The following is a 102,288-nucleotide window of genomic DNA, read 5'->3' as shown; positions in this document are numbered from 1 at the left end:
TCCATGAAAGTTTCCAGTCAAGAATATTGGAGCAGGTTGCCATTTCCTACTCCAGGGGATCTTCTCGACCCAGAGACTGAAGAATCTCTTGCGTCTCCTGCAGTGGCAGGCAGATTCTTTACCACTAGCACCACCTGGGAAGCCCAATACCTGGCCTGGGCACAGCTGAACAGGGATAAATATGTGAAGTGCTTAGCATAGCACCTGGCGGATACTAAGTGTTCAGGATATATTAGCTAGCATTGTTCTCATTGGTGAGATTTCTCCCTAAGCAAGTCAGTGTTGGAAGAGCTGTTAAGGTAATCTAGCACCAAATGTACGACATATAAAATATTTTATTACAAAAAGCTCATTTTAGAAGGAACAGAACATCTCAGATGGCTTTCTTTTTTTTTTTTTTTTGCCAATACATAGGAGAGACTAGGAAAAGTCTACCAATGAGACTAGGATCTTATGCATCCTCAGGTCTTGAGGCCTCAAAACAACCGATGGCATCAGGGTTCTGAGAACCCCACCTGGGTCTCACCCCCATGTAATCATCCAGCCTCTTGTTCAGCTTAATTCATGATATGGGTGTGTCCTTTCTGTAGAGCCGGTCATCTTTCCTACCCACAGTGCAGGACTCCAGGGAGAAAGTGAAGACATAACTTATTTTCTTTGGGAAACAAAACAGTCCTAGTGGAAGCAAAACAAAGCCATGATCTAAGCCAGTTGCTACGTATCCTTTCCTAATCAGAAGGAGGAGTATTGTCCCCAGCAATTCAATGTCAAGGAAGGACAAAGGGGAAGATGCCGGCACTGCTTCCCTGGATGGGGTCACAGCTTCTCAAGATCCGGGGCAGCAGCTCTTTCCAATGTACCTGCGACCGGAGGTCCTGGGGACCCCAGAGTCACTCCCCAGTCCTAGAACGCCCTCAGCTCCTGGCCCCATCCAAATAGCTAAGTACACACCTGGCCCCTCCGCTTCTCAACTGTGGCTGAAGTGGCTTCATTCGGGGTCTGTTGGTGCAGAGGACGAGAAACAGGAGGGAATCCGCCCAGAAGGGGCCATCAGTCGGGGGGCCGGGCATCAGGGGCCTTCTCCTGGACCTCATCGTACTGTGGGGGGGGTGTCAAAGGCTCGATGGAGGGAGGAGGCACGTTTTTGTCTGGCAGGTTGATCCTAAAGTCTTTGAGGTGAAGCTTTTCGGATTTTATCCTTCTCACTTTCAGCGGCTTCAGGCGTTTGGACAACTTGGAGTTCTGCCTGTCGGGGGGGTTCCCTGGGCTGGTCTCCACGTCGGCCCTGGTTGTGGTGGGGCTTGTCTCATCCAGCCCCGTCAAGGACTCGTAGGAGGGGAGAGAGATGCTCATCCGGGGGTTCTGGTCCGCGTCCCTCCCTTCCGCGTAGTTTGTGTTCATCACTTCCTCGTAGCTGGGGACGTAGTACCGTGAGGAGGCCTCCTCCTCCTCCTCCTGGCTGCAAGATAGCAACACAGACATGGGATGGTTAGCATGTGCTCGAGTCACTTACGATCACAAAGAGACGGATCCCGGACCACATGTTGCCACTGGGACCCCGGATACCAGCCTTGTTAATAACAGGTGTATCCAAGGAGGAATAAGAGCTATCACTTCACCTATTGGCTACAAGCCAGACACTGTTCTAAGTACATATAAACTAATGTCATCTTCCTAAAGACACTATGAGTTAGGTTCTATTGGGTTGGCCAGAAAGTTTGTTTGGGCTTTTCCACTGGATAATATGGAAAACCCAAATGAACTTTTTGGCCAGCCCAATATTGGTATACCCATTTTATGGATGGGAAATTACAGAATAATTTGAGATACATGTAAATTTTATATTCCAGATATTCTTTCTCTACCCAGGAACAACCATTTTGCTTCAAATCGGCACCTGTTTCATGTATGTTTATGTTGTCTATGGTCAAAGGACGCCCATCTGGGCATCAGAATAGCCCACCTGGCATGCTGTTACATTTGGGCTAAAAAGCAGGGGAGGTTAACACTTTTCATTTTATGGATGGGAAAACAGATACATTGAGGTCAAGTGACTTGGTCATACCTTTAATGATGGGTGACTAGTTTTCCTTCTTTGCTCTTTTTTGTATTTCCCAAGTTTTCTAGAATATGCCTGATTATCTTTTACTTTCAGAAAATTTGTTTAATTTTTCCAAAATAAAAACATCTCCCATTCCACTAGAAAGATAAGACATTCTTACTGAAAATTCAAACACTACAGAAAAATTTAATAAAGAATATAAAAATACTTAGATTGCCAGGAGAAATATCAACAACCTCAGATATGCAGATGATACCTAAAGGCAGAAAGTGAAGAGGGACTAATGAGCCTCTTGATGAGAGTGAAAAAGGATAGTGAAAAAGCTGGCTTAAAACTCAACATTAAAAAAACTAAGATCATAGTATCTGGTCCTATCACTTCATGGCAAACAGATGGAGAAAAAGTGGAAACAGTGACAGGTTTTATTTTCTTGGACTCCAAAATCACTGTGGATGATGATTGCAGCCACAAAATTAAGATACTTGCTCCTTGAAAGAAAAGCTATGACAAACCTAGACAGCATATTAAGAAGCAGAGACATCACTTTGCCAACAAAGGTCCATATAGTCAAAGCTATGATCTTTCCATTAGTCATGTATGGATGTGAGAGTTGGACCATAAAGAAGGCTGAGCACTGAAGAATTGATGCTTCTGAGTTGTGGTATTGAAGAAGACTCTTGAGAATCCCTTGGACTGCAAAGAAATCAAACCAGTCAATCCTATAGGAAATCAGTCCTGAATATTCATTGGAAGGACTGATGTTGAAGCTGAAGCTTCAATACTTTGGCCACCTGATGGGAAGAGCCGACTCATTGGAAAAGACCCTGATGCTGGGAAAGAATGAAGGCAGGAGAAGGGGGTAACAGAAGACGAGATGGTTGGTGGCATCACTGACTCAATGGACTTGAGTTTAAGCAAGTTCTGGGAGATAGTGAAGGACAGGGAAGCCTGGTGTGCTTCAGTTCACGGGATCGCAAAGAGTTGGATACGATTTAGCGGCTGAACAATAACAACATTTTGCTATACACCTTTCCAGATCCTTCTCTAGTCCCATAGCCACAATGTCTGATGTGATGAAGACCTTAACAAGCTGTGTTATAAACCTCCTTTTCTCAGAGATACAGATTCACATTAACAAATATAGTTTGGCAGTGGCTGCAGAGAATTCTAGTGAATGGGCATGTTATAATTTAGCTCGACTGATGGATATTTAGTAGTCACATCTGTCTATGCTATTTTCAGCAATGCTCTGATAAATCTATGAGTACAGACCCCTTTGCACTTGTGTGACTGTGTCCCAAAGATAAGCTCTTAGGAAGGTAACTGATAGGCGCACACATCTTTAAAACGCCGGTTACAGTGAATTCCCCTTCAGTAAGGCTATGTCAACCAGCCCCTCATTAGCAACCCACTTCCTGACAAATCTTTAACCCGGAGTACAGTCTATGTTGGCCAGCAGATAGGCAAAGAATTACAATGCCTTTTGTTGGTTGTTTGTATTTCCTGACAAATGAGACTGAACAACTATCATTTGAATGTCTGTGAAATGCTTGTTCGTGTTCTTGGTCCATTTTCCAACCGTGTGTTCTTTAACATTCATTTGTAAGGCATCTTAAAAAAAAATTTTTTTATTGTGATAAAAGTCACATAATATAAAGCATACTATTTTAACCGTATTTTAACTGTGTATTTCAGTGGCACTAGTCCATTCACAGTGTTGTGCATGTCTCACCATCATCCATTTCCCAAATTTTTCACCTCTCTAAACTGAAACTCTCCCCATTAAACACTAAGTCTCCATTCCCCATCCCTACCCCTACCCGCTACCTCCCCAACCTCTGGGCCCTGGCATCTATCAATGTACTTTCTAACTCTATGAATGTGAGGTACTACTCTAGGTGCCTTGTATAAGTAGAATCAAACAGTATTTGCATCTGTTGTATATTGGAATGCATTTTTAAGGTTAACTTAATATCTGTCCTACAAACAGACTGTGCCTTCTTCCCCCCACCCCACCCCATGCTATACAGTAGGTTCTCATCAGTTATCTATTTTATACAAGTAGTGCTCTTTTTACACTTGGGGTATCAAATTTTATCTTATGCCCCCAATTTAGCACTTGCTTTTTAAATGTGTCTGTAGCATTTTTTTTTGTCAAATAGAACCTTGCTTCCCAACCTTTCAACTCAAAGCATAAACATCCAGGACACTGGGGGTAAATGGACTAGCTTCCAGGGGACAGGCTCTGGCCACCCCAGGTGCCATGCAGATCCCCTGGAGGGTGTGTCAGAATCTTGACACAACTGTAATCATTCATTCAAACCATATTATTTGGGAAACTCTGGGATCAAAAGATAAAGTCATTTGTAAAACGATAAACTATTTCACAGAAGCGGTCATGGGAGACAGCCCCTTAGATTAAAATGTTCTCACCATTGTTGAGTCCTGAGCCTGTGGGTATGCATGTGGGTGTGCGTGTCCATCCCCAGTCCGGGTCCGGTTGGCCATCCTCACCTGTCCTCCTCATGGGCGTGCGGTTCGACCCCTGGGTGCTGGATGTGTGCCAGCTCCTCGCCCTGCCGCTGCTTCCTCTTGTCCCGGATGCTCAGGCAGATTGAGAGCAGGAGCAGCATCACGCCGGCCCCAACCAGCACGTAGGCCACAGAGAAGGTCTTGCTCTTAAGGATGCCACTTCCTACCTCCGTCTTGTTCCCCTGAGCAGCCGGCTTTTCTGCGTTGCTGAACCCAGGGACCAGGTTCCACATGGCCATGATGATCCCAAGGACCAGCATCCCCAGGCCGATGGCAGTCAGTGCATAGTGCGAGCCGTTGGCTTTGGACTGGGCCATCATGCCAGCAGGAGCGGGGCAAGGTCCAGGTTCAAAGAGAGAAAATAAATAAATAAAAAGCAGCAGCTGCAACAAAACGTCCTGAACGAAAGCCCTAGGGCCACACTAAAAAAACGGCGGCTGGACTCTCGAGGGATGGTTGCAAGCCAACACAAGACATCCTGTGTAGACGGCTGCGTCCGGGAGGTCTGCGAGGAAAGCAGAGAGGAGAGAGCAAAGTCATTTCTGATTCAAGGCGCTCTGCTGAATGCGGTGGCTGTGCTCCTGACTAGGGACGGGGTCGGGGCGGGGTTGAGGGGTAGGGGGAGGCAGGACTGAGTCATGGCCAGGGCTGGGCTTGCCTCTGATGCATTCCAGACGTCTTACGTGCCCTGCTCCTTCTGTGATCTGCCTCCCCAACCTGAAAAGGAGAAGCCAGACCTTTCCCTGCGGGAAGCCAGAAAGGTCAGAGCTGCTGGTCATCCAGATATTTTGTGGGATTTAGTGAAGTGCAGTACAATCTCAGCCTCTCACCAGCTACGGCGAGAGTGAACCATGGCTTCCTGAGCCATGTCAATATTGCCTGGCTGACCGGCATCAGTCATGATGTGACCCAGTGGAAGTAGCTTCCCATTGTCTGCAGCACAAAATCCAGGCTCCTTGGAATCCTGCTCATGGCGGGCTCAACCTGACCCTGCCTCTCCCACTCATCTTGCACTTCACTCCCCCTCGCAAACTCCCTCCAGGGTTTCTGCCCTTCTTTGATCAGCCCTGCTCAGCTGCCCTTCTGTGTCTCCCACAAGCCCCCAGGATCTTCTGTGGCAAATCTCTTTCTGTGACCACTTCTTTTCCACTTTGCTCCTGGAACATAGCAGCACCCTCCCTCCCCCAATGCCTGCTGAATCAAATGAATGAAATAGCCAGATGAAGCTGTCCTGCAAGGCATGCTTCTTTTCAGCCACATGGAGTTTTACCTTTTTTTTTTCCTTCTCTCTTAAAGGGTGCTTTTCCGTTTATTTTTGGCTGGCACGGCATGTGTGGCATGCGGGATCTTAGTTCCCCAACCAAGGAATGGAATCTGTGCCCCCTGTATGCGGAGCAGGGAGTCTTAACCACTGCACTGCCAGGGAAGTTCTGAGTTTTGCTTTTCTTAAAGGGGCAGAAACCTGCACATCCATCATCTTAGCTGTTGTGCCCAGCTGGATGAAAAACCCTATCTTGTGAAGCAGCTCCGAGACCTTGTGCTCATGGGATCAATCAGCTGGGAGTCTGTAACAATTTGCTGGCAGGGAGAGGGAGCCTGATAAGCCAGTGACTTGAAGGTTTGAGATTGGAACACTTTCAGGGGGCTGGAGGACCAGCGAGTAAGGCTCCTGGCTAATTACTCCTCAATACATTATCCCTGCCACAGCAATCTTTGCAGAACAGTAAAACTTTACAGCTGTTTAGATGGGCAAGGCCCTATTTGCCATTCCACATTCTTTCCGCTCCTTGCAAAAAGATGGCTAACCAGGCCATGTGAAATCTGATGCTGCCGAGATATTTTCTCATCAAGCACTGGGCTCCGTCTGAAACTGGCCACTTTGTTCAAAAATACTCTAAAAATAATTGGGATAACATCTTCTACTGGCTTGAAGTCCATTCCTTCTTTTTTTTTCTCCCACTCAACAAATATTTCACATGTACCTGCTAAGCAGTGTTCAGTACTAGAGAAATACTGATGAACAAATTAAGGATTAGCGGGGAGGTTTCAGGCCAGCAGGAGAACAGTCCACAGGGAATAACAATAAAGCAGGGAGAGAGAGAGAGAAAAAATAAGGCATAATCTGTTTTTAGGACATATATTAAGTTAAATATAACTTAATGCCTTCTTAAGAAGGCATTCCAATTACATTGGGTGCTAAGTTGTTTCAGTCATGTCCGAGTCTTTGGGACCCCATGGACTATAGCCCACCAAGCTCCTCTGTCCATGGGATTCTCCAGGCAAGAATACTAGAGTGCGTTGCCATGCCCTCCTCCAGGGGATCAAACCCACATCTCTTACATCTCTGCATTGGCAGGCAGATTCTTTACCACTAGCGCCACCTGACTCCACTTATATAAGGTACCTACAATAGTCAAATTTATAGAGTCAGAAAGTACATTGGTAGATGCCAGGGGCCAAGGGGTGGAGGTGGAGAGGGGGAATGGGGACTTAAGTGTTTAATGGGGACAGGGTTTCAGTTTTGGAAGATGAAAAATTCGGGAGATGGATGATGGTGCTGATGGTGAGAGTTGCACAACAATGTGAATGTACTTAGTGCCACTGAACTGCATAGTTAAATATGGTTACAATAGTATGCGTTATGTGATTTTTATCACAATAAAAATATTAAAAAGGGCTTCCCTGGTGGCTCAGTGGTCAAGAATCCGCCTGCCAATGCCAGAGACCTTGGTTCAAGCCCTGATCCAGGAAGATCCCACATGTCATGGGGCAACTAAACCCGTGGGCCACAAGTCCTGAGCCTGTGCTCTAGAGCCCAGGAGCCACAACTACTGAGCCCATGTGCCCTACAGCCTGGCTCTGCAACAAGAGAAGCTACTGCAGTGAGAAGCCTGCCACATTAACTAGAGTAGCCCCCTCTCACTGCAACTGAAGTCCCCGCGGCAACGAAGACCCACAAAATAAAACCAATGAAGACCCACAGCCAAAAATAAAGTAATAAAATTTTTAAAAATTAAAAAAATAATGAGAAGAAAGTACAGGAACTGTGGCACTAGGCAGCCGGGGGTCCTAACTCAGGCTGGAGGGCATATGGAGAATCTTGTGAGAGAGAAGCCCCACTTCACATATGAGGGTCTGCCTCCTGAATGTGCTATACTATATGGGTGGGTACAAGTGTGTACATACATGCACACACATGCCCGTGTGCTGGTGTATGACCATGCTCGTGTGTGCATGCAGAACACTGAACAAGAATCCTGTCGGAGACACTTGCAGTGAGGCCAGCTGCTAATCGCCTACTGTATACACAAGGCGGTGTGCTTCTCACATCACTCATGGCCAGCGAAGGGAAGGATGAGGGGTTTCGCAGCCCTAGCAACGCCTCGGTTCTGCCAAATGGATTGGAGACAAAGGTCAGAACTAGGGGGCTCAGTGGTAGAGAGATGCAGCCTGAGCCTTGTGCTGGAAGCAGGAGAGAAGAAGAAACTATTCACTGAGCACCTGCTCAGGGCTGGACAGCCAGGCCTCTTACCGGGGAGGCTGACAACCTGTTTATTAACTCAGTGATGTGGCCACATTACCCTAACTGGCTCCTCGCTCTCATACATTCTCAATTCAAGTTTTGCTTTGTGCTGTCACATGAGTAAAACAGGCCCCTGATGAGGGACATGGGCAGAGATGAAAACATCAGAACGAACACATTCTTGGCCTGTTGTCAATGACTGAAAACCGGCAGTAATACTCAGTGTGGGTGAGGGTGTTGGGATGGGCGATTTCATACAGTTTTTCTGGGTGGCAAGTTTTGGCATTTAGGGATCAAAAGTTTCAAAAATGTTTATACCCTCAAGCTCTGTCATTCCAACTTCTAAGAATTATGTACAGGGCAAGGATATTCATCCTAACTTAGCAGTGGGAAACTAGAAACTACTTCAACAGCCACTAGTCTGGATCTGGTTAAATAAAATACGCACTTACTGAATTATGGTCTCAAAGCAGCTGATGATAGATTTTAAAATCAAATAAGAGTATGTTCAGTGTGATCCTAATTTTTATAAAGCTCTGTACATGGGCATGTATTATTCATATGAATATATAGGGGAAAAGGCTGAATGATTTTACTTATGTTAAAATAAAGAGGCAATATATTTCATATATGTAAACATATATGTAAAATCCCAGATGAGAGACACATTCCAAACTTGTGCCAAAGATTGTTTCTGGGAATGAAGGGGGCTTAGGAAGTGTAACTTTTACTCTATTTCTGTATTTTTTAGAGACAAAAGACCTACATACTCTATTTCTGTAGTCTGAATTTTTTACAGTTAGAATGTATTGTCTTAAGGCAACACAGCTTGGTGGTTAAGTGTGAGCTGTGGAACCAGGCTGCCTGGGCTGTCTGCACCTTCCCAGCTGAGTGACCTTGGACAAATGACTTAACCTCCCTGTGCCTCAGTTTCTACAACTGTTAAGATGCAGATAAAAGCTCTCTAGGACTCAACCTCATAGGAAAGTTATGATAAGTCAACAAGTAAATGTACATAAAGTACCCAGAACAGTATGTGACCAGCACACAGTGAGTTCCTACAGGAAGGTTTGTTATTTAATATTATTTAAAGACTGCATTCTCCATGGGGTGAGCTCACCCACAAGGGGGGAAACTTGGCTCTTGGGGATGGTGTAAAATAATCTTAATTGTTACAGAGTTTGTGGTCCTCCATGGTACATAGATACTCAGCCTATCTGGTATTAAAGTTTTATGGAGTGGCGGGGTGGGGGAGCACTACAAAAAGAACATCTAAAAAGAAAGAATGATAGTGGGGAATAAAAGCTTGGGAGAGACTCCACTGAATGTGTTACATTAAGTTTCAAAACACTCAAATGATACAAGCCACAATGTTTATAGTTATTTTCTCTGGGTGTTGGGATCAGAATGGTTTTTATTTTCGTTTTCTCCTTGGGAGGGTAATAACTAGAAAACACAGAAATGTGTTGTTTTTCAAATAAGAAAACAAAATGAAGGCATTTGTTTTTTGGGTTTGCGGCAGGGTTTTGTGTCCAACGGTAGCTTCAGATCCTTTGCTGGTTCCTCCCACCCTCTGGAAACCAAGACCTCGAAGGTTCACTGTGGGGCGTGGAGACCCAGCTCCCCAACGTGCAGCTGGTGGCTATTTATCTTGTTTCTGGCTTGTTGACCCACGTTATATTTAGCATGGTGTTCTTTCCCTTTCAAAAATAATGGAAAGAAGCTAATTTTGTGCTTAGAGGATTTGGGTCACATAGTTTCCAAGATGTCCTTAAAACAGAGCAGCCTTGGTGAGCAGCCTGAGGTCCCAGCTGGCCCAGACTCACCTTGGGACCCAGGAATTGGGTCCATCACAACTCAGGTTCGAGGCAGCCCTAAGAGATGAACGAATGATCCTGTATTTAGGTTTTCAAGAAAGCTGTGAACCAGTTAAGAGAGGCACCTACCTGTGGTTAGCTGGGGAGGCAGTTGACAACTCTTCATGCTAAAAATCTTGTGTTAAGGACCCACCTGTAAAAAACCAGAAAAGCAGCTTTCTAAGTATGCTGTGACCATGTCAAGTTGAGGTACTCATGCGGGAGGCATGTGTTTTCTTTGCTTTTGGGGGAGAAGGCACATGCAAGAAAAGTTATATCAAAAGAAGCCAAGACTCTAACAAGAGCAGGGCTGCAAAAGGATGATGACATGGCAGTCACACTGATGAAATCTTTCCATGGGTTTCTCCAACCTATACAAGTGCTCTGGAGAGTACAAGGAGAAACACTCCCCAGGTCACTTTATAGGGAATGTGCAATCTTGACCCCAAAAGCAACAAGGCAGGAAAGGAAAATGACAGGTGAAGCTGATCTGCCAGTGCAGAAACAAAAATCCTAAACAAAATATCAGCAAATGGAATCCAACCACATTTTCCAAAAAGGTTTATCCCAATAATGCATAGTTGATTCAACATTAGAAAATCGAATAATGTCATGTCCCAGGAGAAAAGATAAACCCTGACAGTAGCTGACTATGCAGTTATGGTCCACTGGAGTACGATGCAGCAGAGAAAAGGAATAAACCGCAGCTCCATGCACCAGCACGGACCATTCTGACAACATGTGAGGCTGAACAGGAAAGCATATTGCAGAAGAACACAGGTAGCATGATTCTATTTATATGCAGTTCAAAACCAGGCAATGTATTGCTTTATCTCTGTAATTATTAGGAAGAAAGGCAAAATTATGAATTAAAATTGAGGACAACAGGTATCTCCCTGGAGGAGTGAGAAATGGTGTCGAGGAGGAATAGTGAAGGGTACCTGGGTGTTCATTAAATTATTCATTAAACATATATATATACACCTATATATACTCTTTTGATTGGCTGGAATATTTTACAGTAGGAGATTCTGAGAGTTGATACCTTTCCATTGTTCTTAGCATAAAATTCGAACTCCTTTGCTGTGGCCTTCAAATCCCACCAGATTGGACTGGGCTCTTGCCTCTTATCTCTCGACTCACCAACCCTCAGGGGGCTTCCTGTCTGTTTCTAGTCTCATTAAGCACATCCTGCTGCAGGGCCTTTGCACTTACTGTTCCCAATGCCTGAAACTCTTCTGTCTTTTTTTTTTCTGGATTTGAGCATGATGTATTTATTTTTCTAGTCTTCCTTTTATAAACTTCCTCCCCCACCCTTTTTTAAAATCTCTTAAAAAATTTTTTTTATTGCAAGATATTTGTTTTATAATATTGTGCTGCTTTCTGCCATACATCAACATGAATCAGCCACAGGTATACATATGTCTCCTCCCTCTTGAACCTCCCTCCCATCTACCTGTCTTTTTTGTTTATCCATTTCCTTACCGCTTCTGTCTTTTAGCTCAAATGCCACCTCCTCAGCGAGGATTTCTTTGATCACACTACACTATCCTCTCCCTTACCCAGCTACTCTCAAGCCCCATGCTTTGGTACTTATGACATTCCTTCCTATGGATGGATGATGTTACCTCAGTCTACAACAGCCTTGCTTTGCTTTCCTATTGTCTCCCCACTGGAGTGTAAACGCCTTGACAGAAAAGTCCCATTCGCCTTGTTCATTTCTGTATACCCAGCACTCAGCACCTTGTGTCAAGACTGTAGCACAGTCTTGTTATTAACAGACTTAGTTATTAACTCTTAGTTAACAGGTGCTTAATAACTATTGTAGAATGAATGAATGACTATCTAGCAAGTTAAAAAGTTTAACTGATATCCTGTATCCATTAGGGAAAATGCCTAGTCCAAGATTGGCATCGAGAGGGACAGGATTAGATAGAGCTAATTTTCAGGATATCCAAGTCTTATGTCCTTATGCAAATGATTTCCCAACAACATGGGAAAGTCACCCAGGCTAACTGCGACTTCCATTCTGACCCAAGACATTGACTCTGTCAGTATTTCCTGGTGGGGTTTGAGGTTTCACCTGGCCCCTGGTCTTCCTAGCAGGTAGGTGAGCACCCTGAGCTTTGCTCCTCCAACCTGGGCATCTGCTGTCTTTATTCCCACACACATCCTTGGCTAACCAGCTACAGCCAGGTCAAGGGATTTCCCTGGAGAGTTGAGGGGAAGAGAGGGCTGAGCCCCACCACGGCTCTAACATCTGAGTGCTCACCTGGCTGAGACCCAAGTTGTGGAGGGGGGTGGATACTTATCACCAGTCCACACTTAGGATCTCTTTCTATACAGACGCGGGCTTCCCTGGTGGCTCAGCTGGTAAAGAATCTGCCTGCAATGTGGGAGACCTGAGTTTGATCCCTGGTTTGGGAAGATCCCCTGGAGAAGGAAAATGCTACCCACTCCAGTATTCTGGCCTGGAGAATTCCATGGACTGTATAGTTCATGGGGTCGCAAAAAGCCGGACAGGACTGAGCGACTTTCACTTTCACTTTTCAGTATATAGACAGAGACTGTATGTGGTGGTGCTGTAGCTGCTAAGTCGTGTCTGACTCTTGTGAACCCGTGGACCTGCCAGACTCCTGCATCCATGGGATTTTCCCAGGCAAGAATACTGGAGTGGGTTGCCATTTTCCTTCTCCAGGGAATCTTCCTGACCTAGGGATTGAACCTGGGTCTCCTGATTGCAAGAGGTCTGCTGCATTCTTTACCAGCTGAGCCACCAGGGAAGCCCTAGAGACAGTATAGAGATAACAATTTAAATAAAATCGAACAACAGAGGACAGCACTGCTCTGGCTGAAACAGCACAGTGTCCCAAGTGTTGATGGGCAAGCCTTCCCTTGCCCCTCTCCCGCTGAATCCCAGCAATTCTCTGGAACACAGTTTAGAAACCTAGGCTGTGCTCTGGACCCTCATGTGGCCTCTGAGCTCTGTTCTCTGGCCCTGGAAGGCACAGTTCCAGAAGTGTCCAGCCCACCCGGGGGAGGAGATCTCAGCAGTCGGAGGTGTCTGGCAGCATAACCAGCCCCCATGACAAAGAGGCTCCTTGACCATTCTCCCTGCGCCCCAACCTCTCTCTGCCAAGCTGCATAATTGGGAAAGGGATCCCCGGCTCCATTCGCAGGGACCAGGCTGTGCTACATTTCCGTCACAAAGGAGGAATTCAGTGAGGCCCTTTCTGCCAAGTTTCAGCTCACAATCACTTTTGTCACCGAGCTCCAGTCCCCTGCCGTGGGGAGGGGGTGCGGGCTGGAAGAAAGGCTCTGAGCAACCTCTGCCGCAGCCCCGTCCCTCCTGGGAGTTTCAGGCCATCTCCCCTGAGGTCAGAGAGTGTCAGGTTCCTGTTCTTTTAGACTGTGCACTCGGGAAAAAATGAAGAGCACTGTGCAAATGAGTCATAAAGTCAGAGGAGCGGGGAGGGCTGCCTGAGCCAGAGAGCTGATAGGATAATGAAAAAGAAAGGGTACTGAGTGAATTGAGAGACAGAGTAAGGATAATAATAGGAACAGTTCAAGAAGGAGACAAGTACCCTTTCTAAAGGTATCCAAGCCTCAGAGGTGCCCTTCAAAGAGGATTAGCCCCAGGACCTCTGAGTCTCAGAGAGGTTAAGCATTTTGCCCTGAGCCACACAGCTGAAAGCTGCAGAGTCAAGATGCACAATCAAATCTGACTCTGAAGCCCACTTCTTTCCCCTTATATAACATCAGTTCCCACAAGGCCTAGTCCCTGTGGGCCACTCCCAGCGAGGGGGGAGGGGGCGCACATAGGCCGGAAATGGGCGATGTACGGATGACCGCTGGAGATGCTTCATCACCAAAGCATCAGGGGTAACAAGTGTGCATTTCTTTTAAACTGGCTTTTTAAAGAATCTAGCCCCAACAACTCATGGGTCCCTACTGTGCGCCTGGGGCTTTGGAGGATGCACAGATGGGTGAGACTACTTTCACAGTCCAGCAGAAAGACAGGTTACTCTTCTTCTTAGAAGGGAAGTCAGCACCAGGTGAGAGATGTTGAATGTCATGTGTTGAATGCCGACTCTGTGCTAGGCCCTCTGTTGAGATCTTTCCGTGCCCAATCATTTAATAGTTATTAGTTCCATTTACGGAGAAGGCAATGGCACCCCACTCCAGTACCCTTGCCTGGAAAATCCCATGGACGGAGGAGCCTGGAAGGCTGCAGTCCATGGGGTCGCTGAGGGTCAGACATGACTGAGCGACTTCACTTTCACTTTTCACTTTCATGCATTGGAGAAGGAAATGGCAACTCACTCCAGTGTTCTTGCCTGGAGAATCCCAGGGACGGGGCATCCTGGTGGGCTGCTATCTATGGGGTCGCACAGAGTCGGACACGACTGAAGTGACTCAGCAGCAGCAGCAGTTCCATTTAGGACAGTGAAGTTCAGAGAGGGAACATAACTGGTCAGACGCCACACAGCTAGTACAAGGCAGGAGTAGGTTATGTCTGATTCTAAAGCCCATGCTTTTCATCACTACCCAGCACTGCTAAAACAGGGCGTATCCAAAGAGCCTATAGAAAGAGCAACCAATTCACTTTGAAGGGGGCTGGAAGGAGGAGGATAAAGCAGCAGCTCTGCAGGGCCTGGAGGCATCTGTAAACTTCACTGGGGCAAAGTCTGGGGACAGGAGGAGATAAAGTGTCCTGTGGGAAGGGCTGAGTCTGGAAAACTGCACAGAGATGGGGGAGGAGATGGGCTTTCCTGGTGGCTCAGATGGTAAAGAATCCACCTGCAATGCAGGAGACCGGAGTTCAATCCCTGGGTCAGGAAGATCCCCTAGGGAAGAGAATGGCTACTCACTCCCATATTCTTGCCTGGAGAATCCCATGGAGGAGGAGCTTGGCAGGCTACAGTTCATGGGGTCACAAAGAGTTGGTCATGAATGAGCAACAAAGCATACATATATATGGGAGCAGATATATATAAAGGGGAGCAGACACCTCCCAGGATGCACCACTTCTTGAAGAGAAAAGAAGCAGCTTCCCGTCCCCCACATAAGACATCAGTAATTTTTATAAGGTCTGATGTCCTCAGTCTCGTTGCTAATCCACTAAGTGTTGCTGAAATTAAGGAAGGAAATTAAGGAAGACTAACTTACTCTGAAGACTCCGGGAGCCATAAACAGAAGGAGCAAGTTAACAAACCGGGTATCTTTTCTTCAGGACCTTGACTCAGTGTCAAGAAACTAAGTTTTTGTCTAAGTTTCTCAAGAAACTTAGAGAAACTAAGCAGGCAGCTGGAATGTGACCCTACTTACAGGGCTGGCACCAGGACCTGATATCCAGGGCTCCCGCCACACTCAATATTTCTCGGGAAATGTGACATCTCTGTGTGTTTCCCTGCCAGGATGGAGTCTGAGAGCTCGTCACCATCAAAGTGAGCCTGACTCTTTCTCCAGGCTCTGGGAATGCGCCAACAATGGCCTCCTGCTCTGGCAAGCAGGGCTGAACACAGGCACTGACCACCCTACCTGGCCTCCCCGACTTCAGCCCCAGCCCACCATCAGCAACTATGAAATATCTGCTGCTGCTTCCTGGACACTGACTGCATGCCAGGCTCACACTAAGCGTTCTGCACAAGTGAGCTCATTTATCCTGCCCCACGACTAGACAAGGTGGTCCCCACCTTTGTCCACATCATCACTGAATACACTGAGGCACAGAGAGGTTGAGGAACTTGTCCCAGGCCTCACAGCTTAGAGGTGGTGGCCCTGAGCCCAGCTGTTTGTTCAGGTCTTCCTCATCTGCGGGGTGAAGGAAAAGCAGCCTTTCAGCCAAGCCCGATGAGCTCCTCTCAAGGCAGGGCAGCAGCTATTATTAAGGGCTGGGTCTATGGTCCCACCACTGAGGCTATCCTCTGGGCACGAGGAGCAAGTGAAGTGAGACGTCACAGCCGACCTTCTGGGGACCAGAAGTGCAGGCATCCGACGTGCAGCTCTGAGTCTGGGAAGGCGGGAGGACTAGGGGGATAGACGAGAGCCTGGAGCACATCTCACCTCACTGCCCCCCACCCCCGGCTGCCAGACAGGCTCATGTGAACCTGGGCACAGTCTGGACACACTGTTTGTCCTTGAGTAGCAGGGTGTTTTGGACACCAGCTTGAATCCTTTGGTTCTTCCTTCTCAAGAGTCATTTTGCAGCACATAGTACAGGAGGGCAGAGGTGACGACTTCTAAAATCAGGGACTATGGACGGCGACTGCAAGGGTCAACTCCACCCTCCACATGGTGGGATTCCCAGAGTGGGCTCCGGGCCAAAGATGCATTTGCATCTCAGCTCTGCTACTGAATCATTACCTAGAAAGGTGAATTCTCACCCCTCTCCTCCTGTTGCCTCATCTGTAAGAGGGGACGGGTGGCTCAGAAGTAAGGAATCCCCTTGTAATGCAGGAACCTGCAATGCAGTATATGCAGTTTCGATCCCTGGGTCAGGAAGATCCCCTGAAGAAGGAATGGCAGCCCACTGCAGTATTCTTGCCTGGAAAATCCTATGGACAGAGGAGCCTGACGGGCCACAGTCCATGGAGTTGCAAGAGTCGGACACGACTTAGCGACCGAACTACCAACACCACCACCCCGCTGGGATCTACCTCCCTGGGCTGTTACAGTGGGAAAGACAAGGACTGGGATTCTCCCCCGAGCCTCCAGAAGCAACTAGCCCCTCTGACTTTAGCCCATGAACCTGACTGCAAGAGAATAAATCTGCGTTGTTTTCCATCCCCAAGTTTGGGGTGGTAGTTCCTTATAGCAGCCACAGGAAATGAATACAAGTAGCATTCGTGTTCTGTGGCACCTGCCAACACTCAGGCTGTTTACTTACCTAACAGTTGGTTTAATCAGGCACAGTTCCTTACTCTTGACCAAACCAATCACTTGGTGAATTTTGCACCCAGTCCTTGTGGGACTGGGCTGGAGGGAGGCTGGGCATCCTGGCACTCTTTGACCTGGTTTACAGGTTAACCCACGATTCTGCTCGTGAGCCAAGTCAGCACCTGTTCTAACTTTGCTTGGACAGAAAGTGTGATAAAAGGCAAACACTCTCAGGCTTGTATCAGCAGGCTCTCCTGGTGGCTCAAAGCTAAAGTTCCTAAACTGTGAGGCCAAAGCAAGGCAGATGTTTATTTTATGTAGTCTTTCTATGAGGGGGTTTTAATAACCAAACAGAGGTGTGTGGAGGAGACAGACCTCTGAGGGCCGATGAATCCTGTAGATCCAAACCCTCCCTGTTCCCAGGCCTTTATCAGACTGGCTCTGATTCTGGAGATTAGGACACAGTTTGAGAAAGTTTATCCTGCCCATATCTGGACATTTTCTTTTTTAGCTACAGCAATGTTGCCTCCATAGAAGTGGTTCCCAAACCTTCTGCCAAGAGCCCTTTGGGAACACAGTTGAGCCGCCCAACCCCCTCCCTACTCCCTCCTCTCCACTTTCCACCAGTGATTCCCACTGGAAGCATTTTAGCCAGAGCTGCCATCTCCAGCTCCCTGTCTCTACCTGCTTCTGATTTTTTAGGAAATCACCTGACATACTCAATTCTCTCTCCAGCAGTTACATTTTGGAATTGTAGCAACACCCTTAAATATTTCCTAAGCACTTACCAAGTGCCCGGTAGCTCAACTGGTAAGAATCTGCCTGCAATGAAGAAGACCCTGGTTTGATTCCTGGGTCGGGAAGATCCCCTGGAGAAGGGATAGGCTGCTGCTGCTGCTGCTAAGTCACTTCAGTCGTGTCCGACTCTGTGCGACCCCATAGACGGTAGCCCACCAGGCTCCCCCATCCCTGGGATTCTCCAGGCAAGAACACTGGAGTGGGTTGCCATTTCCTTCTCCAATGCATGAAAGTGAAAAGTGAAAGTGAAGTCGCTCAGTTGTGTCCGACTCTTTGCGACCCCACGGACTGCAGCCTATCAGGCTCCTCTGTCCATGGGATTTTCCAAGCAAGAGTACTGGAGTGGGCTACCACCCCACTATTCTTGGGCTTCCCTTGTGGCTCAGATAGTAAAGAATTCACTCGCAATGTGAGAGACCTGGGTTCAATCCCTGGGTTTGGAAGTTCCCCTGGAGGTGGGCATGGCAACCCAGTGCAGTACTGAAAGGTTGTTGCTGACCCAGGAAAAGATGCCGGGATTCTTGGCCTCCAGAAGAGAAGAATGTAATCCGGGGCCAGTGACGAGGCTTGATCGCTCAGAGGTTTTGTGCAATAAAGTTTTATTAAAATATAAAAGGGATAGAGAAAGCTTCTGACATAGACATCAGAAGGGGGCAGAAAGAGTACCCCCTTGCTAGTGTTAGCAATGGAGTTATATACCTTTTAATTAGTTATTACAATGAATCAAAAGAATGTCTCAAGTTTGTGAAAATTTTACCAGACCTACTCCAGCAATTTAAATTTTAGGATAACAAGATTAGAATTTAACAATAGAAAGATCCTCCAGACCCACTCCCGTAATATACATTCTAAGATATCAGAATTAGTCAGAAGGTTTTCAGGAAGGAGAAACTGTCCTCCAGCTAGATACATTGTTGTTGTATCATCCCTAGTACAGAGTTTAAACTGAGTTGTGTAATTGACTAAGACTAAGGAATGCAGCACTGACTCGATGGATGTGAGTCTCAGTGAACTCCGGGAGTTGGTAATGGACAGGGAGGCCTGGCATGCTTCGATTCATGGGGTCGCAAAGAGTCGGACACGACTGAGCGACTGATCTGATCTGAAGGAATGCAGAGGAAAAAAACGTTTGTCCTTTTCTCCTCCTTAAGAATTTCAGACCCCCAATCTCCATTTCGAGAGCCCCAGACCCCTTTCTCCTCCTTGGGGACCCTGAACTTCTTATCAATCTGCCTAGGAATCGACTCCTCAGTATTCTTGCCTGGAAAATCCCATGGACAGAGGAGCCTGGCAGGCTACAGTTCATGGGGTCGCAGAGTCAGATAGGACTGAGCGACCAGCATGCACACACACACCAAGTGCCAGGCACTGTGCCGGCTGCTCTCCGTGCATTTATTACTACTATGATTAATTCCATGTTGGGCTTCCCTGGTGGCTCAGTGGTAAAGAATCAACCTGCAATGCAGGAGACGCAGTTTCGATCCCTGGGTTGGGAAGATCCCCTGGAGAAGGAAGTGGCAACCCACTCCAGCCTTCTTGCCTGAGAAATCCCATGGACAGAGGAGCCTGGCAGGCTATAGTCCATGGAGTCGCAAAAGAGTCAGACATGTCTTAGTGACTCAACAGCAACAACAAATTAATTTCGTGTAATATTTTATTTATAAAATTTAGAATATTTTACATTAATATTGATAATTTATCATTGCTATTTAATATAACTACATTTTAATTTATTATTTACTATCTTGCTTTTTCCCCCCAAACTCTAATGAGAAAGTATCTAGAATAATCTCCATTTCACAGATGAAGAAACTGAAGTTCAGAGAAGTTAAGGTACCTACTCTAAGACACACAGTGAATGGCACAGTAATGATTCAGACTGGTTATGTCTGACTCCAGAGCTAGCATGCCCCACTACCCATCGTCTCTCAGTCCCCACACTCCAACAGAGAGCCCCGTCCCTATACCCCATCCACCGGAAGCCCTGCCTAGGCCGACCTCAGCCTCTGCGGTCAGGAAGTAGAATTTCTTGTTTTCCTTCCTCTCATTTCCCCTCCATAAGAACTAACTTCCCCCGTGTGAGTCACTCAGTCCCCTGGAACCCTGATACTCATCTGGACAGACTGTAAATAATTGACACCAATGTTTAATCATAAAACTGGAATAGAGGTTAAAGCAGGGCAGCCTGCAGGAGAGGGGAAGGACAAAAACAGCCTGGGGAAGGGGGCTTGCTTTGAGGGCCTTGACACCTCTTCCACGATGGGAGACAAAACAAGAACTACCCCTGGCCTAGAGCTTAGTACCTTCACGACATAGCTCATTCATGCTTTCCAATGTCTTCTCCCTGTGAGGGCTGGGCTGCTTCCCTGACTCTGCAGAGAGGTCAAGGCATAATCAGTGCAAGGGTCGGAGTGAGAGCCGTCTCTTTCTAGAGGTGATCAGAACAGACAGAATTAACCTCACGGGGTTGAGGAGTGACTGTCTCATTCATGTTAAGTGTACTATGCTGGGTACACAGTAAGTGTCAAGACATGGTGCAGAGAGGGAGGGATGACATTTGGATTTCCCCAGCCTGTTACTAGCCCACACTCACCGCCACCCACTCCCCCAGGCTTTTTATTTCTTTCTGGCTGTGCTGGGCCTTCATGGCTGAGCAGGCTTTCTCTAGTTGCTGTGAGCGGGGGCTACTCTTTGTTGCCGTGTGCAGGCTTCTCACTGGAGTGGCTTCTCTCATTGTGGAGCACGGGCTCTAGGGTACACGGGCTTCAGTAGGTGTGGCGCGTGCGCTCAGTAGTTGAGGCTTCAGGGCTCTAGAGCACAGGCTTCATAGTTGTGGCACACGGGCTTCGTTGCTTGGTGGCATGTGGGATCCTCCTGGATCAGGGATCGAACCTGTGTCTCCTGCATTTGGCAGGTGGATTCTTTACCACTGAGCCACCAGGAAACCCCTGCCCCGCCCCAGGTTTTAAAGTCTCCTAGGAACTGAAAAGATCATCCCAGGAACTGAAAAAGACTCATCTGCTTCTTCTGCAGTCAACAGGTGATCCTGCAGAGGCCCAGTCATCTACTGTAGAGGGTTCCTCATCTACAGGGAAGCCCCAGTGAAACTGCTGAGATGCAAAACGATTTCTTGGGGGCCTCAGAGTGTGCAGCTCAGCTGTCTTTCCTCTCTGCCCTCTGATCTGTAAGTGCCAATCAGGACCCAGCTCAGGGTGGGAAAAGGGGCCGGGCTTTTCAGGGATGCGCCAGACTCAGATGGCTGAGGTGAGATGTCACCCGTAGGGCATAGCTCACCTCTAAGCATAGGTCACCTCCTGAGAGCAGGTGACAACTCACCAGCCTGATACTCAGTAGGATGGTTTTGTTTTGCCTGCTCATGGCTCCCAATATCCACTCTTCCCTTCCTCCACTGTTAAGAAAACTCCCGATGGTCAGTTTCCCATGCTTTCCCAGAGTAAAGACAGCATTATCCGGCCTCTTGGCAGCTAGCTGTGCCATATGACCAAGGTCTGGCCAGTGGGTTATAACATCAGTGCCATGGCTCCTGCTGCTGGAATCGGAGCCCGTTTCTCTGTCCAGACAGGCAGCAGCATCTTGGAAATGAGGCCCCGAGCCAGTGTCAGCTGCTACTGAGGACCGGGGGAGGCATGCTCTGTGGGCACCTGTAATGGCTGTGACTGAGGAACCCCTGGGGCTTCCCCAGTGGCTCAGGTGGTAAAAGAATCTTTATGCAATGAGGCAGACCTGGGTTGGGAAGATTCCCCTGGAGAAGGGAATGGCTACCCACTCTAGTATCCTTGCCTAGAGAATTCTATGGGCAGGGGAACCTGGCGGGCTACAGACCATGGGGTCTCAAAGAGTTGGGCATGACTGAGGCACTAACACATTCTATGGGGCTTCTCAGAGGCCTTTCCAGAGATTAAATCAGTGATGAAAAATATACCTGCATTTCAGATATGCTCATGAGATCATGGACGCTCAAGGATGGGGTGAGGAGGCTGCAGTAACACCCAGCAGGGGGCTCCCAGAGCAAGGTGAGATGCTGGGGACCAGTGACTGTTCATCACCTGACTGTCAACATAGTCTGAAAAGCTGATAAACACCTATGTGCTAACCCACCACACCCCAACCCTGAGAAGGGCTATTCATCTCCTGTTGCTGCTATAATAAATTACCATAAATATAGTGGCTTAAAAGCAACACAAATTCATTCTCTTACAGTTCAGGAGGTCAGAAGTCTAAAATCAAGGTGTCAGCAGGGTTTTTATTGCTTCTGGAGGGTTCAGGAGAGAATCTGTCCCTTGCCTGCTCAGCTTCTAGAGGCCGCCAGCATTCCTTGGCTCCTGGTCCCTCCTCCCATCTTCCAACCGTTGTCACATCTCCTTCTCACTCTGGCCGTCCTGCTTCCCACTCACAAGGATTCTTGTGACTACATCATGACCATCTGGATAAGGTGAATACACAGAGGCCCTATAACCATATAAGGCAACACATTCACAGGCTCTGGAATTAGGAAGTGGACATCTTTAGGATCACTGTTCACTCATATTTTCATTATTCAGCATACCATAAGGGCACCTAGGCACTCTCCTATACAATTTCAGGGGTTCACTGGCCTTTCACCAATGCTCTGCCAGAAAAAGCATCCTCAGTCAGGTATCAGGAGCACCTGAATATAGACAAGGTGTGTCATTACAAATGGGGGGAGGTTTTACACGTTTTACAAGAAGGCCTTTTGATTCAGAAGCTTGCATCTTTCCATCATGATAAGAACAGCTAACATGCATTGAACGTTTACTCTGACCCTGGATTATCTCATTTAATCTTCCTAAACACGCTGCCATCATCCCTGCATTACAGATGCCCAGAGAGGTTACGTGATTTGCCCAAAGCCTCACGTTAATAAGTAGCAGAGCAAGGCTGTGAATCAGACAGTCTGAGTCCAGAGTCCCCCTAAAATCCTTCCTCTCACCTGCTCTCAAGCCATGCTCTAAAGAGTGAGTTTTTAAACGTCTACATGCTGCTTCCATGAATATAGCAGTCCTTTGTCCAACATCAGAATCAGAGATTTGCTGATGATGGACAGTTGGGACGGGCGTGTCCAGGACGACTCAGTGACAGACGCAAGTCAGTGTCTTAAGTAACCTGCCTAGAAGCTAAGGGTCCAGGCTGACTGCTGACCCTGCACCCCTCCCCACCTTGCTCAGCCCCTGGGACTCAGGGCTCATGGGCAGCTTGAAGCCATGTCTCACATGCAAGGATTCTGTCCCTCTCTGACCTGCCACAGCACCGTGTTAGGGGTTGTGACCCAACATCCACGCTCAGTCTCTTTCCTGGGTCCGGGGAACTGAACTGGACACTGTCACATATCATCTTTGTAACCCAAATCACCAGCATGCTCCATGGCTGCTCTCTCATTCCTCACTGTAAGAGGAGGGAAGAGGGCCGAGCGTGGTGACCAATCAGAGAGTCTGGCTCTGGGGTTTCAGGGATTGCCCTGGTGGTCCAGTGGTTAAGACTCTGAGTTCCCAATGCAGGGGGCCCAGGTTTGATCCCTGGTCAGGGAACTAGATCCCACATGCTGCAATTAAGACTGAAAATTAATCCCAGGTGCCTCAACTAAGAGGCACCAAATTAAAAACAAAACAAAACTGGGTTTCAGAGATTCTGGCTCTGACCAGATCCAAACCTGGATCATCCACCCAGCAGCCTCACAGTGGGTGTCACAGTCTCCAGCACATCTGTGGGTGTTCCAGTCATGTCCCCTTGCCCCTTAGGCCAGGGGCTATGACATGTTGTCTCTGCCTCACAAGGGGCCTGGACACCACAGGGGTTTATTAAGTATCTGCCAGGTCTAGCCCTTTGACCACCCTGTAGGGTGTTTAGATCTGAGGATCAGCTAAGGAATCGTGACGCTATGCATTCTGGCACAAAACGTTATCCCTGAAGTAAAGGTAGGCAGAGCAGGTGAGGGTGATCAAGACTGCTGTCTGAGATGCACGGGCACACACTGCTGTATTTAAAATGGATAACCGACAAGGACCTTCTTACAGCACAGGGAGCGCTGTTCAGTGTCATGTGGCAGCCTGGATGGGAGGGGAGTTTGGAGGAGAACAGATACACATAGATGTATGGCTGAGTCCCTTTGTTGTTCATCTGAAACTATCACAACATTGTTCATTGGCTACACCCCAATAGAAAATAAAGTGTTTTTTTTAAAACAAAACAAAATAAAAGATTGCTCCCCGAGTTGGGAGATACTTCTAGGCTGAACAAAAACAATGGCCATGCAGTCACAGAGACATTAATTTGCCGACAAAGGTCCGTCTAGTCAAAGTTAAGGTTTTTCCAGTAGTCATGCATGGATGTGAGAGTTGGACTATAAAGAAAGCTGAACACTGAAGAATTTATGCTTTTGAATTGTAGTGCCGGGGAAGACTCTTGAGAGTCCCTTGAACTGCAAGGAGATCAAACCAGTCGATCCTAAAGGAAATCAGTATTGAATGTTCATTGGAAGGACTGGTGCTGAAGCCAAAGCTCCAATACTTTGGCCACTAGATGTGAAGAACTGGCACATGGAAAAGACCCTGATGCTGGGAAAGACTGAAGGAAGGAGGAGAACAGGACGGCAGAGGATGAGATGGTTGGATGGTATTACTGACTTGATGGACATGAGTTTGAGCAACTTCCGGGAGCTGGTGATGGACAGGGAAGCCTGGTGTGCTGTAGTCCATGGGGTCGCAAAGAGTCGGATATGACTGAGTGACTGAACTGATGCAGTCACAAGAGTAACCACCACCACCAATAATTATAATGATGATAAAATAGCTGAGTGGCTCTGAAAGCTGGGCAGGGATGGAGGGATGGTGCTGCCCGGTGGGCCCTGAGGGGCAGGAGCAAGGCCTGTGGTCCCCCTCCAGCCACTGATTCTGCGAACACTAACTGCATACCCACAGCCCACCCAGCAGTAGTCCAGGTGCGTGGGGACACGGCAACAGGCATACCAGAGAAACCAGCCAGTGACAGGCATCACACAGGGATGCCCTGTCTTTATAAAACTCCAGTATCAATTAGGAAAATCCCAAACAGGTAACATAAGTGGTGCCTATTATTCCAGAAGTCTCTACAGGGACCCTTCGAATAGTGATCCAGAGCCTGTTGCATTGGTCACTCCCAAAGAGGGTCATTGGAGGTCCAGAGGAAGGACCACACTGGACTGGGGGAACCAGGCTGCCCAGTAACACCTGCTGCTGCTGCTGCTAAGTCACTTTAGTCGTATCCAACTCTGTGTGACCCCGTAGACAGCAGCCCACCAGGCTCCCCCATCCCTGGGATTCTCCAGGCAATAACACTGGAATGGGTTGCCATTTCCTAGAGGGGTGCACAATGCTGAGTGTCCAACCCCCTTCTCCTGGCTCTAAGAATAGGTGTGACCAGGTCTGGCCAATCAGATCTTCCTATTTGCCAATGGGTAGGGCCTCAACCCAGATAGAACCAATAAGACTCAGATCTCCGCTGTTCAGGAACTACTGGTTGGGGGAGTCCTGTCCTCTCCTGAGGGGCCCTCCCCTGTCGGGTATGCTGGAAGGACAAGGTGTAGCTTCCTTGTTGGTGGCCATCTGGTCCTCCTAGGGGAGAGGTTGCTCAAGGAGGGGCCCAGCATGGAGGAAAGGAGACCTGTGACGCAGAGTGAGCAAGACTTGAACCCATGAATCCCTTCCTTATCTAGGACCGAGTACCACCCACTCCTCTTCTTCCTCCTTTTCAGTTTCCACTGCCCTTCCAGGGTGAGCCCTTATACCTCCCTACCAATGTTTCTGCTACATGAACCAATGCATACCCTTTTCGCCTGATAAAAAAAATTTTTTTTAATAAATACTGACTAAAAAATAAAATTAGCCAGTGGCCCCCAACCTTTCCGTTTTCCCAGGCAAGCTGGTGCTGACAGAGCCACCCACCCCTTGGCATCCCCCACCCACGTCCCCCAGACAGCAGTGTCAGGCCACAAGTGCGAGTTCTGGAGCTTGCGGGGAGAGACAAGGCCTGATTCCAGGGTTACTGGGTCTGTTTCCTTGGCTGGAATGTTTTGATGATGCTTGTCAGAGTCAGTCTCTAAGAGAGGCCTGTGACTGTGGGTGTGACCAAGGAAGGACACCATCACAGGGGTGAAAAGTTGACAAATCTGTCCCTGGGACACAGCCGTAGAACATGCTACCGGGTAGATACTGTCATAAATCACTGGGCTGGGAATGCCTCTAGGTAGTCAGCAGGAAATAGAGGGCAGGAAAACCAAGCCTGCCTTGAAAATGTCACTGCCAAGGTTATAAGGTCCATCTTGCAAACAGATAAACACACGGGAGAAAAGGAAGGAGGAAGGGAATGCACTGCGAGGCCATGTGGGGACAGGGAACAGGCCGCCATGCCCGAGGGGACACCATTTGTGCCCTGTGTGCCAGGCACACAGCACTGTGCTGGGCACTGAGATAGCCATCAGCAGCAAGAGGAGGCAAAAGAGAAGAAAAACTAGGAGAGCTGACACCCTGGGGAGGGAGACAGGAAGGAACAAAGAGGCATTAATAATCCAAAGGGAGAGAAGTGAGCAAAAATGACTGTGCACACCGTGAAAGCACAGGAAGAGAGAGACGAGAGAGGAGAGGCAGCAGAAATGTAGATCGGGTCCCCAGTGAAACAAGTGGCGGGGAGACTGCTGGGGGCTGAGGCAGGATGGGGAGCTGGGAGGTGGGCCGGGGGGAAGTTCTTTGGAAGGAAAGTTAGATCTGGTGCTGGGCCCCATGTTCCCACGAGGCAGCTGCTGCCTCTCTGGTCAAACAGCCAGGCCTCTGCTGTCCTGGCAACTGTTGCAGGGGCCGGCCCAGGGCGTGGTTTGTGTGCACAGACACGGTGACTGAGAGCCCTAGAGCGGGGTCGCCGGGACCCATGCCTGCCACCCTCCATTCATCACGCTGGTTGCCTGTGCACAAAGGGGACAGAAAGCAAGCTGGGTCCTGGGGTGGGGGTGGCCATGTTCCAGGAGGGCCCATCACCTCCCGCTTGGCCCAGGCCGACCTCACACCTCACCTGACAACTGGCCACAGAGGCTTCCTGCACAGTCTCCCTGCCGCCCAGCCTGCCCTCTCTCCATTGCTCTCAGGGGCTGGTTCCCAAAGGCAAATATGATCATATCACTGGCTGTCAAGAGCCTTCCATGGACCCCCATGGCCCTGCTCACAGCTCCCTGGCACCTGTCTGCTGCTCCCCTGCGGCCTGGGTGGTTTCCAGGCACAGTTTCACTGCATACCCGTCTCCCCGCCCCCCGCCCGACTCCATGACCCGATCTCTGCAGATGATGTTACTGGGCTGGGAGAGGCTCTGTGACCTCTGCGGTCTCCCCCACTGGCAAACCCACCATCTTCCCCATCAGCGTTGGAAACCCTGTTCATCCAGGACTAGGGCTCTCCCTCATCCCGGCCTGAGTTCCACCCTCTCCTCTGCTTCCTCCTTTTCGGCTTCCACTGCTGCCACTCCAGAGGCAGCTCTCACACTGGCCTGTGCCCACCTGGCTTCCTGTCCCAGCCCCGCTTCCAATCAAATTCCTGGAATTGGCTGCTGCCATTTTGAGCTCCAGGAAACAGCCTTTTTTATTCTGTTTCTCGCCTGCTCAGAAGCTTCAGGGGCTCCCCAGTGCCAAAGAGTCTAAGCCAAACCCCTTAGCTTGGAGTTCAGGCTCCTCTCCACCTGAGGGATCTGGGAAAACAGGTATGGAGGATGCCCAGGGAGTCTTCTTAATGCGGCCCCTCCTCACTAAGGTTCCCATCTCTCTCACTAGCCAGTTGCTGTTCAGTTGCTCAGTCATGTCCAACTCTGTGACCCCATGGACCGCAGCACACCAGACGCCTCTGTCCTCTACTATCTCCCGGAGTTTACTCTAATTCATGCCCACTGAGTCGGTGATGCCATCCAACCATCTCATCCTCTGCTGCCCCTTCTCCTTTTGCCTTCCATCTTTCCCAGCATCAGTCTTTTCCAATGAGTCAGCTCTTCCCATCAGGTGGCCAAAGTACTGGAGCATCAGCTTCAGCAACAGTCCTTCCAATGAATACTCAGGTTAATTTCATTTAGGATTGACTGCTTTGACCTCCTTACTGTCCAAAAGACTCTCAAGAGTCTTCTCTAGCACCACACTTTGAAAGCATCAATTCTTCAGTGCTCAGCCTTCTTTATGGTTGAACTCTCACATCCAGGCTTTCCTCACAACTCAGTTGGTAAAGAATCTGCCTGCAATGCGGGAGATCTGGGTTCCATCCCTGGGTTGGGAAGATCCTCTGGAGAAGGGAAAGGCTACCCACTCCAGTATCCGGGCCTGGAGAATTTCATGGACTATATAGTTAATGGGGTTGCAAAGAGATGGACACGACTGAGCGACTTTGACTTCACTTCTCACAGCCACATATGACTACTGGAAAGACCGCAGCTTTGACTATATGGATCTGTGTCAGCAAAGTGATGTCTCTGCTTTTTAATACACTGTCTAGGCGTGTCATCACTTTTCTTGCAAGGAGTCAGCCAGGCAGGGGCTCACGTCCTTTGGGGAGGGGGGCGGGAGAGGGCCGGGTGATGGAGACCACAGTGGATTCCAGGCGCGGGTGCCCCCTCTGCTGCCAGAGCTGGCCTCCGAGGTCCTCGCTTGGAGCCCTGCATGGGCGGGGATCATGCTTTCCACTTAGGGGCTCCTTGCAGCCTCGTAAAGGACAGGAGCTTGGTTATGGGAGGATGACCCCTGGGGGGAACACGCCATACCTGAGACTGCATTAAAACCGACCTCCCCGAAGTTGTGAGGCTCCTCAGTGGGTGTTGGAAAATGACAGCAAGCCCTGCCCTCAATTCAGCCAGTAAAGGGATTAAACCAGTACTTCCTAGACCTTGGGAGTTCACAGACCAGTAAAATCCCTCCTGCTCTTTCAAGAAGACTGCCATTGGTTTGCAACCTTTCTTTTCCACCTTTTAAGGGCACCGAAACCAAACAAATCTGAACAGAAAAACTCCTCTCCTTTGCTATGGCCATCCTTTAAAAGCAGAGAGGGACTTTCCTGGTGATCCAGCAGTAAAGAATCCACGCTCCTGATACTGGAGGCATGGGTATGAACCCTGGCTGGGGAGCTAATACCTTGCATGCCACATGGCACAGTCAAAAAAAAAAAAAAAAAAAAAAAAAAGGTAGGAGATAATTTTGGAGTATAGGACACACTCAAAAATAAATCTGATTTCAGGGAAATTTAATACACTGTTGTTCAGTCACTAAGTTTGTGTCCAACTCTTTGTAACCCCATGGACTGTGGCATGCCAGGCTCCTCTAGCCTTCACTGTCTCCCAGAACTTGCTCAAATTCATGTCCATTGAGTTGGTGATGCCATCCAACCATTTCATCCCCTGCTGCCCCCTTCTCTTTTTGTCTTCAGTCTTTCCCAGCATTAGGGTCTTTTCCAACGAGTTGGCTCTTTGAATCAGGAGGCCAAAGCCATTGAAGCTTCAGCTTCAGCATCAGTTCTTCCAATAAATATTCAGGGTTGATTTCCTTTAGGACTGCCTAGTTCGATCTCTTTGTCAGAACTTCTCACTGTGGCCCATCCATCTTGGGTGGCCCTGCACCGCATGGCTCATAGCTTCACTGAGTTATGCAAGCCCCTTTGCCATGACAAGGCTGTGATCCATGAAGGGGACACTGTCCTTAGCTTTCCAAGTTTGCTAAACTACATCCCCTTTGTCAGCCACTGTAACCAACCTCACATACGGACATTTCCAAGAAAAAACATCAGGAACATAAGCTATCACTGTGCATTACAGTGGAAGCCTGAAATTAAAGTCCCAGTAAATGAAGCAGAGACTGATAAGAGGATTTTTCTATTTACAAAAAGTCCTGGGCCTCAGTTTTTCCCATCTGTGAAATAAGAAGTTGGGTGGGACTAGATTATTTCAGCGTGTCATTCTGTGCTGAAATCCTGGACTTTATGAGTTAGTCCCAGTTAGAGAGGTTGCCTGCATTACAACGTGCAGTTTTCAGAGTGCTCTTTGGAGAAAAGAAAGAGTATCACAATTTATAAAGGTATAGCCGCTAAGTCACTTCAGTCGTGTCCGACTCTGTGCGACCCCACAGACAGCAGCCCACCAGTCTCTGCTGTCCCTGGGATTCTCCAGGCAAGAACACTGGAGTGGGTTTCCATTTCCTTCTCCAATGCATGAAAGTGAAAAGTGAAAGTAAAGTTGCTCAGTCATGTCTGACTCTTAGCGACCCCATGGACTGAAGCCTACCAGGCTCCTCCTTCCATGGGATTTTCCAGGCAAGAGTACTGGAGTGGGGTGCCATTGCCTTCTCCTATAGAGGTATAAGGCTTTAGGAATTCCAGCTGAGCTATTTCAAATCCTAAAAGATGATTCTGTGAAAGTGCTGCACTCAATATGCCAGCAAATCTGGAAAACTCAGCAGTGGGCACAGGACTGGAAAAGGTCAGTTTTCATCCCAATCCCAAAGAAAGGCAATGCCAAAGAACGCTCAAACTACTGCACAATTGCACTCATCTCACACGCTAGCAAAGTAATGCTCAAAATTCTCCAAGCCAGGCTTCAACAATACGTGAACTGTGAACTTCCAGATGTCCAATCTGGTTTTAGAAAAGACAGAGGAACCAGAGATCAAATTGCCAACATCCGTTGGACCATAGAAAAGGCAAGAGAATTCCAGAAAAATATCTGTTTCTGCTTTATTGACTATGCCAAAGCCTTTGACTGTGTGGGTCACAACAAACTATGGAAAATTCTTCAAGAGATAGGAATCCCAGACCACATGACCTGCCTCCCGAGAAATCTGTATGGAGGTCAAGAAGCAACAGTTAGAATTGGACATGGGACAACAGACTGGTTCCAAATCAGGAAAGGAGTACATCAAGGCTGTATACTGTCACCCTGCTTATTTAACTTATATGCAGAGCACATCATGAGAAATGCTGGACTGGATGAAGCACAAGCTGGAATCAAGATTGCTGGGAGAAATATCAATAACCTCAGATATGCAAATGACACCACCCTTACGGCAGAAAGTGAAGAGGAACTAAAGAGCCTCTTGATGAAAGTGAAAGTGGAGAGTGAAAAAGTTGGCTTAAAACTCAACATTCAGAAAACTAAGATCATGGCATCTGGTCCCATCACTTCATGGCAAATAGATGGGGAAGCAGTGGAAACAGTGACAGACTTTATTTTGGAGGGCTCCAAAATCACTGCAGATGGTGACTGCAGCCATGAAATTAAAAGACGCTTGCTCCTTAGAGGAAAAGCCATGACCAACTTAGCAGATTAAAAAGCAGAGACATTACTTTGCCAACAAAGATCCGTGTAGTCAAAGCTATGGTTTTTCCAGTAGTCATGTATGGATGTGAGAGTTGGATTATAAAGAAAGCTGAGCACCAAAGAATTGATGCTTTTGAACTGTGGTGTTGGAGAAAACTGTTGAGAGTCCCTTGGGCAGCAAGGAGATCCAACCAGTCCATCCTAAAGGAAATCAGTCCTGAATATTCATTGGAAGGACTGATGCTGAAGCTGAAACTCCAATACTTTGGCCACCTGATTGAAGAACTGACTCACTGGAAAAAACCCTGATACTGGGAAAGATTGAAGGCAGGAGAAGGGAACGACAGAGGATGAGATGGTTGGATGGCATCACTGACTTAATGGACATGAGTTTGAGTAAACTGGGAGTTGGTGATGGACAGGGAGGCCTGGCGTGCTGCAGTCCACGGGGTCGCAGAGAGTTGGACATGATTGAGCGACTGAACTGACTGACTAAGGCTTTCGTTCACTTCCCCACCCCTCCCCTGGCTGGTGTGACCTTCGGTGTGTGAGAACAGAATAGATTTAGCAAAACAAACAGACACCGTCCTCCGTGCCCATCTCAGCGCCCTTGGGTTCTAAGCATTTCCCCAGCATCCCTTCTGGGGTGAGACCATTTACAGGAACTCTGTGTACTGTGTATGCACAGAATACTGCCTGGGCAGTTGTGCAGCAAACTGGTACCAGTGGTTCTCTTTGGGGTGCGGGGCTGGGGTGAGAGAAGGGGGCTGTGCACATCTGATTTTGTATGCCTCTACATTAGGGTTTCCCCCTCAGCACCATCGACATGTTGGATCCAATAATTCTTTGCCGGGGTGCTGTCCTGTGCATCGTAGGCTATTTAGCAGCATCTCTGGTCTCCACCCACTAGATAGCAGGAGCATCTTTTTAAAAAAATATTTATCTTTATTTATTTACTTGGCTGCACCAGGTCTTAGTTGTGGCACGAGGGATCTTTAGTTGCAGCGTGCAGGCTTTTAAGTTGCGGCACGTGGTACGGGATCTAGTTCCTTGACCATGGATCGAACCCGACCCCCTGCTTTGGGAGCCTTAACTGCTGGACTGCCAAGGAAGTCCTGCAAAAAGCACCTGATCCCAGCTGGGACATTGCCAAATGTTCCTTGATTAGGGGTGGAGGGAGGGTGGCAGAACACCCTTGGCTGAGAACCACTGCTCTAGACTACTGATGTAAAATATTTAAAAATGAAGCACAGATGAATAATATTTATTAAGATTATTAAGGAAAAAAAGATTATTAAGGATATCTATACTCAACACTGAATATAGAATGAATATCTGTATTCATTCAAGTGTTGTCAGTCTACTTGTCCAAAGTACTCAAATAAACCTACTTCCTGCCTCTTCTGATGCAGCCTGAGTGACTGTATCACCTCCTGCCGGGTCTCCCTGCCACCCTGACTGCAGCAAGTCTTCTCCACACAGCAGCCAAAATGAGCTTCTGGAAGTGTCCTTCAGCCATGTCACTCTCCTGCCCGCCTTCCTACTGTCTTCGGGAATGAAATCCAAGCTCCCCACTGGCCTTCCGGGTGCTCTGCCACCTGGACCCTGGCTCCCTCTGTCTTGCGGTCCTGGCCACAGTGTGGTCCATGGACCGGCAGTCTTGGAGGCCCTGGAGTTGGTTAGCGAAGCTGAACCTCAGGTCCATCTGGGCCCGCTGGAGCAGCACCTGCATGTCTACAGGTGGTGCAAGGTACATCTCAAGTCTGTGAAGAGCTGCTCCAGGCTGCCCCTCGCCCCCACCCCATGTTCCAACCACCCTGCCCCTCAACCCTGGCTCCTTCTCATCTGTCACTTAAACATCACTATCACCCCGAGGTGTTCAAAGTCGAATGTGTGCAAGTCGTCGCCCTACGTGATCCTGCATCTTAGCTTCCTGCTGGTGTGGGAAATAGCTATGATGGCAACCTGAATTCACCTTGTTTGTTTAGGTTATGTTTTGCCTGACTTTTCCCTCCACCTGAACCATATCCCACACCCTAGAATAAGCTCCACGAGGCCAGACACAGGGCAGAGAGCACCAGGCACATAGAAGATGCTCTGTAAATATTTTTGGAATTAGTAATAGCCACAAGTATTGTGCCCCTACTATGTGGCATTAACTTTTCTTCACATGGGTTATCTGGTTTATTTCTCCTGAAACTGATGAGGTGAAATAGGTATTATTTATGATAATCCCCATCTTGCAGATGAGGAAGCAGACGTACATGACACATGGTCTCATGGGTGGTAACAGGCAGCGTAGGGGTTCCACCTGGGGAATCTGACCCTGTGACTGTACCTGCTACCACTGTACAATCCTGCCCTCTTATTCATAAATCAAACCACATTTTACATGCACGAGAGGCGCATGACATGGAGAAGAGTTTCCTTGAGTGCTTCTATAGAGAATTCTGCTTTTGGGGAATCCTAATCCCTTCATGTGCTTTTTGGGTAAATGACATCTTTGTATTCAGAATCCATGTAAGCAAGTTCTGTCTATCCATATGTTCCCAAAGACTGCTGCTATAAAACATTTTACTTCCAGACATGAGTCCAGAAACAAGCCCAACACAGAAGACCCAGTGGCCACACAAGCTAAGGAGCGGTGGCTATTTCTGTGCCCGCTGTCGTCTGGCACTCCTTTGCCCCTCACCACCACCTGGTAAGTAACTGATGTTCATCCCTGGAGATTAGTGTTTTTCTCATGCCCTTTGCGGTGGCCTCTCCCTCACTCTAAGAAGCACCAACCAAGTTCCTTCTCACTTGGGGCTGGACCAGGCACCCCAGCATCACTGGGGGATGCTTATTTTGTTCGACCTCCCTGAAAGTCAAGGCCATGTACCCCCAGCTCGCATGGTAAGCACAATCACTTGAATATCCTAAGGACAGTGCCAGGCTGCCTCTAGGAGTTATCTTCCTTAATTTAGTCCTCAGGACAAGCTTTTACACAGGTATCATGGGGTCTCACTTTTGCTAAGAATCTGAAGTTCAGAGAGGTGAAGTAATTAGCCCAAGGTCACACAGCCAGTTGGTGAGATATCCAGAACTTGAACAGTTCAACCCAGAGTGGCGCTGGCAAATCGATAATCCCTTTGGCTCATGCTTGTTGAGTCTGTACGGTGTGCCAGGCACTGTGCTAAGACCTTGACAGCCTGATCTCACAGCAGCCCCAGGACGTGGGTGCCACAACTGTACCCATTTAATAGATGAGGAAACTGAGGCTCTGAGAGGCAGACTGGCTCCTCCTCAGGCCAGGAAGAGCACAGGGGTTAGAATTCAGAAGTGACACACCACGCTGTGTGGCCCCTCTGCTCTCAGCTTAGTGAGGTCACACATTTTTTAATATAAACCAGTCCTCTCGGAGTCTCGTGCAGGCATCAGGATGTTCCGGTTTGATGGTCTGCCTTTTATTTTGTTTTCAACCCAAAGGAAACAGAACAGCTTAAGAAACCCACACTGTGGTTCCCAGATGCAGGCAAAAAAAAAAAAAAAAATCCACAAAGTCAATGAACAAAAGGGTTGTCTGTTCACCTTGAGCTCAGTCCTGTCCAGCACCTGCTACCACCCAATCCCCCAATCTGAGAACCAGCGTCAGTGAGGCGAGAAGCCTGTCACCATCCATTTAGACGTGACGGTGACTGTCAGCCCTGAATCTCTTCCAGTGGAGTAAACATGATGGTTAGGACCCTGGGACAAGGCTGGGAACAAGGCTTTGAGTATTTAAAATGAGAGAATCCACAGGAGGGTTCAACCACAGAACCTCAGATTCCCTGCACGTGGCTCAAAAGGCTTTTGACTTCTCCTGTTGCCACAGGCCGCCCTGGAGAGATGTGCGTGCTCTCATAGGGGCGGTAAATAAAGCTGACAGGCTGACCATGTGCAGGGTGCCATTCTGGGTGACACACACAACTGACTCATTCCATCCTCACAGCAGCCTTTTAAGGCCAGGATTAGCACTCCCATTCTAGAGACGAGGAAACCGAGGCGGTTAAGCAGCCTGCCCAGCATTCCACAGCTGCTCGAGCCACGATGTGAACCCCCTTTCAGAACCAGTACACACAGCCTTCCTGAAGGAGGACACATCTCTTGTTTAACCAGTGATGGATTCTCATTCCAGGATGGGGGAGTGGGGATGCTTCTGCACTGATCCCCACAAGTCTGATGGCAGACTGACTTGAGCTCTCTAAGCCTCAGTTTTGGCTTTGTAAAATGGGCATACGAATAGCACCTATAACCACAGGTTATTATAAGCATTAAGTTAGGTAATAATAGTTGTAACAGTCAACATTTACTGTGCTGCCCTGCCCAAGGCACCATGAAGCACTGCCATCTTCTTCATTTCACAGATGAGGAGCATAGAAGAGTTAAGTCACTTGCACAAAGACATAGGTAACTGTGGAGATGTGGGACCTAAGCCCATATCTGAGCTGAGGCACCTAAGAAATATCCTAAGAGCATCCTCTTACAAAATTCAATGAGTACACGAACAGTATAACACAACTCCTCAACACACAGCCAAAGTCATGATTTTTCCCACAGGCAGGGAGACAGAACCCAGAGAGGGCCTGTCTAGTTCTGCCTGCTGTCCAGCACCAGGCAGACGTCCGCAGCCCTGTGCAGGAGTCCTGCCCTCTTGCCCCCACATGGCAGACCCTGTGATGCCTGGCACACAGCCAGGATCAGTCCGGCGACTGAGGGTGCTTTGTGCATGGCTTAGAGCCGGTCTTGCCAACTATCAGGAGTCTGTCCCAGGACCAGACTTTGACCCAAGTTAGGTTTATGCTTACAAACAGACCAACAGTAAAATGCTCAACATCTTCTAAGACTCAACTGTCCTGGCCGGAAGAGACTTCAGCAATGAGAGTCCAGGGTGCCCACCCAGGGCTGAGGCTGTCTGTGGCAGGCACCCCAGACCCCACCCAAGACTGCTGACTCTGAGTTGCCAGAGCTGGGGTGGAGGCATCTGCTCATTTACTTGATTACTTAAAGTGTAACTTGCATCTCGTAGATGGCATAGGTCTTAGTGTACAGTTTGATAAGTTTTAACAACATCTGTCCATGTAACTACCGCTGGGATCAAGACACAAGCCATTCCCAGAAAGTTCCCTGTGTGCGCTTTCCTCCAGTCAACCCCTGGCCCAGGTAATCACTGATTTGCATTCTGTCACTACAGGTTAGTTCTGCCTGCACGAGAAATGTACATAAATGAACCAAGAGAGTGTGTGCTCTGTCTGCTGCTTTTGTTCATCCACAGCGTTGTCCTTGTCTGTAGTTCATTTGGTTCCTTTCTTTGGCTCAGAAGTCCATCGTGCGGTTGCTGTTGTTTAGTTGCTAAGTCATGTCCAGCTTTTTTACAACCCCATGGACTGTAGCCGGCCAGCCTCCTCTGTCCATAGGATTTCCCAGGCAAGAGTACTGGCAAGGGTTGCCATTTCCTTCTCCAGGGGATCTTTCTGACCCAGGGATTGAACCCGGGGCTCCTGCATTGCAGGCAGATTCTTTACTGTCTGAGCCACCAGGGAAGCTCAAAGTCATAAAAGGGGAATAATGAAAAGTGTGTCTGTCTACTGGAGCTGCCAGAGGAAGTCATGAGCTCAAGTGTGTAGGGCTTTTACCACCATCAGTTGGTACTGATGCAGCACTAGGACTTCATCTTGCTTCTGTCTTAGGTTCAGGGATGCAGTGGGCGGCTGCTGACAGCTGAGAACTACTCCCCAGCGCACAGAACGTGGGCACAGAACACAAGGCTGTCTTGTGCACCTGGCTGTTCCTTCCAAGTATTTTCTCCCTCCACTGGATCTCAGCTTGAATCCACCTTGTCCACAATGCTCCTAATAATCCATGTGCTTAGCTCTCTAGAGCTAAACAGTGAGGTCTCCTGAGAGTCAGGGGTTCTGCAACCCAGGGAGGGAGGGGAGCAAGCTACTTAACTGAGTCTCAGTTTACTCATCTGTGAAGTGGGCATCATCATAGAACAAGCCTTAGTGTATTGTCGTGGGACTTAAGTATCCACTCAATTCAGTTCAGTTGCTCAGTCGTGTCCAATTCTTTGTGAACCCATGGACTGCAGCACACCAGGCTTCCCTGCCCACAACAGGAACAACTCCCAGAGCTTCCTCAAGCTCATGTCCATCAAGGGGGTGATGCCATCCAACCATCTCATCCTCTGTTGTCCCCTTCTCCTCCTGCCTTCAATCCTTCCCGGCATCAGGGTCTTTTCCAATGAGTCAGTTCCTCATATCTGGTGGCCAAAGTATCGGAGCCTCAGCTTCAGCATCAGTCCTTTCAATGAATATTCAGGACTGATTTCCTTTAGGACTGACTGGTTTGATCTCCTTTGAGAGTCTTCTCCAACAAAAGTTGGAGAAGTTCAAAAGTATCCACTACCTTCTGCCATTTTCCAGACAACTTCACAATTCCATCTTTCCAAAGCTTTCTTTTTGAACAAAGAACTGTTCCAGGTGCCTTTTACAGTCTTCCAAGGAATTAAAATTTTTTTCCAGTAAGAGAATTTTGTAAAGACCACAATAAATGGAAATCCGAAAGTGCAATGTCCGGTGAATTTCAGTGTGATGAATCAGAACTTCCCAGTCAAGCTGTAAGTGTTCGCCTGGTTATCAAAGAAACATGTGGTTTTGCGTTATCCTGGTGGAGGATTATATGTTTTCTGTTGACTAATTCCAGATGCTTTTCATTAAGTTCTGCTTTCAGTTGGTCTAATTGGAAGCAGTACTTGTTTGAATTAAACATTTGGTTTCCTGGAAGGAGCTCATAATAGAGGACTCCCAGTCCCACCTATATACAAGATCACCTCCTCTGGAAGAAGACCGACCTTTGGTGTGGATGGGGGTTCATATCACTTACCCCTCGATCTCTTCCTTTCCACATTATTGTACAGTATCCACTTTTCATTGCCTGTCAAAATTTGTCTGAAAATGGAACATCTTTGGTACATTATTAATAAGTAGAGAACTGCATGTGGAAATATGGTCAAAAAGGGTTTTTTCACTTAACTTACGTGGAACTCAAACATCAAATTGATTAATATAACTAAGCTTGGTGCAAATGATTTTCAAGGCTTGCTTTGGACATTTTGAGTATTTCGGCTATTTCCTATGTGGTGTAACATTGATTGTTCTCAGTTAATGTCTCAATTTGATTGCCATCAACTTCATCTGGTCTATCCAACCATGGAACATCATCTAGTGAGAAATCGCCAACATGAAACTTCACAAACCACTTTTGACGTGTTCAATCCGTCACAGCAACTTCTCCATACATTGCACAAAAACTTTCTTTGCTTTTCAGTTTTGTTTTGACCTTTTCTGAAATAATAAAGCAAAGTATGCCAAAAATGTTGCTACCCCTGCCCATTTTCAATATTAAAACAACTAAGCAAACAGTCACCAGTTTTGATAAGTTTTTTTTAATGCACGCTGACATGAAAGTGGTCACAATGCAATCTAACAATCGTTTCGAATGAAGTCAAAGACAACTAAACGCTGCTAGAGCCATGTTCCAGAAAAAAAGCAAATGAACCTTTTGGCCAACTCAGTAAGTACTCAATAAATGTTACCACAAACGCTGTCGTCTGGTGATAGTCCTCAGTAGCCTGTGGCACCTTCCATCCTGCCAGAGGCTAGAAGCTGCATGAAGACAGGGCCCTTGTCACACAAAACTACCCAGAATCGGTGTCCACAGCCTCAGGATGTTCTCCGGCTGCCCTGAACCAGGAGGAGGCCACTCACTGCTCCTCAGGACCCCTCCCGGGGGGCTGAGTCCCCAGCAGTGAAGGGAGTTTCTTCCGGATGTTGAGGGTGTGCCATGGCTCTAGGTGGCAGCCCCAGTGTGGGAGGAGGGAATTCATGAGGCCCAGACGGGATGAAGGGAACCAGGAAGGACCCTGTGTGCACCCCATACGAGCCCCTTATTCCAGGAGAGGATGCTGGGGTCCCGGGGAATGAGGGTTGCCAGAAAACAACTATTTTAGTACTCTATGTGGGACCTGGGGAGGGAGCTGGGGACACCTCCTCCCAACCCATCAAGGCCAGTACTATCATCCCCATGGGACGGAGATCCCCGAAAGGAGGGCCCCTGGAGAGACTCCACCCAAGGTACTGGACAGCCAGGGGCTGAGCCAGGATTTGAACCTGTGTCTCAAAGGCTGTAACACAGCAAGCATTCTTAGGTTTACCTCGTTGTTGTTTAGTCGCTAAGTCGTGTCCAACTCTTTTTGCAACCCCATGGACTGTAGCCCGCTAGGCTCCTCTGCCCGTGGGATTTCCCTGGCAAGAATACTGGATTGAGTTGCCATTTCCTTCTCCAGGGGATCTTCCCCACCCAGGGATCAAACTCACATTTTCTGTATTGGGAAGCGGATTCTTTACCACTGAGCCACCCAGGAAGCCTCCTTTGACTCCTGCTGCTGCTGCTAAGTCACTTCAGTCATGTCTGACTCTGTGCGACCCCATAGACGGCAGCCCACCAGGCTCCCCCGTCCCTGGGATTCTCCAGGCAAGAACGCTGGAGTGGGTTGCCATTTCCTTCTCCAATGCATGAAAATGAAAAGTGAAAGTGAAGTCGCTCAGTTGTGTCCGACCCTCAGTGACCCCATGGACTGCAGCCTTCCAGGCTCCTCAGTCCATGGGATTTTCCGGGCAAGAGTACTGAAGTGGGGTGCCATCGCCTTCTCCGCCTTTGACTCCTAACAGGGTGCAAATCATAAACAAACCTTCTTCCAAATCCAAAATAGAATGATCCCCTTATAGAAGGTCCCAGAGAGACCACTGTCATATCCATCACCAAATAACCACACTCACAGGCCCTCCCTCCAGTCTCTAACCAACAACCTGGGCAATCCAGCTATTTCCACAGAAAAACTCCTTTTGCCAACCTGAGTCCTCCTGTGTCATTTGACGTCCACAGCACTTCACCATCATCTTGAAAACGTTGGCCTCAGACTGGTATTTGAACCCATGTGGCCCGGACTTGAATCCAGCCAAAACCCATGATCTTTCAACTAAGATCACAGACCTGGTTTCAGGATCCAATGAAGCTCAATTCTTGATGTCTCCTTGCGGAAAGTATTCAGTGAGAGACAAAATGATAGACAAGAAGTGGATTTATTTGGAGAGAAACACACTTCACAGACAAGAGTGTAGGCCGTCCCAGAGAGTGAGTGCAGCCTTGAAATGTGGTGTGGTCAGCTTTTATGTGCTGGGTAATTTCACAGGCTAATGAGTGGAAGGATTATTCCAACTGTTTGGGGGAAGGAGTGAAGATTTCCAGGAATTGGGCTACCACCCACTTTTTGGTCTTTGATGGTCTTAGAACTGTAATGGTGCCTCTGGGTGTGTGATTTAGTTGCTGATGTGTTATTGTTGTTGTTCAGTCACTAAGTCGTGTTCCACTCTTGGTGACACCATGACTGTAACATGCCAGGATTCCCGGTCCTTCACCATCTCCTGGAGTTTGCTCAAACTCGTGTCTATTGAGTCTATGATGTCATCCAATCATCTCATCCTCTGTCATTCCCTTCACCTCCTGCCTTCAATCTTTTCCAGCATCAGGGTCTTTTCCAATAAGTTGGTCCTTTGCATTAGATAGCCAAAGTATTGGAGCTTCAGCATCAGTCCTTCCAATGAATATCTAGGGTTGATTTCTTTAGGATTGACCAATTTGATCTCCCTGCAGTACAAAGGACTCTCAAGAGTCTTCTCCAGCAGCACAGTTCCAAAGTATCAATTCTGAGGCACTCAGCCTTCTTTATGGTCCAAATTTCGTATCTATACATGACTACTGGAAAAAACCATAGCTTTGACTATACGGACCTTTGTAGGCAAAGTGATGTCTCTGCTTTTTAATATGCTGTCTAGATTTATCACAGCTTTTCTTCCAAGGAGCAAATGTCTTCTAATTTCATGGCAGCAGTCACCATCAGCAGTAATTTTGGAGCTCAAGAAAATAAAGTCTGTCATTGTTTCCATTGTTTTCCCATCTATTTGCCATGAAGTGATGGGACCAGATGCCATGATCTTAGCTTTCTGAATGTTGAGTTTTAAACCAGCTTTTTCACTCTCCTCTTTCACCTTCATCAACAGGCTCTTTAGTTCCTCTTCGCTTTCTGCCATTAGAGTGGTATCATCTGCATATCTGACATTATTGATATTTCTCCTGGCAATCTTGATTCCAGGTTGTGATTCACCCAGCATTTCTTATGATGTACTCTGCATATAAGTTAAATAAGCAGGGTGACAATACATAACCTTGACTTATTCCTTTCTCAGTTTTTGAACCAGTCCATTTTTCCATGTCCAGTTCTAACAGTTGCTTCTTGACCTGCATACAATTTCTCAGGAGGCAGGTCAGATGGTCCGTTATTCCCACCTCTTTAAGAATTTTCCACAGTTTGTTGTGACCCACACAAAGGCTTTAGCGTAGTCAAAGAAGCAGAAGTTTTTTCTGGAATTCTTTTGCTTTTCCTATGATCTAACAGATGTTGGCAGTTTGATCTCTGGTTCTTATGCCTTTTCTAAATCCAGCTTGAACATCTGGAAGTTCTTAATTCACATACTGTTGAAGCCTAGCTTGGAGGATTTTGAGCATTACTTTGCTAGCATGTGAAAAGAGTGCAATTGCACAGTAGTTTGAACATTCTTTGTTTGGGATTGGTATAAGACTGGCCTTTTCCAGTCCTTCAGCAGTGGCTACTGCTGAGTTTTCCAAATTTGCTGGCATGCTAAGTGCAGCACTTTAACAGCACCATCTCTAGGATTTGAAATAGCTCAGCTGAAAATTCCATCACCTCCACCAGCTTTGTTCACAGTAATGCGCCCTAAGGCCTACTTGACTTCACACTCCAGAATGTCTTAGTCTAGGTGAGTGACCACAATATCATGGTTATCTGGGTCATGAAGATTTTTTTGTACAGTTCTTCTGTGTATTCTTGCCACGTCTTCTTAATCTCTTCTGCTTCTGTGAGGTTCTTATTGTTTCTGCCCTTTATTGTGCCATCTTTGCATGAAATGTTCCCTCAGTATCTCTAATTTTCTTGAAGAGATGTCTAGTCTTTCCCATTCTGTTGTTTTCCTCGATTTCTCTGCATTGTTCACTTAAGAAGGCTTTCTTATTTCTCCCTGCTATTCTCTGGAACTCCGCATTTGGTTGGGTATAACCTTCCCTTTTTCCTTTGCTTTTCACTTCTCTTCTTTCTCAGCTATTTGTAAGGCCTCCTCAGACAGCAGTGTTGCCTTTTCGCATTTCTTTTTCTTGGGGATGGTTTTGGTCACCATCTCCTGTGTAATGTTATGAACCTCTCATAGTTCTTCAAGCACTCCATCAGATCTAATCCCTTGAATCTATCTGTTGCTTCGACTGTATAATCTTAAGAGATTTGATTTAGGTCATACCTGAACAGCCAAGTGGTTTTCCCTGGGCTGTGCTTAGTCACTCAGTCGTGTCCGACTCTTTGCGACCCCATGGACTATAGTCTGCCAGGCTCCTCTGTCTATGGGGATTCTCTAGGCAAGAATACTGGAGTGGGTTGCCATGCCCCCTTCCAGGGATCTTCCTGACCCCGGGACTGAACCCAGGTTTCCCACACTGCAGGTGAATTCTTTACCATCTGAGCCACCAGGGAAGCCCAAGAATACTGGAGTGGGTGGCCTATCCCTTCTCCAGGGGATCTTCCTGACCCAGGAACTGAACTAGGCCTGCACTGCACATGGATTCTTAACCAGCTGAGCTACCAGGGAAGCCCATTTTCTATACTTAAAGTCTGAATTTTGCAATAAGGTTTTCATGATCTGAGCCACAGTCAGCTCCTGGTCTTGCTTTTCCTGACTACATAGTGCTTCTCCATCTTTGGTTGCAGAGAATAGACTCAATCTGATTTTGATATTGACCATCTAGTGATGTCCACATGTAGACTTGTCTCTCGTGTTGTTGGAAGAGGGTGTTTGCTATGACCAGTGCATTCTTTGGCTGAACTCTTGTTAGCCTTCGCTTTGCTTCATTTTGGTCTCCAAGGTCAAATTTGCCTGTTACTCCAGGTATCTCTTGACTTCCTACTTTTGCATTCTAGTCCCCTGTGATGAAAAGGACATCTTTATTTGGTGTTAGTTCTAGAAGTCTTGTAGGTCTTCATGCTACTGCTAAGTCACTTCAGTCGTGTCCGACTCTGTGCGACCCCATAGATGGCAGTCCACTAGGCTCCTCTGTCCCTGGGATTCTCCAGGCAAGAATACTGGAGTGGGTTGCCATTTCCTTCTTCAGTGCATGAAAGTGAAAAGTGAACGTGAAGTTGCTCAGTCATGTCCAACTCTTAGCGACCCCATGGACTGCAGCCAACCAGACTCCTCCATCCATGGGATTTTCCAGGCGAGAGTACTGGAGTGGGGTGCCATTGCCTTCTCCGTGTAGGTCTTCATAGAACTGTTCAATTTCAGCTTCTTGTGGCACAGACTTGGATTACTATGATGTTGAATGGTTTGCCTTGGAAACAAATTGAGACTGCACCCAAGTATTGCATTTTTTACTCTTTTGTTGACTATGAAGTTTACTCCATTCCTTCTAAGAGATTCTTGCTCACAATAGTAGATATAATGGTCATCTGGATTACATTTGCCCATTCCTGTCCATTTCAGTTCACTGATTCTTAAAACGTCAATGTTCACTTAGCCATCTCCTGTTTGACCACATCCAATTTACCTTGATTCAATTCTTTTTTTTTTGCAACCCCATGGACTGCAGCCTACCAGGCTCTTCCGTCCATGGGATTTTCCAGGCAAGACTACTGGGTGCCATTGCCTTCTCCTTGATTCCATTCTTTACAGCATTGGACTTTACTTTTACCACCAGACACATCCTCAACTGGGCATCGTTTCTGCTTTGGCTCAGCCTCTTCATTCCTTCTGGAATTTCTCAGCTCTTCCCCAGTAGCACATTGGACACCTACCAACCTGGGGGGCTCATCTTCCAGTGTCATATCTTTTCGCCTTTTCATGGAGAGAAACACACTTCACAGACAAGAGTGAGGGCTGTCCCAGAGAGTGAATGCAGCCTCAAAATGTGGTGAAGTTAGCTTCTATGGGTTGGGTAATTTCATAAGCTAATGAACGGGAGGATTATTCCAACTGTTTTGGGGAAGGGGGCAGAGATTTCCAGGAATTGGGCCACTGTTCACTTTTTGGTCTTTGATGGTTGGTCTTAGAACTGTCATGGTGCCTCTGGGTATGTCATTTAGCTTGCTGATGTGTTACAGTGAGCGTATCCTGAGGAGTTGACTTGTCTGCCATCATGGACCCATTCAATTCTAATCAGTTTATGCTGCATCCTCGGCCTATGTCATTCTTTCAAAGGTTGTACCCTGACTGCTTCCCTCCTGTTTCAGTCCTTCCCCACAGACTTCACCTCCAGACTTCCTAATTATAGTGTGAAAGGCCACCATTCTCCCAGTGACTTGGGCTGGAAATTTTCAGTGTCCTTGAGCCTTCTCTCCCCTCCTCACCCCATTCCCAACCCACACACATACCCAGGTCTCAAACTGGCTACCTGGGGGGTTGGAAGGGGCTATACCTGCCCCACCGATATGTCTTATTTGGCCCGTGAAGTTTTATTTATTTTATACATTATAGAGTAGCTGTCAATATTGAGAACATGGTGATCTCATAAAACTTGAAAACCTGGCAACCCTGGGCCTGATTCGCACATGTAACAGGCAGCTGGTGCTGAGTTGCAACTGTCTCCTATGCAAGAGGCCTGCCTTGTGCTTTGCCACAATCCCCACCACTCCCTGCCGCCTTATCTCTGGCCTGACACTCTCAAGGCCCGCTGTTATATCCTTTCAGACAAGTGTATTTGTAGCCGCTGCCCACTTCCACATTCCGTTGGTCCCCAAACTTGTTTCTTTTTTCTTCTCAAAGCCTCTCTTTGCAGTGATTCTTCCTGCCCCACCCACCTCCCCCTCCTATTTCTCAGGGCTGGTTGATTACTAAAACCCTGCTTCTCTAAGGCTTTCTCAGCCTAAAAGTGCAGCCACACAGCCCTCCAGCCACTGTGTAGGTCAAAACATCAAAGGAGTCCCTCACAGCCTACAGGACAAAGTCCAAACTCCTGGGAGGGTGTGGACTGCCCCATGCTTTCTCAACCTTACTCCTGGTGTTCCTGAATGAACGAGCCTTGGGTGCAGGGCTCTGTACCAGGCACCAGTGGTACCAGCATGGATTAAAAACCTGCTCTCTAGCAGGAGCAAGATCGGTGCCACGTCAGGGACACATCCAAGGGAGACAGTCCTGATGTCGGCCTTCAGGTCACGTGGGTCTGTCTCCCAGCCTCTGCACACTGAGACTCTGGGCCTTGGCTTCCTCCCCTCCCTCCAGCTAACCAGGAAGGCCATGCCTCTTTCCCACATCCAGCTGATTCCCCTCCCCTACAGCCAGCAGGAAGCAGCTCTCCTCTGAGCCATTGATGGCAGGCACTGGTCTCAGCCAAATGCAACTGGCCACTCACACATGTCTTGAGGAAGTCATTTTCACCCCTACTTTCTGTCTTTTTTTGTTCAGTTGAGTTCAGTTCAGTCACTCAGTAAAGGGGGAACATGGTGCTTCAGGCAAGGTGATGTAGGAAGATCTCTCAGAAACAGGGACATTTCAGCTGAGACTGTTATGGCGGCAACCCAGCATGATGGGGAGTCCTGGGGAGCCCTGAATGACTTGGTGGATCTTAAGTCGCCCACCCCACACATTAGGTCCTGACCTACTAAGTCTCTTAAGCTGGTGAGATGTGGGGTTGTTTGCACAGTAGCTGGCATACTCCGACCTCAGTTTCCCCATGTTGTAGAACTATTACGAGGATCAAGGAGTTAGGGGTTAGTACATGCAAAATGCTTACAAGAGTGTCTGGCGCAATTGCTACAAACATTTAAACTAATATTAGAAATACCTTGTAAGGTCAGACCTTCTGGCCAGTCAGCCTGCCAACCCAAAATGGGGGTGATGTAAAACTTGGTTACCCTCCCTACCATCCCCCACCCCACAACTCCATCAAGGATATTGACCCCATGAAGGATATTTCCCCAAACATTTGGGACTTTCATGACCTGCTGGATATGGCTCTGCCTCCCAGGAATTGCCCTAAACTCATTTTGAATTATTTTTCAGCCTGAAACTCTGTTAGGAAGCAAGTTGTCTTGCTCCTGTCCGTGAGAATTTCCCAGTGGACAACTTTATTCCAGTTCTGAGTAACTGGGCAAGAGCATACAAGTGTTCTAAAGCCTCAGACATTAACTTCCCCACATGCGATGAGTTAGCAGTAACACCCAGGGCTGAAGAACTCCACTAATTTCATCCCCGGTGGCTCAGCCAGGCACACTTCCCTGTTCAACCTATGGCTCCATCAGCTTCCAGTCACAAAGTTAATCACCAATGATCCATAAATTCAGAACTTGTATCCCCCATTATCTTCTGTTTATCTGTAAAAGGTTGTTTCTCTTGTACCACTGGCCATGCTTCTCCCCACTCCCCTATTTTGGTACATAGACCCCTTTAAAAAATCTTATGGAAGCTACTGACCTTCCACAAAAAATGCAGAGATGGAAGATCTGACAGGAAATCTCAGGTGGTTAGTGGGTCCTTAACCCTCTTCTGAGGATCATGATATGAGTTATTAAAAGTCTAACATTATCCAACAATTTCAAAATGATCCAGACAACTATAATGTTTTATTGTTTGATTTCCAGGAGAATATCCAAAAACTGCCTTTATAAGCATCATTATATGCATAGAAAATTTCTGGAACCATATACAAGAAATTATGAACCATGGTTCTTTTTGGGAAAAGGGATCAGGGGTCTGGGATGAGAGGGAGATTTACATTTTTTCATTGGCTATGGTTCTATACTGTTCAATTTTTTTTATCATGTATAAAAATATTTTCTAATTAATTGCTAATTAAAAAGTTAGTAAAAAGTTATTTAAGTTAGGAACTATATACATAAGCCATCATTACTTCCTCTTTTGTGACACAGGGAAGGGGGAAGTGGTCAGCAGGGAAAAGTCAACTTACTTCCTGGCAGAGCTGAATCCATATCAGTTGGGGGAAAATGCAAAATATCAGTCAAGGAGAAATGGCAAATTGTTTCTACTGGGTATTCAACCAGGTCATTGATGTTCCACGTTGCAGAGGAGGGTACTATTAATATTTCATTAGGTGTCAGCAGATTTGATGTCTGCTGAGGCCCCACTTCCTGGCTTGTGGATGGCAGCCTTCTCACTGTGTCCTCATATGGCCTTTCCAGGAGATCTCTCTCTTTCTCTTCATGTAAGGGCACTAATCCCAGGAAGACAGTCTCACTCATGGCCTAATCAAAACCTAATCATCTCCCATAAGCCCTGTTTTCTAATACCATCACATTGGGGGTTAAGGCTTCAACATGTGAATTTTGGGGGAACACAGACATTCAGCCTCGAATAGACAGCCTTCATACTGACAGATGAGTGAGCTGCTGTGGTTCCCGCCTAACTCCTATCTCAGCTTCCTAAGCCTCCCGCACAATTGCACTCATCTCACACACTAGCAAAGTAATGCTCAAAATTCTCCAACCCAGGCTTAAACAGTATGTGAACTATGAACTTCCAGATGTTCAAGCTGGTTTTAGAAAAGGCAGAGGAACCAGAGATCAAATTGCCAACATCTGCTGGATCATCGAAAAAGCGAGAAAGTTCCAGAAAAACATCTATTTCTGCTTTATTGACTACACCAAAGCCTTTGACTGTGTGGATCACAACAAACCGTGGAAAATTCTGAAAGAGATGGGAATACCAGACCACCTTACCTGCCTCTTGAGAAATCTGTATGCAGGTCAAGAAGCAACAATTAGAACTGGACATGGAACAACAGACTGGTTCCAAATTGGGAAAGGAGTACGTCAAGGCTGTATATTGTCACCCTGCTTATTTAACTTATATGCAGAGTACATCATGCAAAATGCCAGGCTGGATGAAGCACAAGCTGGAATCAAGATTCCGGGAGAAATATTAATAACCTCAGATATGCAGATGATACCACACTTATGGCAGAAAGCGAAGAAGAACTAAAGAGGCTATTGATAAAAGTGAAAGAGGAGAGTGAAAAAGCTGGCTTAAAACTCAACATTAAAAAACTAAGATCATGGCATCTGGTCCTATCACTTCATGGCAAGTAGATGGGGAAAGAATGGAAACAGTGAGAGACTTTAGTCATGTATGGATGTGAGAACTGGATTATAAAGAAAGCTGAGTGCCAAAGAATTGATGCTTTGAACTGTGGTGTTGGAGAAGACTCTTGAGAGTCCCTTGGATCGCAAGGAAATCAAACCAGTAAATCCTAAAGGAAATCAGTCCTGAATATTCACTGGAAGGATTAATGCTGAAGCTGAAACTTCAATACTTTGGCCACCTGATGTGGAGAACTGACTCGTTGAAAAAGACCCTGATGCTGGGAAAGATTGAAGGCAGGAGGAGATGGTTGGATGGCATTACCAACTTGATGGACGTGAGTTTGAGCAAGCTCTGGGAGTTAGTGACGGACAGGGAAGCCTGGCATGCTGCAGTCCATGGGGTCACAAAGAGTTGGACACAACTGAGTGGCTGAACCGAACTGAACTGAAGCCTAGGAAAGGAGATCCAGACATTCAAAGTTAAAAACAGGAAAAGAATCACCTGGAATAATGGCTAATATTTGCAAATCCTCCTTGTGGCTCAGCTGGTAAAGAACCTGCCTACAATGTGGGAGACCTAGGTTGGATCCCTGGGTTGGGAAGATCCCCTGGAGAAGGGAAAGGCTACCCACTCCAGTATTCTGGCCTGGAGAATTCCACGGACTGTATAGTCCATTGGGTCACAAAGAGTCAGATATGACTGAGCGACTTTCACTTTCACTTTCTATGGCTCACAAAGTACTTTACCTAGGAGTGACCCTCAGGGGATCTGCAAAAACCCTATAAGACCTGTAAAAGTAAAATATTTTCTCTTGTCATAAAACACTGCTTGTTTATTAAACAAAAATGAATAAATCTAGATTAGCACAAAGAAAATTAAAATCATCCATTGAGTAATGGATGTTATTCTGTTAATTACTGATACTATCTATGATGGTGCTGGACTTTGAGTTATTTGCAAATAGACTTATTTCTTTTACAAAAATGAGATCTTAATGCAATATGCTTTTGTGACCTTGAAAATTTTTTTGATATATAATGAACAATTTTTGCACATCCTCAGCATTCATCTAAACTGTAATTTTTTGTGGCTGAGGACTATTCCAGGACATGGCAGACCCCTAATTTATTTAACCAATTCTCTACTGCCAGACATACAGTTGGTTTCTAATTTTATTGTTATTATTTAAAAAAAAATAACTGTTGAAACTAACTTCTTATACAATCATGTTTCCTCTAGATAAATTCCTGGTATTGAAACTGCTATGTATCTTCAAGCTTTGATATGTGTTTTCAGAATGTCCTCCAATTTATATTCCCTCATCAGCTCCTGAAAGCACCGCCTCCCCATATTAGCGTTCCCTTTTTAGTTTAAAATTTTTTAATTTTAAAAACATGTAAAAATTTCACATGTGAAAGATGGCATTGTATTAGTTAGCAATTTTCTTTCTTTTTCAAAAAAAATTTTGGCTGTGCTGGGTTTTCGCTGCAGTGAGTGGGCGTCTCTAGTTGTGGCGCACAGGCTTAGTTGCCCTGTGGCATATGAGATTTTAGTTCCCCAACCAGGGATGGAACCTGCATACCCTGTATTGGAAGGTAGATTCTTAATCACTGGGCCACCAGGGAAGTCCCAGCCTTTTCTTAATATGATGAGGTTGAATGTGTTTTTTTGTTTTTCCTCCTATGTGCTTATGGGCAATGGCAATTCTTCTTTATTCCATTTCTTGACTAGGGCATTTAGCCTTTCCTTATGTTGGATGTGCTCAGCCACTCAGTCGTGTCCAACTCTTTGAGGCCTATTGGCTGGTGGCCCATCAGGCTCCTATGTCCATGGAATTTTCCAGGCAAGACTACTAGAGTGGGTTGCCATTTGCTACTCCTGGGGATCTTTCTGACCCAGGGATCGAACCTGCATCTCCTGCATTTCAGGTGGATGCTTTATCACTGAGCCACCGGGGAAGCCCTGAGTCTCTTCTTTCTGAGTAGAAAAGATCCTGTCTGTGTCCAGAAAACAGCCTCTTGTCTGGTTGAGTTGCAAATATTGCTGTAGTTTAATATTTACTGTATCAAAGTTTTTTAATTTTAGGAGCCAAATCTATCAATCACTTTCTAGAATTCCTTTTATAATTTGAACTTTCACTACAATGCTTTAAAAGCCTTTTCCTAAAAGGGGCCTGAGTAACTTTATAGTGGAGAAATCTTGTATGCATCACTTTGACCAAATGATCATGGTTAACATTTCCCATAAGTCATGCTGATACCATGGAAATCCTGACATGATGTCATGAGAACACTTCACCTCTGCAGGAATCTTTCTGCAAACCTCAAACCCCAGTCTAATCACAAAAAAATATCAGACAAATCCAAAGTGAGAGACATCCTACAAAGCACTGATCAGCACTCCTCAAAGCTTTTAAGGTCATGAAATTTAAGGAAAGACTGAGAAATGGTCACAGATCAGTACAGATGAAGGGGATGTGAGAACTGAGTACAAGGTGGTATCATGGATAAGATCCCGATGCAGAAATATGACAGTGGGGACACTGGTGAGATCCAAATAAAGTCTGTCATTTAGTCAGTAGCAACGTGAATTTCTTAGTCTTGAAATGTGCACTTGGGTTATGTACAATGCCCCCCACCTGCTAGATTTTCTTTTAGCTTTGACTGGGACAGAGAGCAGTCCAGGCAAAAAAGCCACTGAAGTCTGGGCTATGGGCGGCTGTGGAGGAGAAAAGTGAGTTAGGCAGTGGTTCCTGGTTCCTTCTGACCAAAGCACCGGGGCTGTGGAATCTTCAGAGCTTGGACAGTAAAGGGGCCTAGCCCAGACTTGATCTTGCAGACAGTAAAGTGAAAGTGAAAGTGTTAGTCGCTCAGTCTCTTCTCACTCTCTATGACCCTATGGACAGTAGCCCACCAGGCTCCTCTGTCCATGGAATTCTCCAGGCAAAAATACTGGAGTGGGTAGCCATTTCCTCCTCCAGAGGATTTTCCCAACCCAGGGATCGAAACCAGGTCTCCTGCATTGCAGATGGATTCTTTACCATCTGAGCCAACAGGGAAGACCAGACAGTAGCAAAGTGGCAAAGATTTTAGTTCCCTGCCTGGTGTGATTATTGGTTTATTTCATTTGTCTGTTTCCTAACTTACTGACCCCTCTCCCCTACCCCCTCAATAAAGTGTAAGCTCCAGGAGAGCAGGGAGTGAGTCTCACTTATGGAACACTTCACCCCAAAACCCTGAACACGTGGCTGGTAGAGAAAACTCAGTGAATACTGGTTGAATGAAAGAAATCAAGTAAATGGTTTTCCCCACCCCTCCCCATTCACTAGATGTGAATTTAGTGCCAGCCCATGTGAATTATGCCATAACTGTTTTATGCCACGAGCCTTTGCACAGGCTGTGCCTCCACCAGGCACAGTCACTGACCTTCTGTTCCCCCTCTAGGCTTCGGCTTAGACTCGGTCTTTTCTGAAAATCGTTCCTTGACTCTCCCAGTGGGTTAAACTGCCTCCTTTAAGCTCTTGGGTTTCCTCGCCACTGGATAGCTGTATTGTCATGGTGACTCCTGGAAGACTGGCCTACCTATGGGGGCAGAGCTGGCCTCTTTGGTTTTCCACCAGCTCTGTGATCAAGACACAGCACTCAGTTCAGTTCAGTCGCTCAGTCGTGTCCGACTCTTTGCGACCCCATGGACTGCAGCACACCAGGCCTCCCTGTCCATCACCAACTCCTGGAATTTACTCAAACTCACGTCCATTGAGTTGATGATGCCATCCAACCATCTCATCCTCTGTCGTCTCCTTCTCCTCCCACTTTTAACCTTTCCCTGCATCAGGGTCTTTTCAAATGAGTCAGTTCTTCACGTCAGGTAGCCAAAGTATTGGGGTTTCAGTTTCAGCATCAGTCCTTCCAATGAATATTCAGGACTGATTTCCTGTCGGATGGACTGGTTGGATCTCCTTGCAGTCCCAGGCACTCTCAAGAGTCTTCTCCAACACCACAGTTCTAAAGCATCAATTCTTCGGTGCTCAGGCTTTCTTTATAGTCCAACTCTCACATCCATACATGACTACTGGAAAAACCATAGCTTTGAGAAGACACAGTACTAACAGTACATTTATTTACATGACAGGCTGTGGCAGCCAAAGACAACTTCCTCCCCACCCTCCACAGTATAATTTGCATCTGTCAGTGTTTGAAAACAATCACCCAAGGACAACTCCCACACATATCTCTACCCAGCACACTGCAGCTAATGAAGCTGAATATTTGGAGTTGAGGTGTGTTTTGTTTTTTTATCATATTCCCCCCATTCCCAAGTTTCAAGAAACCATGCCCACACCCTAACCAACACAAGCCCGGCTGTGCGGGGGGAAAACGTGGACCAAGAGTAAGGTAAGTAAACTCTGTCTCTTCCAGACCAGCTGTGAAAAAGAAAAAGTGGCCAAGACACAAAATCCACCAAGCATTAGAGCCACGTGGTTCTAGGTCTTGAATAGAAGAAAGAGTAGAACCTTCTGGAGACATCCAGAACAATACATCACATAAGTTGTTTAGTTGCTAAGTTGTATCCTCTTTTGTGACCCCATGGACAATAGCCCACCAGGTACCTCTGTTCATGGGATTTCCCAGGCAAGAATACTGGAGTGGGGTAATGGTGAACTCCTCCAAAAGGACTTATGCCAGCATGCCATGCCTCCCAGGACTGCCACAGTCAGTGTCCCTGACCCCACGGCAGGCCACTGTTGACCCACGCCTTTAAAAAGAATCTGCTGCTAAGTCGCTTCAGTCGTGTCCGACTCTGTGCGACCCCATAGGCGGCAGCCCACCAGGCTCCCCCATCCCTGGGATTCTCTAGGCAAGAACACTGGAGTGGGTTGCCATTTCCTTCTCCAATGCATGAAAGTGAAAAGTGAAAGTGAAGTCGCTCAGTCGTGTCGGACTCTGTGCGACCCCATGGACTGCAGCCTACCAGGCTCCTCCATCCATTCGACTTTCCAGGCAAGAGTACTGGAGTGGGGTGCCAAAGGACCTCACTCACTCAGTGAATTCTCATCCTGGTTCTGCCAAGATTTGCTGGGTGACCTTGGGCCCACTGCCTATAGGATGTTCCCATTAGGGAAGCTCTGGGGACATCAAAAAAAGAAATGCCAAAAGGCTTAATGAACCCTTGTTGTTTAGTCACTAAGTTGTGTCTGACTCTGCAATCCCACAGACTGCAGCACGCCAAGCTTCCCTGTCTTCACTATCTCCCAGAGTTTACCCAAATTCATGTCTGGTAATGCTATCTAACCAACCCTGTGATGTGTTTTAAATGCTGGCATTGAACAGGTGCCTGTTTTGTGCACTGTGACAATTTAAGCTAGACCGTTGGCCTGACAGTTACAGGCTTTATGATAAACATGAGTTCCTAGTGAACATACCAGTGTGGCTCAGAGGAGACTCAGGCTGCAGGGCCAACCTGTGTCTTCAGCCAGGAGCTCTGACTTCACTGACTTTCGCACCTCATCTGGAGACCCTTGTCAAGTGAGCCTGAGAGCCCACCTGCCCCGCAAAGGCCACTCTGTTTTCTGGCCTCAGTTTCTTCTTCTAAGAATCGAGGCAGCTTGAACAGCAGCAATTTTCTTTATTTAAAGTTGCAGAATCTCTTTAAAGAGATTTTTGCACCGTGACATCTGGAATATTTGTAAGCACGGTTTCTTTCCAGCTGGCCCTCCATAAACCCCTGAGTTGCTTCTGGGACCCGTCCAAGGAATCCCAAGTTTTCCAGGATCACAGAATAAAAACTGGTGAGCCAGAGCAGTGCTGCCCAAGGCTCTTACCCCGCTTCCTAGCTGCCTACGAATAACTGAGATGAAAGTTTCACTGAAGAATACTTCTCAGGGCAGGAGATGCATTGCTTACTAGTTTACTTTCTTCTATTTCACTTCAAAAGAGACAGTGGAAAACCGTTTCACTGATTTTCAAACCCACGGATAAGTCGCTGCCCATAGTCTGTAAGCATAGCCTAAGGAACTTCTGAGATAGTATTGATGATCTCCAGTATTGAGGTCCAGAGAAGGCGATGGCACCCCACTCCAGTACTCTTGCCTGGAAAATCCCATGGACGGAGGAGCCTGATGGGCTACAGTCCATGGGGTGGCGAAGAGTCGGACACGACTGGGCGACTTCACTTTCACTTTTCACTTTCATGCATTGGAGAAGGAAATGGCAACCCACTCCAGTGTTCTTGCCTGGAGAATCCCAGGGACGGGGGAGCCTGGTGGGCTGCCGTCTATGGGGTTGCACAGAGTCGGACACGACTGAAGCGACTTAGCAGCAGCAGTATTGAGATCACTTCTAGTATTGGCATTAGTAAAGCTCTTAGACTTCCCTGGTGGCTAAGTGGCAAAGTGTCAGTGCAGGAGATGTGGGTTCGATCCCTGGATTGGTAAGATTCTGAGGAGTAGGAAATGGCAACCCATTCCAGTATTCTTGCCTGGAAAATTCCATGAACAGAGGACCTTGGTGGGCTACAGTCTGTGGGGTCACAAAGAATCAGATATGACTGAACAACTGAGCATGTATGCAGGCGCAGTAAAGCTGTACTCCTATTAGAGGGTGAGAGATGCCAGGAAATCCTGTCCGCAGGGTGGAGTGCCGGACCTTATCACCTGAGTTGGTGGTAACGCATTTTCTGCACATCTTTGCCACTGAAATACCTACTCTCCAAGACGCAGGGCCTGGAGACGAGCAAACCAAATACTGACTTTTCTAGGGACCCGCACTTGCCACCCTGGTGCCTAGTCCTGGAAAATCTGGGGAAGGGGTGATGACAACAGGGTGGGAGCTAGGTTGAATCCAACACAGCAAAGGATTGGAAGAAACAAAGCTCTCTCCCTCCCTCCTATAATCTGTGGATCACATCCACCCTACTCCACCCTGATAACTGATGTCCTCCATTTTTAAGAGGCTTGCTGACAATCAATGTTTGCTTTAGATCTGGTAAACATGACCCTTTCCCCAACACCCACGGTGATGCAGAGAAATGGCCCCTGGAAGTCCTACAGTGGTGAGTAATTTGTATGGGGTTACAAAATTTGGGCTCAGTGGTAAAGAATATGCCTGCAATGCAGGCGATGCAGGAGACATGGGTTCGATCCCTGGGTTGGGAAGATCCCCTAGAGGAAGGCATAGCAACCTACTCCGGTATTCTTGCCTAGAGAATCCCATGGACAGAAGACTCTGGCAGGCTACAGTCCTTAGTGTAGCAAAGAGTTGGCCACAACTCAGCAACTGAGCATGCATGTGTGCATAGGATTCAGGGTACTGGAGTGTTCTGTCAGAGCCAACTCAAAATTCTGGCCTCCTAAGTACCTTCCAGCCATCAGATAGTAGGACCACATGAGACTGGCAGGTTAGAACCAGTGTGAAAAAGTTGTCACAAGGAAAGTACACATTAGAATTATGAGTTGAAAAACTAGAGTATGAAATAGCAGAGCAAGCAAGCTAAAAAAAAGTCTGAATAAGACACCACGGTATGGACAGTGGGTGTCAGCACCTCGTGATATATTCCTTCCAAGTTTTCTACAATAAGCATGTACTTCCTTTGTAATCTGGGGGCAAAAATAACTTTAAGAGCCTGTCTCTCCAGGGGCACATGATAAAGTATGGTTCAGGGAGCAGCAAGTTTAATCACTAGCTTAGTCCCTGGTGTGAATGTCAGTTTGAAGAGATAGGTCCTGAAAATGTCAAGATACATGTATTCCTTGTTTTGGGGGGGCCTTAGCATTTACTCCTTCTGGACACGTGACTGTGGTCTCCCCCTAAATTCCTGGCAGTGTGGAATATACAGAGAGAGGGGTTCTTGGAGGGGGTGTGTGCTCTGATTTCTTTTTTTTTCCTTCAAGAACCATCCTTAAAATCATTCAAGACAAAATCAGGAAACTTGAGTTCTTGCCCTAGCTCTGATCTCAGGCCTGTCTCTTCCTTTCCTTGGGCCTCAATTTCCCCATTTGTAAGTTCCCTTTTGGCTCTAATATTCTAAGAGCTAAAGGAAGCAGCACTCAGATTTAAGGGTTGCTAAGCCTGATGAATCTAGGGCAAGAGAGAATAAGGGAACTTTCGGCTGCTCAGCCTGAGTAAACAACTCAGAGTAGAAAGCGAAGGCCCAGCCGAGCATCCTGACGCAGGGCTTGGGGCCGAGAGGAGGGAGGAGTTGAGAATCAGCCCAAGGCTCTCAGCAAACCCCCCACCCCCAGAGCATGGCCTCTGGTCAGTGTCTTGGGGCTGTCTCCAAAGGGTAGGGCAGTCTGGCCTGGAGCAGGCAAAGCCAAACAAGTGACCCGTTTATTTGTGGAGCCGGAGCTCCCAGCAAGGGCGGCCGGCGCACCAAAGGCTCAATCCAGAAGGGAGGAAAAAGCATCGCAAGGCTAAACAGGGCCACCTGTCCAAACTGGGGAGGAGCGAGACAGATGTTGAGACATCCTCCTCCCTGGACTAACCCAGGGCCTGGAACAAGCCTTTGACCTGACTGTGGCCAATCTCCTGGGTGACAGGTTCCACTGCTGACTCCCTGTGTGCCCCTGGGTGAGTTCCTTCCCCTCTCCTCAAATGAGAGGACACACCCAGGTCCTCCTGTGGCGGGTGAAAGACCGTGCATGGTCCACTTCCGAGTAAAGGAGACTTAGTATCAGAAGAAGGATACTCTTATAGCTGTCAACTAGAAAAAGAACTCTAAGATTCAGAGCAGACAACAAAAGTGAAAGCAAAAGCCAACGGCCAGAAGCGGACCCTTCACCTCGTCCCCAGTCAGAAGGCATCTGAAGTTCCGGAACTTCCCCAGCACTTAAGGAGAAGTCTTCTCAGTGCCTCAAATGAAAAGCCCAGAGTCAAAGGTCCTGGAGCTCCAATCTTCTCCAGCCCCAGGGCTCAGAGGGCTTTACTACCAGCCCCACAGAAGGAGGGAAGAACGTTTACCAGAACCATGACTCAGGAGTCCCCCAAAGGGGCAGGCTGTCCAGTGTAAATGCCAACAGCAGATGGCCTGCTGGCTCTGCTTTCAGCGTTGCCATTCCTTGCACAGACACAGAAACTCCTGGGCCCCATGACTTCTAGAGATGGAGAGCTGGAAAGCCACAACTGGACCAGCCTGGACCCTGCCAAGATCCCACCACCTCACTCTGGCAGGAGACAGGCTGGTAGTCTGAGCCTCACCCTACATCCACAAATCTCACCCTTGAGCAGTGGTCACATGTTAAGAGCACATGTTAATCTCTGCCTCCTGTATGGGGCTCCAGGTCATTCCCTCTGCCCCCCACCAACCTGCAGGCCAGCCTCCTTCCTCTCTCCTATCAACCTTCTCCAAACTCCCACCTAACTCCTACGCAACTAGGTTTATCTTCCGAACGCATCAACAGGACCGAATCGCTCTTCTGCTTAAAGAACTTGAACGGAATTTGCATCTTTCTTTGTCTTTCTTGTCCAGTGATGTATGCTGAGTACCCAGGACACTGCTTGGCACACACAGGCATGCAGTCGACATCTGTGGTTCCAAGATGTCTACTGAATAAAGTCCCACCTGTGATGACCTGGCCCTGCCTCTCCAGTCCAGTTCATCCCAGATCCTCCACTCCCTTTGCTTCCCCCCATCTTCCCATAAACCTGCCATGACCTGAGCACCTCCTAGTATATCCCGTGCACCTTCATACCTTCATGCCTTTGCCGGTGCTGTTCCATCTGCCCAGACACCCTTCCTATCCCGTCCCTCCAGGAGACTCCACTTCACTATTTAATATCCCAACATTCTTTTCTTAGCAGCATCTCCTGGCATGCCTTGCCACAGTACTTGCCATGTGCTAGGCATGAATGTCCCACACCCTAGGTTTTCATTCCCATTATACAGGTAAAGAAACTGAGGCTCACAGAGGCTGTGACAGCCCACTGTGGGTCACACAGCCGGGAAATGGTGGGGTCTGACTATATTGCCACCTCTTTAATGCACTTGCCATTTACTATTCACTAGACCGGGAGCTCTCTGAGGCCCCTTGGCCTTGTACCCTCGGGGCAGGCCTGGGCCTTTGTCATGCTCAAGAGGCCCTAACCATTGAAACACTCAGTTCAGGACACCTAAGGAACAGATCACAGTCAGCCCCCTCCCCTTCTTCTGTCTTCCGTGTTTTCTCTCGGTCTGGGCAGTACTTCTGGCAAGTTGGGAAGAGACACATTTGGAGGGAAAGGGGCTCCCTGCCAATTGCATTTGGCCCCATCGATCTAGGTCAAGATCCCCGTGTGACGTCTGCAAAGTGCGAAGGCCTTTCACAGTCCCAGAGCCGACTAGGAAAGCCATTCTCAAGTGATCCCTTCAAAACGAAAGCCAGAAGCCAGCAATCTCAGACGCCAATCCCTCTCCTGCGGCCCAACAGGCTGGCTCCGATCCCGCCCACCGCGCTCTGGCCACGCCTCGGTTCCGCGCTTCTGGACCACCGGCAAAGACAGGAGGGACCCGACCCGGGACCACACAGGCTTCTCTGGGCGCAGCACAGGTGCCCGGGGCCGCTACCCACCTGGAAAGTCCCGGGCGGGACCGGGGAAACCGCAGGGACGTGCAGGTTTCCTGCACCCTCGTCCTTCGGCTAGGAAAGCTTTCTATATGAAAGTGACTATCCTTGTTAATCAGACCCGGCGTTCGGGTCTTCATTTGTAGATGAAGAAACCTGGTTACACCTACTCTGCTCACACCCCATTCGTCACCCTTTGCCTCTAGTACCTAAAACACACACTCACGAACCTAAATCCTTTAAAAGTCTCCATTTCCAAAAAGGATTAAGGGATGGGGGAAAGGGCCTCGTTCGGGCAGCGCCAGAGTAGTTTCCTGGGACCTAGTGAGAAGTTCCGCCCTAAGAACCGGGGGAAGATGCCTCTTTGGCTACGGGTTCGGAACTGACAGGCGGATAGCACCTGTCCCCCCCACCCCCAACAGGGAGCCCGGAGGCCGGCTCTCTCCTCTCAGCCGAAGCCAGCTGGCCCCAGCGCGATGCTCGGGAGCTGGGTGTTCCAGAGAATGAGAGTACGGAGTTCCTCTGCCGCAGACCCTGGGCGGGAAGCTCTAAGACGATCCTACAGACAGACCCGGACAGCCGTCGACTGCCTCCGGGGCCCCGTGGGGAACAGTCCCTCCGCCGGGCGCGGCGGGGCGGAAGGCGCAGACTCACCGGGGAGGCGGCGGTTCCAGCTTGGTCTCCGTCGGGCGGCCGGGGGCTGGGGGCTCCAGGACCCCGGCCCCCTCCCCTAGGCTGCCTCCTTAGGGTGCCGCGATCCCGGGGCTGGGGGATCAGGGGAGGCTCGGTCGAAGGAGCACGGTGGCGGAGAGCGAGCCGCCAGCTCGGACTGGGATGGGGACGCAGGAAGCGCGGCCCCTTGAGCGCCGGCGTGCGGGAGGGAGGGACCGAGAGAGGCGGAGGGCGGTGCCCGCCCCGAGTGGCCTCCGGCCCCGGGAGGCACCGCCCACCAGTCGACCCTCCCCCTCGGCCCTCGGGGCCACCTGGAGCCCCAGGGCACCGAGCCCCAGCTGCGAAGAGAAGACACCCACTCCCCGGAACTGCTGACGGAGTGCGGGCCGGGGGCGTTGGATCGCAAGAAGTTGGCTAACCCGGGATGGCGGGGAGAGAGCAGCCTGCCCCTGCCCCCCGGGGCAGCTTTCGGGTGGCGCCGGGTGGGAAGGGCGTGTCGGCCGGGAGTCCGGGTTTTAAGTGTTAAGGAGACCAGAGAGTCCCTACCAGACCCAGTGCGAGTGCAGAGGTTCAGCTCCTCCGGGCCGCCCGCCGCGCCTTTCCAGGTGGGGCGCTCACCTGGCGAGCCGGTGCGCCGGCCTCCCCGCCTCCTCTCCTCCTCCGCCCCGTCCTGGGGAGGCTGCCCTTCCCTCTTCACCCTCAGGCAGGGTCTGGGCGCTGGGCCCCTCCCGCACCTCCCAGGGCTGGTCCCTGCAAGGTGACTGATGGGCGGAGGTAGTAAAGGAGGAAGCGAGTTTTTGAAAAGCGAGTCATCTCGGGCCCTCGACCTGCCCCCATCCCCTACCCCGGGTCCCCTGAGCGCCCTCCGGGTCGCACACTTGAGCCTTGGTCGGGGTGGAGCCCATTCCAGGAGCCTGCGCCCGTGCCCGGGATGGGGACGCCCTGGCTCGTGCCTTCCCAGCTGGCGTCTTGTCTCCAGCTTTGCTGAGAACTTGCGCATGGAAGCTCTGGTTGGTGTCCTGCCGACCAGGTGGCAGGCGGGTGGACCTCCTTTGCTTAGATCTTCAGAGCTGCTGCCCGAGGCCTGGTTCTGGGCAGGGTGAACCACAGCTCGGAGGGCACCTCTGCCCCCTACCTGGAGGTGCGCCCTAGACCTGCGCTTCTGGGACCCAGCCCGATTCTAAACACGCAGGTAGCCATCCTCCTCCTCCTTCAATCTTAGACTGTTTTGCTTTGAAGTTCAAATCCTGAGAAAAGCTGATAGGCCAGGTGTCAGAGAATCTAGCTGAGGACAGAAGGCACCTCCTACTGGGAATCTGCCCTGTCCAGGATGGAAAACAGATACCCTGGTGGAAATTGCAATCAGGTTCACTTTCAAACTGCCAGCTTCATAGGTACACATGATTCTCATGTGTATACCTACAGAGTGGTTACACGTGGGTATTTTTTTCCCATTGCTGCTTCTTCACATGCATGTGTGTGTGTGTTAGTCCTTTAGTCGTGTCCGACTCTTTGCAACCCCAGGGACTGTAGCCCACCAGGCTCCTCTGTCCATGGAATTCTCCAGGCAAGAATGCTGGAGTGGGTTGCAGTTCCCTTCTCCAGGTCTTAACATGGATGATAATAGTTCGATAGGACCTTAGTGTCTACGAAGAGGTCAGTCTGGGGCTATCTTGTGATTTTAAGGAGGGAAAGGCATTTAGGGAAACAGTAATTAGTCTCCCTAAGTATATCAATAACTGGTATTCTTCATTTCCTTACTGTGGACCAAGAACCCAGTTACCACCCACTTCCCTTGCACCATCTTATTTAATCCTTAAAACAACCCTGCAGATGCTTACTTTATAGAACAGAAAGCTGAAGCTTAAGGGGATGAGGTCATCTGCCCAAAGTCACACTTTAGGCAAATGAGGAGTATCGGGAGCTTGACCCAAATTCGTCCCCTCCAGAACCTCTTCTCTCCCTACTATGGAAAAATCCCCCATCATGCTCTGGGCCCTAAGACAAGTTCCCCTGCGTCTCCAGTCTGTCACTCAGGAAGAAGACACCATTGTCACACTCTGCATAGTGATGTAATTCTTTACAAGTCAGTCTCCTCTTCCGAGGACAGGGACTGCTGTGCTCCCAACAGTCTTTGCTTGACTCCCTGCAGGTGCTTAATAAATATTTACTGGATGAATGAAAACTCCAAATAATATTATTTTAGCAAATGGGGAGAACATATGTGGAGAAGGGACCTGTACAACAGGCTCCCATTTGAAAGCTGTGTGTATCCATTGCAGAGTTTAGACAATGAATTTGGGAACCTTCCAGGCTCCAAAGAAGTGATGGGAAACAGTCACATAGTCCTCAGATAAGACCAGGGATCTGGTTTTCATTTCACTCTGCAAGGCTAACTTTGGAGAGGCCTGGGCTCAGGGTGATCATTTCAGACAGCTGCTTTAGCTCCTACCCAGAGGCAAATGGCCTCAGTACTTTTCCATGCCAGGATCAGACTCTGGGTCCGCCCTGCTCTACTGCACACCCAACTGGGCAGGTCTTATTTATCTGAGAATATCATCTTCAGAGTGTTCCTTTTAGTCAGGCTCAGCCTGGTTAATCTAGGGAGAGGCTGGAGAAACTCTCAAAGCTGAACCACAGGCAAAAGCCAGAAGCTGGCAAAGGAAGCATATTTCTCCTTGCCACCCTCCCCTCCAGGCATTTTCCCTCTAGGTGGTGAGTGTCTCTGAATCTTCCCAGGTTCTCTGTATCCCACTGAGGAGCCTGACAATGGAACCACCACCGTATCCCCCTGTCAGCTGACAAGGGCCTGAGAAATGTCTTTGGGGAAAGAGCCAGAAAAATAAATCTCAAAAGGTGGAGTTTCTGTTACTGTTACCATAATAGGCAGAGGGGACGATGACAGCAGTTACACCATCTACTGAGCCCTATGTTTTAAGTGCTCTACAAGCACTGTGTTATTCAATCGCTACAACAGCCTTAGAAGGAGAATTCTATTACTCCTGTTTTTTCAGGTGAGGCTAAGACTCAGAGAAGTTATGTACCTGGATCCATTAGCAAGTAGTTGAGCCAAGAATTGAACCAAGGTATGTATTTGCTCTTAACCGCTATGCTAAGAACCCTGTGTGGCAGGCAGAGTAATGACTGCCCAAAGATGTTATAGCCTGATCTCCAGAACTGTGAATATGTTACCTTACATGGCAAAAGAGACCTCGCATATGTGATTGAGTTAAGGATCCTGAGATGGGGAGACTGTCCTGAATTGTCCTGGTGGACCTCACGCGATCACAAGGGTTATTTGTTTATTTATGGCTGCACTGGGTCATCACTGTAGCTCTTGGGCTTTCTCTAGTTGCAGTGAGCGGGGGCTTCTCCTTGCGGGGGCTTCTCTTGTTATAGAGCAAGGGCTCTAGGGCACATGGGCTTTAGTAGTTGTGGCACACTGGCTTAGTTGACCTGCAGCATGTGGAAGCTTCCCCAGTCAGGGACTGAACCATGTCCCCTACATTGGTGGGTGGATTCTTAACCACTGGACCACCAGGGAAGTCCACAAGGGTTCTTATAAGGGAGGCAAGAGGGTCAGAGAAGATGTGATACTGAAAGCATACTACTACTACTACTAAGTCGCTTCAGTCATGTCCGACTCTGTGCGACCCCATAGATGGCAGCCCACCAGGCTCCCCCATCCCTGGGATTTTCCAGGGAAGAATACTGGAGTGGGTTGCCATTTCCTTCTCCAATGCATGAAAGTGAAAAGTGAAAGTGAAGTCGCTCAGTTGTGTCAGACTCTTAGCGACCCCATGGACTGCAGCCTACCAGGCTCCTCCATCCATGGGATTTTCCAGGCAAGAGTACTGGAGTGGGGTGCCATTGCCTTCTCTGGCTGAAAGCATAAGTCAGAGTAATGCAATGCTCCCCTCATGCTGGAGGGGACCATGAGCTAAGGCATGTGGGAAGTCTCTAGAAGCTGAGAAGGGTCAGGAATGGATTCTCCCCTAGACCTCCAAGCAGAAGCACAGCTCTGCTGACACCTAAATTTTAGCCTAGTGAGACCAATTTTGGACTTCTGACCTCTAGAACTGCCAGATAATAACCTCATGTTCAGAGATCAAATCGCCAACATCTGTTGGATCATAGAAAAAGCAAGAAATTTCCAGAAAAACATCTGCTTCATTGACTATGCTAAAGCCTTTGACTGTGTGGATCACAACAAACTATGGAAAATTCTTAAAGAGATGGGAATACCAGACCACCTTACCTGCCTCCTGAGAAATCTGTATGCAGGTCAAGAAGCAACAGTGAGAAACGGACATGGAACAAGGGACTGGTTCCAGATTGGGAAAGAAGTACATCAGGGCTGTATATTGTCACCTTGCTTATTTAACTTATATGCAGAGTACATCATGCGAAATGCTGGGCTGGATGAAGCACAAGCTGGAATCAAGATTGCCGGGAGAAATATCAATCACCTCATATATGCAGATGACACCACCCTTATGGTAGAAAGCAAAGAGAAGCTGAAGAGCCTCTTGATGAAAGTGAAAGAGGAGAGTGAAAAAGCTGGCTTAAAACTCAACATTCAAAAAACGAAGATCATGGCATCTGGTCCCATCACTTCATGGCAAGTAAATGGGGAAACAATGGAAACAGTGACAGACTTTATTTTCTTGGGCTCCAAAATCACTGCAGTTGGTGACTGCAGCCATGAAATTAAAAGACACTTGCTCCTTGGAAGAAAAGCTATGACCAACCTAGACAGCATATTAAAAAGCAGAGACATTACTTTGCCAACAAAGGTCTGCCTAGTCAAAGGTGTGGTTTTTCCAGTAATCATCTATGGATGTGAGAATGGGACCATAAAGAAAGCTGAGTGCCGAAGCATTGATGCTTTTGAACTGTGGTATTGGAGAAGACTCTTGAGAGTCTCTTGGACTGCAAGAAGATCAAACCAGTCAATCGTAAAGGAAATCAGTCCTGAATATTCATTGGAAGGACTGATGCTGAAGCTGAAATTCCAATACTTTGGCCACCTGATGTGAAGAGCTGACTCATTGGAAAAGACCCTGATGCTGGGAAAGATTTAGGACAGGAGGAGAAGGGGACAACAGAGGATGAGATGGTTAGATGACATCACCGACTCAATGGACATGAGTTTGAGCACTGGGAGTTGGTGATAGACAGGGAAGCCTGGCATGCTGCAGTCCACGGGGTCACAAAGAATTGGACATGACTAAGTGACTGAACTGAACTGAACCTCATGTTGTCCTATGCCATAACATTTATGGTAATCTATTACAGTAGCAGTAGGAATCTAATAATCCTAATAATCTAATAATAAACTCATCCAGGTAGGTAGATGCTTATTTCAAACATCTCTTCAACTAACTATTCACTGTAAAGCTCTTCTCATACGAGGCACTGTGATACAACCTGTATCATGAATTTAGAAAGAAGGCAGGATTACATCAAACCTCTCTGGTTTCTGAATCCTCTATCACTTATGACCTTGGGCAAATGTCTCATTCTCTCTGAGCCTCAGTATCTTCATCTATAAACAGAGTGATGCCAATAATACCTACTTTTCAGAACCAATATGAGGATCAGGTGAACCAAAATGTGGAAAAATGCCTTATAAATGGTCCAGTGGTGTCTGAACATGAGTCATTTGGAGCATTAGCCTGTCCAGCTCCGAAAGTCTGGATTCTAGGAGGGTTGCATACTGTTCTGAGCATTCCTGGCATTCATTTTGACTTGCCCTGCCTGAATGAACAAGTAACTAATTTAAAGTATTAGACTATCTCTAATTGGTGACTAGATCTCAGTCTATTATAAAGTAAGCTGAAAAATCCACCTAGAGGAAGCAATCATCTTGTAGAAAAACTCACACATGTGCTTATGAAGGTGTATTCAAAGATTTTCATTCATGATTATTTATAATGATGAAAAATTGTTATCAACCTAAATGCCACCAAAAGGAGATATGCTAAATTAGTTACAGCCCAGGCTCATACTGGAATACTATGCAGTCATGAAGAGAGAAGGAGCTAGAGTTACCTCACGGAGACGAATATCTAAGATGTATCATTAACTGAGAAAAGCAAGAGACCAAGCATTTTGATGCCACACAAATGGCTTTTGAAAGAGATGGAGAGGGCTTCCCTGGTGGTCCAGTGGTTAAGAATCTGCCTTGCAATGCAAGGGACACCGGTTCAATCGCTGGTCCAGGAAGATTCCGTATGCCATGGAGCAATTAAGCCCATGCACCACAATTACTGAGCCCTTGCTCTAGAGCCCAAAGTGTGCAGCTACTGAGCCTATGTACTGCAGGTACTGAAGCTCTTATGCCTAGAGCCTGTGCTCTGCAACAAGAGAAGCCACTGCAATAAGAAGCCCACACACTGCAATGAAGAGGAGCCCCTGCCTGCTCCCACTTGCTGCAACTAGAGAAAGCCCACATGCAGCAACAAAGGCCCATCACAGTAAAAAATAAGATAAGATAGATAAATAAATAAACCTTTTTTAAAAATAAGAGAGATGGAGACACATATATTTGATTGAGCATAAAAAGTGTTCAGGAGGGATCAACCCAAAGCAAAACATAATCATCCTTAGAAATTTAGGAGAGGGGTGTGTGTGTGTGTGTGTGTGTGTGTGTGTGTGTGTGTGTGCTGGGGAGGTAATTATTATTTTTTCAGTAACAACATATTTAATAATAAAACTTAGAAAAATAGAGGGTCCAGGAACCACCTGTATGGTTCACCAAGAACACACCCTCCTTAGCCTGCCCCTGTGTCTTCTCTTTCTTGCCATGGTCTTTCCCCACCTGCCATTCTTCCCTTGCCCAGCTCTAAGCATGTGACCCCCTCTCCTCACCTTTACTCATTTATAAACTCTGAGAATCTGAGCAATGTGTTCACCTTGGGACTCTTACCAAGGTCAGCAGTAAATCACATACCGGTGCTTGTAATCTGGCCTTCACCTGGAGTGGCTCACACCCACCAGGAAAGGATGTGTCTTGTGTGCATATATCATCCATGACATACCAGCCCAACCTCTCTGAAGGCTGAATCAGGTCTGTGTAGTGAGGAACTGTGCTCATATAGTACAAAGTGAAATTGGATCCTTGGACCATTTGTTAAAATAAAACCGTTTCATCACATTTCCTGAAATTTTTTCATTCAAGAAATACACATGTCCCTGAGTTACCAGTTTAATGGGGTCTGTGTAGACAGGTCAGATGGCCCAAAATGGAGCTGTTGAAGATATGGCTTGGAGTGCAGGTTCTTGGGACCCCTGAGTGCAGAGAACCAGCAATTCTTTCTCCTCTTCAACCCATATTCTTCTGTGCCCCAACCCTGCAGAAAAGCTTTCTCCAGATCTCATAACCAGTCAGTTCATCCAGCTACTTCCTAACTGGGGTCCTGTTCCCAAGCTCTCCCCTTGGATCCTTTCTCCCTGTTGAAGGGTCAGCAGTGTGAAACACAGATAGGGGCAGTGGTTCCCCTCTGCCGTTGGCATTAAGTCCAGGCTCCTTGACAAGGACTCACAGGGACTTCATAATCGTGCGGGCCCTTCTGATGTGCTCAGGCTTGTTACTCACGCTGCCTCAGGCTCCCTGCTCTGTCACTGTCTCTTCCGGTGGGTCCCTTTCCCATCAATGATGAAACCTTTCCCAGAAGCTCCCAGCAAACTTCCTTGATCACTCCCTTCCTGGAGCTGGGTCACATGCATGCGTGCACGTGTGGTAAGTCACTTCAGTTGTGTCCAACTCTTTGTGGCCCTATGGACTGTAGCCCACCGGGCTCTTCTGTTCATGGGATTCTCCAGGCAAGTATACTGGAGTGAGTTGCTATGCCCTCCTCCAGGGGATCTTGCCAACCCAGGGATCAAACCCTTGTCTCCTGCCTTGGTAGGCAGGTTCTTTACCACTAGTACCACCTGGGAAGCCCAGATGAGTCACATGCCCGCTCCTAAATCCATCACAGTGAGGACCCTCCAGACTGGAGTAGATGTTCAGAATGTACCTGGAGTCAGTTGGGGCTGGTGGAGACACCTGAACCAAATGAAGGCTCTGCCAACAGGAGGGAGTCAGTGGTGGTTGGTAGCCCTCAGCAGGCACTATAGCGGCCACCGTCGGTACAGGAAGACCTCTGTGTTGGGCTGGTACTTGTCAAAGCAGAAAAACCCTCTGCAGAGAGAGTGGGGGAGAGATGCTTCCGGAATTCCTGCCAGCCTTCTAGTTCTTAAGGCTGAGCAGTATTCCTGTTTTACCAAGCTTCCTTTTTGCTTAAATTAGTCTGATGAGTTTCCGTTTCACAACAAAAGGAGCCTAAGAGAATCCTTTTGAAGCTTTTGCAAGCAGCCTGAAAGAGGGCCAGAGACCAAGCACAGATGTCCTAATCCTATTCCTGTTAACTAACTGCTTTGAAACCATGAGCAGCAAACACAAGGGCCCTGTGGGACTTGGATTTCAAGGAAAAACATTCACTTCTAGGATAAGTAAGTAACAATAGCAGCCATAGAGCACTGACTATATGCCAGGCACTATTCTATCCAATTTACAAGTACTGTCTCATTTCAGTTCAGTTCAGTTCAGTTGCTCAGTCGTGTCTGACTCTTTGCAACCCCATGGACTGCAGCATGCCAGGCTTCCCTGTCCATCACCAACTCCCAGAACTTGCTCAAACTCATGTCCATCAAGTCAGTGATGCCATCCAACCATCTCATCCTCTGTTGTACCCTTCTCCTCCCGCCTTCAATCTTTCCCAGCATTAGGGTCTTTTCCAATGAGTCAGCTCTTTGCATCAGGCGCCAAAGTATTGGAATTTCAGCTTCAGCATCAGTTATTCCAATGAATATTCAGGACTGATTTCCTTTACGATTGACTCTCAAGAGTCTTTTCCAACACCATAGTTCAAAAGCATTAATTCTTCGGCACTCAGCTTTCTTTATGATCTAATTCTCACATCCATACATGACTACTGGAAAAACCATAGCTTTGACTAGACGGACCTTTGTTGGCAAAGTAATGTCTCTGCTTTTTAATATGCTGTCTAGGTTGGTCATAGCTTTTCTTCCAAGGAACAAGTGTCTTTTAATTTCATGGCTGCAGTCACCAACTGCAGTGATTTTGGAGCCCAAGAAAATAAAGTCTGTCACTGTTTCCATTGTTTCCCCATCTATTTGCCATGAAGTGATGGGACCAGATGCCGTGATCTTCGTTTAATGAATGTTGAGTTTTAAGCCAGCTTTTTCACTCTCCTCTTTCACTTTCATCAAGGGGCTCTTCAGTTTCTCTTTGCTTTCTGCTGTAAGGGTGGTGTCATCTGCATATATGAGGTGATTGATATTTCTCCCGGCAATCTTGATTCCAGCTTGTGCTTCATCCAGCCCAGCATTTCGCATGATGTACTCTGCATATAAGTTAATAGGGTGACAATATACAGCCTTGAAGTATTCCTTTCCCAGTTTGGAACTGCCTCATTTAATCATGCTCATAACTACATAAGGAAGATACTATAGTTCCCCCATTTCACAGATGAGGAAACTGAGATGCAGAGAAGTTAAATGACTTGATCAAGCTCACTCAGCTGGTAAGTGGTGGGGTCTGCCTATGACCCCAACATAACTGGAGCCCATGCTCTCACCTACTTCTCTACCCTGGCTCTCATGTAAGTGGTGTTTATGATACCCTGAGGGACTCCTTGATTCAGGTTTAGAAGATGAAAGATGAACCTGGGGACAGAGATGCAGCTTCCCTAGAGGAGAGGGGCCCCCAGGAGGAGCACAGCCAGGTCTCCCACACCTGCCAGGGTTCTGGTGGCCCATTCATCTCGCCCAGGCTGCCGCAGTGGGCTAATACTTAGTGACATTGGTTTCTCTCCCTTTTGCTCGTTCCAGATCTTGTTGCCTTTTACTTTGGTAAAAGCTTAGTTCAGCAGAAACACTTGTGAATTTCGAGAATCAGGAGTTTGAGTTGCAAGAACGTGGACTTTGAGTTTCTAAAACGGAAGTCCTGGAGGCCCCTGGGAATAATATTTATGTTTTTAACAAAAGGTTTGGATACTGAGACCCCAGAGCCATTTCCCCCAACCCAGATAAGATCAAGGGTCTGTGGGCTGGGGGCTCAGGTAGCGGGACAGAGCTCTATCTGGGTCTCCAGAGAAGTGAGCAGTGGCTGAAACAGTGACCCTGTGCTGTCTGGATGAGAGAGTGTGGGTTGGGGGTGAGCCTGGGAGAATGTCTCCGCTTACCCTATACGGCAAAGGAACAGCGGGATGGTCACATGGAGTGATTGGCAGAGGGGCCAAGACAGCCTTGCAGGGGGTTGCCAGGCCCTGCCAATGCCTCTAGTGTGCCCAAGAGGGCAGAAGAAGCAGAGAGAAGAGAGAGAAGCTGGGCCCAGACAGGGCTTCCAGGAGGCCTAGGAGGGGACAACTGTCTTCTGTGAGACAGAAACAAGGCCAGTTCAGCAGGTGCCAGAGAAGATGAGATCGCCGCTGCCCGCTGCCCAGGCCTGGTCCTTCGTGAGAGCTGCTGTTCCTCAAAGGGCTGTATGGTTGAGCTCTGCCCTCTTGTATATTTCTATGTGAAGGAGGGTAACAAGGGTCTTCAGGAGACATAGAGGAGGCAGAGTGTGGAGCAGAGAAATAATACTCCTGCCCTTTCTGTATTCTCTTTTTTATTTATTTATTTTTGACTGCGCTGGGTATTCGTTGCTACTCACAGGCTTTCTCTAGTTCAGTGAGCACAGGGTACTCTCTAGCTGCAGTTCGAAGGCTTCTCATTGTGGTGGTTTCTCTTACTGAAGAGCATGTGCTCTGGTGCTCAGGTTTCATTGTGGCACCAGGCTTAGTTGCCCCACAGCACGTGGGATGTCCCCAGACCAGGGATGGAACATGTGTCCCTGCATTGGAGGGCAGATTCTTAACCACTGGACCACGAGGGAAGCCCATCTTTTTAAAAAATGTATGTATTTAATTAATTTATTTATTTGGCTGTGCTGGGTCTTAGTTGCAGCACACGGAATCTTTAATTGTGGCATGTGAACTCTTAGTTGTGGCATGCGAGGTCTAGTTCTCTGACCAGGGACTGAACCCAGGCCCCTGCATTAGGACTGTGGAGTCTTAGCCACTGGACCACCAGGGACGTCCTTCTGCATCCTCTTTTAGGCAGCCCACCTAGCAGTCTCTGTCTTTCACCATTTCAGCTCTCACTGCACCCTCGTTTCCTGCAGAAAAGCGTCCTAGTACTGAGATAGTGGAGGTGATGGTTCTTGTAGCTACTTCATAAGGCATCCCCCCATCACCCTCCAACCTGCTCTAACCATGCTTGTCAAGTACATAATTGTGTCTGCTTGGGTGGAAATTCAATATGACACTGTTGCCTGGGTGACCGTTATCTTTGTCCATGACTCTTATGGCTCTTTAGACCAGAGTTTTGCGCTGTCCTGGGCATTGTAGGATGTTTAGCTGCCTCCCTGAGACTCTATCCACTAGATGCCAGTAGCTACCCTCTCTCAAGCTGTGACAACCAAAAATGACTCCAGTGTCAAATGTCCCTGCAGGTAGATCAACCCCAGTTAAGAACCGCTGTTTAGAACATTACATACAAGATTTCCAGCATGTGCTTTTTGCCCTGAAATTGATGTCTGATAACAGAGAAATATAATCAGAAAAGCAGTGGCCCAGAAATCAGAAGACCTGGGTTCAAGTCCAGTTCTGACATTTCTTGCCTGTGTGACCGTGAACAGATCACAGTTTTCATCTATGTGTAGTGGGAATAATATATAAGGAGAGGGGTTTTAACTGGTTTCATTCACTACTGTAACTCCAATATCTAGAATGATGCATGGTACATAGTAAGTGTTCAAGAAAACTGTGTCTATTGAATGAATCTCTGCCCTGCCTTCCTCCTAGGGCTTCCAATGAAAGTCTGTGCAAAATTCTATGACTAAGGGGCCAGAGAAAACATTGTACCCTGTCCAAACTCAGAACACAGTTGCCCTGGTTGACATTTCCTAAACTAGCTTTAAATTCATTAAGGATCCATAGTAACCCCAAACTGGAGACAATCTAAATGTTTTTCAATAGGGTAATGGTTAAACTGTAGTATATCTATACCATGGAGTACCATGCAGCAATCAAAATGAACAAATTGTCAATATATGCAACAATTTGGACAGAACTGAAGGAATCATGTTGAGTAGAAACAGCCAGTCTCAAAAGGTTACATACTATACAATTTCATTGATATAATATTCTTAAAATAACTAAATTACAGATGAAAATCATTGGCAGGGGATAGGAGAGAGGAGAAGGGGGAGAAGGGGACAACAGAGGATGAGACGGTTGGATGGCATCACCAACTCGATGGACATGAATTTGAGCAAGCTCTAGGAGTTGGTGATGGACAGGGAAGACTGGCGTGCTACAGTCTATGAGGTCACAAAGAGTCAGACACGACTGAGAGACTGAACTAAACTGAGGGGAGAGGATGAGGGAATGGTTGTGTAAAGGAGCTTCTGGTGATGAAAGACTTCTAGATCTTGATTGATCCCATGAGATCATATTTATTTACACTTGTGATAAAACTGTATAGAATCACACACACACAAATACATGTAAAACATGAAATCTGAGTAAGCTCTATGAATTGTACCAATGTCACCTTCCTGATTATGCTGCTGCTGCGGCTGCTGCTAAGTCTCTTCAGTTGTGTCCGACTCTGTGCAACGCCATAGACGGCAGCCCACTAGGCTCCCCCCTCCCTGGGATTCTCCAGGCAAGAACACTGGAGTGGGTTGCCATTTCCTTCTCTAATGCATGAAAGTAAAAAGTGAAAGTGAAGTCACTCAGTCGTGTCCGACTCCTAGAGACCCCATGGACTGCAGCCTACCAGGCTCCTCTGTCCATGGGATTTTCCAGGCAAGAGTACTGGAGTGGGGTGCCATTGCCTTCTCCCCTGCCTATGCTATTATACCATAATTATGCAAAAGGTTACCACTGGGGAAAGCTGGGTGAAGAACACACAAGATCTTCCTGTACATAAAAAACACACACACACAAACTTTCTGAGACTTCCCTGGCGGCCCAGTGGCTAAGACTCCATGCTCCTAATGCAAGGGGCCCAGGATCAATCCCTGGTCCGGGAACTAGATCCCACATGTTGTAACTAAAAATCCCACATGCCACAACTAAGACCCGGAGCAGCCAAATAAATAAATAATTAAATACAAATATTTTTAAAAAATTTCCTGTGAATCTAGTTATTTTGAAATAAAGATTTTAGCCCAAATAATATATAAGTAAAATAAATTAATATATATAGACATAAGGAAGAAAAGAATTCTCAAAAAAACCCCCACAAACAGTATAGTATTCATATTAGTTGGTCAGTAGTGTCTGACTTTATGCAACCCCATGGACTGTAGCCCACCAGGCTCCTCTGTCCATGGGATTCTCTAGGCAAAAATACTGGAGGGGGTTGCCATTTCCTCCTCCAGGGGACCTTCCCAAATGTACACGAAGGAAACTTCATTAATGTGCATTAGAGCATGCCCCAGGTTAACCTGTTATAGAAAACTGTGTCTTGAGTCTTTAAATTCTATACCAATCTGTACCTCTGGTTGGCAAATCCAAATCACCAGAGGAGATGAGACTCAGACCGCAAACTGGAGCTGGCAGGAAATGTAACTATTTTTCCATGACTCAGTCTAATTTATTTTACAAGCCCCTGTTCTGCCAGGTGCAGACATGTTCACCTCCCCTCTTTGCTGGGGTTGCTTCTAAGTTCTGAGAGCCTTGTGTAGCGCTGCCCCACTTGCCCCACTCTAGGAGCATATTGGGGGCCAATGCCTCCCACCTAGACTGGCTGCTGGATGTTGGTCCCTGCAAACCCCCACTGAGCCATTCCTCATTCCAACTCCCACCCCATGCTGGGCCCAGGAAAAACCTGGCAGGGAGACCAGCCCCTACCTGGCATCTTCTGATTCATATGTAGTCCACAGATAGGTTTGATTTGGCCTATATAGTATTTTTTAAAAAATTTATTTCCTTGTGTCTATGTGAGATGATGGATGTTCCTTAAACTTACTGTGGGCATCATTTCATGATTATGTAAGTTAAATCATTATGCTCTACACCTTAAACTTATCCATTGCTGTATGTCAATTGTATCTTTTTAAAAAATTTTTCTTAAAGTTTTTTGTTTTTTTGATATGGATCATTTAAAAAATCTTTATTGAATTTGTTACAATATTGCTTCTGCTTTCTTTTGGTGTTTTGGCCCCAAGTCATGTGGGATCTTAGCTCCCACGCTCCTTACATTAGAAGGCAAAGTCTTAGCCCCTGGACAGCCAGGGAAGTCCCTGTCAATTGTATCTCAATACAAGTAAAAGGGAAAAAAAAGAAAGAAAGAAATAGCACATTTTCAAAAATGTTTTTACAAAAAAATTAGTTACCAGTCTTTGAAAATTTAGGAGTTTTCACATAAGGATCTAGCTATCTGGAGCTGAGGCTTCTGAGCACTGGTCCCAATACAGCAACAGTCTTGGAACTGTGTCACGGCTGCCCCTTTAGACCGGGCGTGTGATTCACTGCAGATTTCCTATTAGGCATCCAGTCTGGATTCACTCATTTATAAAAACTGCTGGTCCGTGTAAACACTTGAGATGGCAACCCGCACTCTTCCATACTTCTGCCAATTTTGGGTCCCCCAGGACGACTTTTCTCCTGCCCTTTCTGCTGCAGAGAAACATTATGGAACTCAGATATACCTGCCAGATAAAACCTACTATTCTAAGGTTCTACTGCCCTCCCTGGCTCCACAGGGTCTTTCCCTGTGGGACACCATGGGACACAGCCCCAGGGCCCTTATTCTCGGTTTGTCTTGCTTGCTTTCAGACTCACCTTCCTCCTGCTCTGGGAAGCTTTATTTTTGTCTTAAGAGGCAGGAAGCCTTCCTAGTCCAGCCTTTGGGTTGTCCCCCCTGCCCCTCCCCTCAAGCTATTCTGCTGTCTGCACACGCTTGTCCATTCTGTTTCCCTGACTTCCTAGACTTTCAAAATTCAAAAGCAAGGACTGTTTTAGCTCTCTTTTTTCACTGTGTCATCGCTTCCTGCAGACCTATGATAACAGATGCCTGAATATTATGGGTGGAGAGGATCTTGAAACAATAAGAAAAACTGGGACTGAAGAATACCATCCGTTAAAACGTAACCCTTCATCATCTTTGTATAGGCCAGGTGCTGTGCTAAACACTTTACATGCATTATCTCATTTCAACCTCAAATTGGAAATGGAGCGTTTGTCCAAAGTCAACAGCTAGTAGGGGGCAGAGCTGGAACTTAAACCCAGAGCCTATCCTCTTAGCCACTCAGTTATCACAAAGGTATGCCTTTATTTCACCAACACCTTTCCTGCTTACTGCACCCCGTGTCCCTGCCCTTCTGCACAGGGTCACGGCCAGTCACAAGCTCACCTGGGCCAAAGTGAAAGGCCATTGGTCGAACTTTTCCAAGGCCCGCCTATCCCCTAGACAATTGGCAGAATGTCTGTGACTGACAGGAGGCCGTTATTGACATAGAGAAGTATATTGACCCTCCTCGCGCCGCTTTAACTGCAGTGAGAGTCCAGACAACAGAGGCAGCTCAACTCCCAGGAGAAGAGCAGGGATAAAAATGGAAGGCTGAAACAAGAGACCGAGTCTGAGAGTTGGCAGATCCAGTTACAGGGAAGAGTAAATGGTGGCTGAGGTCAGTTTGTAAATCAGCAGCTTGAAAAGTTGGACAAAGCCATTTCTTGGAAAATCCAATTATAATGCAGAGCCTAGAAGGTGCCCTGGGTTTCTGCTCAGCTCTCTGCAGAGCTTCACCCCATGTCCCTTGGCTGTCACCTGTCAAAGGGCCCTGAGCAATCCAAGAGCTTGCTAGTTACTGGGGCTCAGAGGGCAGCTGTTTTCTCTAAGCGCTTGGGCAGGAAGGCTTTCATTCCTTCCTCATCTCTGATGCACAGGAGCACCTGATAAACCATCTGTACCTCCAGCCCTCCACTCAGCCAGGGGCTCTGCTCTGAGGTTTTCTGCAGCCAGTGGGCTGGGGACAATGAGTCCATGCAACCCTGGGAAAAGACAGACCTACCCCATAGCTTTGGATTTTCCCAGAGGTTGCATTCTGCTAGATTGGCATGTGGATGCCAATTGGCATGTGGCATGTGCTGGTTTGGACAGCACCATCAGGCTAACTGGTCCTCTGGCCAGAAAGGGAGAGAGTGGTTTTCTCTACACAATTCAATGTAATTCAGAGTTTCAAATTTTCTTTTAATTGGGATCATGATCTTTTCCTGTTAGAAATGTACCCATTTCTTTCACCTTATATTGTTGTTTAGTCACTAAATCATGTCTGACTCTTTTGAGACGCTATGGACTATAGCCCGCCAGACTCCTCTGTCCATGAATTTCCCAGCACTTATATTTAGACTCATGCCTGTGTGAGGTAGTCTAGCTTGGTGCTGGGCACATGGCCCTGTAGTTGAGCTGCCTGAGTTCAAGTCCTGGCTCTACAGTTACTGACTGCAGTTCCTTGGGTGAGTCATCTATCCTTTCGGAGTCTCAACTTCCTCATCTGTAAAATGGGGTCAGTAACAATCCTGACAAGATGACATCTGTGAAATGAAGCAGCAAGCAATGAAAAGTTGCTCTGTACAAAGAGGCTCTTATTGTTATTGGAGAGAAATTCCCAACGTGAATGAAACCATTCTGGGTCAGAAAGGGGGTGAGTTGATGGGGTCTCTGCCCTGAGGCAGGAGTCACTGGTCCCAGCAGACCTCTGATTTGAGTACCAAAGACCTCGTCCTGGTAGTTGAATTCAACTCTCCAGTCTTATTTTTTCATTTAATTGGCTGTGTTGGGTCTTAGTGGTAGACCAGATCTTTGGGACGTTATGCAGGAACTTTTGTTGTGGCACACAAACTCTAATTATAGTGGTGGACTCCAGAATATGTGGGCTTCAGTAGTTTGGGTACATGGGCTTAGCTGCCCGCTGGCATTGCAAGGGGGATTCTTAACTACTGGACCAGCAGGGAAGTCCCTCTCAAGTGTCTTGGTTGGTACTGGAGAACCAACTGTAGATGCTCTGGAGAATTCACCCAGAGACCCACAAAGTCCGGGAGGAGAGTGCCAGGCTGGGTTTCTCTCTCCATCTCATCCAGGATTATGGAATACTGTGAGGGGTGGTGGAGAGGAGGGAAACCAGCAAAAGATGGAAGAAGGGGCCTCTCTAAGGCTTAGGCCCTCAAGAAGGAGGGTGGGGGATGGGAAAGAGTAGGAGTGTAGTGGGTGAGTGACGCAGCCTAGACCCAGAAGCAGCTGTCTCCTATGCCCTCTTGGCTTCTGGGGACCAGGCTTCTCAGAAGGGGGAAGCAGTGACCAGATATGCTGAGTTCTGAGTCAGTGACCCTATGAACTGACAATGGTGGTGGAAATTGCCACCCAATCTGCGGAAATCCCCTACAGATGGGTGGCCAAGAATCTCTTTGTTCTGGAACCCTCCTTTGTTCCAGGCTTTTTACTTATATTTATTTCTTCTTGGGCTTCCCTGATAGCTCAGTTGGTAAAGAATCTGCCTGCAATGCAGGAGACTCCAGTTCAATTCCTGGGTTGGGAAGATCTGCTGGAGAAGGGGTAGGCTACCCACTCCAGTGTTCTTGGGCTTTGCTTGTGGCTCAGCTGGTAAAGAATCCACCTGCAATGCAAGAGACCTGGGTTTGATCCCTGATATGGGTTGCTTATATTTATTTCTTCTTTTTTTACTGAAGCATAATTTATATTAAGTGGGGGTGTAAAACTCTTAAATTTTTAAGTAAAACTCAGAGATTTTACTTAAGTTCATGTCCATTGACCAACAACCCAGATCAAAATCGAGAGCAGTTCCAGAACCCAAGAAGGCTACCTTTTTACCCTGTCCCAGTCCAAACAGCCCCAAACAACTTTAATTCTAACCTTCATCACTGTAAATAAATTTTGCCTGTTTTTGAACTTCAAATAAACAGAATTACACAGTATGTCCTCTTTGTTGCCTGACTTCTTTTATTCAATATTGTGTCTGGGAGATCCAGGTAAGGTTTTTGTAGGGGTGTACTTTATTTCTTTTTCATTGCTATATAGTGTTCCATGGTCTGATTATACTATAATTGATATTTCATTCTTCTGTTGATAGACTTTAGGTTTTTTCTAACTTGGGGCAATTAAGAATAAAACAGCTATGATCCATTTTGTACCTATTTTTTGGTGCATAGAAGCTCTCATTTCTGTCAGGCATATACTCTGGAGTGATTCCAGGCCTTATAGACATTCTGTTTGAAAATGCTTCAAAATAAGGGAAAGGGCACTACTGTGCTTCCCTCCCACTCCCTGCCCTGACATAGGTACTCTGGGGTTGCAGGTGTGAGGGTCTGAGAAGCAGAAAGGAGAGAGAGAGGGCACCCCACCACAGCAATCCCATTAAGAAGATTTGAAAAGATGTTGGTTACTTGCCAACAGCATTTCCCCTTTCAAAATCTCATCTGGTCTTTCCTGGCAATGTGCATGAGAGATTCTCTGAATCTTGGAAGAAAGTATCCCCCTTCCCCTCCTGATGGTGCCTGTTGAAGTGTTGACTGTCCAGTAGTCTTCAGAGATGATCAAATCCCTCCTTCCTATTTTATAGGTAGGGAAACTGATGCCCAGGGCAGTGACCTGATGAAAACCTCATAACTGGTAAATTAAAGGCCCAGAACATGACTTCTGGCCTCTAGGGGCCTCATCTATAAATTGAGAGAAAGGGATTATATTCAGGACTGCAAGGAGATCAAACCAGTCAATTCTAAAGGAAATCAACCCTGAATATTCATTGGAAAGACTGATGCTGAAGCTACAATACTTTGGCCACCAGATGCAAAGAGCTGACTCATTGGAAAAGACTCTGATGCTGGGAAAGATTGAGGGCAGGAGAAGAAGGGGATGACAGAGGATAAGATGGTCACCGACTCAATGAACATGAGTTTGAGCAAACTCCAGGAGACAGTGAAGGACAGAGGAGCCTGGTGTGCTGCAGTCCATGAGGTTGCAAACATCTATATTCTTCTGCGTGGAGAATATGGATGAAAACAAGGACAGAAGCAGGGAGACACCATTTAGGAGGCTATGATGATAGTTCAGTGACAGATGATGGGGCTTGGCCAGGCAGGGACAGTGGAGGGAGACGGGTCCTGGTAATGTTTTGATGTCACACCAACAGGACTTCCAGCAGGTGAGCGTTGGTCCTCGCAAGAGACCTTTGCACCTTAAATGCAAAGCATATGCACTTTGCGCAGAAGGCTACTACTGAGTTTCAGGTACAAGGTCTTTCTCATTCTTCTAGATCCTTTTTTCAGTTTCCCTTTCCTATAGTCAGCAAGGAAAGTCTTACTGTGTCTCCTTCCAACATGGGATGGAGCCTTTCAGCCAAGTAAATGTCAGTGTGTGTGTGTGTGTGTGTGTGTTTGGGGTGGAGAACTCACTTGAACAACAAGTCAAGTGACTTGTTGACTATCAATTCCTCAAGTACCAAGCTCAGGATCTAGAGGGCAGATTAGCAGGAAAATGTAGCAGAGCCTCTGGGACAGCCTGAGTGACCCCTCTTCCTGGTATCCACCGCCCTTGGGCCATTTCCTGGACACAAGAGAGGGCTGACCCTGTGTGACCGACAGTGGGGGCATGGTGGAGGTAACAGCATGTGCCTTCCCTGCCGAATACATGTATATGTATATTTAAAGCAGGGGTCCCCAACCCCTGGACTATGTTCCCAGTCCACGGCCTGTAATGAACTGGGCATGGCAGGAGATGAGCGGCTGGCAAAACTGAAACCATCCCCTCCTCCCACCCTGGTCTGTGTGTATGTACATACATGCATACACACATTATGTAACATATATGTTACATATTGTATATATAATCTCTTACTGGTTCAGCTTCTCTGAATCCTGACTGGTACATAGGCCATCAAGGATATGGGTCTTAATGCCAAACTATCTGGGTTCAAAGCCCAGGTCTACCAGTTACCAGTTACCTACTCTGGGACTGTGGATACTTTTTTAGATTTTTTTGCCTTGGTTGCCTCATTATAAAATGGGAATTACACCTACTCCCGTTTTGTTGTGTGTATTAAATGAATTAATTTAAAAGGCAGCTAGAAGAGTGCCTGGCACATGGAAACACTTTGTGAGTGTTAGCTGCAGCTTTTGGAACTTAGCATATAATAGGTGCTCAATAAACATTCTTCAAACTCATGGCTATCTGATGAATGAGAGGGGCCACCAGTCCTTGGAGCTTCTGAGGTGGAGCTAGTGGTTAAAGAACCCACCTGCCAATGCAGGAGAATAAGAGACCTGGGATCGATCCCTGGATTGGGAAGATCCCCTGGAGGAGGAAATGGCAACCCACTCCAGTATTCTTGCCTGGAGAATCCCATGGACAGAAGAGCCTGGAGGGTTACAGTTCATAGGGCCACAAAGAATTGAACATGACTGAAGTGACTTAGCATGCACGCACCAGTCCTTATATGCCACGCTCCTTCCCAGGGTTGCTTCAGAGTTCCAAGCCTTTATGTGTAGGTAGGCTTAAAGGCTATTTCTTCCCCCTTCTTTCCTTCCTCCCTCCCTCCTCTCCTTCCTTCCTCTCTGTCTCTTTCATACATACACTAAAAAAAATTATTCATTGTTTATCTGAAATTAAAATTTAACTGGGTCCTAAGTTTTCCTCTGTTTTATCTGGCAACCCTAAACATGCCACACCTTCTCAGAGGCTTAGTGAAGTCACTTCTGTGTGTCAACCTGGCCAGGTTCTACCCCCAGTTATTCAATCAAATGCTCTATATTAGCTATATAGATTGTGCTGCTGCAGGCATGTTTATAGATGTTATCAAAGTTCACAATGATTGACTTTAAATAAAAGTGTGTTAGTCGCTCAGTCATGTCTAACCGCTTGTGACCTCAGGCTCCTCTGTCCATGGGATTTCCCAGGCAAGAATACTGGAGTGGGTTGCCATTTCCTTCTCCAGGGGATCTTCCTGACCCAGGGATTGAACCTATGTCTCCTGCATTACAGGCAGATTCTTTACTGTATGAGCCACCAGCAAGGCCCCTGAAGTAAAAGAGATTATCCTAAATAGTTTGGGTGGGTCTGATTCAATCAGTTGAAGAGAATATAAGCAGAGCTGAGGCTTCTCTGATGAAGCAAAATTCTATCCATGGAACCTGCGGGCAGCAGCTTCTGCAATTGATTTCCTACTTTATTGTTGTCTTTTCCATTAGAATGTAAGCTCCAGGGACTTTTAGATTCAGTGAAATATCCCCAGTGTCTAACACAGTGCCTAGCATGGAGCAAGAGCTCAATTAAATGTTTGCTGAATGAGTATACAATAGTCAGGCCTGAAGGGGAGGCTGACTCCAGGATAATGGCTGACAGATTCAATCTTCACGAGGTAAGTCTCGGGGTTTCCTCTCCTGTAAAATTAGGACAATAACAATACCTACCTCCTGAAGTTACTGTGAGGATTAAATAAGTCAATATCATGCAAGTATTTAGCATAAGACCTGGCATATAGGAAGCACCGTAAAATTATTGCTAACTGGGGAAACAGATAATCAATTTTTGTTTTGAGCAGGAGTATCAGCTACTGTCATTATTTAAGGTTCACAGCATACCAGATACTGTACTAAAACCTTCAAAAAATTTTTTATTATTGGAGTATAGTTGATTTACAATGCTGTGTTTGTTAGTTTCAAACAATTTTCAAACACTTTGCTGTTAGTATACAGCAAAGTGAACCATTGTACATATACACATATCCACTCATTTTTAGATTTTTGTCCCATACAGGCCATTACGGATTATTGAATAGAGTTCCCTGTGCTGTATAGTAGGTCCTTATTAGTTATCTACTTGAGATATAGTATTGTGTGTTTGTCAAACCCAGTCTTCCAATTTATCTCTCCCCCGCTTACTCCTCAGTAACAAGTTGCTTTCTATATCTTTAACTCTATGTGATATCTCTTATATGTGAGATATCTTAAAAGGATACAAATGAACTTATCTACAAAACAGAAGTAGAGTTACAGATGTGCTAAAATATCTATATACATGATCTTGTTATTTTTAACACCTTACATTTCCCAACCAAAAATAGATTGCCTTGTGAGGAAGTGAGTTTCCCCTCAGTGGGAAGGATGCATTTGTGTTCTATTTGTATCGGGCTTGCTGTCTTAGAGGTGGCTGTGTCAGGGTTTGGTGGGTGTTGGGGGTGCAGGCTGGCAGGATGAAAGGTCTGGTGGAATTTCTCTTCCCCCTGTGGGGGCAGCCCCAGCTGTGTTGGCAGCTGTTAGAGCTCAACATCCAGTGGCCCCAGCAGTTTCTGTCCAATACAAATTAGGTGGCCAACCCTCCTTGATTTGTCTGGGACTTCCCCAGTTTTAGCACTTCAAGTCCTGTATCCTGGGACCCTCCCTTAGTGCTGGGCAGATTGGAACAATTGATCATCATAATTCAAGATGACCCAGAGGTGTCCTGACATGTGAGCTGAGCACAGCAATGGAGAAAAAGTGTAGCTTGGCAGGTAGTTAGCATCTGAGGTGCTTGTAATCATGTAGAAATGCTTTGTTCACCAGTAGGAGGCTCAGGGGCAGAAGCTCCCTTCCAGGCTGATACTAGTCTGGGAATGGTCCAGTGAGTGAGCTGGGATGTTAGGTAATGCAATAGGATATGTCATTTCAAGTCTTAGAAAACCAATCACAAATTGACTTAAACAGAAAATGAAATGTGAAGTCTGTGACTATAACCTGCTTCCGGTATGGCTGGATCCAGGGCATAAATGACAGCATCTAGATAAGGTCTCCGTCTCTTAGCTCTCCTGCTTTCTGTGTTGCCTTTATCTCTCTTTCATCATGGTGTCCCTGGTTGCTCTAGGGCTGACATCTTCCCAGGTACAAGGGGGAGAAAGAGAGATTCTCTTGGCCAACAGTGTCAATATAAATCTTTTTCGCTCTGATTGGGCCAGATGCTCATTGCTGAACCAGTCACTGGGAGTGGATGGAGGGGAGTGCAGGTAGGAGAATGGAACAATACTCTGATTGGCTTAGCCTAGCTCCCATGTTCCATCCAAACCAGAGGATCATGGCACCTGGGATATGGGGCCAGGTGGGTTGAACTTGCAGCTATGACCAAACAATGATGATAACAATAGCAGCCAACATTTACAGAGTACTTAATCTGGTCTCAGTAGCAAGAAAGAGGCAGGATGTCTGGGAACTCGGCTACATATACCTGTGAAGGCGTTTTAGGAAACTCTTACATTGAGAGGGAGTTTGGATTGAAAAATCAGTGGTGTCCAACTCTGACTGGATGTTTTGATCATCTTTTAAAGAGTAACTATGGGCCCCACTGCAGACCAATTGAGAATCTGTGAGTTTGGGACCCTAATATTAGGGTTAAAATAAAAACCTCTCCAGGTGTTTCTCCTGCACCTAGCCTCCAGGACTAAGAACCACTCGGTTACTTCAGTGTGTCTCGAGTTAGGCATCTGCAGGTCTAACAACCAGCCAGGCATTTCCTATGCTTATTTTGGCTTGAGGGCCCCCTGCTTTCCATCATACCTTGGCACCCTGGGGTCGACAGAGAAGGCTGCTTGCTCCTGGGCAGAGGCGAGCAGCTGGGTACACCTGCTGGCCACCTGAAGGCTGTGTGGATGAATATCCCAGACACTCTTTTACCATTCTGCAGTGCGAACCAGATCCAAGCTCTCTTTTTTGCATCTGTGAATCTTTAAAATTGCCGTACCCCCTGTAGAAGGACCCCGGTTTAATTATTTGATAGTCTCACGTTCCTATGAAACTAACAGCGTCTTCCCTGGAAGGTTTTAAATTAGACTTTGCCTCTGCGTTGACTTGAGAATTATTTCTCCTCTCCCAGATGTGGACCTTCTTTAACAGAACGGTTACCTGAGGGAGGAAAAGTTATTCTGTCCTTATTCACCCAATGATACTAGTAACAACTGTACACTGAATTCTCTTGATTGTAATATCCAAGAAAGTTTTATGGGAGCTAGTTCTATTCCAAAGATTCCTTGATAGGTGGGTGACTGGGAATCACATTTATTTTCTTACAGCGACCGTGTTATTAAAACCAAGGTGGTTTTCTAAGCTAGCTCACAAAGATCTATTCAAGTCCTATGAATAACTGTAGAAAGTGCTGAAATGGAATAATAGGAATCACTTTTCACTTACATAACTCATCTAACATTTTAGGTAGGAAAAAAAATACTGATTCAGAGTTAATAGAATCTGTGTCATTAGAAAAATAGCTACATCTCTTTTCTAATCCATAAGTTTTGGGCATATAATGCGTTTATCTTTTTTGCTTTTCCATGTTCTGTCTTCCACGTCCATTTTATTTCCCAAACTAGGATAATATTAGAACAGCAAATGAGTTGTGTGTGACAAGCATATTTATCAGGTGGCAGGGAGGGATACCATCCTGATAATGACCGTCCCTCGTAGCTGACATGCATAATGGGGCCCACAATCTGCAGCCCAACTGTTCACCCTCAGCTGAGCCCAAGGTGGCAATCACATGCAGGTCATTTCTGCCCACTCCTGACTGTGCTAAGTAACCTGGCAGCCCCATGTGCTGTGTGTCATAAACATTAATTACAGGGCCACCGCTTCTCAAGAAGAGCTACAAGGAGATGTTGGGGATGAGCTTGTGCGGGGCGGAGGACACCTCTGGGACAAAGGCAGAGAGCTGAGGGAGGGGTGGCCCCTTACCCCCACCACCACTGTCTCCCTAAGGAATGCAGTCCAGCTGAGCCATCGAGTCCAGGGCCTGTTTGGCCAAGCGTCCTAATTGTAACATCACCATCTTTTCTTGAATCCCCATAGTTGGGGCTGGAAGGACTGCATTGTCCAGATGCTCTCATTTCTGGGTGAGAAGCTGAGGCCAGCAAAGGCTGCAGCTCCTGTGCTCAGGGTCACCCAGAAGATCAGAGGCGGTGCTGGAATTGAACTTACCTGCTCTGACCACCAGTACATGGCCCTTTCTACTCGGCCCTGACACCCCTCTCCTCTTGCCTGTATGTTTCTCAAATTCTGGTTAAAGAAAACAGCTGTTCTGTCGCCCCAGACATGCATATGAGGCACACTGGCGAGCCCCAGAAGGCCAGGGCATCTCTTTTTTTGTCCTTTTCTGAGCCTTGGGACCCTAGGAGAGTGCCCATTACTCTCCAGGGAATTGATTTGCCCACAGGTCTTTTTCTGGTAGAACATAAACTCCTTGAGCAGGGAGGGACTGCATCCCATGGGTTTCCTTATTGCCTATGACAAGCTTGAGATCCCACCCAGAGAAGGACATCTGATAAGCATTTGATGAATGGATGTGTGTGTCATAGTATGTGTGTGTGTGTGCATGCTCAGTCATGTCTGACTCTTTGTGACCCCATGGACTGTAGCTTCTCTGTCTGTGGGATTTCCCAAGCAAGAATACTGGAGTGGGTTGTCATTTCCTCCTCCAGGGGATATTCCTGACCCAGGGATCAAACCAACGTATCCTGAATTGGCAGGTGGATTCTGTATCACGGAGCCACCCGGGAAGCCCTCATCACAGCGTGATCTACTTTCATTCCAAATAGAATTCCAAACTATTTCTCTGCCTCCATCTGCTCCCTTCCCAGCTAGAACCACTCCCCACTCTGAACTCTAGTGCATGGGTGGGTACATGGTGAACTCAGCTGTGATTATTTTATGCTGGGATTTAAAGGCTTTGCTGCTCATAATTCTCCTTTAGGTGAGCTCATCCCCCCGCAACCCAGGGAGAGAAAGATACAACTGTTCTTAAGTGCCTTCCAGATGAGGCAACTGAGCTTGGGTTCTCCTCTACGTCAAGGCCATGCAGGAGGTAAGGGGTGAAGGCAGGTCCCTGGGTGCTGAATCCCATCCCCTTTCAGCTGTCACTGAGCCTCCACGGACTGTCTAAAAGTACCTCCTGGTCGGGTGAGTTGTGGATCGCATGTTCCTAGCTGTGCTTGTGGGTTTCCTCAGAGCCCTCTGGGGTCCTGTGGAGCACAGTGTGACCGCCACTGCTTTAGGGATTTCTTCCTTAAGCGATGATTGTAGAGCTGTTCTCTCTGCCAGGACTAAGAAGAGTAAGGACCAAAGTTTTAATCCTAGTCCTGGCTTTTTTTTTTTTTTAATACCTGGCTTTGATTCTTGCAAGCTGTGTGACCTTGGCCAAGCCATGTCTCCTCTGTGGACCTCAATCCCCTCACCTGTGATGTCAGCTCGTCAGACCACATGCTCCACTGTCCATGAGAAAGGCAGGGGCCCCACTAGCCAGCTCTCACGTCCCGGGGCTGGCCCAGACAAGAGACAAAGAGCTGGTCCCAGGACCCTCTGCTGCTTCGGCTGGTGAGGGGTCTTCCTGTGTTGGATGATTCTGGAAGATTCCTGAAGAGCATTGGTTCTATGCCTGCAGTGGCTCCCTGACAAGGCCACTTCGGCTGAGGGGCTCAGAGGCTCGGGGCGCAGCTGGAGAGGAGCCAGGAGCACAGATGTGCTGAAGACAGGGCAGGAGGCCTAGGCGAGGAGTGTTGGCAGGGCCACCCCAGGGCCGCCTCCCAGACCCTACTCCTCCCAGTCGACCTGCATCCCACCTTCTCTCGTCACAGTCCTTCCTGAGGAGCTCAGAGAATAGCATCTTGTTTTCACCTTGCTCCAGCTCTTTGGCCTCAGCCTGGAGATGACCCCCACAGCCCCAGAGGCAGGAATCTCCCAGCTGGTTACAAGGGCTCACTCGGACAACAGTACAAGGGTGAGAAGAAAAACTACAAGATCTGTAACTGATAGACCCTAACAACCACCTGGGGGAGACCATGTCCCAGGGCCTATGGCTCCCTTACCATTTCATCCTCATGACAACCCAGGAAGGAAGGGTTATTGCCACCCCATTTTACAGATGAGCAGACTGAGGCCCAGAGAGGTAACATACATGTCCAGGGTCTCACAGTTCGTAAGAGGCTGCACGGATATTTGAAGGCAGGCAGGCAGGCTCATGGGCAGGGTCTTAGTTGCCACCAGTCCTCTAAGGAGAGGCTCATTTCCCTCAGAATCAGACCTACAACCAGAAGTTGGAATTCAGAGGATGCGCTCCAGCGGCTGCATATGCCCGGCTGGGGCAGGGAAAATGATCTCTGTGCCTGCATAGCCTTGGGACCCGTCATTGCTAACTGCGTTCCCGACCATCATTTGCAAGTGGTTCATGGGGCAAGAGTTTGGGGCAGAAATCAAGAAAAGAATGAAAAATATTTTTTCCTTTTTGAAAGGTGGAGTTCAAACCTGCTGGTTGTGCCTTGGTGACATTTATCCCAAATGTCATTTGGATGAATTGGGAGATTAGGAGTGACTTAGACACATGACTATATAGAAAACATAAGTATAAAATGGATAACTAGCGAGGACCTACTGGAGAGCACAGGGAACTCTACCCAATACTCTGTAACGACATACATGGGCAGAGACTCTAAAAAGGAGTGCATGTGTGTGTGTGCAGCTGAGTCACTGTACACCTGAAGCTAATACAACATTGTAAACTAACTATACCCCAAGAAAATTTTTTTAATAAATTTGAAAGCTTGAGGAAGATTAAAACCTTCGGTACCTGTTCCCTCCATTGTCAGCTCCATGAGGGCAGCGGCCAGGTCACTCTTATTCTCTCAATGAAAGGCCAGTGCCCATCACAGTGCCTGGCATGACGGAGGTGACTGACAGATGTTGGCCAGTGTTTCCGGAGGGAGGAGGATGCCTCTTTAACATTAAACACAGGGCATGCAGCATGGTGTGCGGGTTTTCTTGGGTCGGGTGCTGAGATGTTAGCCTGGAGCTCTGCGACCTGCCCCAGGCTCCCTCGAATGTCCCTGTGTTTCAAGCCTGGGGTGTTTGTGTCCCCAGCCTTGTGCTGTGAGGGTTGGTGGCCTCTGTCCTGGGCAACATTTTCCCACAGGGACACCAGCTCACTTGTGGCCGGAAACCCCAGGCTCTGTGTGATGCCATGTCTCAGACTCTGCCCTGTCAGGAACAAGGCGGGGCCCAGAGAAGGATGGGTGCCCCCAGGACAAGGGGCAGAGCTGGAGCCACAGCCTGGCAGGCACAGACTTGCTGTGCAATACTGTGGTTTATCTTAAACAGATTCATGCAACTTTTACAGTCTTCTCAATTAGACACTCACGTTTGAGTGTGTAAAATATCGAGACTTCTTGATGGTCTTGTGGCTAAGACTCTGCGCTCCCAGTGCAGGGGGCCTAAGTTTGAGCACTGGTCAGGGGAATTAGACTCCCATAGGCCGCAACTAAGACCCAGCACAGCCAAATAAATGAATTAATTTAAAAAAATCAGATGTATTGATGGATTGGTACAAGCATAAGAGACAGATATGTGATAGAGAAAGTATAGAAAAAAGGTAAGTAGTACAATCCAGATGACAAGTATACCTATGCTTGTTATCGAATTCTTTCACAATGTCTGTTTTAACATTTTCACAATAATGATGATCTGAATGGCAATGCACTCACATTTGCTTTAATATATACAGTACAACCTAACTTTTCCATGCCTCAGTTTCTTCATCTGTAAAGTGTGATACTAAGAATACTTGCTTGTGGTTATGAGGACTGAGTGAATTTTGTTCTATTTAAAGAACTTAGAAAAGTGCCTGGCACCTAGTAAGCACTGTGTAAGATGAGCTATTATTGGTTTAATTCCTGTTAAATGATACAAATGGACTTACCTACAAAACAGAAAGACTCACAGACTTGGAAAACAAACTCACGGCTGCCTGGGAAAAGCGCGAGTTGAGGACTTTGGGAAGGTCATGTACACACTGCTCTATTTACAATGGATAACCAACAAAAACCTACCGTACAGCACACGGAGCTCTGCTCAATGTTATGTGCCAGTCTGGATGGGCGGGGTGGTTGGGGGAGAATGGAGACATGCATATGTATGGCAGAGTCCCTTCACTGATCACCTGAAATGCTCACAACATTGTTAATTGGCTACACTTCAATACAAAATGTTTTTGGTGTTAAATAATAATAATACATTTCTGCTAGCTACCAGTTGGAGTAGGAAATGGCAACCTGCTCCAGTATTCTTGCCTGGAAAATTCCAAGGAGAGTGGAGCCTGGCAAGCTACAGTCCACGGGGCTGCAAAGAGTCAGACACGACTGAGTGACTGAGCACCTCCCCCCCCCCACACACACCAATTAGATGTCATTTATCAGTTTTATCAAACTTTTAAGTACATTTTGGAAAGGAAGTGCTGTGTTCCTGTAAATCATTATTCCCTTGGTGTATTAGTTATCTACTGCTGTGCAACGAAGCTTCTCCAAACTTGGTGGTTCTGGGAAAAACAGCAGTCACTATCTCACAGTTTCTAAGGGTCAGGATCCAGGTGTGGCTTAGCTGGGGGACACCGGCTCAAGGTCACTGACAGGCTGCAATGAAGGTGCCAGCTGAGGCTGCTCCAGCTCAGGTCTCCATGAGGCAAGAGTCGTCTCCAGGCTCATTCACTGGTAGGATTCAGGTCCCTGCTGGCTGTTGGTCTGAGACCGACCTCAGTTCCTTGCCATATGAGTCTGTCCGTAGCTCAGCTTACAACTTGGCAGGTGGCATCGTCGATGAGAGCAAAGAAGGGACAGAGAATGAGAAGAGAGGTGGAGAGTGAGTGAGTTCAGTCTTTTATAACCTAGCCTCAGGAGTGACATCCCATCCTTTTTGCTGGATAAAATGGTTAGATAGCATCACCAACTCAATGGACGTGAATTTGAGCAAACTCTGGGAGTTAGTGAAGGACAGAGGAGCCTGGTGTGCTACAGTCCATGGGGTCGCAAAGAGTTGGACATGACTGAGTGACTGAACAACAACAATATTCTTAGAAGCAAGGCACACTCCTGGGAAGGGGATTTGATCAGAGCATGAACACCAGGAAGTGGGGCCATTGGAGCCATTATAGGAGCTGCCTGCTGCACCTGGGCATCGATTTGAGATCGGGTGCATTAGAAAGAACACAGGCTTGGAGTGAGGCAGAAACAGTTTGATGCCAGCTTTTCCTCTTTATCTGTGATGTAAAACTAGCACATTTCTCAAGCTCACTGAGCCTCATCTGTAAAATGGAGGCCGTTTCACCTGCCTCACTGGGCTGAAATGTGAATCAACTGTGATCCACTGTGGTATGCTGCCTTGCTCAGTGTACTAGATACCTAGGGCTGGTGTATCAGTTCCCAAATTTAGCGGTTTAAACAACTAAAATGTATTATTTTAGAGTTCTTCTCTGGTGGCTCAGTCAATAAAGAATCTGCCTGCAATGTGGGACACGCAGGTTCAATCCCTGAGTCGGGAAGATCCCTGGAAAAGGGAATGGCAACCCACTCCAGTATTCTTGCCTGGAGAACTTCATGGACAGAGGAGCCTGGTGGGCTCCAGTCCACGGGGTCACAAAGAGTTGGACACAACTGAGTGACTAACACACTCAGAGTTCTGCAGGGCAGCAGTCTGACATGGGTCTTTGTTGTTGTTCAGTCGCTAAGTTGTGTCTGACTCTTCGCAACCCCAAGAACTGTAGCACATCAGGCTTCCCTGTCTTTCACTATCTCCCGGAGTTTGCTCAAATCCATGTCCATTGAGTCAGTGATGCCATCAACCATCTCATCCTCTGTTGCCCCTTCTCTAGCCCTCAGTCTTTCCCAGTATCAGGGTCTTTTCCAATGCGTCAGCTCTCCTTTTCTGTCTCGCTCATCATCTTTCTCATCATCTTTTAAGGCCCCATAGGATTACAGTGGGTCCACCCAGACAATCCTAAAATAGGATAATCTCCCTATTTTAAGGTTTCCTGATTAGCAATCAGTTCCTTGATTCCTTATTTGTCACATAAGGTAACATAGTCACATGTTCTAGGGATTAGGAGGTTTGGGGGCCATAAATTCTCTTATAGTCCTTCCACATTCCTGTCTTCATTTGTCCCGAGGTGTCTCCCTCCCCACACCCCACACCCTGTACACAGCTGCCTGATTGTCCCTGTGGCATCCTGGCACCCAAGAGGGAGAGGTCCTCCTTGGCACACCCAGAGACCAGAAGGAAGGCCTATTCATTCTGCAGGAACATGAGGAGGAGGCAGGTGCTGGACAAGGTGAAGTTTATGGACATTCCTCAGGCCCCACAGCTGTGTGTCTGATTCCCTCTGGGCTGCTCACACAGTCGCCAGAGGCTGTTTTTATCCCTCTCACCCTGGGAACAATGGATGGCTGCTCCCCACCTGTTCACCATGGTGTCCTGCTCCTGGAGGCCACCCACCTGGGACTTTCTCGGAGAAGGGAAACAGCTGGTGCCTCCTGTTGAAGTTGCGTCACAGAGGCAGGCCTCCTCGTTGGCATTGGCCCCTTACTGCAGCTGGACTTCTGCTGGGGAGGGTAGGGGGGAGGGTGGTGGTGGTCTCCTGGGTGGGAGGGAATCTGGGTGGGTCAACAGGTGGCAAATTGTTCCTGAGGCCAGCTTCCAAATTTTGCTTGTCCCACTGAAGATGTGTTCCTTGTCTTCTGTGTGGAAAGAAGAGCCGCCCTTTTCGGGCTGCAGGAGAGGGCAAGGATCCCCCTGCAGCTGGCTTGTTGGGCCTGGATTGCTGGGCAGTCTGTGCTGGTTTGCTCTTTCCTGGGTTGGGCGGGGCTGTGGTGAGGAGTGTATCATCGTGCCATCTAGTGGCGAGTTATGGGACTGCAGGTCGTAATGGCCCAAACACGATCTCTGGCTCAGTCGACTCTTTACGGCACCACGGACTGTATGTAGCCTGCCAGGCTCCTCTTGCATGGGATTCTCCAGGCAATACTGGAATGGATTGCCATTTCCTCCTCCAGGGGATCTTTCTGACCCAGAAATCGAGCCTGTGTCTCCTGCATTGGCAGGTAAATTCTTTACCAATGTACCACCAGGGAGGCCTGGCGTGCTGCGCTTCATGAGGTCGCAAAGAGTAGGACACGACTGAGCGACTGAACCGAACAGAACCGAACCGAACCAGGGAAGCCCAGCATCTACCCTGGCTTTTAACCCAGGGCAGTGGTCCCAACCTCTGGTGGTGCCACAGAATCACACAAAGAGGTTTTGAAAAATACGTCTGCACGAGCCCCACTCCACACCTCCATCAGAAAACTTGCCATTTAGCTTTAGAGTATAGATCCCCAAGCCCTACCTCTAAATTCTAAATTACTAGGTTTGGAATAAGTCCTTGGAATCTGAATTCTTAACCAGACTTCTCCAATAACTCCAAGGGCAATTTGACTTGAACACCACTGATTCAGCAGCTCATAAGATAAGTGAGCCAACTGTGGGATGTGGACTTTAAAAAAAGAAAAAAAAAACAAAAAACAACCAATGTTCTATTCAGTCATATTGTTAGAAACATACCATCTAGATTAAACAAGGATATAATGTAGTAGTTAAAAGCATCTAGGTTCGTGTCCTACTTTTGCTGTTGCTGCTTTTGTGACCTTAGGCCAATGTCTTGTCTGTTGGGTTTGTTGGAAGACTTGATGCAATAAATAATGTACAGAGCCCTTAGCACAGGGCCTGTGTATGTGCTAAGTCACTTCAGTGGTGTCTGATTCTATGCGACCCTATGGACTAGAGACCTACAGGCTCTCTGCATGGGATTCTCCAGGCAAGAACACTGGAGTGGGTTGCCATGCCCTGCTCCAGGGGATCTTTCCAACTCAGGCATCCAACTTGTGTCTCTTAAGTCTCCTGCATTGGCAGGCAGGTTCTTTACCATTGGTGCCACCTGGCCCTTAGGAAATGGGCCCTGTGTTAACAGTCTACTGGACAGATGGCTTAGATCTGTTGGGAGTTTCATTTCAGTGACATATTTATGAAAGGGATGTCCAGAAGAGGAGGAGATGGAAGTAAGAGGAGGGGAGACCGTGAGGAAGAACCAAGGGGAAGGCTTGGAGGTCTGTATCTGGGAGGCAGAGGTCTTGGGGAGCAAGGTGGGGGTGTGCATAATAATCACCAGGTTGCTGTCACGGAAATCTTCAGTCGCTGAGTGAGAACTCTTGTGCAGTAGAACATGAGTGGTTCCCAGTGCCTCACCTGTACCCCTCATGGAGTGTGATCTGACCATGGGGGACACACGGACAAACATTTGTTGTGACAGCCATTTACATACTTATGGCAGCTTGTTACATATAGGAACGTATACATTGTATGTACATGTGTACATGTATGTATGTTGATGTATTAGAAAAAATAAAGTCAGCATCCCAGGGCAGGACTTCCCTGCTGGTTCAGTGGTTAAGACTTTGTCTTCCAATGCAGGGAGTGTGGGTTCAATCCCAGGTCATGGAGATAAGATCCCAAATACCTCAAGGCCAAAAAACCAAAACATAAAACAGAAGCGATATTGTAACAAATTCAATAAAGTCTTTATAAATGATCTAAATGAAAAAAATCTTAAAAAAAAAATCCCAGGGCTGTGGTTTCACAGAGATAAGTAGCAATGTGGGGCCTGAGCCATATTTAAAATACATATATATATGTTACAGACTGAATGTTTGCACCCCCAGCCTAATTCCAGTGTCTTGGTATTTGGCAGTGGGGCCTTTGGGAGATGATTAGGTCATGGGGGTGGAGCCTTCATGAATGGGATTAATGCCCTCATTATAAAAGAGACCCCAGACAGCTCCCTCGTCCCTTCTGCCTGACAAGGACTCAATGAGAAGACACCTGTCTTCCACCTGGAAGAAGGCTCACACCAGAGCCTGGCTGCATCACCACCCTGATCTTACATTTCCAGCCTTCAGAACTCTGAGAAACATTTCTGTTGTTTTGAAGCCCTCCTCACCCCTGTCTGGGGCACTTGGTTATCACAGTCCAAATGGACTAAGATGTGACATCACTAATGTAGAGCTGGTCTGAGGGTGTGGCAGGCACAGTCCGAGTGGTGTTGGGTAACCTGGCCTCAGAGGAGCTGTCCACTCGGGTTTGGAGGTGGACCTCGGTGATGCTCCTGGCTGCTTTCCCATGAATGTACACTGCACCCCGTGATTCCACATACCCAAGGGGCTGCATCTGTGAAAGGGGGACCATCTTTAGCAAGTCAGCCTGGTGCTGCCGACCACCTCAATGCTGGAGTTCGTTCAGTTAAGTGCCTGCAAAACCACGACCCTGGACAGTTCCAGAGAACGAAGGTGCCAATGAACCTGCCTGCTTGGCCCCCTGCCCACCTAGCGGGCATCTCGTGCAGGTTTCTCCCCCTCCTGGATTGTTTGTTTTCCTCACAGACTCTGCTTTCATGTTGTTTCTTTTATGTCCACATTTTTAAACATTATTTTTTAAGAATATTTACTTATTTGGCTGTCCCAGGTCTTAGCTGTGGCATGTGGGATCTTCAGTCTTCCTTGCAGCATGCGGGATCTTTTTTAGCTTTGGCATGTGGATCCTTAGTTGTGATGTGTGGGCTCTAATTCCCTGGCCAGGGATGGAACCTGTGTCCCCTGCATTGGTAGCTCTGAGTTTTAGCCACTGGACCACCAAGGAAGTTCCTTTTTGTCCATTTTTTGAGGTCAGAGACCTTATTGGGTCCACCATCTACTTCAGACGATGCCATCTGCCTGGAGCGCAAGGCTCCCCGGGATCTCAGGCTCAGTGTTGCCAGGGTGACGCTAGCTCTGCCCTCTTGGCTCCAGACTGACCTCTGTGCTGATCCAGAGCTGAGTGGTTCTGGAGAAGACCCTGCTGAACAGAGCAGCATTGAGACAGTGGGTGGCAACAAGGAGACACAGAACAACAAAGGCATATCCTCCACAAATGCAGTTCGGCCTCTGACTTTGCAACATCACAAGCTCAAGGGAGGGCATCTCTAGCTAGGAAGAGTGGGTCAGTTAAAAAAAAAAAAAAAAGAATTTAAAGATTATTTCATCTTTCCATTATTCTGTGTAATGCAGACAGAATGCTTGAAATGCAGGGGGAGGTTGTGTGTCTGCATGCATGTGAGCATATGTGTGTAGGTGTCTGGAAAGTAGCGGGTGGGAAAAAGGACAGGGATTGCTTTGGGGTGAAGCCCGGTGGGTGGAGGGGTATCTTTTAGGGTCTAGAGATTGAAACCCAATTCCAGTCGATTTAAGCAGGTGGTAGTGGGCCTGTATGGGAGTGTCATAGACTAAATTGTGTGCCCCCCAAATTCATATGTTGAAATCCTAAACCCCGTACCTCAGGATGTGACTGTATTTGGAAATGGGAGTCTTTTTTTTTAATTGAAGGATAATTGCTTTACAGAATTTTGTTGTTTTCTGTCAAACCTCAACATTAATCAGCCATGCTGCTGCTGCTGCTAAGTCGCTTCAGTCGTGTCCGACTCTGTTCGACCCCACAGACGGCAGCCCAGGAGGCTCCCCCGTCCCTGGGATTCTCCAGGCAAGAACACTGGAGTGGGTTGCCATTTCCTTCTCCAATGCATGAAAGTGAAAAGTGAAAGTGAAGTCGCTCAGTAAGTGTCCGACTTTTAGCGACCCCATGGACTGCAGCCTACCAGGCTCCTCCGTCCATGGGATTTTCCAGCCAAGAAGGTATACATATATCCCCTCCCTTTTGAACCTCCCTCCCATCTCGAGATGGGAGTCTTTTAAAGGGTGATTAAGTTTACATGAGATTATTAAGTTTACATGAGATCAGGGTGGACCCTGATCCATGTGACTGGTGTCCTTATAAGAAGAGATTAGGACACCCACACGCAGAGGGGCTACACAGGGAGAAGATGACTGTCTACAAACGAAAGAGAGCCTCAGAGAAAACCCACCCTGCCAACACCTCGGTCTTGGATTTCTAGACTCTAGAACTGTGGGACATTAAATTTCTGGGTTTCAAAAAGCCCTGATGTTAGGATGACCCTAGCCAACTAATATCGGGAAGGCGTGAGGGAGGGGGGAGGGTCATTTAACCAACCCCCCAGGAAGCAGGGGTGGACTTGGCTTCAGGGACAGTGGGATCCAGGGAGTATGACAGTCCACCCTGCTCCCTCCTCCATCTTACATGGGGCTGTGGTTTGGCCTCCTTCTCTTGGGTATCTCCTTGTGGGAGGGACATGGCAGCCCGCACTCTGGGGCAATTGCATAGCTCAAGATCCAAAAGGAAAGCAAGAGCTAACCTTCCACTCATGATCTGAAACCATCCAGGAAGGGATTCTGACGTTCCCTTCTCAGGTCTCAGGGCCCACTCCTGGGGCCATCGCAATGGCTGGGGGGAGAGGGGTGCAGGGCTGGGTTAGGGTTCCAGCCTGGATCATCTGCTCTCCCCGAAGGCGGGGTGCGGGGCTGGTGGTGGAGGCCGCAGGGCAAGAGGGCACGTGATCAGCAATCCACAAGGCCAACAGAAGAGGGGAACGTGAGATCCTGAGGCCCAACAGGGAAAGGAAGTGGCCCAGGTCACACGGCCTGTGTCTGTGGCCGAGCTAGCAGGGAGGAAAGCGGGGGGAGTGGAGGGAGGCAGGGGGCATTAGTCCCTGCCAGGTCTACAGCTCCCAGTGTGGTTGAAAGAGAAGGCAAACTGGCACATCAGCTGCTGTCAGACTCCGTCACTGATTTTCTTGTTTCCTGTTTTGTTTGTTTTTTTAATAAAACGGGGAGGAGGATGAGCCATTATAAGTACTCACTCAACCAGACCATTCTGATCCCTAAATTGTTACCTTGTTTGAAGTCAGGAGCTCAGGAGCTGACTTTGCCTTTTAAACCCGTAATTTACAGAGCAATTTTCTGCTAGGCAGAGGGAGTGGATCTCGCCTTCCGGTAATGCCCCCACTTAGTCTTGGGAAGTCTCTTCAGCCCTGCAAACATCTGGCTTGAGGAATTTCTTAACTGTAAACAGCTGGGTGTGGCCGGCCAGCCTCAGGGCAGTGGGTACCAGTGCAGAGTCTGCAGAGAGCCTGTCTGCGGTGCTAAGATTTCAGCTCCCACGGGCCAGCTCAGGACTCTGGGAATCTATGTAACGTCTCTGTACCTCAGTTTCCCTATTTGTCAGGTGAGAAAAGTCAGTGTTAGTCACTCAGTTGAGTCCGACTCTGCGACCCTGTGGACTGTAGCCCGCCAGGCTCCTCTGTGCATGGGATTTCCCAGGCAAGAATACTGGAGTGGGTTGCCATTTCCTTCTCCAGTGGATCTTCTTGACCCAGGGGTTGAACCCTGGTCTCCTGCATTGCAGGCAGATTCTATACCATCTGAGCCACCAGGGAAGCCCAGAGGAGAAAAACAATGTTTATCAGAAAGGGGTTCTGGGAGTAGTAAATGGGCAAAACTGCATACAGATGTGACTCTCAATTGCAAATGATTTTGCCTCCACGGCAGGTATCTGGTAATGTCTGGAGAAACTTGGGGCTGTCATGTCTAGAGGGGGTTACGCTCTTGTCTTCTAGTGAGTGAGGGCAAGGGATGCTGCTAAACATCCCTTGATGCACAGGACAGCACTCCAACCCCCAAAGTACCTCCAGGGTGTCAGCAGGGCAGAGGTCTAAAAACCCTGCCGTTTTTAGACAGGGCAAGTGTCTGGTCAGTGTTGGCTACTAGACTCGATCTCTGAATTCTCACTTCTGTTTCTGGTGCTGTCAGGCACCTGGACTCAAGGTTCTTTTTCCTCTCTGAATATCAGGGGCTCCTCTTCCCTGGGGAGCCCTGCCCCACTGCAAGGAAGAGGAAGCGTCTTGCAGGAAAGACGAATCTCCCACCTCTGCCCCCTCAGGCCACATGAAAGGATCCCACACCACAAAGTCCCCTGAGAGTCCCAGGGCACTGGGTTCTTCAGTCAGTGCATGTGGGGTCCCCTCAGGACATGACACTCTGGGCTGATCCCACCGCTGGTGGGCTTGTGACCCTAGTCTACTCAGCCCATGGGCTTCCACCCTGAGACTTTACTAGAACTACCGGGTGAGAGCCTCTTTTATGTATGGGTAGCTAAGCTGGGAGTCTGTGTGTCTTGTGGCAGTTTTGCCTGGAAATGAACCTGTCTGGAAATGAATCTGACATAGAAAGGCAAAGCCAAGGGATGAGGAAAGATGAAGATCCTGAAAATATCACTCGACACTCTGGATCCAGAGCTAGTTGTCTTTCACTATTCTTTGTTTTTTAAACTCATTTATTCATGGCTGCGCTGGGTCTTCGTTGCCGTCCATGGGCTTTCTCTGGTTGCTGTGGGCGGGGCTGCTTCCTCGCTGTGGTGCGCGGGCCTCTTGCAGTGACTTCTCCTGTGATGGAGCATGGGGCATCAGTAGCTGTGGCACGCAGGCTCTAGAGCGTGCGGGCTTCAGTAGTAGCTCACAGGCTTTGTTGCCCCAGCAATCTTAGTTCCTGGACTAGGGATCGAACCCATGTATCCTGCACTGGCAGGCAGATTCTTAACCACTGGGCTGCCCGGGAAGTTGCATCCGGCACTATTCTTTAGAGATGCTGATCAATCCTTTCTGTTCTTAAGCTAGTTTTTGAATTAGGTCACTGGCTAACGCAGAAATACCACTTGTCCTAGAATTTTTCTTCCCCCAATTAAGTTTTTCTAGAGCCTTGCCTACCCTCTCCCCACCCGTTCATTAAATCATAAGCTTCTTGAAGGCAGGGCTTGTATAGAAAACTAAATTCTCTCTGGGTTCTATGTGGCAATAGCACTTTCTGCCACGATGAGAATGTTCCCTACGTCACAGGCAGCTATGAGGTGCTTGAAATGTGCTGGTGCTACTGAGAAATGGAATTTTAAATTTTACTTAATTTTAATTGATTGGTAATTTAAGTTTAAAGTGGCTTGGCTGCCAGATCAAACAGTATAGCAGGGTAGCATCTTGCCGTGGTGGTGGTGGTGGTGGTGGTGCTCAGTCGATTTTTATTGATTGATGGATTGATCTGTTCATTTGCTTAATGAACAGGGAGAGGATGACGATGCTGTATTGGTGGATATAGTACGTAGGCAGTCACGGCCCCACAGGTCCCACGCAGATAAATGTAATGCAAAGTTGAGAATGCAGAATGTTTCAGAGGAGGCCCAGATGAGATTCTTTGGAAGTTCAGGGAGATCCATTGTGGTCCAGAGGGAGGCTGGGGGTTGGATCAAACAATGTTCTCAAGGGGATCAATCAAATATGGGATCGATGAATCTGTGTGTTGCTGAGGGGTTGTTCTGGGAGGCAGGCCTACGTCTGCAGTGCACGTGGAGGGGTGGGGCCAGGCAGGATGGTGCACGTGGATGGGGTCTGGTTCTCAGCTCTGAAGCCTGGGAGAAGCCCCTTCACTCGCCATGCCTGTTTTCTCATCAGTAAAACGGAGCGAGTAACAGTATGCCTGCCTCCTCTGTCCGTGGGATTTTTCCAGGCAAGAACACTAGAGTGGGTTGCCATTTCCTTCTCCAGGGGATCTTCCTGGCCCAGGATCGAACCTGCATCTCCCATGTCTCAGGAGAATCGCAGGCAGATTCTTTGCCACTGGGAAAGCCCCTCATGGACAGAACAAACACAGGAAGTCTTAGCTACTACTGATGATGCAAACTGGGTCCCCACCTCTGGGGGGCGTGGTGAAACTTAGGACCCTCCCAGACACCCAGCCCCTCACCTCAGCCCTGCAGTGGGCTCCACCCCTCCATCCAGCAGTGCATGCATGCTAAGTTGCTTCTGTCATGTCTGACTCTTTGTGACCCCATGGTCTGTAGCCCACCAGCCTCCTCTTCCATGGGATTTTCCAGGCAAGAATACTGGAGAGGGTTGCCATTTCCTTCTCCAGGGGATCTTCCCAACCCAGGGATCAAACCCACATCTCTTATGTCTCCTGCATTGGCAGGCAGGTTCTTTACCACTAGTACCACCTGGGAAGCCATCCATCAGTACACCCCCTAAATGCTAGGGTTGCCTGGGCTATGGGAAGTCAACCCCAGGAAGACACTCTTCTGGGTACAGATGAATAGAGAGGAGCTGGGCATTTCATTCAGGTTCGATCAAGTTTCATTCGAGGTTCCTTCCTTACTCTTGGAAACCAGCAGCACATCTGGCAACCACTATGGCCTAAAATAGACATCTTGGGTTTCCACTTGGGCTGATAGAAGAGGTACTTGGCATCTCTGTTGCCTCCAAGTCATCTGTGCCCTGGGAACCCTAGTGCCCATGGGGCGATTGTATCATTCTGCAACCAGGGAACCTAATTTAGCCAAGAACCACAGCAAAGGGAAAGAAGGACCCATTTTGCAGAAGGTTGGGGCTTGTGTCCGATTGTGCCACTAGGGAACATTCCTAATTGCATCAAGGATGACATAGATGGGCAGGAGCCAGCTCAAGTGCCCTGGGAGTGGACAGAGACCCAGCAGAGGCTCTGCTGCTGCCTGATGCCCCTTGAGCCCCTCAGGAGATGAGCCTCTCACTCCCTCACTCCCTTCACTCCAGCCATGTGGGCCTTTAAAAAAAAAAAAAAAACTATTTAAATATTTATAACATTTGGCAGTGCCAGGTCTTAGTTGTAACATGTGTGATCTAGTTCCCTGACCAGGGAATGAACCTGGGGCCCCTGCATTAGGAGTGGGAGGTCTTAGCCATTGGACCATCAGGGAAGTCCACACATGGGCCTTTTTTTCAGCCCTATTTACTGTGCTCCTCCCACAGGACCTTTGCACATGCTGACCTGCTGTCTGGAATCCTCTACCCTTTCCTCGTCACCTGCTGAACTCCCTTCAGCCCAGGCCTCACTTCCTCTCGACTATGTCAAATCCTCATAAGATAAGCTCTCTGACTACCAGCTACCTTGGCTCTCTTGGTCAAGGTTACAATTTCACACTGCCCCGGAGTATTTGATTTATGCCTCTCTTCCTTCAGTTCAGTCACTTAGTCGTGTCTGTCTCTTTGCGACTCTGTGGACTGCAGCACCCCAGGCTTCCCTGTCCATCATCAACTCCCGGAGCATGCTCAAACTCATGTCCATCGAGTTGGTGATGTCATCCAACAATCTCATCCTCTGTCATACCCTTTTGCCTTCGATCTTTCCCAGCATCAGGGTCTTTTCAAATGAGTCAGTTCTTCACATTAGGTGGCCAAAGTATTGGAGCTTCAGCTTCAGCATCAGAACGTCCAATGAATATTCAGGACTGATTTCCTTTAGGATGGACTGGTTGTATCTCCCTGCAGTCCAAGGGACTCTCAAGAGTCTTCTCTAACACCACAGTTCTAAAACATCAATTCTTTGGTGCTCAGCTTTCTTTATGGTCCAACTCTCACATCCATACATGACTACTGAAAAAACTACTCTCTTACCTGCTGGACAGTAATTTCTATGTGGAGAGAGGCTGGGCAGAAGTTCATTCACATTGTCTCCATCCAGAAGGGGGTGACAGAGGGTGAGATGGTTGGATGACGTCACTCAACTCAAAGGACGTGACTTTGAGCAAACTCCAGGACACAGTGAAGGACAGGGAAGCCTGGTGTGCTGCAGTCCACGGGGTCGCAAAGAGTTGACACGACTGAGTGACTGAACAACTGCCTGCCTGGATGTTCTTCCCCCAGATCTTTGCAGGGCTGGCTCCTGCTCAAAACTTATATCTCAGCTCAAAAGTCCTCTGGGACCTCCACCCCTCCATCACACCTATCACTTTTCACATCCGACATCAGTCACCCCAGTCATGGATGAGGTCCTTGTCTTCCTTCACTATATTATATGAGTTCTACTCTTGTATCCCTAGCACCAAGAACAGGCCCTGGCACCCAAGAGGATTCAGTAAATACCGTGCACGTGGTCGGCCTGCTGAAGCTGGCTGTGCCCAGGCCCATCTCACAGTGTCTTCTAACTCTTCCAAACCCTCCCTGTTCAATGCACATTTCCTGAGTGTCCACCCTCTGCCTAAACTTAGCAATGAGCTGGGGAGTCAGGCTGGACTCCTGTCCTGGGACAAGCGAACAGTTGGGTTCACTAGGTTGGAGCTCCATCAGGGCCAGTTGGACCCCTGGGTGGAACCCTCAGACCAGCCCCCACCTCCTGTGATCTGGGCTTTGCCAGAAGGGCCCAGCTTTCAGCCAGGATCTTAATACTCAGAGTGTGTCTCTGAACCAAAAGTACAACCTGGGAGTATATTAGAAATGTGAACCCCAGGCCCCACTGCAGACCTCCCGAGTCAGCATCTGCATTCCAGAAACACCTGTCCCTCCCAGGTGTACACTGAAGCCTGTGTGTTCCACCACCGCTCCGGACTGAATGTCTGCATCCTCCCAGAATTTATATATTGATAAACCCTGGAATTAAGAGGTGGGCCTTCCTGGAGGTGATCAGGTCATGAAGGTGGGGTCCTCATGTTGGGATTAGTGAGTACCCTTGTAAGATGAGACATCCGGGAGTTTGCATCCTCTCTCCCCGCTCTGGTCCGTGAGGGCACAATGAGAAGGCCACCATCTGCCAAGCAGGAAGAGAGTGCTCACCACAGGCTGAATTGGCTGGCACCTGGATCTTGAACTTCCCAGCCTCTAGAACCCTGAGGGATGAATGTTGGTTGTTTAAGACCTCTAGGCACTGGTATTATGTTGTAGCAGCCTGAGCCACTGAAACGACCACAAAAAAAGTCTATTCTGATCATCTGGAAATATGAATTCCCTGGAGGAGGGACACAGCAAAGCAAATAATACCAAGGGTGTGGTGCCTTGTTTCCCCCCTGACAGTGGGGTCCCAGGATATAAGGCAGCACTCTGACAGGCGGCACCAGACTTTCCCAGTAGGACAGAATGCGTCAGAATGCATCCATTTTTAATCCTACCGCCTGGTAAGG

The 102,288-nt window shown here is 47.7% G+C and overlaps 1 protein-coding gene across 1 annotated transcript; it reads right to left on the bottom strand.

Moving 5' to 3' along the window:
- Nucleotides 1-382: 382 nt before the first annotated feature.
- Nucleotides 383-59,638, bottom strand: TMEM51 (transmembrane protein 51). The gene is made up of 4 exons (XM_070384948.1): nucleotides 59,414-59,638; nucleotides 10,064-10,127; nucleotides 4,577-5,099; nucleotides 383-1,459 (listed from the first exon to the last, which is right to left on the bottom strand). The coding sequence occupies exons 3-4, from the start codon at nucleotides 4,912-4,914 to the stop codon at nucleotides 1,051-1,053; spliced, it is 747 nt and encodes a 248-aa protein (XP_070241049.1). The 5' UTR covers nucleotides 4,915-5,099; nucleotides 10,064-10,127; nucleotides 59,414-59,638; the 3' UTR covers nucleotides 383-1,050.
- Nucleotides 59,639-102,288: the final 42,650 nt, after the last annotated feature.

Source organism: Bos mutus, chromosome 16 (assembly GCF_027580195.1).
Source record: "Bos mutus isolate GX-2022 chromosome 16, NWIPB_WYAK_1.1, whole genome shotgun sequence".
Classification (NCBI taxonomy): Eukaryota; Metazoa; Chordata; class Mammalia; order Artiodactyla; family Bovidae; genus Bos; species Bos mutus.
The sequence above is the reverse complement of the archived record's forward strand: the minus strand, read 5'-3'. Positions and strand labels throughout refer to the sequence as shown.

Excerpts from the sequence above, each read along its gene's own strand:
- TMEM51 (XM_070384948.1), bottom strand. The coding sequence starts at position 4,914 with ATGATGGCCCAGTCCAAAGCCAACGGCTCGCACTATGCACTGACTGCC. Across the intron at positions 1,460-4,576 it reads CACGCCCATGAGGAGGACAG|CCAGGAGGAGGAGGAGGAGG; the intron begins GTGAGGATGGCC and ends GCTATCTTGCAG.